This window comes from Mixophyes fleayi, chromosome 6, assembly GCF_038048845.1.
Source record: "Mixophyes fleayi isolate aMixFle1 chromosome 6, aMixFle1.hap1, whole genome shotgun sequence".
NCBI classification, from domain to species: Eukaryota; Metazoa; Chordata; class Amphibia; order Anura; family Limnodynastidae; genus Mixophyes; species Mixophyes fleayi.
In genome coordinates, this window is record NC_134407.1 from 214,961,299 (window position 1) to 215,064,753 (window position 103,455).

Consider the following 103,455-nt stretch of genomic DNA (forward strand, 5'->3'; position numbering starts at 1 on the left):
AGAACATAGGACATACTTACCGACTTTCTTCAGCTCTCTTCCGGGAGCCAGCTAGTGGAGGTGGGCATGAGGGGGGCGGGGCGACCAAAATCGCATCATTTCGATGCTGCGATTCACCGGGAATCGCGGCGTTTGGGATCTAATTCTGCCCACTTCACTGAGAAGTGGGCTGAATTCGGGAGATTGCCACACTCGCCCGGGAGACTCTCACAAAATGCGGGAGTCTCCCGGACATTCCAGGGGAGTTGGCAAGTATGACAGGAGCTCTTACTTTCTACTGCCATAACCTATTTTCTGCTGGTTACCACAGTCCCCATAGACCCCTATAGGAACTGCAATCTGACTCCATTTACCAACCAGCTTCACTTTTCTCCTCCAGCCTTTAAAAGCTATTGTCACATGTGGAGACCAGCAAAAGTGTTTTATATGGTTTATGAGGGGGGATCTCACCAATGAGCCCTGCCATGGTAAATAGTGACGTTACTACATTTAGTATCCCTGCACTAGGCATCGATACAGAATGATAGTTGCTGCCACCAATAACATATAGACCCCTTAATTACAATGAACAGAGTGTCTCCATCTATCTTGATTGATCTTCAATTCACTTTCATTCAGAGTCTTGATTCCTCCAACATAAAATATTTAATATAGAAAAGAAAAATTAAAATTATATAGTAAATTAAATGTGCTGCTCACAACATATATATGTGTGTAAGAAAAATACAATCCTTTACCCTGAAGTCACAGCCCTCATTTGCATAGCCCCGCCCCTCTGCAGGCGGTCTGTGTAGATATGTTGGAGGTTAGAACTAGTCACGTGGGAATAAGACACGTGATGCTCATAACGTAAGAAAATACAATCCCTTCCAATGAAGCCACACGCCTCATTTGCATAGAGACGCCCCTCTGACTAGCTGATCAGAGGCAGCATTGCCTCAGGTTACTCTGTCCCTGCACACGGCGGCGGCCATTTTGTTGAAGCTCATTTTTGACCGGAAATCCATTGTACTGTAGTAACCGGGAGTTCTCTGTAACGTTTCCGTGGGTGAGTGAGGGGGAAGCAGCGGGGACGTCTTGTTTTTACGGGAATCAGGTGTTACTGACATCATAATAACAATATAATCACAGGTGGAGTATAATCTGTTGTCCTTTTATAATAATACAGGTGGAGCAGTGTTTGGTGTCATGTTATTATATATACATGGAGCAGACTGTTCCCCTTTCATTATAGGACAGGGGGAGCAGACTCTGGTGACCTGGGGAAGGGTCACTATGTGATGTGTCCTCTATGTAATCCCTGTAGGGATATTACTGATGAATCTTCTCTATTTGTTGGGTGAGGGGTCTCCAGACATCTCCCACAGTATCTGTATATATGGGGTGATATATATTATAGTATATTATATATTTCTTCCCTGTTACTGTCTTTTTTCTTCATATGCATCAGTCACATTTTAAATAATTTCCAGGAGGATTAATATTATATAATAATGTATATCATGCTTGCCAACTCTCCCGGAATGTCCGGGAGACTCCCGCATTTTGCGAGAGTCTCCCGGACTCCCGGGAGAGTCTGGCAATCTCCCTGATCTGCCCACTTCCTAGTGAAGTGGGCAGAAATCGGTTCAAACGCTGCGATTCACACGGGAATCGTGGCGTTTGGCCCCGCCCCCGCTGTAAAATGACGCGATTCGCGTAATTACATCACGGGGGCGGGGCTAAAATGGCGCGATTTTCGAGGCCCCACCCCCTATACGTCCACCTCCCCCTTGCAGCTCCCGGAAGAAATGTATTAAAGGTTGGCAAGTATGATGTATATTATATGTTACTCCCTCTCACTGTCCTGCTTTTCCATATACACAAAACATTTAATATCACTTTTGTCACAACAAGTAAATGTCTTCTAACTCATGACAGCACTGTAAGAAGCAAGAAGATAACGCACCAGAACCAGTATTCTGAGCCATTTGGGAGTAATAAAGGAATAAAGATTTAGCCCAAAGGATTTTTAATTACTTGTGCCCGATACAATCTCTATAGTGTACTGTGGGGTCCAGAGTATAGAATTACACTAACTACCCAGATCTTTGGGTTCTAGACATTGTATAGAAAGGTTACAAGATAGAGTTCAGTGGAATACTCCGGACAGACATCTTTGTAAAATGCAAAAGTTTAACCTCCTCAGTGCAGATAAAAGCATTGTGCAGCAGTCTGCAGACACTGATAGAAAAACAGGTGACTTCATTATTTCCTGTCAACCAAAGAGATTCCGGTTTCTACTGCAAACCTTTTCTGGTAGAGCAGCAGACAGGTTGATTACGGACTGTCCTCAACTTGCGAAAACTCAATCTGTTCATACAGACAAAGCATTTTCACATGGAATCCATAAGTCCTATTGTCAAAGCACTAGAAGAGCTTTCTGACATCTATAGACTTACCGGATACCTATCTACACGTTCCAGTGGCAGCACAACATCATTGTATTATCAGGTTTTCTTGCTAGGTTGCCACTCCAGTGTATGTACCTACCATGTGGCCTGTCTACTTCCCCAAGAACTGTCACCAATGTACTTTTTGTCTTGCCTGCAGGACCTATAAGAGGATCAGTCTTGAGGTGTCTAGGATTCTGCACTAGTTTATTTCACACCCTTACAAGACATTGCCTGTTTTCTTAGGATGCTCCGTATGGAAGAAGAATCCTTCAGACTATAGATCAATACAATGATTGCATTTCATTATTGGTGTCACTTCTTGAGCCCGCCCTATGTTTGTTGTCATTGCTTGTCTACATCCCATTCATTAGGGCTGCCAGGGAGTCCAAAGAGGAAATAAATTATGTTTACTTGGTAATTCTGTTTCCTTAAAGGACTCATGGCAACCCAGGTATGTCCTACGTTTTTTGTCTGTTACATCTATGAACTTTAATTAAAGCACTTTCCTGCGTTGACTATTCAATAGCATCCTTACTGGTCTTCCCTGAATCAGACTCTAACCCCTACAATGTATTTTGCACGCAGAGGTTGATTGATTTTCCTTGCAAATCTTTCTTCCACTGCTTTGCCGCTCTGTCAGTCTCTACATTGGTTGCCTGTTTATTACCAAATCCAACATAAAATACTTCTACTAACATACAACAAAACTGCACCAACGTACATCTCTTCACTTGTCTCAAAATATCTCCCACTTCTCTGCACAAGATCTGCGTTTCTCATCAACCCACATTTTCCGCTCCCATTGCCTCTTCCAGGGGGTAAATGTATCAAGCTGAGAGTTTTCTGTCGGGTTTAAAAAACCAATCAAATTCTAGCTATCATTTATTTAGTACATTCTACAAAATGACAGCTAGAATCTGGTTGCTTTAGGCAACATCTCCACTTTTCAAACCCGCTGGAAAACTCTCATCTTGATACATTTACCCCCAGGACATTTTTCAGGCTGCACCCACTTTGTGGAATGCCCTTCCTCGCATAATAGACTTTCCTCATGTATCAATCTCCCATTGATCCATAGATTATAAGCTGTGCTCCCAGGTAATCACGGAAGTTATTTCTGTTCACCACTTTAAAATGGCAGCAGATGGGTAAATCACAAGGATTGTTTTCTGTTATTAGTTCATGCAATCATTAATCCCCCCTCCCACACACACACCCTCACACGCACCCTCTGCAGCATCACACAGCTCCAGTTTTTGGCCAGGGGTGTGAGATGAACCATGGAGCTTAGAGAATAATGCCTTTGTACAGCAGCCCCCTACTTGGGAGTGTTGTTTTAAGCATTTCTCAGTCTGGCTTTCTGAGACCATTAATTAGTGAGAATATATGTTTATTTTAGCATTATAGCCTTAAGTGATGGATCTGTGAAAAAGTGAATTGCATCTACTCTTTGTGCTGATTGTTTCCTCTTTAATACACAGGGTTAGAAGTAGTGAAGAAGTCTGGTGTGTCACCCAGCAGCCATCCTCATGCGACAGCAGAACTGAGCAGGACCCAGAGCCCCATCACGGTGCCTCCACCTCACTCACTGATACATGAGAGAAACAATGACCAGAGGATTCTAGAACTCACCAACAAGATCATTCAGCTGCTGACTGGAGAGGTGACTGCTGGGAATGGGACATTATACAGTAACACCAGGGGATGTGTCTGGGTGATGACTGTATCATTGTGTGTGTCAGGTTCCTATAAGGTGTGAGGATGTCACTGTCTATTTCTCCATGGAGGAGTGGGAGTATTTAGAAGGACACAAGGGTCTGTACAAAGACGTGATGATGGAGAATCACCGGTCCCTCACCTCACCGGGTAAGAGGAATCTCTTTGATTATTGTAAAGGAGAATGCAGTTTTGAGATAATTACATATGAATAATTCAGCTATTGTGTGTTTCCTACAGATGGATCTAGTAACAGAAATACCTGCGACAGATATCCCCGTTCTCTTTATTCACAGGATCATATAGAGGAAACTCACAATATCCCTCAGGTAGATAGAATTGAGGGTCTCAACAAATCCCATAATACAAATGTGACTCTACAATATATGATCTCTAGACAAGTTGTGGTGATCTTGTAATGTGATATTCTTCTGTTTAATCTGCATTTATTAATTATTTTGTTATTGTTTTGTGGGTCATTTATAGTGAGGCCCTGATTGATATTGAAGTTATAATGGGAGAGACCCTAAAACTTTTACCTCACATAACTTACATATACTTGTTAGCCCTGTTCTTAGGAGAACTAGTTGATTGATTATTGTTGAAACTTACTTGGGTTAGAGTAATTGTATTGCTAAAAACGATACATAGAAAACCTGAAATATGGTCTGGTTTCAAAAGTATAAAATTCCCCGGATCACAGAGGGGTCATTTAATTAAATCAGGCATTATTATAGTTTTATTTCATTAGTTTGTGGTTTACCCAGGGTGAACATCTGATTGGTATTAAAGTAGAAGATATAAAGGGAGAAGAAGAGACGTATGTGAGGGGTGATCAGCAGTGTAAGGAGGAGGAAATCCCTACAGATATCAGCACAGGTGAGTAATACACACTAAATACAGAAGTCACATATTCTCCTTGTTTAGTCACTACAACAATCTCTTATTCTACACCCTCCTCTGTCTGTACAAACTGATGAGGAAAAGTATCTGCCCAGTGGGGGAGTCAGGAGCCATCAGCCCCTATTAGACTCCTGCTCTCCTCACATCGTATCATTGTGTTACCAGCTGCCATGTTCCTCCCTGTAACTACCAGATATGACATTACCCATGATCCTCCCATGTACTACATTACATTACTCATGATCCTCCCCATGTACTACATTATATTACTCATGATCCTCCCCATGTACTACATTACATTACCCATGATCCTTTCTGAGAACTACATTACATTACTCATGATCCTTCCTCAGCGTGATCTCATGTGATATTACCCATGATCCTTTCTGAGAACTACCACAACATTATCAACCTAAGCACTGGTGGTAATATCACCTATGTATGTGATATCATGTACTGATTATATTCTGATTCCCCTGAACTAATATTGTGCCTGACTACATATCTAATAAGTTGCCCGCTTTTACTTATGTACTGAGTGTGCCTCCTTGAGGGCCGCGGTGAGGGCGATGGCGGGACCTGATTTGTGTGTTCCAGTGGGTTCTTGCTGGTTCGTTTGAATCTGGTCTGTTCATCTGCCTGTTCCACTTTGTGCTCTGATGCTTGAGTGTTGCTGAACTTCCAAGGGAGATGTCCCTAGCTAGAGACCTAGACACCAGGGCAATTACAGAGATCACAAGAAGGACAAGACTGAGTGTGAGGTCAGAGCAGGATACTGCTGGCCTGATGTCCATGGGAGTCACATGTCTAGACTGTGAGAGGAACCAGATAAACTTTCAGACTGCTATTACCTGTACCCTAACTGCAGTTGAGAACAAGTTAAGAGAGTCTGTATATCAATGTCAGCTTTTCATTGAGGTGAGTTCTTTAGATTGATAATATAATTACTGCCATGTACGTGATCAGGAGACGTGATGCTGAGATGTCAAGTTGTAGAGAAAGGAAAGATGAATCTGTAGTTAAGTGACTGTAACACAATACATTATATATATCTAATCAAAATGATCTGGTGTTCATCAGTTGTAACTCTGCAGCACTACAGCTGCTGCATCTCATTACACCCGTTCTACCGTTGCCTATTCTGTATGTGTAAGGACACCTGTTTGCTTACTTTAATCTATAAGATCTTGATGTTGGATAGACACAGCTAGAGTGGTTGGTAGACCCAAAGTTGCTATAAGGTAGGAGCTTAGTGTAAAGTGCTATTATTACATACACAGACAAACGGTTTATAAAATGTCATACAATGTGGTGCTCTACAAGATGGCAGAATTAGCACCCTTAAAGCCAAGGTCATTGGCTCAAGCTGTGGGACAGGAAAGGAGAGATGCTCCACCAGAAATCTAACAAAACCTTTGTGAGAAGTGCCGTAACAAATGGGACATCACCTACCAAACATCTATCAAGGACTTCTAAAAGCTGAATGTGGGAGATTCACCTCGAGATTTACTGTGTGTAGCATTCTCCTGAGACTGCTGGATACCTCATTTAAACCAATCTCCGCGACAAACCTGGCCAAGATAGAGAATCCTTCCCACATTGCAGACCAAGGTGATGTCTAAGCAGGTAGAAGAATCAGTGAGATGCCTGCCAAAATATATCTGGTCAGTAGGTACATATCAGACGTTCAGGGCAGAACAGCCCTTTGTTGCAAGGGTAAAGGAGAGTAAGTCCTAGTGTGCGCAGAGCTAAGCAGTAAAGAGCAGAGGTGCGAACCATCAACCCTGTTTCAAAATTTGATGTAGATAGATGGGCACACAGCAGTCCACTGGGGATAACGTGGAAGCCTTCAAGAACTTATACAACAAGCTGATGTGCTGAGAATTTACATGAAGAAAGGTTACAAGGGAGTAAACACAACCACTAGAAAAGCTGTCGCTGGCAAGGACGACACCAAAGGCAACATATTAACAAGGCCTGTCACATGCTGTAACTGGTATCTTTTGCTCTCTTTCAATTTGGCAATAAAATTGCAGTATCTATAATCATAGAAATGACAGAGAACAATACTGCACCCAGGTTGCTTGAGCTAACTTGGTATCATAAAATGTGGATTGTCTTATCATATCTGCCACTTCCCCCGGATCTGTGACAGTGTGGGCTGCTTACTTCAATACTATGAACATGTTGCCGGTCGGAGTCCCAAACAAAGACTGATTCCTCTTCTCCTGTGCAGCCTGATGGCAGCAAACTCTGTAGCCAGGTTTGGAGTAACTTCCGACAACACTGTTTCAGAAGCCTCCTGTAACTTGAGGAGTTTCCTCTCTCTATGGGCAGAGCAGTCTGTGTTCTGTGGACAAAAGAATTCCCGTTCTGTGGTGACCATCTTTGGACAGCCATACTATGGTTCTGCTCAGGAAAGGGATGTCATGTTGTAGCGGCCATTTTGTGGTTCCCATGCTGCTGTTAAGTGCGTATTGTCGCTAACCAATAATGATTGTCGAACCTCGATTTGTGTTTCCAACGCACAAAGATTTATTCGCAATAAGTAGTAGAATATGTTCAAGCGAAGTGATAATAAATAGAACCGTTACTTATCGCAGGCGCTCTGGATCCAGTGCAGTCATTCAATCCTGAAGTCTGGGGACAAGATGTCTGAACACTGGATGTGAAGCTGCTGCTTATATACACAATGAAATACAATAATACAATGAAGATGGTATAGCTTGCATCTATTGGTCCAGGTCTCAGGAAGGTCCAAGGGGTTGTCAATCATTGGCTAGTTCATCCTAAGGAATCCAAAGGAGGGGGTCATCTTTCCAGGTGGTATGCTCGGCTCTTCCCGCCAAGATTCCTTAGTCCTAAGTAGTCCATAATTCCCTATCATTCATAACTTGCGTATGCAAGTAGTAAATGTAAAGAGGTTTATTATGATACCACTCATGATATGATTCCTTCAACCTGTTCCATATATTTCACTAATATGCATGTAACTTTAATATAACACATAAATACTACTATATTTCGACATAACTGACTATGTGTTGCAACTACCATTAATGTGTACTATTTTACAAGTATGCGTGTTTGTGCGAATGTATGGTAAAAGACCAAATACTGTTGCTGCCACGTGTAGTAGCTGCGTACGCCCTTTCACGCCGTAGCATGCCCTTGTACGCCGTAGCGTACCGTACGCATCTTTTCAGACAAAGACAACCAAATTTGCTCGATTTTAATTGAAATGACTTTATCCAATTTGCTGACTTTGACAGCTCCACCCTTTGATAGTGTAACAAACTATCACCCAATCACCGTTTCAAGTTCAGGATTATACAATACTTCTTCACTGACCATGATCTCGGTGTCTGGTACCACCCTTTCAGTCTCTTTCTCAGTGTTACTCCTATGAGACCTTTTTCCACACTTCAACACAATAGGAACACATTTGACAACTAAACCAATTGCTAAGATGACACCCAGTATAAGGAGAAGGAGCTTACCTACACTAGCGAGCCATTGTCTGATCTGATAGGTCAGCCTCCCAATTCTCCAGGCGCTTTGCATGAGATATATTTAGGCACAGAAAAGATCTGCCTATGGAGTATTGTCGAAGCGTCAGACTAGGGGACCTAGTGTTATTGTACCTCAAGTCTATGGGCCTCCCACCCCTCAATTTGAGTACTTCGGATATGTTTAGAGGGAATGGCACTAGTCCTATATTATGCTGTCCTTGCGGCACGTGAGAGCACACCCAGCACTCGGTTTGGTTTAGCACCTTACCCACCAGGGAGTGATAATCCTCTAAAGGATGCCCGCCTATATTCAGAGTACTGGGGGACTGGCATCGTTGGTTGCATCTCTCTTCAACTAGGGAGTCGCAGAACTTGCAGATACAATACTCATCAGACAATAGCCCCTCACACTGCCTCCGAGTTCCTGAGCTAGCAGACCTTTTCATAACCCCTGGACCAAGCTTGATAATGGGCTGCTCTGAGTATTCTAATAACTTTTCCTCTGCCTCCATCTCATCCGTATCACTACCGGAACTCTCCTCCGTCCTCCATCCTCCTTCACAAAAATAGAATGTCCTAGAAAGAGTAAATACAAGGAAAATCCTGGAACAAAAGAAAAACAAAAACCGCCACTCCATCGCTGGAAACATAGTTCTGGGGCAACGTCTCTGGTTCAGGTGTTTCGACTGCAGGCTTTTGGTCTCCCGGAACAGACTCACAAGTGACAGATCTATGTCGTCGGTCTCAGTTTTATCTTGCACTTTCTCCGGATTATGGACTCTCCTGCAGTGGGTGGAATGAACCCAAGTGTCTCTCTCTGCAACCTTCAGTGATGTAGTACTGGTCAGCAGCACTTGGTACGGACCTTCCCAACGGTCTGTTAAACAACCTGAACGTAAGAAATTGCGGATCATAACATAGTCTCCAGGTTCAACATCATGACAGTTCCTTTCTGTCATAATAGGTGACAGCATTTTTAGTTTTTGTTGTTGTTGCTTTAGCTGTCTACTCATTCTTATAAGATATTGTACAATCACTTCATTATTACACTTCAAGTCGTCTTGTGGACTCACGATCAAATGAGGTTGTCGTCCGAACAGTATCTCAAAGGGGGACAGATTAAGAGGAGGTCTAGGAGTGGTCCGAATGCTATGGAGGACCAATGGCAAAGCCTCCGGCCATGCCAACCCAGTTTCACCCATTACCTTACCAAGCTTGTTCTTTATAGTACCATTTACTCTCTCCACCTTACCACTGGCTTGTGGTCGGTAAGGGGTGTGAAGTCTGCTACCGATTCCCATGAGTTTACACATATTTTGGAAGATATCACCAGTAAAATGGGGGTACCCCTATCACTTTCAATGATTCTAGGGATACCGAACCTACATACAAAGTCTTGTAAAATTTTCTTTGCAGTGAACACAGCAATATTAGTGGCTGCCGGATATGCTTCTACCCAACCGGAAAACACATCAATACAAACTAACATATACTTTAGATTCCTGCACGGTTGTAATTGGATATAGTCAATTTGTATTACCTGAAAAGGTCCGTCTGTAGTAGGGATGTGGGATGGCTCAGTTGGAATAGTTTTCCCGACATTTTTCCTCAAGCAAGTAAGACATGACATTGCCTTCTTACCAGCCTGAGAGGAAAATCCGGGAGCACACCAGTATGCTCTCACCAGTTTGCACATACCTTCTTTACCTAGGTGAGTCAGGCCGTGTGCTGCTTCAGCCAGGCTTGGATAGTACGTTCGGGGAGCTACAGGCTTACCTTGTCCATCCCTCCAGAGTCCTGAGGACTCTTGACCACATCCCTTCGCCTTCCAGACCGCCTTTTCCGGCAGGGAACACAAATCTTGCATGTCTAATGTCTGAAAAACCATCATAGTCTCGGTCGATACAGTCTTAGGTTGCCCTGCTGCCCATTTAGCAGCTTCGTCTGCCCTGTTGTTGCCCAATGACACTGGGTCTTCTTCAAAGGTATGGGCTTTGCACTTTATGACGGCTACTGTTCTGGGTAACTGTATCGCTGTCAGAAGTCCTTTTATGTATTGTAAGTGTGCCACTGGCGTACCTGCTGCTGTCGTAAAGTTTCTAAGACGCCAAAGGGCCCCAAAATCGTGCACTACCCCGAAGGCGTACCTAGAGTCAGTATATATATTGGCTGATTTACCCTCTGCCAATTCACACGCTCTCCTTAGTGCTACTAGTTCCGCCACCTGGGCTGAGTGAGGTGGGCCAAGGGGTTCAGCTTCTACCACATCCTGATCGTCTACAACAGCGTAACCAGTACATAGCTCTCCCGTCTCTGTCTGTCTATGACAACTTCCGTCTGTATAAAATGTAAAATCTACATTTTCTAAGGGGGTGTCACGTATGTCGGGCCTTGCAGTAAAGGTCTGATTCAGGTGTTCCATACAGTCATGCGTGTCAGTATTCTTGCCTAACTCATCATCAACCAGGGTCTCCTCACCTCCCACCCTTTGTGTCTCTCGAGACACATATGGAAGGTATGTAGCTGGATTTAAGGTGCTACATCGTTTGATGGTGATGTTTGAGGGTGCCATCAGGGCTAGTTCCCACTTTGTGAATCTAGCTGAAGAAACATGTCTGGTTTGGGCTGAGTTTAACAGAGCTGATACAGCATGGTGTGTATAGACAGTGGAATTATGTCCTAATACTACGTCTTCGCTCTTACTTACCAGAAGAGCAGTTGCTGCTACACTTCTGAGACATGTTGGGAGTGATCTTGCCACATTGTCTAATTGTGCACTGTAGTATGCTACTGGTCTGCTAGCGTCACCATGTTTCTGTACGAGGACACCTGCTGCACAACCATCAGCTTCTGTACAAAATAGCTCAAAAGGCTTTTCATAATCAGGTATTCCCAATGCAGGTGCTCTAGTCAGACTATCTTTAAGATTAAAGAACGCTTGCTCTGACTCTTCAGTGTGTACAACACGTTCTGGTTTTGAGGAAGAGACTAGCTCCTGCAATGGTAATGCCAGAATAGAAAAACCTGGGATCCAGGACCTACAGTATCCACACATCCCCAAGAAAGTACGAATCTGCTTCTGGCTCTGCGGCAGAGTCATGTGTTGTATGGCCTCAATCCTGTCGGTCGTCAGGTGTCTTAGCCCCTTAGTGAGGCAGTGTCCTAAGTATTTGACCTTAGTCTGACATGGCTGTAATTTATCCTTTGCCACCTTGTGCCCTGTTTGTGAAAGATGAAGCAACAACAATTTAGTATTATGTAAACATGACATAAAAGAATCAGAGCACAACAACAAATCGTCCACATATTGAATTAGAACAGACCCATTGTGGGGTTGAAAGGATTGCAAACAGTCATGTAAGGCTTGGGAGAAAATACTGGGGCTGTCAATGAACCCCTGGGGTAGTCTGGTCCATGTATATTACACCCCCCGGTAGGAGAATGCAAAAAGGTATTGGCAGTCAGGGTGAAGAGGGACTGAGAAGAAAGCAGAACATAGATCAATGACAGTAAAATGACTGGCAGACGGTGGAATCTGCATGAGGATGACAGCTGGATTCGGCACTACGGGGAATTGGCTCTCAACAACTTTGTTAATTCCCCTTAAGTCCTGGACTAATCTATAGCCTCTTCCCCCACTCTTCTTCACAGGGAAAATGGGACTATTTGCTGTACTGGCTGTACGAATTAAAATCCCTTGTTGTAACAGCCTCTCAATAACAGGTTATATACCCCTGGTTCCACCTCCGGTTTTAATGGATACTGTGGGATTTTTGGAGCTATCCTACCACTTTTTAGATTGACCATGACAGGGGCTACATTTGCCATCAGTCCAGTCTCCTGTCCATCTCTGGTCCATAGTGAACCTGGTATTTCCAGCAACATCCCCTTTACTTGAGATGGACTGTGTTCTATAACAGTAGAGTGTAACATTAACCTTTTGAGGGGTGTCCAATATGTCCTGTACCTCATGAGCGACCTTCTCGGGTATATCTAGGAACACACCATCTGAAGTACAGTATATCACACATCCCATTTTACATAACAAGTCTCTCCCTAGCAAGTTAGTAGGAGCCGCCGCAGCCAGGAGAAACTAATGCTTGGTATGCAGGGGCCCGATAGTAACTTCAGCAGGTTTAGTTAGAGGATAATGTAACACTCTTCCCGTTACCCCCATAGCTGGAATAGTTTTACTGGTCACCTGTAGATTGAAAGGAGAGGTTATTACAGATCGGGCCGCCCCTGTATCTACAAGAAAAGTTTGTTTCCTACCAGCTATGTCAACTATCATTGTTGGTTCTTCACTCTGACTCTCAGTTAACCTCACTGGCTGTAGACTACAGGTATGACCTGACCCCTAGCGCTGACTATCCCGCGCAATATTTGCTGTTATAATATGTGCGGGTAGATGTGAGTCTTCTATTCTATGTGAGTCCTTCCTTGGAGGATATCTATGTGTCCCACCTCTAGGGTTGTATCGGTCTTTTTTACAATCCCTCCTAACGTGTCCTTCATTACAATTGAAACATCTGATCACTCTATGTTTCTTATTATGTGGGTTGTATGCTGGTGGTCGTGTGTGCACCCCTTCTAGAGTCTGTATACTCACCGTCATTAACCTATCACTTTTCTCTTCCTTCTTTCTAAAAAGGTTTTTGTCATGCTCCACAGCAGACTCCCTAAGAGAATCTTCTGTGATGCCTCTCCAATTAGGTAATGTGGTTTGTACTCTGGTTTTTAAATTTTCTCTAAGGCCATGCATTAATACTCCTACAGCTACCTCTCTGTGATGTGTGTCCTCACCTATGTTTGATATCCCAGTGAACCGTGTTATCGCTGCTATAGCTCTAATGAAGTAATCTGCTGCTGTCTCACTATCTTTCTGCTTGATGGTGAAAATTTTACTCCAGTTCGTTACTACCAGAAAATAGATGGCTAAATGTTTAACAATTTGTTCTATATTATCTTGGTTAATCTCATCAGTCAAGGTGTCATCTTCATCCAACACACAATCTTTAATACATTTTTGTATGTCAGTATGGGGAGGAAGACACGCCCTCAACACTACACGCCAAGCCTTATCGGTTGGTTCGTGTGCATTTCCTAAGTCTTTAACAAATTTCTGACACTTTGCCAACTCTTTTCTGGGATCTGGGAATTCAGTCATAATGGAACGTAATTCTGATCTAGTCCAGGGACAATGCATTGTAACATTTCTTAAAGTAACTACACCATCCTTATCCGGTTTCACATTGGGAACTGATATTGTGCAGACTGGGTACGCACCCACTGGTTCACTGTTTTCAGAAGTCACTACCGGATCTGCTGGTTTAAGATTTAGAACGCTATCACTCCTAGTGATCACACTACTCTCACCTATCTCAGCCATTGGTCCTTTCCCATACTTACGCTGAACCTCTAGCATATTAACAGCATGAGCAATGGCTGAAATCACAGTGGGTTCATCTTCATCTTCTGATACACTTGTTTTAAACTGGCTTAAAACCGGATACAATTTAGCAATTTCTCTTTTTTCGTTTTTAATAACGGCTGTACTTAACCCTCCCGCCACATAAGGTGGCGGGGGTGCGCTTGCGCTGAGTACGCCACGCTTCTCAACGGGTACTTCCGCCCTGCGCGCGCTTTTCGCCACGCCTACTTCCGCTGTGCATTCGCTGCTCTGCCACGTGTTACCTTCCATTTGCCACAATTTTAAACAATCATTATGTCTATTTCTCTTTTTCGTTGACTTAATCAACCATACTTTATCTTTTACAGTATTTAGTACCTCTGCATTAAAACTTCCTATTGTTGGGAAAGGCCTATCACAATCTTTGGTCATCTTGACCCACGTGTCGCAATACGCAGTTGCGTATGCACCATATTTCTTACACATGAGAAATCTCGCTGAACCAATAGGACCTTCCTTAGGCAGTACACTGGCCATCTCTAGCGTATGCTTAGCACCCATGTTGAACAACACCAATCTATGCAGAACACTTTCAACAATTTGCTACAAACACTCTACCCGCTAGAGATCTCTTACTGGCCGTGGACGTATTTGCTCAAGCCGCGTCCACTCGCTTCCTCTTGTACTAAACAAGGACCCCTAACACAGACAATACCACTGTGGGACCCAAGGGCTATCAGCTCCTCGATACCCTGGCTAAACCACAAAAATCTGTTGAGTTTATTATAACTGGGAGAACAAAGTCGATACAATCAACCAGCCTTTCCAATATAATTCCTCCTAGCTGCTTCACCAATTTGCACTAACGGTTGTCATGCGGTTAGATCGCACTGCCTACCAATACTAATTATTAGCAAACCTTGCGATCTATTGGCAGCGCTTTGCGAAAACCCGGTTTTCGCATTCGGTATACCTGCCCTGTATACCGTCCTTCAGTTGGGCAATCCGCCTCGTCAGACAGCAACTGAGCACAATGAATAATAAACAGTGTATCTATGTTACAAAATCACACACTATACACATTTTCTGCGCAGAAAATCAAAAGTTCCCAACAACAGTAATAATGTCTCAGAGGCTTTCACAAGTAATTATACTATGCACATATAATAACTATCAAGACGATTGTTTAACCACGTGGCAAATCTACCGGAAGTTCGCGTACGCACAGCAGGAAATACACATACGCTAAGCAATGCAATACAGGTTAAACGCACAATGAAAGTAAAAAGAAACAGTTTTCTCTTTTGTCCCTAGGTTCTAGTTAGCGTGCCCTAGACAATGCAAAACGGACATTCGGTTTCACAACACAGAGTAAAATTCAGGTTTTGAACACATTGCGTTCTTACCCGTATATGACGCGTCTCCACCCTTTGTTGCGGAACCGAAATCCGTTGGTCTTGCGTATCATCGGCAACGAAACCTCCAAAGCTCACAAGCCCCCAAAATCGTTAAGTGCGTATTGTCGCTAACCAATAACGATTGTCGAACCTCGATTTGTGTTTCCAACGCACAAAGATTTATTCGCAATAAGTAGTAAAATATGTTCAAGCGAAGTGATAATAAATACAGCCGTTACTTCTCGCAGGCGCTCTGGATCCAGTGTGCAGTCATTCAATCCTGAAGTCTGGGGACAAGATGTCTGAACACTGGATGTGAAGCTGCTGCTTATATGCACACAGAAATACAGTAATACAATGAAGATAGTATAGCTTGCTTCTATTGGTCCAGGTTTCAGGAAGGTCCAAGGGGTTGTCAATCATTGGCTAGTTCATCCTAAGGAATCCAAAGGAGGGGGTCATCTCTCCAGGGGGTATGCTCGGCTCTTCCCACCTAGATTCCTTAGTCCTAAGTAGTCCATAATTCCCTATCATTCATAACTTGCGTATGCACTCTGCGATTCCTTCGCAGAGTGAACCAAACAGTAGGAAATGTAAAGAGGTTTATTATGATATCACTCATGATATGATTCCTTCAACCTGTTCCATATATTTCACTAATATGCATGTAACTTTAATATAACACATAAATACTCCTATATTTCGACATAACTGACTATGTGTTGCAACTACCATTAATGTGTACTATTTTACAAGTATGCGTGTTTGTGCGAATGTATGTAAAAGACCAAATACTGTTGCTGCCACGTGTAGTAGCTGCGTACGCCCTTTCACGCCGTAGCGTGCTGTGCTGTGGGGCGGACACTAATACTGACCAAATTATCATGCAAAACTGTATAATATCTACAATTCAAAATATTATTTTTTTTTGTTCGACTGAAACGAAAATACACCCATGTATGCACTAAGCAAAATGTAAAACAAGACTCATTACATTTTGTATGGTGCCTACATGAGTATATTTGTTTAATTTGAACAAAAAATAATATCTTTGAATTGTTGATGTGATTTACAGTTATATTAGTATGTGTTTTTTAGATATAAAAGCCATGTCTGCCCGCAAGAAGAGGTACAGAGGACATTAGGAGGGTGGTCCCTATTCTTTGTGGCAAGGGCATACCCCACCATCTCGCGTACATGTAAGTGGAGGCAATGAGATTTGTATTCAATTTTATACTGCTAGGGAGACTTTAGAACCAGTGGGAGATTGACAGTGGATGAGATCCCAGTTAAATGATCTATCTGATGTTGGCCAGACTTCATGTAAGAGCAAGGATTTCTGAGACCTAACTACTCAAATTAATGCAAACCCTGGGAACTCCCTGAGGCTGGATTAAGTTACACTACTCACATATCTAATACATGTATACCACCCACCGGTGTGCTAACTGGGCCTGCTTGTGTTTGCTTTACCTACTTGTGCATTATCTTGACCTACCGTGACAGGCTCTGCTTGCTGTGAAATTTCCTACCATTGCGTGTTGCATTGTCCTCGTCTATCACCATGTGGCTAGGGCTTGCTGTGTACTAACCCTATCCGTATGTGTGGACTCCGTCTACAGTAGTTTTAGTCTCACCGACATGAGGCTAATTGTATAATTTTTTCCAGGACCACTTTAAGTTCCCAACCTACCCCTGCCACTGAGATCCTGGGCATACAGAACCATTATTGAACATGCTTGGTACTTGCATCTCCCTAGCCTTCTGGGGACAACATAGGGGCACCTGATATTTGAAAAACTCTGACCATGATTGATAGGGTGGGGTCTCAGGGCTTAGTCCTTGTGGGAAGTGTCTGGGACTTTTTTTCGTGACACTTTGTCAACGTTTGCTATGGATCATTCATGAGCAGAAAAATATTATAAAAGTATAGCGTATGAAAATGGTCCATGCTTTGATTTTTGGTCCAGAGGAATGTTGTAAAAGTATAATTGGAAAGAAGATTGTAGTTCTCTGCCATTCTGTTTGTTTTGCAAGGGCAGGAGATTTTCAAGAAAGTTTCTTATATGTATGTCTATGTTAAAATGTTATTCTGCATAGTTATTTATATGCTGTGAGTGGGACTGGGTGAGGTCTTCTGTAGTGCATGAGCATAATAACCCTCTGAGGTGTGATGCTAAAGAGAGAGAGAGTAATGCTCCTGTGATGTAATTATTGAGTGTGGACCGAGAGCTCTGACAGGAGCTTAGTGTTTAAAAAAGTGATGTGTTCTGGTGGATTATGCTCGTTTGTACCAGGGTTTGTTCATGTCCGGTCTGTTCATATACATGTTTGATTTAGTGCTCTTGGATGCTTGGTTGTGTCTGACCTCTGATGGAGATGTCCCCTGGTAGAGAGAGAGAATCTGGTACAGTTGCAAAGATTGAGATGGAGATCCTGAGAGTGATAAGACAGTGTGAGGTCAGAGCAGCTAATGTGACCTGCATATGAGTCTAGAGTGTGAGTGAGCATTGTTAAAAGTGAATGTTTTAGATTGTAACTATGATTACAGATTAGCATATAGGTAAGGTGTCTGAATCTAGTCCACGGGGTAAATCTATGATGCATCGGTTTCTGCAAGTCACTGGAAATCGTCGACTTTGCAAGGGAAATTTAAAGTGGCAATTGCCGATTTCTGGCGACTTGCAGAATCCGATACTTCATACATTTACCTCCAGGAATCCCAGTACCAAGCCCAGATGTTGCACCCTTACAGAACACCTGTCACACTTCTGGTATCACAAACGGAATAGCCAGGTAGTTTTGAAATAAGCAGGATTTATTTTGATATATAAGTAATTATCAAGAGTCCAACAAGAAACGTCCAAAGTATCAACAAGATAAAGGTCTTCTAGAGGTATCCAGGAATTGTATTCCAAATCACAAGGGAACAAGGTTCTGTGGAATCATCTGGTTCAGACACAAACACAATACTTGAGCAAAGGCTTCATAACAGGAAGTGCCTTTTCTAGGCCCAAACAGGAAATGAGATCCAAGATGGAATCGTCATGCGACAGTCCCGGCCATCTCGGATAAGGGCTATTGTAAGTCAAGTTCATAACAGAGATCTAAGATGGAAACTTTATGAGGCAATCACGGCCATCTTGAATGAGGGCAAATCTAAGGGCAAGTACATAACAACACCAGTCTTTAGTAGAGGAAATACCAGGGCTCGTATTTCATCAGGGTCCACTGGAGAGATTTCAGAAAAATGTCTTCACCATTCTTAGCGCTCCTGGGTCCTCATCTTGCTCAGTTGTCTTAAATAATGATGTCAACTTCTCTTCATAAAGTTCTAACCAATGAGCAGTCTTGAATAGCAGTGTGACATCATATCATGTATGTTATGTGCGTATCGTCGCTAACCAATAACGATTGTCGAACCTCGATTTGTGTTTCCAAAGCACAAAGATTTATTCGCAATAAGTGGAAAAATATGCTCAAGCGAAGTAATAGTAAATACAGCCGTTACTTATCGCAGGCGCTCTGGATCCAGTGCAGTCATTCAATCCTGAAGTCTGGGGACAAGATGTCTGCACTCTGGATCACAAGCTGCTGCTTATATACACAATCAAATACATTAATACAATGAAGATGGTATGGCTTGCATCTATTGGTCCGGGTCTCAGGAATGTCCAAGGGGTCGTCAATCATTGGCTGCTTCATCCTAAGGAATCCAAAGGAGGGGGTCATCTCTGCAGGGGGTATGCTCTGCTCTTCCCGCCAGGATTCCTTAGTCTTAAGTAGTTCATAATTCCCTATCATTCATAACTTGCGTATGCACTCTGCGATTCCCTCGCAGAGTGAACCAAACAGTAGGATATGTAACAAGGTTCATTATGATACCACTCATGATGTTATTCCTTTAACCCGTTCCGTGTATTTCACTAATATGCATGTAACTCTGATATAACATATAAATACTACTATATTTCGACATAACTGACTATGTGTTGCAATTACCATTAATGTGTACTATTTTATAAGTATGCGTGTTTGTGCGAATGTATGGTAAAAGACCAATTACTGTTGCTGCCACGTGTAGTGGATGCGTACGCCCTTTCACGCCGTAGCGTGCCCTTGTACGTCGATGCGTACCGTATGCATCTTTTCAGACAAAGATAACCAAGTTTGCTAGACTTTAATTGAAATGACTTTATCCAATTTACTGACTTCGACATATAATAGAAGCTTTTTAATATATTCTATAATTCTTCATTCACAAATTGAAACTTGAAAATGTTGAATTCACTGTTTGTATGGAAATGTTGTGCTTTTGAAATACACTTGTTATAGTAAAAAAAAAATCTGTTCTGCAGAAATGTGTATTCCCATATATTTATTTTATTCCCAGCAGATGAACAACAGATCTGGAATAACTCTGAGAGACATCTCATTTTATCTCCAGATTGTGAAATGGAACATAACAACATCACACAAAATTCTTCAGGAGAAAACCCCATTGCCCTAAATATACATGGATTACTTCACTGTGCAAATGTATTATCTGATCCTTCAATTAATGAGGAATGTTCACTTTACAACTCGGATATTGTTACACACAGTACAGATTATACAGATGATAAACAATTTTCATGTTCTGAATGTGGAAAAAATTTTGCTCAGAAATCATATCTTGTTAATCATCAGAAAACTCACACTGGTAAAAAGTCACTTGCCTTTTCTGAATATGAAAAATGTTTTACATTCAATTCACATCTTATTCAACATCAACAAACTCACACAAGTGAGTACCCATATGCATGTTCTGAATGTGGGAAATGTTTTAGATGGAAATCAAATCTTGCTGATCATCAGCGAGTTCACTCAGGTGAGAAACCATTTGCATGTTCTGAATGTGGAAAATGTTTTAGATGGCAGTCAAATCTTGCTACACATCAGAGAGTTCACACATGTCAGAAGCCTTTTTCATGTTCTGAATGTGGAAAAAGTTTTAAACATAAATCAGAACTTAAGAAACATCATATAGTTCACACAGGTGAGAAGCCATTTCCATGTTCTGAATGTGGAAAAAGTTTTAAACATAAATCAGAACTTAAGAAACATCATATAGTTCACACAGGTGAGAAGCCATTTTCATGTTCTGAATGTGGGAAATGTTACACACAGCAGTCAGTGCTTAATACACATCAGAGAGTTCACACAGGTGAGAAGCCATTTTCATGTTCTGAATGTGGGAAATGTTACACACAGCAGTCAGTGCTTAATACACATCAGAGAGTTCACACAGGTGAGAAGCCATTTTCATGTTCTGAATGTGGGAAATGTTATTCAAAGCAGACAACGCTTGATACACATCAGAGACTTCACACAGGTGAGAAGCCTTTTTCATGTTCTGAATGTGGAAAATGTTTTACACAGCAGTCAAATCTTGCTACACATCAGAGAGTTCACACAGGTGAGAAGCCAATTCCATGTTCTGAATGTGGGAAATGTTTTCTAAATAAATCGGATCTTCTTAGACATTGGCGAACTCACACAGGTGAGAAGCCTTTTTCATGTACTGAATGTGGGAAATGTTTTGGAAGGAAATCGACCCTTATTACCCATCATATAATTCACACAGGGGCAAAGCCATTTCCATGATCTGAATGTGGGAAATGTTTTGGAAGCAAATCATATCTTGCTGAACACCAGCGAACTCATACAGATGAGAAGCCATTTACATGTTCTGAATGTGGGAAATATTTTACATATGAATCAGATCTTCTTAAACATGAGTCTTCATAGAGAAAAAAAAAAGTCCATGAGATGATATAAATATATGATGCAGAATTGCAGTGGTATTTGATTACCATTATTTTAGAAATGAAAATGATTAAAAAATTTAATTTTAGACTACTCAGAATTGTATATTGGTATCCCCGCTTAATCGAGTGTAATTTAAATCTTCAAAGTCACACAATATATTAATATATCACAAATGAATTACCACCTAAACATAGAACTGGAATGTGTGTCTTCATTATAATGATGCAACAGTTTGCTCATCTGGGGAATTTAGTGCAGTTTAGTTATTCTATTAGAGGTCGGTCTAACTCTCCGCAATGATAGAAAGACCACATTGTCATCATATAGGTTACTATATGACCTAAGCACTATCTCACAGCGCTAGAATCATGGGTTTGGTTTCACCAAGTTCCTTCCTGTGAGTTTCTATGTTCTCCCCATGTTTGTGTGGTTTTCTCACCGGTTTCCTGACACTCCAAAGACAATACTGGTAGGGTGGTTGGTTTCTGCTATAATTAGTGTGTATGTGTGTTTGTTGGGGAATATAGATGGTTTTGCCACTGGGGCAGGGATTGATGTGATGAGTAAATATGTAAAGAACTGTGTAATAAATAAAATAAATATTACATCATGTTTTAACTCCCTGTAATTGAAGGTGTGAGGTGGGTCATATAATGAGATCTGTAACCTGTGTTACTATTTCACTAGATCCAGTAATTCTCAATTGGTAAATTACTTACAGCAGCTGGATGTCTTGTTCCTTCTAGGTAATAAGAACTTCTCTCATGCAATTCACTTAATTGATGACTCATTTACAGTCAAGGCAGAAAATATTGATGCCCATGTACTTTTTTAAAATTTCTCAGTTTTCTCCAGACATAAGTTGAATTTCACAACAATAATGGCATTGACAAAATGATTGACACCTTAGACTTTTTTTGACGTTGGTCAAAATAGCTGCAATCAACCTCTTCCTGTAGCAATGAATGAGCTTCCTGCGCCTTTCTACTATCAGCTTGGCACACCCTTCTTGTACAAACTGCTCCAGTTCTCCCAGGTTTGAAGGTCCCTTCTCCCAACTGCTGTTTTCAGATCTCTCTACAAGTTTTATATGGGATTTAGATCTGGACTCATTGCTGCCACTTCAGAACCATTCAGTGTCTATCTTGAAACATTCCCGGGTGCTTTTATGAAGTGTGGGGTCATTGTCCTGCTGGAAGATCCAGGACCCTCAACAGAGATGCAGCTTTTTGACAGTGGGTTCAACATTGTGCTCCAAAATGTCCCGGTAATCTCCGAATTTCATTAAACCATGCACAGGTTCAAGTCACCCAGTGCCCGATGGAGCACAGCAATCCAAAAACATCATTCAACCTCCTCAATGTTTGATTGGAGGGCAGGTGTTCTTTTCTTTGAAAGTATCATTTTCTTTTCGCTAAACAGGGATGATGTGTTCTATCAAATAACTCTTAATTTGGTATCATCTGTCCACAGGACATTCTCTCAGAAGGATTTAGGCTTGTTCAGATGTGTTCTCGCAAACTCCAGTTGGGGTTTTATATCTGTCTTTAGCAGTGGGACCTCTTACCATATAACCACTTTGATTGTGTAGTCAATGTATGTGCCAGTTGTGTTTGACAGTGTAACAGGCCTATCAAAATGGACACTGAGCTCCATTTTGTTGTATTCATACTTTTCTGAGTGTATTGTAAAATGCTTATCTGATCAAAGGCTGGGCTGAGACATCTCCACATATAATGTCAGGGCGTTGTCTCAGATGCTTCTGCACATGAGCAAGAATATATAATTTCTTATCAGTAATGTACCAATAGCAAGTCTGAAAATATATTTATACCCTTATATGTAAGTTGATTCCAAGACCCTTTGTTCAGCGTTCAGGTGGAAATTGATTGTTACTGGAACATATTGGAAGCTATGTATTTGATTTACATTTTCTTTTATGTTATGTTTATCGTAAAAATAAAGGTAAACGTCACAATAAATCTTGCATTCATGAGTCATTAACTCTTTGAAACCGAAAGAACCTCATTCAACTTGGAACATTTAATGGCGCTGCTTGGCAAAGTTTGAAAAGGTTAATCTCTGTTTATAAGAGATTTGTGAACGATCTAGAAGACTGTGTGTCACTGGTTCACCCGAGAGTGAGGGAGATTTATGTTCAGTTAATCACACTGGTAGTTTGTCTGTCATACTAGAAACATGTTTTATAAAGGTAGAAAAATTGTAAATCTGAATAAGTAATACCTGCATTGAGTAATTGCAAACTGGAAAAAATTGCAAAAAAGCTTTAAAAACTGTAAAAAATGTGTTCAATTGCTGCAAAGAGGTTAAGAAAGGGTGCAGTGAATTATTGCATGCAGACATTATTCACACAAATTTGAACTGTTTATATGTGATTTAGTAGGAGTCTGCACAGAGGGATGCAGTTCAGAAATGAGAGGGGTTTGTTTTACCCATAAAGAAATTTAACATGCTGTCTGTGAGAGGAGAGACTTATCTAGCAAATTAATACATATTCACTACAGATAAGGAATACATAGAATCCAAACAGATATGTGAAAGTATAGTGGTAGAAGATTCTGTTGGGGAAATGTTGTGTGAAGCCTTGTCAAGTGATATATTGCAAACACAGAGTGAGGTGTTTGGCAAGAATGCTGTGACTTGTTAGATGGGCAGTGTTGCTGCTTTCATAATGAGTCAGAATAGGGAAATGCAATTGGTGTCTTTCAAGGGGGCTGTACTGGGTGATGATGATCACCCAGTACAGCCTGCCTCCTGGAAAAGGCCCAGCCCACCAACACTTCCAATGGCCTGTAATCGAGTCTGGCACACCTACCAGATAGAACACATCACTAGTTTACTGAGGGTCTCCTCCGTGTCCTTCTATAAAGTCTGGTCCCTATGGACTTCTTATCATAACCAACCTTTATTTCAATTCTAGTAGAAATTGGGCGTGGAATAGAACCACTAGACAAGTTTAATCCTTTCCTACCTGATGCGTGAACCTTCAATTCCCCATCCCTCCCCAGGTTCCCTTCCTCTCCCTCTTCTTCTTTCAGCCATCTTATTACCCCCCCAACCTTATAGTTTAAAGTGTTAAAAACAACATCTTCATAGCACCAGATAGATACATAGTTAACTTCCATTTGCAAAAGCACTGTGAGAGTGTTTTACACACTGCTATGTCTAAAAATGTATACTTTGTTACTGATGTACCTCTCAAGATTGTCAGGTTAGCTCACAAATAATTGAGTGAGATCCTGCTGTCTCAATGAGTATTGACTAAAATTTACTTGGAGGAGCGGAGTCTAACAAAATGGGAGGTTTTCACCAGGGCTTCCCACAAGGAAATATGGGCTTCAGTGGCTCCCTCTTTGCAGGTCGCGGCCCTCCAGGAAAGCTCCCAATGCGACAGCTGAGAACAAATTACATAGCAGAGGAATGATCCAATTCGGACATCAAATGATGGTAACGAGGATTACCGTTTTATTATAAACATTAATACAAGAGTTCAATGCAGACTTTGTACAAGCTGCACATGCAATAATCAGTTTCTCCAATGGAAGTACACTTGAGGCACAAGAATCAACAAAGTCCAGAACATTCTCAGCCACGATAGACACAGCTTGATACAGATTGTGAAGCTGATAACAGTAATCAACAATGCAGGCTAAGTAGATAATAGATGTGGATCATAGCGTTTACCACCAGCAGTGGGACAGGTATGCAGAGATCAAGACAGTCCAGCATCCTACAGCGATGAACACACAGCATCGATGAATATCAGCTTTACCACGGATAGTGGAACAGTCGTGCAGAGATTGAAGGAATCCAACAAACCGCAGCGATGAACACGACAGCTTACCACGAATTATGGAACAGGTAACAGTAGTCAGCAATGCAGGTCAGCCGGTAACAGGTGTGTAGATCATAGCGTTTCCCATGGGCAGTGGAACAGCCATCCCACCAGAGACAACAGATATGACTTGAACAACCAGCAATGCGAGAAAGAAGGGAAGGGCCTTATAAAGGGAGACTGACCAATAGTAACACTGACCAGCACACAGGTGTAATGATCACAGGTGCAGACCATGACCAATAGTCTGCACTATAACAGAAGTTAAAGTGACAGTCAGTGTTAAGAGGCTCAGGTAGAGGTACCTGGGGAGCGTAGTGTGACAAAGATCTTGTAATGCTTTTTCAGCGTAAGATGTTTCTAATAAAAAAGTATTAAAAAAAAAAAAGCCAAGTATAAACACAACTTACACTGTATATAGGCATCCCTGCTTAAGGAAGTATAAATTAAATCTTGTTTTTATTTGAAAAGTACATTTTTATTGTCTTTTACAAGTTAACAAGAAAACACAGCAATTTTATTGCATTCAATTAACAATATTACATAGTAATAAAAGTAAAAATTAATTGAAAGAGGAGACAGATTATTGTTAGCTGTTTGAGGAGCTATCAGCATTATAACTTGTTTTGAGAGAAGACTAAGAAGGAGTGGGAAAATTAGGGATGAGGTGGCAAGCGGTCAAGGGTTTACAGCTATTAGGGGTCGGGGGAGTTTGTGAGATATCTAAAAATAATAACGTGGGTGGTAGCTTATTAGTGGATGGCTTTTCAGTTAGCGAGGTAGCCCAAAGCTTAGGTCCAGGATACTTGAGGGATGTCAATCGGTGGTTAATGGAGGCTCATCTTCATAATAACTTGTTCGGGGAGTCCAAGTATTTTGGAAGTTAATTGGTGTGCTATTTAGGGTGGCAGTAATGCTTTCCAGGTGGTAGAATGACCAAATACTATTTATAGTTGCTGAGAGTGAAGGGGGAGAAACATTCTTCCAATCTGCTGCTATTAAGCACTTTGCAGCATTTAAGTTATGCCTAATCAATTTTTACACTGGCCGTGGTGTATTTGGCCTGGAGAGAATAACGGAGAGTCAGGCATGTTGATCTGTGTCATTGAGGTAATGAGAGTGTAAACTTATTGCCAATAGGGTCTTATTTTTGGGCAGGACCCCCAAACATGCAGCAGGGTACCTGGACAACCTCATCCTCTCCAGCACTGATTTGTAGAGTTCGGAAATATGGTATAGATTGTGATTATTAATCAGTGGAAATAATGTAGATATGAGATCTTTTGTGGAGGGAGAGTCGCCACACAGAGACTCCAGTGTGGATCATTGATCTGAAGGAAACAGAATTTGCAGGGAATGTCTTATCTGAAGATATTGGTAAAAAAAATCTTATACGATAGGTCCAATCTTGTGTTGAGTTCCGAGAATGAGGGGAAAAGACGCATAGAGGCTATATCCCAGACGAAGAGTATAATATGTTGGGTCTAGTGGTGGAATATTTTGTGATGCATACATGGGGCAAAGTGTGCCTTATTCCATAAAGGCACTAATAAAGGATAAGTGGAGCACAAAGCATAGGTCCGAGTCATTCGATCCCACATTAATGTAGAGAATCTCGCTGTGGAGAGTTGAGCTAGGCGTTTAGTTCTATGTTGTGGGGATATCCAAAGCAAGGAATATGGGGAATATACTTGTAATAGGTCTGACTATGTGGGTATAAACCCATAGGTGGTTTGGTGAGTGCCAAAGGATGCAATGTGCAGGTGCATAGCTTGATAATATTTTATTAAGTTCGGTAGTCCCAGGCCACCTGAAGTCTGGTGTTTGAAGAGAATACGCATCCGCAATCTTGGTTTGCGGCCTGCCCAAATAAATTTGAAGAGGGTTTGTTGCAAGTGTTTGCGGATGTGTTAGGTACATGGATTGGGAGTGTCTGTCAAAAATACAGGAGTCTGGGTAAAACATTAATTTTGAGACCCGGAAACAAACAAGGTGGTGGAGTAGGTACTCTACTTTCTCCAACCTGCACCTTCCAAGTCATTCCCTCTGAACCCTCTCTCTCATTCTTTTCCTTTGAAGTCCACACTATCCATCTATTTTATCCTCTCCACCTTCATGTTGCTGTTATTTATCGCCCCCTAGGGCGCAGTTTCCCAATTATTTTACAACTTTGCTTCCTGACTCACTTATTTCCTATCCTTTGACCTGCCTACTCTCATACTTGGCGATTTCAACATTCCCATTGATAATTCCACTGTCTTTTCTGCCACTAAACTTCTTTCACTTCCTCCTTTTGTGTCTCCCAATGGACCTCATCTCCCACCCACTGTGATGGGCACTCCATTGACCTTGTCTTCTCCTGCTACTGCTCCATCTCTAGTTTCTCCAATTTAGCCTTCCCACTCTGTGACCACAACCTCCTTACCTTCAGCCTCACCTTACCTCATGCCCTTCCCCCTGCACCCAAATCCACAGGTACACAACGAAACGTAAGTATTCCTAACCCAATCCACTTCTCATCTTCACTAAAACAGCCATTTTCTCCAATGACTGCATTGTCCTGTACTAATCAGGCTTCCTCTTTCTATAACAAAACACACACTTCAGCCCTAGACAATGCAGCTCCAGCTACTACATATAGTTTCCAACGATCCAAACCCCAACCATGACACAACAAGCAGTCCCGCTACCTGCAAAAGGGCTCCCGCACTGCAGAGCACAACTGGAGAAAATCTGTTTCCTATCCTGATTTCCTCCACTATAAATTCATCCTTTTATCTTACAGCACTGCCCTGTAAACAGCCAAATAAACATTCTTCAAATCTCTATATCCACCTAGTCTTCTAACCCACATCGCCTCTTTGCCACCTTCAACTCACTTCGCTGCCCACCTGAACCTCCTCCCCCTTCCTACCTCAAAGCCCATGATTTTGCCACCTATTTCAAAGACAAAATCCTCACCATTCGACAAGATATTTCCTCATGCCAAATTCCACTCACTCCACTCACCTTTACCTACACTCCCCAGTCACCCTTAATTCATTCTTTCCAGTAACTGAAGATGAAGGGCCTGAGGCATAAAGTAAGCATAAAAATTGAGTATTTTTGCACCTTGGCAAAACCATATTGCATTGGAGGGGGAGGTGAATTTAATATGTGGGGACAGATTTATATTTGGGATAGGGCATGTTCTAGATCTACTTTTAAATTTCAGTGTAAAAATAAAACTATTAAGTATTTGTGTGCTAGATGAAAAAACAGCCAGAATTTAACTTATGTGCAAAATAATAAACTAATTTGCACCCCTTGCATTGTAACATGGTTTGTCCTGGAGAACATTTACTCCTTTTTTTGCCTTACTTTCCTTAATGACTTACGCTCGAAGTCTCTGCACTCATCTCATCATCTCACCCTACAAATTGTCCCCCTGACCCTTTTCCCTCCCAACTTCTCCGCTCCATCTCCTCCACTGCATTCCTATCTCTATCTCACCTCTTCAACCTGTCTCTCTCCACTGGCACATTTCCATCCTCCTTTAAACATGCTCATCTCACCAATTCTAAAGAAACCATCTCTCGATACAGCCTCTCTCTCCAACTACAATCCTATTTCTCTCCTCCACTTTGCCACCAAACTACTAGAGCAATAAGTGTACAAACGCCTGTCTCATTTTCTCACCTCTAATTCCATTGTCGACTCTGCAATCAGGCTTTTGCCCCCAACATTCCACTGAAACTGCTCTCACAAAAGTGATCAATGATCTACTTCCTGCAAAGTCTAATGGTCATTTCTCCATAATCATTCTCTTCGACATCTCTGCTGCTTTTGACACTGATCACCCTCTTCTCCTACACAACCTTCACTCAATTGGCCTTCGTGACACAGTTCTTTCCTGGATCACTTCCTTCCTATAAAACCGCTCCTTTAGTGTTTCTACCTCTCACACATCCCCCCCTCCACTCCCACTATCTGTTGGGGTCCCACAAGGCTCTGTTCTTGGCCCTTTACTTTTTTCATTGTACACCTCTTCTCTTGGAGCACTAATATGCTCATTCAGCTTCCAATACCACCTCTACGTTGATGACACCCAAATCTACATCTCTTCCCCTGACCTCTCTCCTTCTGTACTATCTCGTGTAACCAAATGTCTTTCTGCTATCTCCACATGGATGTCCCAACACTACCTAAAGCTCAACATGTCCAAAACAGAGCTTATTATTTTCCCTCCTGCCAGAATCACCACCTGCCCTCAAATCTCCCTCACTATCAATATGTAACAGATTCTGGATACTTCTACTACTAATCTTGATTAGCGCTGGCTTACCTGAGGTGCGGAGTCTAACGATCTCCCCGGTGTTCGCCAAGAACCGCCGCAAGGCGGGGTGGGCTTCGCTGCCAGGAGTCGCAGGTCGCGGTCCTCAGGTTCGCCCCAAGATGTAATACAGCGGAGTGAAGCGGAGGTAGCGGTGTCAGACAAGCCGGTTCGGTACACAGGAATGGAGTCAGGCAGAATCAGAAGGCAACTCGGAGTCAACAAGCCAGGTTCGGTACACGGGTCACAAGAACAGAAGAATGGTCAGCAAGCCGGGTCGGTACACAGGGATAGGAGAGCCAGGGTAGTCAGGCAGAGATCAGCACACAGGAAGACACTGGAGACTGGAAGACACAGCAATCCACGAAGAGCAGGAGCCAGGAACAGGTAAGTGTTGCTCTGACACTCAGCGAGTGTCAGAGTGAGGTTTTTATCCTGACAGGGATTTAAAATCCCCGCCTCTAGGTTGAGGTCATGTGACCGCCTCCGGGTGCGGTCACGTGGTCCTGGATGCGGAAGTGCGGCTTCCGGACGGAGCGGCGGGGAATTAGGTAAGTCCGTTACACAATAACACCACAATTTCGTCAGTCTCTTAAGCCTGCTACATTGGTGTCACACTTAACTTCACCCTCTGCTTTATTCCTCACTTCCAGACTCTCTCCCAGTCCTGTCGACTCTACCTTAAAAATATTGCCAGAATATGCCCTTTTCTTACTCAACATGCTAACAAAATTCTTATCCATTCTTTCATCATCTCCCATCTTGACTATTGCAACCTCCTGTTATCTGACATTCCTGACACCACTCAAAATACTCTCCCTCCTGCCCTCTTAGATCTACCTCTAACCTGCACCTTGTCTCTGGTAACCACCTCTCATTCCTTCCTACAAGACTTCTCCCGTGCTGCTTCCCACTTATGGAATTCCCTACCATGCTCAATCAGACTTTCCCACAGCCTTCAAATCTTTAGACGCTCTTTGATAAGTCATCTAGTTTTTAGAGGTGACCTTATCCCCTATAACACTATTCACACTAATGTACCCTCACAAGTGTCCTAATCTCCACTCTGAAGCACTACTTTGTATGGCCCTGTTTTATGTATGTACTGTTTTCTCTACTGTACGGCACTGCGGAGCACTGTGTCGCCTTAAAAATCTACGGTAATAATAATAATAATAGCAATGTTAGAATCCGAGCCAGAGGTTTGAAAAACACAGCTTGATGTCTTACTTGTTTCACTTTAATAACTTGGTATGTTCAAGGCAAAATAGAATATAAACTTATCTGTCTTCATATAAACCCTGCTGACATCTGATGAGCTTTACTCCAAATATGTTTCCTTCTGGACTGGCTTTTAAAGCTGGAACTTTAGCTTATACATCCCTCAAGGCAATAGTTTAGCAACAGCACTCAGTGACTCCTTGTGGGTAGATCCTCCATGGTCCCAGGCAGCATTCACACAGCACAACTCGGAGCAACCACCTACTAGCCTCCAGCAGTCCATGTTTGGCTCCTCCCCCTTTCCCCAAGAATATCCTGGAGCCTTTTAGTACATTCTGTCTCCAAATTCCCCAATTTTCGCTGGCTTTTTGTAACTTGTTGCCTTGTCTAACCTCTGCATGCTTCTAGTGCAGTCTGGGGCTCTAGTTTGCAGTTTGTCCCCCCCAAAATGGCAGATGCAATTTGCAATGAACTTTCCAGAGGCACTTTGGAAGATGAAGTTTTCTTAATGAGTGCATGCAGTAATATACCTGTGATTTGCAGGGTATTATATTAGCTAGCCGCTAGTCTGTAAATAGTTTGGAGCCAACTGATGGATCTCGCTGGAAGACTACACCTGCTCAACACAGCCCAGAGATATTTGTGGTTTACCCGATCAAAAGCCTTAGACTGCACTGTTCCAGGGCCTCCTAGACACCAAGGATGGCACTAAATATGCCTGGCCTCATCAGTGCACAGTGCTGAGGAGAGAACAAGTTAGAATATTCCACCTGTTGGTAGAACAATCTGGACGGTTGGGAGGTATTTTTAAACAATATAAACAGAAGAACATAGGACATACTTACCGACTTTCTTCAGCTCTCTTCCAGGAGCCAGCCAGTGGAGGTGGGCGTGAGATGGGCGGGGCATCCAAAATTGCATCATTTCGAAGCCGTGATTCACCGGGGATCGCAGCGTTTGGGATCTAATTCTGCCCACTTCACTGGGAAGTGGGGCACTTCCTAGTGAAGTGGGCAGAATTCGGGATATTGCCACACTCGCCCGGGAGACTCTCGCAAAATGCGGGAGTCTCCCGGACATTCTGGGAGAGTTGGCAAGTATGACATAGGAGCTCTTACTTTCTGCTGCCATAACCTATTTTCTGCTGGTTACCACAGTCCCCATAGACCCCTATAGGGACTGCAATCTGACTCAAATTACCAACAAGCTTCACTTTTCTCCTCCAGCCTTTAAAAGCTATTGTCATCGGAGGAAGCCAGCATAAGTGTTTTATATGGTTTATAGGGGGATCTCACCAATGAGCTCTGCCATGGTAAATTGTGATGGTTTTTTTTTGTTTTTTTATTGAAGCTCGAGGTGTGTGTTCCAAATCACCCAGTGCTGTGAAAAAACAGTGCTGGGGGCTTGGGACTTAGACCCTTCCCAAAAAGGAAAGGGCCCCGTTGCTCCCTCTCCCCCAAAGCCAAAAAGGCCTCTTTGGGATAAAGAGATTCTTCGGACACCCCTTCGCCTTACTCCCCGACCCTCGGAGCTATAAGACTCCTCAGAGAGCAAGGCTCGGGCAGTCCCCTTTATCCCGAGGTCGGCCGAAGCTTTTCCCGGGGGACTTGTTCTTCAACCCTCCCCATAAGGAGAGAGTCTCAGAGGACTGAGGGAGAGGGGTTCCCCTTAGGGTTAAACCCAAACCCAAAACGTGCAAACGAAAATCAAACCAACTGAAATCCGTGCAAAAAAGTGATAAGTGTGCATAAGTGCTGCATGTAAATAGTGACGTTACTACATTTAGTATCCCTGCACTAGGCGTCGATGCAAAATGATAGTCGCTGCCACCAATAACATAGACCCCTTAATTACAATGAACAGAGTGTCTCCATCTATCTTGATTGATCTTCAATTCACTTTCATTCAGAGTCTTGATTCCTCCAACATAAAATATTTAATATAGAAAAGAAAAATTAAAATGATATAGTAAATTAAATGTGCTGCTCACAACATATATATGTAAGAAAAATACAATCCTTTACCCTGAAGTCACAGCCCTCATTTGCATAGCCCCGCCCCTCTGCAGTCGGTGTGTGTAGATACGCTGGAGGTTAGAACTGGTCACGTGGGAATAAGACACGTGCTGCTCCTAACGTAGGAAAATACAATCCCTTCCCCTCATTTGCATAGACACGCCCCTCTCACTAGCTGTTTAGAGGAAGCTCTGCCTCCTGTTTCGGAACTCTGTCTCTGCACACGGCGGCGGCTATTTTGTTGAAGCTCATTTTTGATCGGAAATTCAATGTACTGTAGTAACCGGGAGTTCTCTGTAACGTTTCCGTGGGTGAGTGAGGAGGAAGCAGCGGGGACGTCTTGTTTTTACTGGAATCAGGTGTTAGTGACATCATTATACTAATATAATCACAGGTGTATAATCTGTTGTCCTCTTATAATAATACAGGTGGAGCAGTGTTTGATGTCATGTTGTTATATATACATGGGGCAGACTTTCATTATAGGACAGGTGGAGCAGACTCTGGTGACCTGGGGAAGGGTCACTATGTGATGTGTCCTCTATGTAATCCCTGTAGGGATATTACTGATGAATCTTCTCTATTTGTTGGGTGAGGGGTCTCCAGACATCTCTCAGACATCTGTATATATTATTATTATCCTTTATTTGTTAGGCGCAACAAGGTATCTGCAGCGCCGTACATAGTACAATCAGTAAACCATACAGGGTGGAACAGTACAGAACAGTAAACACAAAGTACTAATGCTTCAGAAGCTTCGGGCAGACAAATGGAGTAAATACAGAGCAGAAGAACGGGTAAGGAGACAGGAGGGGAGAGGGGCCCTGCTCATTCGCGCTTACATCCTAAAGGAGGGTGGACGAAACAGGCATGATAGGGAGGCAGTTATGCAAGGGGGAGAGGAAAGGGGACCAGGTAGGAGAGGGGAGAACGAGCGGAGGAGATGAGGGCTAGGTGGAAGGTTGGGATGATATTTTATATTATAGTATATTATATATTCCTTCTCTGTTACTGTCTTTTTTCTCCATATGCATCAGTCACATTTTAAATAATTTCCAGGAGGATTAATATTATATAATAATGTATATTATATTTTACTCCCTCTCACTGTCCTGCTTTTCCATATACACAAAATAGACATTTAATATCACTTTTGTCACAACAAGTAAATGTCTTCTTACTCATGTCAGCACTGTAAAGAAGCAAGACGGTATTGCACCAGAACCAGTATTCTGAGCCGTTTGGGAGTAATAAAGGAATAAAGATTTAGACCAAATTAATCTTAATGATTTGTGCCCGATACAATCTCTATAGTGTACTGTGGGGTCTACAGTATAGAATTACACTAATACCACTTTCATACTGCCGCCCCTGCAATATCCCGGGTTTTTGAAGCCGGGTTTTTGCAGGGTCTCAGAGCGTCCCAGCTCAGAAACACCATTCATACTGCACCTCGGACCCGGGAATTTCCCGGGTTGACCCCATTCATAGTGCACAAGTCTGTGCCCTGGCAATTTGTGGGAGTCATCACCAGAGCAGTTTTCAGTGGCTGAAAAACGGTGATGTCATTGAAAGGTGACTGGTTTGTTGACGCATAAAGATGATGCTAAAGTGGGTGGTGATTGTTTACCACATTACTTTTCATCATGGCTGACGACTCACTTTTGTGTAGCCCAGAGTTCATGTTTACTAGTATTTTTTTGATGTTTTATGCAGCAAATGAGAGTTTGCTGCAGCTGCTGACACTGTGCACTCTTGCACAGTCCCAGTTCAGGAGGAGGAAGGCGAAGTTTATGGCACAACAGAAGAAAACTCGGTGTCTGTATATGCGCAGGAGGAGAGCGTTTCTCAGGGCCGGCATTGCCTCAATTTTGAGATTCAGTGCTGCCAGTAACCGAACCATGCGTGCCAGAGAGCGTAGCCACGGAGAAGCTTTCTGGTCTACTGTGGAAGCGTTTGAGGAACAGCAGTGGATGCAACACTTCAGAATGTCACGTGGGACATTTAACTATGTGCTGGACCTTATTACACCAGCACTTTCTAGGAAGGCCACTAACTTTGGGAAACCTATTCCACCATGTAGGCGCCTTTCTATTGTGTTGTGGTGGTATGCTACCCCTGGAGAATACCGGACAATCTCCTGCTTGTTTGGAGTGGGGATATCCACGGTGTGCACTCTAGTGCATGAAGTCACCACGGCATTGCTGGACGCCCTGTATCATCGCTTCATCTCCTTACCGCAAGGTCAGCACCTGGATGATACAATTGCAGAATTCCTGAAGCGTGGGTTTCCACAGTGTGCTGGAGCCATAGACGGGACACACATCCCCATCATTGCCCCCACAGACAACCATGCAGATTACTACAACCGCAAAAGGCTGGCATTCCATCATTCTGCAGGCTGTGGTTGACCACAACTATTGGTAAGCATTTTTTATGGGTTTTTTTATGTGACTGTGCCATGTGTAATGCGTATTGTAAAACATATTTATATTTTTTTATGTTAGTTTCACAGATGTTTTCATTGGGTGGCCTGGACGTTCCCATGACGCCAGAGTTCTAGCAAATTCGGACCTTTACCAAATTGCTGAGGAAAGACAAGATGGCTGGCTGTTCCCTAGAGAGGTAAATATCGGTGTAATGTTGTATGATGTATTTGTAATTGAAGCTTATATACTATTGTTTGCTATCAATATTGTATGTATTTACTGCCCCTTTTTATATACAGATGTAACACTTGCAAAATTCATATTCACCATATAGTACCAAGTGTACTGCGTTATTTGACCAATATTTTAAACATGGTGACGTGAAACTGCATGTTTTTATTTACAGAAATCTACGTTTGTTGATGGTGTGGAGATACCGGTACACATCACTGGGGATGCTGCTTACCCTTTGAGGCGCTGGCTGATGAAGGGGTTCACTCAGCAACATCACCTGTCTCAGGAACAGATCCGTTTTACACATACCCTCAGCTCTGCTCGGATGGTGGTGGAAAATGCTTTTGGGCGCTTGAAAGGACGTTGGCGCTGTCTATTGAAGCGCATTGACATTGACACCAAGCTTGTGCCCCACGTGGTTGCTGCTTGCTGTATTTTACATAACATTTGTGAACTTCAAAAAGACCAATTTCTACCTGAGTGGAATGTGCAGGAATCTGAAATGCCAGTGCTGTCAGTGGACTCCAGTACTTTTGAAGGAGAGCGCACCAATACCTCTGCTGAACTTATTAGGACCACCCTACTGCCAATTTGTTCTCACTTGTTTGAATGTACCACACAAATGTAAAATTAAAAAATATATGTTTATTTCACATATTGTATTTTGTTTTGTACATATTTCCTCATATGTCTCTTCACAACAAAATATAAAATGACACAATATAAAAGTGCTTACTTGCATGTAGAAAAAAAAAAAATATATACATAAGTAGTAAACCCAAGACACAAATGTGCCCAAACAGTAAGTGCAAATTTGCTTTTCAGGTTATATATATATATATATATATATATATATATATATATATATATATATATATATATATATATGAGAAGCTAACGGTGTGATTCCAGATCACACGTAACATACATGATAACAATTAACAGTGAAACATGTGACCATAAAACATGATTATTACAATTGCCTATATTGTGGCATTTCTGGTTGTGGAGTGGTTTGGAGTGGAAAACCCGGTGGGTATTCTATGTTGGGGTTACCCATAGGTTGAGCATGTTGTGTATTCTGTACCGGGTTTGGAGGGTTATTGTTGCCTAACATGGGTTGCCCCCGCTTGTACATAGGATAATGTCCGTCATAATAGTAAGGACTTGGAGGAGGTGCCTGCACCCGTGAGAGGAGTCTGTCCATGAATCCCATAATACACTCACGATTTTCGCGTAACACGCGTTCCTGCATGTTCATGATTTGCATGAGGAAAGAGTCCTGCAGTTCCCGCTCATTGTCCATGAAACGCTGCAGTTGTGTATTCTCGTGTTCCCTCATGGTGCTGTCCATCTCCCGCAGTTGATCCATCATGACAGTTTTCATTGTTTTAGTTGCTTGGTCCATTTTGTTGAGCCTTTTGCGTTTTTTTGGAACGTTGTAAACTGTACGTAGAAAAAACACAGTAAAACATACATTAGAATATATAACGTGGCAGAACAAAAAAGCAGTGTTGTAAGCTGATATGCGCTTGAGGCCTCCTCCCTCTTGCTCAGTAGTTTTGCACTACAACATATGCGTGTTAATGTTTTAATACTTTGGAGTGTATTATATTTGTCTTTTGGGCTTTTTGTTGATATAGTTCTCTTTTTAAAGTTATGTAGAAACATTGGTGTTTGGTTTGCATTTATGTTGATATACTTCTATTTTTTTGACAGTTATGTTCAAACATTTTATAATTTTTCTTTTTAGTTATGTAGATATATTTATTGGTATTTGGCTTGCATTTCGGTTGATATAGTTCTCTGTTTTTGGGACTTTTGTTTATACAGTTAATTTTTTTTTTTCTTCAATTATGTAGATATATATGTATGTATATATGGTTGGTTATTATGTGAGATTATTAAAGATACTTACTGTTGGAGCGTAAACTGGGACCTGGCGTAGACTTTGACACTGGCACTGGTTCTGGCTGCGTTTCTTGCAAAGTCTCTGTAACGACTTGCGCAGCAGGGAATGGCTGTGAATCGTTCAATTCCTCCCAAGACATGTTGGTGTCATCTGTTGTGGCAGAGCACTCCAGTTCTGGGGTGTCTTCAATAGAATCTTCTATTATTATCGTTGCGGTCTCGCTTGTCTGTGTGCTCTCTGGTGGTGTTGGTATAGCCGCATCCACATTGCTAGAAGATGACAATGCAATTGGATTTGTCAGAGGAGAATGTCCAAAGACCATGTTGCACTGGTCATAAAAGGGCCAGTCCATTCTTTCAGCGACACTTTTGCGCCTGTTGTGGTCATGGACTTTAGTGTACTGCTTCTTCAGGGACTTCAATTTGTTCAGGACTTGTTGCTGTGTCCTCTTTATGCCACGTTGAGTGAGTATTTTGGCGTTGTTGTAGTACACTGTGGCATCCTTCACAGTCCCAGTCACTTGCCTTCTAATTTCTTCCTCCCCTCTGACATTCAGCAGCTCACGCACCTCTTCCTCCATCCAGTGTGTCATTATTGCTGTAAATAAACACTGTTTTTGCAAACTAATAAAAGCAATTTTCTCAGTACAAAAACGCTTCTGCTTCAGCTTTAGCTTGAGAACACCATCCACCATCTCTCCTAGAAAGCTTCTACAATGTTCCACGGGCTTCCAACGATGACATCATCCTCCAGAGACAGGCAGACAGCCAATCAGCATGTTTTCTGTGCACCATTCATAGTGCAGGCGACCCGGGTCCGACCCGGGAATTACCCCTCGATAAATCCTGGGTTGAAGACCCGGGTTTTTAGACCCGGGATTTTGGACTTGTACCATTCATACTGCACCAAGACCCGGGTCGTTTCAGCTCGACCCAGGAAAAACCTGGCATTTTGGTGCAGTATGAATGGGGTATAACTACCCAGATCTTTGGGTTCTAGACATTGTATAGAAAGGTTACAAGATAGAGTTCAGTGAAATACTCCGGACAGACATCTTTGTAAAATCCAAAAGTTTAACCTCCTCAGTGCAGATAAAAGCATTGTGCAGCAGTCTGCAGACACTGATAGAAAAACAGGTGACTTCATTATTTCCTGTCAACCAAAGAGATTCCGGTTTCTACTGCACACTTTTTCTGGTAGAGCAGCAGACAGGGTGATTACGGACTGTCCTCAACTTGCGAAAACTCAATCTGTTCATACAGATAAAGCATTTTCACATGAAATCCATAAGTCCTATTATCAAAGCACTAGAAGAGCTTTCTGACATCTATAGACTTACCGGAGGCCTAGCTACACGTTCTAGTGGCAGCACAGCCTCATTGTATTTTTAGGTTTTCTTTCTAGGTTGCCACTTCAATGTTTTTCTTGCCTGCAGGACCTATAAGAGGATCAGTCTTGAGGTGTCTAGGATTCTGCACTAGTTTACTTCACACCCTTACAAGACATTGCCTGTTTTCTTAGGATGCTCCGTATGAAAGAAGAATCCTTCAGACTATAGATCAATACAATGATTGCATTTCATTATTGGTGTCACTTCTTGAGCCCACCCTATGTTTGTTGTCATTGCTTGTCTACATCCCATTCATTAGGGCTGCCAGGGAGTCCAAAGAGGAAATAAATGATGTTTACTTGGTAATTTTGTTTCCTCAAAGGACTCATGGCAGCTCTGGTATGTCCCACTTTTTTGTCCGTTACATCTATGAAGTTTAATTAAAGCACTTTCCTGCGTTGACTATTGCAATACCATCCTTACTGTTCTTTCCTGAATCAGACTCTAACCCCTTCAATGTATTTTGCACGCAGAGGCTTGATTGATTTTCCTTGCAAATCTTTCTTCCACTGCTGAGCCGCTCTGTCAGTCTCTGCATTGGTTGCCTGTTTATTACCAAATCCAATATAAAATACTTATATTAACATACAACAAAACTGAACCAACGTACATCTCTTCACTTGTCTCATAATATCTCCCAATTCAACACCTCCGCTCTGCACAAGATCTACGTTTCTCATCATCCCACATTTTCCGCTCCCATTCCCTCTTCCAGGGAGTAAATGTATCAAGCTGAGAGTTTTCCGTCGGGTTTTAAAAAAACAATAAAATTCTAGCTATCATTTATTTAGTACATTCTACAACATGATAGCTAGAATCTGATTGGTTGCTTTAGGCAACATCTCCACTTTTCAAACCAGCCAGAAAACTTTTAGCTTGATACATTTACCCCAGGACTTTTTCAGGCTGCACCCACTTTGTGGAAGGCCCTTCCTCGCATAATAGACTTTCCTCTAGTCTTCAAACCTTTAAGCGTTCTCTAAAAAACCACCTCTTCGGGTATGCTTATAAAATTCCTTAACCTCCGTAGGGTACCCTGTTACCACTGATTACACAGTTCACACAAGACAAAAACTCTCTGACCCACTGACCAATGTTTCTGTGTGACTGGATCATATAGCCAACTAAGCACCTTCTAAGTTTGCAATCTGGCTGCACCAATATGCAATATGTGGCACTTACCCTCATGTATCAATCTCCCATTGATCCATAGATTATAAGCTGTACTCCCAGATAATCACGGAAGTTATTTCTGTTCACCACTTTAAAATAGCAGCAGATGGGCAAATCACATAGATTGTTTTCTGTTACTGGTTCATGCAATCATTAATCCCCCCTCCCTCCCACACACACACCCTCACACGCACCCTCTGCAGCATCACACAGCTCCAGTTTTTGGCCAGGGGTGTGAGATGAACCATGGAGCTTCGAGAATAATGGCTTTGTACAGCAGCCCCCTACTTGGGAGTGCTGCTTTAAGCATTTCTCAGTCTGGCTTTCTGAGACCATTAATTAGTGAGAATATATGTTTATTTTAGCATTATAGCCTTAAGTGATGGATCTGTGAAAAAGTGAATTGCATCTACTCTTTGTGCTGATTGTTTCCTCTTTAATACACAGGGTTAGAAGAAGTCTGGTGTGTCACCTACCAGCCGTCCTCATGTGACAGCAGGACTGAGCAGGACCCAGAGCCCCATCACGGAGCCTCCACCTCACTCACTGATACATGAGAGAAACAATGACCAGAGGATTCTAGAACTCGTCAACAAGATCATTCAGCTGCTGACTGGAGAGGTGACTGCTGGGAATGGGACATTATACAGTAACACCAGGGGATGTGTCTGGGTGATGACTGTATCATTGCGTGTGTCAGGTTCCTATAAGGTGTCAGGATGTCACTGTCTATTTTTCCATGGAGGAGTGGGAGTATTTAGAGGGACATAAGGGTCACTACAAGGACGTGATCATGGAGAATCATCTGCCCCTCACCTCACCGGGTAAGAGGGATCTCTTTGATTATTGTAAAGGAGAATGGAGTTTTGAGATAATTACATATGAATAATTCAGCTATTGTGTGTTTCCTACAGATGGATCTAGTGACAGAAATACCTCAGACAGATATCCTCGTCCTCTTTATTCACAGGATCATATAGAGGAAACTCACAATATCCCTCAGGTAGATGGAATTGAGGGTCTCAACAAATCCCATAATACAAATGTGACTCTACTATATATGATCTCTAGACAAGTTGTAGTGATCTTATAATGTAATATTCTTCTGTTTAATCTCAGTTCATTAATTATTTTGTTATTGTTTTGTGGGTCATTTATAGTGAGGCCCTGATTAATATTAAAGTTGAAGTTATAATGGGAGAGACCCTAAAACTTTTACCTCACATAACTTACATATACTTGTTAGCCCTGTTCTTAGGAGAACTAGTTGATTGATTATTGTTGAAACTTACTTGGGTTAGAGTAATTTTATTGCTAAAAACGATACATAGAAAACCTGAAATATGGTCTGGTTTCAAAAGTATAAAATTCCCCGGATCACAGAGGGGTCATTTAATTAAATCAGGCATTATTATAGTTTTATTTCATTAGCTTGTAATTTACTCAGGGTGAACATCTGATTGATATTAAAGTAGAAGATATAAAGGGAGAAGAAGAGACGTATGTGAGGGGTGATCAGCAGTGTAAGGAGGAGGAAATCCCTACAGATATCAGCACAGGTGAGTAATACACACTAAATACAGAAGAGTCACATATTCTCCTTGTTCAGTCACTACAACAATCTCTTATTCTACACCCTCCTCTGTCTGTACAAACTGATGAGGAAAAAGTATCTGCCCAGTGTTGGAGTCAGGAGCCATCAGCTCCTATTAGACTCCTGCTCTCCTCACATCGTATCATTGTGTTACCAGCTGCCATGTTCCTCCCTGTAACTACCAGAAATGACATTACCCATGATCCTCCCCGTGTACTACATTACATTACTTATGATCCTTCCTTAGCATGATCTCATGTGATATTACCCATGATCCTTTCTGAGAATTACCACAACATTATCAACCTAAGCACTGGTGGTAATATCACCTATGTATGTGATATCATGTACTGATTATATTCTGATTCCCCTGAACTAATATTGTGCCTGCCTACATATCTAATAAGTTGCCCACTTTTACTTATGTTCTGAGTGTACCTCCTTGAGGGCCGCGGTGAGGGCGATGGCGGGACCTGATTTGTGAGGTTCCAGTGGGTTGATGCTGGTTCGTTTAAATCTGGTCTGTTCATTTGCCTGTTCCACTTTGTGCTCTGATGCTTGAGTGTTGCTGAACTCCCAAGGGAGATGTCCCTAGCTAGAGACCTAGAAACCAGGGCAATTACAGTGATCACAAGAATGACAAGACGGGGTGTGAGGTCAGAGCAGGATACTGCTGGCCTGATGTGCATGGGAGTCACATGTCTAGACTGAGAGGAACCAGATAAACTTTCAGACTGCTATTACCTGTACCCTAACTGCAGTTGAGAACAAGTTAAGAGAGTCTGCATATCAATGTCAGCTTTTCATTGAGGTGAGTTTCTATAGATTGATAATATAATTACTGCCATGTATGTGATCAGAAGACATGATGCTGAGATGTCAAGTTGCGGAGAAAGGAAAGATGAGTCTGTAGTTAAGTTAAGTGACTGTAACACAATACATTATATATATCTAATCAAAATGATCTGGTGTTCTTTCAGTTCATCAGTTGTAACTCTGCAGCACTACAGCTGCTGCATCTCATTACACCCGTTCTACCGTTACCTGCTCTGTATGTGTAGGACACCTGTTTGCTTACTTTAATCCACAAGATCCTGATGTTGGACAGCTAGACACAGGTAGACCCAAAGTTGCTATAAGGTAGGAGCTTAGTGTAAAGTGCTATTATTACACAAACAAACGGTTTCTAAAATGTCATGCAACATGGTGCTCTACAAGATGGCAGAATAAGCACCCTTAAGGCCGAGGTCATTGGCACAAGCTGTTGGAAAGGAGAGATGCTCCACCAGAAATCTAACAAAACCTTTGTGAGAAGTGCTGCAACAAATGGGACATCACCTACCAATAATCTATCAAGGACTTCTAAAAGCTGAATGTGGGAGATTCACCTCGAGATTTACTGTGTGTAGCATTCTCCTGAGACTGTTGGATACCTCATTTAAACCAATCTCCGCGACAAACCTGGCCAAGATAGAGAATCCTTCCCACCTTGCAGACCAAGGTGATGTCTAAGCAGGTAGAAGAATCAGTGAGATGCCTGCCAAAATATATCTGGTCAGTAGGTGCATATCAGACGTTCAGGGCAGAACAGCCCTTTGTTGCAAGGGTAAAGGAGAGTAAGTCCTAGTGTGCGCAGAGCTAAGCAGTAAAGAGCAGAGGTGCGAACCATCAACCCTGTTTCAAAATTTGATGTAGATAGATGGGCACACAGCAGTCCACTGGAGATAACGTGGAAGCCTTCAAGAACTTATACAACAAGCTGATGTGCTGAGACTTTACATGAAGAGAGGTTACAAGGGAGTAAACACAACCACTAGAAAAGCTGTCGCTGGCAAGGACGACACCAAAGGCGGCATATTAACAAGGCCTGTCACATGCTGTAACTGGTATCTTTTGCTCTCTTTCAATTCAGTAATAAAATTGCAGCATCTATAACCATAGAAATGACTGAGAATAACACCAGGTTGCTTGAGCTAACTTGGTATCGTAAAATGTGGATTGTCTTATCATATCTGCCACTTCCTCCGGATCTGTGACAGTGTGGGCTGCGCCCTTCGATACTGCAAACATGTTGCCGGTCGGAGTCCCAAACAGACAGATTCCTCTTCTCCTGTGCAGCCTGATGGCAGCAAACTCTGTAGCCAGGTTTGGAGTAACTTCCGACAACACTGTTTCAGAAGCCTCCTGTAACTTGAGGAGTTCCCTCCCTCTATGGGCAGAGCAGTCTGTATTCTGTGGACAAAAGAATTCCCGTTCTGTGGTGACCATCTTTGGACAGCCATACTATGGTTCTGCTTAGCAAAGGGATGTCATGTTGTGGCGGCCATTTTGTGGTTCCCATGCTGCAGTCACCAGTGTGGTTCATCCACAGTTTGCTTTGCTTTCTTCAGTAAGTCGGGACGCTGGCATGCCGGCTGTGCTGTGGGGCGGACACTAATACTGACCAAATTATCATGCAAAACTGTATAATATCTACAATTAAAAAGATATTTTTTTTTTTTCGACTGAAACGAAAATACACCCATGTATGCACTAAGCAAAATGTAAAACAAGACTCATTACATTTTGTATGGTGCCTACATGAGTATATTTGTTTAATTTGAACAAAAAATAATATCTTTTGAATTGTTGATGTGATTTACAGCTATATTAGTATGTGTTTTTTAGATATAAAAGCCATCTCTGCCCGCAAGAAGAGGTACAGAGGACATTAGGAGGGTGGTCCCTATTCTTTGTGGTAAGGGCATACCCCACCATCTCACGTACATGTAAGTGGAGGCAATGAGATTTGTATTCAATTTTATACTGCTAGGGAGACTTAAGAACCAGTGGGAGATTGACAGTGGATGAGATCCCAGTTGATCTATCTGATGTTGGCCAGACTTCATGTAAGAGCAAGGATTTCTGAGACCTAACTACTCAAATTAATGCAAACCCTGGAAGCTCCCTGAGGCTGGATTAAGTTACACTACTCACATATCTAATACATGTATACCACCCACCGGTGTGCTAACTCGGCCTGCTTGTGATTGCTTTACCTACTTGTGCATTATCTTGACCTACCGTGACAGGCTCTGCTTGCTGTGAAATTTCCTACCATTGCGTGTTGCATTGTCCTCGTCTATCACCGTTGTGGCTAGGGCTTGCTGTGTACTAACCCTATCCGTATGTGTGGACTCCGTCTACAGTAGTTTTAGTCTCACCGACATGAGGCTAATTGTATAATTTTTTCCAGGACCACTTTAAGTTCCCAACCTACCCCTGCCACTGAGATCCTGGGCATACAGAACCATTATTGAACATGCTTGGTACTTGCATCTCCCTATCCTTCTGGGGACAACATAGGGGCACCCTGATATTTGAGAAACTCTGACCATGATTAATAGGGTGGGGTCTCATGGCTTAGTCCTTGTGGGAAGTGTCTGGGACTTTGTTTCGTGACACTTTGTCAATGTTTGCAATGGATCATTCATGAGCAGAAAATATCTATAAAAGTATAGCATGTGAAAACGGTGCATGCTTTGATTTTTGGTCCAGAGGAATGTTGTAAAAGTATAATTGGAAAGAAGATTGTTGTTCTCTGCCATTCTGTTTGTTTTGCAAGGGCAGGAGATTATCAAGAAAGTTTCTTATATGTTTATCTAAGTTAAAAAGTTATTCTGTATAGTTATTTATATGCTGTGAGTGGGACTAAGTGTGTGCTTCGGTAGTGCATAAGCATAATAACCCTCTGAGGTGTGATGCTAAAGAGAGAGAGAGTAACGCTCCTGTGATGTAATTATTGAGTGTGGACCGAGAGCTCTGACAGGAGCTTAGTGTTTAAAAAGGTGATGTGTTCTGGTGGATTATGCTCGTTTGTACCAGGGTTTGTTCAAGTCCGGTCTGTTCATATACCTGTTTAAATTAGTGCTCTTGGATGCTTGGTTGTGTCTGACCTCTAATGGAGATGTCCCTTGTTAGAGAGAGAGGTACAGTTGCAAAGATTGAGATGGAGATCCTGAGAGTGATAAGACAGTGTGAGGTCAGACCAGCAAATGTGACCTGCATATAAGTGTAGAGTGTGAGTGAGCATTGTTAAAAGTGAATGTTTTAGATTGTAACTATGATTACAGGTTAGATTATAGGTAAGGTGTCTGAATCTAGTCCACGGGGTAAATCTATGACGCATCGGTTTCTGCAAGTCACTGGAAATCGGTGACTTTGCAACGAAAATTTAAAGTGGCAATGGCCGACTTCTGGTGATTTGCAGAAACAGATGCTTCATACATTTACCCCCAGTAATCCCAGTACCAAGCCCAGAGGTTGCACCCTTACAGAACACCAGTCTCTAGTAGAAGTAATATCAGGGCTCCTATTTCATCAGGGTCCACTGGAGAGATTTCAGAGAAATGTTTTCACCTTTCTTGGCGCTCCTGGGTCCTCTTCTTGTTCAGTTGTCTTAAATAATGATGTCGACTTCTCGTCATAAAGTTCTAACCAATGAGCAGTCTTGAATAGCAGTGTGACATCATAGCATGTAATGGAAGCTTTTTAATAGAATTTATAATTCTTCATTCACAAATTGAAACTTGAAAATGTTGAATTCACTGTTTCTATGAAAATGTTGTGGTATTGAAATACACTTGTAGTAAAAAAAATAAAAAAATCTGTTCTGCAGAAATGTGTATTTCCATATATTTATTTTTTTTCCCAGCAGATGAACTGTACAGCTGGAATAACTCTGAGAGACATCTCATTTTATCTCCAGATTGTGAAATGGAACATAACAACATCACACAAAATTCTTCAGGAGAAAACCCCATTGCCCTAAATATACATCGATTACTTCACTGTGCAAATATATCATCTGAGCCTTCAATTAATGAGGAATGTTCACTTTACAACTCGGATATTGTTACACACAGTACAGATTATACAGATGATAAACAATTTTCATGTTCTGAATGTAGAAAAAGTTTTAGACAGAAATCAAATCTTGCTGATCATCAGCGAGTTCACTCAGGTGAGAAACCATTTGCATGTTCTGAGTGTGATAAATGTTTTACATTGAAATCAAGTCTTATTAGACATCAACGACATCACACAGGTGTGAAACCTTTTTCATGTTCCGAATGTGGAAAAAGTTTTAAAGAGAAATCAGATCTTGCTACACATCGGAGAGTTCACACAGATGAGAAGCCTTTTTCATGTTCTGAATGTGGGAAATGTTTCAGACAGCCGTCAAATCTTGCTACACATCACAGAGTTCACACAGGTGCGAAGCCATTTTCATGTTCTGAATGTGGGAAAAGTTTTGGAAGGAAATCATTACTTGCTGAACACCAGCGAACTCACACAGGTGAGAAGCCATTTCCATGTTCTGAATGTGGGAAATGTTTTAGAAGGAAATCATTACTTGCTGAACACCAGCGAACTCACACAGGTGAGAAGCCATTTCCATGTTCTGAATGTGGGAAATGTTTTATAAATAAATCATGTCTTGCTGAACACCAGCAAACTCACACAGGTGCAAAGCCATTTCCATGTTCTGAATGTGGGAAATGTTTTAGAAAGAAGTCATGTCTTATTAAACATTGGCGAATTCACACAGGTGCAAAGCCATTTCCATGTTCTGAATGTGGAAAATGTTTTAGAACGAAATCATATCTTGCTGAACACCAGCGAATTCACACAGGTGCAAAGCCATTTCCGTGTTCTGAATGTGGAAAATGTTTTAGAAAGAAATTCTATCTTTCTGAACACCAGCGAATTCACACAGGTGAGAAGCCATTTCCATGTTCTGAATGTGGGAAATGTTTTCTAAAGAAATCAGCTCTTCTTAAACATTGGCGAACTCACACAGGTGAGAAGCTATTGCTATTTCCATGTTCTAAATGTGGGAAATGTTTCGGAAGGAAATCATATCTTGCTGAACACCAGCGAACTCATACAGGTGAGAAGCCATTTCCATGTTCTGAATGTGGGAAATATTTTGGAAGGAAATCATATCTTGCCAAACACCAGCGAACTCATACAGGTGAGAAGCCATTTCCATGTTCTGAATGTGGGAAATGTTTTCTAAAGAAATCAGCTCTTCTTAAACATTGGCGAACTCACACAGGTGAGAAGCCATTTCCATGTTCTGAATGTGGGAAATGTTTTCTAAAGAAATCAGCTCTTCTTATACATTGGCGAACTCACACAGGTGAGAAGCCATTTCCATGTTCTGAATGTGGTAAATGTTTTGGAAGGAAATCATATCTTGCCGAACACCAGCGAACTCATACAGGTGAGAAGCCATTTCCATGTTCTGAATGTGGGAAATATTTTGGAAGGAAATCATATCTTGCCGAACACCAGCAAACTCACACAGGTGAGAAGCCATTTCCATGTTCTGAATGTGGAAAATGTTTTAAATGTCAAACACATCTTATTCAACATCAGATACTTCACACAGGTGAGAAGCCATTTTCATGTTCTGAATGTGAAAAATGTTTTACACGCAAATCGCGTCTTATTCAACATCGAAAAGTTCACATATGTGAGCAGCCATTTCCATGTTCTGAATGTGGGAAATATTTTACACATGAATCAGATCTTCTTAAACATGAGAGTCTTCATAGAGGAAAATAAAATTCCATGCTATGATAAAAATATATGATGCAGAATTGCAGTGGTATTTGATTTCCATTATTTTAGAAGTGAAAATTATTGAACAATAAAATTTTAGACTATACTCAGAATTGTATATTGGTATCCCCGCTTAATAGAGTAATTTGAATCTTCAAAGTCACGCAATTTATTAATATATTACAAATGAATTACCACCTAAACATAGAACTGGAATGTGTGTCTTCAGTATAATTATGCAACAGTTTGCTCATCTGGGGAATTTAGTGCAGTTTAGTTATTCTATTAGATGTCGGTCTAACTCTCCGCAATGATAGAAAGACCACATTGTCATTATATAGGGTACTATATGACCTAAGCACTATCTCACAGCGCCAGAGACATGGGTTTGGTTTTGACCAAGTCCCTAACTATCAGTTTCTATGTTCTCCCCATGTTTGTGTGGTTTTCCCACCGGTTTTCTCACACACTTAAAAGACAATACTGGTAGGGTGGTTGCTTTCTGCTATAATTAGTGTGTGTATGACCTTCTTCTCGAAGGATTTTGGCTTGTTCAGATGTGTTCTTGCAAACCTCAGTTGGAGTTTTATGTCTGTCTCAGCAGAGGGACCTCTTACCAAATAACCCCCTTTCATTGTGTAGTCAATGTATGTGCAAATTGAAACTGTCGTATCTTGTGTTTGACAGAGTAACAGGTCTATGAAAATGGCCACTGAGCTCCATTTTGTTGTATTCAAACTTTTCTGTGTGTATTGTAAAATGCTTATCTGATCAAAGGCTGGGCCGAGACATCTTAACATATAATGTTAGGCGTTGTCTCAGATGTTCCTGCACATGAGTGAGAATATATTATTTCTTTTTTTTTTTTTTAAAGATATTTTATTGAGTATTACAATGCAGAAAATGAGGGAAACAGGCAATACGGGTAAAACAGAATTGCAATGAAGTTTCCACTTAATATAAGCAGCGGAGTATATATTATTTCTTATCCGTAATGTAACAATAGCAAGTCTGAAAATATATTCATACCCTTATATGCAAGTTGATTCCATGACCCTTTATTCAGCTTTCGTGTGGAAATTGACTGTTACTGGAACATATTGGAAGCTATGTATTTGATTTACTTTTTCTTTTATGTTATGTTTATCGTAAAAATAAAGGTAAATGTCACAATAAATCTTGCATTCATGAGTCATTAACTCTTTGAAACCGAAAGTACCTTATTCAACGTGGAACATTTAATGGCGCTGCTTGGCAAAGTTTCAAAAGGTTAATCTGTAAGAGATTTGTGAATGGTCTTGAAGACCTTGTGTCTCTGGCTCACCTGAGATTTGTTTGTTTGTTGTACTAGAATCATGTTTTGTAAAGGGAGAAAAAGTTGTAAATCTGAAAAAGTAATACCTGCATTGAGTAATTTCAAACTTTGGAAAAATGCCAAAAAGTTTTAAAATCTGTAAAAAAATTAATAAATGGGGTCAATCGCTGCAAAGAGGTTAAGAAAGGGTGCAGTGAATTTTTGCATGCAGACATTATTCATACAGATTTGAACTGTTTATATTGTGATTCAGTGGGAGTCTGCACAGATGGATGCAGTTGAGAAATGAGGGGGGTTTATTTACCCATAAAGAAATTTTAAGAGCTAACATGTTGTCTGAGAGGAGAGATTTTTCTAGCAAATTAATACATATGCACTACAGATAAGGAAGACATAGAATCCAAACAGATATGTGAAAGTATAGTGTTAGAAGATTCTGTTGGGGAAATGTTGGGTGAAGCCTTGTCAAGTGATGTATTGCAAACAAAGAGTGAGATGTTGGGCAAGAATACTGTGACTTGTGAGATGTGCAGTATTGCTGCTTTTATAATGAGTCAGAATAGGGAAATGCAATTGGTGTCTTTCAAGGGGGCTGTACTGGATGATGATCACCCAGTACAGCCTGCCTCCTGGAAAAGGCCCAGCCCACCAACACTTCCAATGGCCTGTAATCGAGTCTGGCACACCTACCAGATGGAACACATCACCAGTATACTGAGGGGCTCCTCCGTGTCTTTCTATAAAGTCTGGTCCCTATTGACTTCATATCATAACCAACCTTTATTTCAATTCTAGTAGAAATCTGGTGTGGAATAGAACCACTAGACAAGTTCAATCCTTTCCTATCTGATGCATGAACCTTCAATTCACCATCCCTCCCCACGTTCCCTTTCTCTCCCTATTCTTCTTTCCGCCATTTTACCCCCCCAACCTTATAGTTTAAAGTGTTTAAAACAACATCTTTATAGAATTAGATAGATACACAACTAACTTCCAATTGCAAAAGCACTGTGAGAAAGTGTTTTACACACTGCTATGTCTGTCTAAAAATGTATACCGTGTTACTGATGTACCTGTCAAGATCTTGTAATGCTTTTTCAGCGTAAGATGTTTCTAATAAAAAAGTATTGAAAAAAAAAAACAAGCATAAATGCAACTTACACTGTATATAAGCTCCCCTGCTTAAGGAAGTATAAATTAAATTTTGTTTTTAGTTGAAAAGTAAATATTGTCTTTCACAAGTTAACAAGAAAACACAGCAATTCTATTGCATTCAGTTAGCAATATTACATAGTAATAAAAGTAAAAATGAATTGAAAGAGAAGACAGATTATTGTTAGCTGTTTGAGGAGCTATCAGCATTATAACTTGTTTTGAGAGAAGACTAACAAGGAGTGGGAAAATTAGGGATGAGGTGGCAAGCGGTCAAGGGTTTACAGCTATTAGGGGTCGGGGGAGTTTGTGAGATATCTAAAAATAATAACGTGGGTGGTAGCTTATTAGTGGATGGCTTTTCAGTCAGCGAGGTAGCCCAAAGGTTAGGTCCAGGATACTTGAGGGATGTCAATCGGTGGTTAATGGAGGCTCATCTTCATAATAACTTGTTCGGGGAGTCCAAGTATTTTGGAAGTTAATTGGCGTGTTATTTAGGGTGGCAGTAATGTTTTCCAGGTGGTAGAATGACCAAATACTATTTATAGTTGCTGAGAGTGAAGGGGGAGAAACATTCTTCCAATCTGCTGCTATTAAGCACTTTGCAGCATTTAAGTTATGCCTAATCAATTTTTACACTGGCCGTGGTGTATTTGGCCTGGAGAGAATAACAGAGAGTCAGGCATGTTGATCTGTGTCATTGAGGTAATGAGTGTAAATTTATTGCCAATAGGGTCTTATTTTTGGGCAGGACCCCCAAACATGCAGCAGGGTACCTGGACAACCTCATCCTCTCCAGCACTGATTTGTAGAGTTTTGAAATATGGTATAGATTGTGATTATTAATCAGTGGAAATAATGTAGATATGAGACCTTTTGTGGAGGGAGAGTCGCAACACAGAGACTCCAGTGTGGATCATTGATCTGAAGGAAACGGAATTTGCAGGGAATGCCTTATCTGAAGATATTGGTAAAAAAAATCTTATGCGGTAGGTCCAATCTTGTGTTGAGTTCCGAGAATGAGGGGAAAAAACGCATAACAGCTAGATCCCAGACGAAGAGTATAATATGTTGGGTCTAGTGGTGGAATATTTTGTGATGCATACATGGGGAAAAGTGTGCCTTATTCCATAAAGGGACTAATAAAGAATAATTGGAGCACAAAGCATAGGTCCGAGTCATTCGATCCCACATTAATGTAGAGAATCTCACTGTGGAGAGTTGAGCTAGGCATTTAGTTTTATGTTGTGGGGATATCCAAAGCAAGAAATATGGGGAATATACTTGTAATAGGTCTGACTATGTGGGTATAAACCCATAGGTGGTTTGGTGAGTGCCAAAGGATGCAATGCAGGTGCATAGCTTGATAATATTTTATTAAGTTCGGTAATCCCAGGCCACCTGATGTCTGGTGTTTGAAGAGAATACGCATCCGCAATCTTGGTTTGCGGCCTGCCCAAATAAATTTGAAGAGGGTTTGTTGCAAGTGTTTTGAGGATTTGCGTAGGTACATGGATCGGGAGTGTCTGTCAAAAATACAGGAGTCTGGGTAGAACATTAATTTTGAGACCCGGAAACAAACAAGGTGGTGGAGTAGGTATTCTACTTTCTCCAACCTGCACCTTCCAAGTCATTCCCTCTGAACCCTCCCTCTCATTCTCTTCCTTTGAAGTCGACACTATCCATCTATTTTATTCTCTCCACCTTCATGTTGCTGTCATTTATTGCTCCCTAGGCCCAGTTTCCCAATTCTTTTACAACTTTGCTTCCTGACTCACTTTTTTTCTATCCTTTGACCTGCCATATTTTCATACTTGGTGATTTCAACATTCCCATTGATAATTCCACTGTCTTTTCTGCCACTAAACTTCTTTCACTTCCTCCTTTTGTGTCTCTCAATGGACCTCATCTCCCACCCACTGTGATGGGCACTCCATTGACCTTGTCTTCTCCTGCTACTGCTCCATCTCTAGTTTCTCCAATTTAGCCTTCCCACTCTGTGACCACAACCTCCTTACCTTCAGCCTCACCTTACCTCATGCCCTTCCCCCTGCACCCAAATCCACAGGTACACAACGAAACGTACGTATTCCTAACCCAATCCACTTCTCATCTTCACTAAAACAGCCATTTTCTCCAATGACTGCATTGTCCTGTACTAATCAGGCTTCCTCTTTCTATAACAAAACACACACTTCAGCCCTAGACAATGCAGCTCCAGCTACTAGATATAGTTTCCAACGATCCAAACCTCAACCATGACACAACAAGCAGACCCACTACCTGCAAAAGTGCTCCCGCACTGCAGAGCGGAACTGGAGAAAATCTGTTTCCTATCCTGATTTCCTCCACTATAAATTCATCCTTTTATCTTATAGCACTGCCCTTTAAACTGCCAAATAAACATTCTTCAAATCTCTAATATCCACCTAGTCTTCTAACACACATCGCCTCTTTGCCACCTTCAACTCATTTCTCTGCCCACCTGAACCTCCTCCCCCTTCCTACCTCAAAGCCCATGATTTTGCCACCTATTTCAAAGACAAAATCATTACCATTCGACAAGATATTTCCTCATACCAAATTCCACTCACCTTTACCTACACTCCCCAGTCCACCCTTAATTCATTCTTTCCAGTAACTGAAGACGAATGGCCTGAGGCATTATGGAAAGCAAACCATATAAATGGAGTAAATTTGCACTTTGGCAAAACCATTTTGCATTGGAGGGGGAGGTAAATTTAATATGTGGGGACATATTTATATTTGGGATATGGCATGTCCTAGATCTACTTTAAATTTCAGTGTAAAAATAAAGCTATTGTCATGGCAATAGGGTTTCTGGTATCCGTGTCGGGACCTCATGGACTAGCTGTGGCAGGAGTGTAGTGGAAACGGGGTGAGCTGGATAAATGTCTTGCTCATAGAGCTTGCTTGAAGGTGCAAAGAAGGTGAATCCACACAAGTAATAACTACCAAGGTATTTATTTCAGCATTAGAAATTAGAATGAAGCTGAATTTTCACAAATGGTTAATGGTTTGCAATTCAGATAATAACAACAGAGGAAGTTGAATTCACACGAATGGTTAAACTCACTGAGAAAAGTCCATAATACAGCAGCAGGTTGAGGTTGAATTCACTGAGGTAATGGTGGAGACATGTACACAGCGGAAGAATAGAAGCAGTAATCCGGATGAAGCTGTGTACACATTAAGGCTAGATCTCTGTATTCAGCAGGTAGTTTGAAGCCACAAAACAAAAGCAACTGTAGATCTGGAACTAGGAAGTGTTGCACTGGCAACTTGCTGAGTGTAGAAAAAAGAGGGGAGTAATCCGCACAGGGTTGGGATATACCTCATCTAGATATCAAAATCATTATCATAGTGAGGGGGCGCTCTTTCCATTAATAAACATGAATAAGACACAGAGAGAGAAAGAAAAGAAATGGATTTCTAGAGCACTCCTAATCCGGTCCTGATAGTTGAGAGTATCTCTCACATTCCAGGTTCATGCCTGTTCTAATAATAATATATAGGAAATATATCAGATAATCCAATACGAGAGTTATTTATATTTGGTTTTTTTTATAGGGCAAATGCCTTTATTAATAGAAATTAGTTAAAAAACATATCTCTATTGAGATAGCCTCCTGGTAAAAAAGTGAAAAAGATAAACGTGAAAAAAGTGTATAAAATGATACCACGGACAGTGGAGCCAGAAAAATAGCGGGGGTTTATTATTGTTAATATGATCCAAATATCAAGACCCTCATTAACTATATGGGATGAGAAGTAGGGACGAATAGGATCTGAGATGTTCTGCAAATAATATTGGATCAGACTAATCCCAGTGACATGGATCAACTACTAGTCAGCATAACATATAGTATATGAGGTATTTAGAGTTCAGGGTAAAGAATCCCTCAGTAGATATAATTGTTAGCTGATCAGATAATAGAAACCCTGCTATGTCTGGGTATAGTCATATGCATAGATGTAATGTGTTTATATATTTTTGCTTGATAGATAATAGAATATCAGTGCTAGTATATAAACACTGGCCTAGAAAATAATGGTAGCGATATTGGGATACATTAGTGCACTAAACATATGTTGAGAATATCACTTGTTGCAGATACATAATTAAAGCACCAAATTAATGAAAAGTGCTTGCTGCTAACCCAAAGGGAAAAATACTGCGCTACATTAGAATATTTGATCATTTCTGACCATTGAAATATATATGTCAGAGAGCATTAGCGGTATTGGATTCACTTGCTGTACTCAGTAACAAGGTATCAATTGTTAATACCCCAATACTGCTAGCTTGGAGGATAATAGTAGCGCTGTTGAAATATATTGGTGCACTATGCACATGTGAGACATGTCACACGTTATAGATACATGATAAGGCGCCTAACCAGTAATAGATACTTAATGCTAACCCAGAAAGGGAACAAGCGGCGATATATTGAAATATAAAATAGTTTTCTGACCATTGAAATATGTGAGTCAGGAAGCGTTAGCGGTATCGCCGCTCACTGACTCTCACTTCTGGGTATGACGTCACGAATGACGTCAATTACCCATGTGCCCCAACGTACGTTTCACTAAAGATAGCTTTATGAATGAAGTTGAATTCACACGAATGGTTAGATGAATAGATGAAGATGAAATCTAACGAATGGTTAAACTCACTGAGAAAAGTCCATAATACAGCAGCAGGCTGAGGTTGAATTCACTCAGAGGTAATGGTGGAGACATGTACACAGCGGGAGAATAGAAGCAGTAATCCGGATGAAGCTGTGTACACATTAAGGCTAGATCTCTGTATTCAGCAGATAGTATGAAGCAACAAAACAAAAGCCACTGTAGATCTGGAACTAGGAAGTGTTGCACTGGCAACTTGCTGAGTGTATCAGGGGACTCTTATCGTCTGCAGAGGAAGCCAATTGGGGAATGGAATCAGGTGTTCAGACTCAGCAGGAAGCTTAGCAAATGTCTCACCCAAGATGGCAGCCTCCAGGGCTGCAGACAGAAGTCACGCTTGTCCCAGGATAACATGCTGCATACGACCAGGAGGAAGATGTACGGTAATATGATACCGCCGAGTGGTGTAAACAGGGCTAAGACCCCGATTCATGACAGCTATCAAGTATTTGTGGATATATAAAACAAATGGGGGATCAGCGCTTCCCACGGGAGGGTGAGATGGGGCAGCCAGGGGAACAGGGGGATAGGAGTTGGTCTTAGACTCCTCGGTTAGGCAGAACAAAGTATACGTAATTCCCCAGCGCAATCTAGAATGAAACAAATGTGTAACTAAATGGTGCAAACATAATAATAAATAAAGTTTATCTGTATTGAAGTGGCAAAACAGGCATAATAATACATATATCAGCAAGAAAAACAAAAAATTACCAGAATATATGTTTTCTTAAACAAAACTCATAAGAAGTATAAAAACAATGGGGGCTAAGGTGTAGGACTGAAGTCCATAAGTCTTAGACATCCAGTATAAACATGCTGACCCCTGTATTCCAGTCTAAAAAACAACAAACGAAAGTAATAGTGATGACTTATCTGGGAAGGGTGGGTAGTGCTCACGAGTAGAACTGATATCCAAATTGTAGAGATTAACCACAAGCGTGGACTTCTCCTATGGACTCGCTAGAGCAGTTCAGTGAGTTGCGCGCTTGCATCTGGTTGGTGTCGGCGATCTTATCCTTCTTATGAAGAAACAGTCTCCTTAGGTAGAGTAGGCGAGAGCTGTGGGGAAACCGCTCTCAGCCAGAAGTGTGTGTATCGGAACCCGCTGGGCGATGGTATATGTCCGCACATGCGCCTGGAGTTAGATTCGGCGATTCTGCTCTCAGTAGATGGAAATGAAAAAAACAATGTCCAAAGTGAAAGTGGATGTCAATAAAGTAGCCTACGCGTTTCACCCCGCTGGGGGCTTCCTCAGGGATATTTGTAGAATAACAGTGCTTCACGCTCGAAGTCTCTGCACTCATCTCATCATCTCACCCTACAAACTGTCCCCTTGACCCTATTCCCTCCCAACTTCTCCGCTTCATCTCCTCCACTGCATGCCTATCTCTATCTCACCTCTTCAACCTGTCTCTCTCCACTGGCACATTTCAATCCTTCTTTAAACATCTGCTCATCTCACCAATTCTAAAGAAACCATCTCTCGATCCAGTCTATCTCTCCAACTACCATCCTATTTCTCTCCTCCCCTTTGCCACCAAAATACTAGGTCAATAAGTGTACAAATGCTTGCATCACTTTCTTTCCTCTAATTACATTGTCGACTCTCTGCATTCAGGCTTTTGCCCCAACCTTCCACTGAAACTGCTCTCACAAAAGTGATCAATGATCTACTTACTGCAAAGTCTAATGGTCATTTCTCCTTACTCATACTCTTCGACATCTCTGCTGCTTTTGACACTGATCACCCTCTTCTCCTACACAACCTTCACTCAATTGGCCTTCGTGACACAGTTCTTTCCTGGATCACTTCCTTCATATATATCCGCACCTTTAGTGTTTCTACCTCTCACACATCCCCCCCCCCCCTCCACTCCCACTATCTGCTGGGGTCCCACAAGGCTCTGTTCTTGGCCCTTTACTTTTTTCATTGTACACCTCTTCTCTTGGAGCACTAATATGCTCATTCAGCCTCCAATACCACCTCTACGTTGATGACACCCAAATCTACATCTCTTCCCCTGACCTCTCTCCTTCTGTACTATCTCGTGTAACCAAATGTCTTTCTGCTATCTCCACATGGATGTCCCAACACTACCTAAAGCTCAACATGTCCAAAACAGAGCTTATTATTTTCCCTCCTGCCAGAATCACCACCTGCCCTCAAATCTCCCTCACTATCAATAACACCACAATTTCGTCAGTCTCTCAAGCCTGCTACATTGGTGTCACACTTGACTTCACCCTCTGCTTTATTCCTCACTTCCAGACTCTCTCCCAGTCCTGTCGACTCTACCTTAAAAATATTTCCAGAATATGCCCTTTTCTTACTCAACATGCTAACAAAATTCTTATCCCTTCTTTCATCATCTCCCATCTTGACTATTGCAACCTCCTGTTATCTGACATTCCTGGCACCACTCAAAATACTCTCTCTCCTGCCCTCTTAGATCTACCTGTAACCTGCACCTTGTCTCTGGTAACCACCTCTCATTCCTTCCTACAAGACTTCTCCCGTGCTGCTTCCCACTTATGGAATTCCCTACCATGCTCAATCAGACTTTTCCACAGCCTTCAAATCTTTAGACGCTCTTTGATAAGTCATCTAGTTTTTAGAGGTGACCTTATCCCCTATAACACTATTCACACTAATGTACCCTCACAAGTGTCCTAATCTCCACTCTGAAGCACTACTTTGTATGGCCCTGTTTTATGTATGTACTGTTTTCTCTACTGTACGGCACTGCGGAGCACTGTGTCGCCTTAAAAATCTACGGTAATAATAATAATAATAGCAATGTTAGAATCCGAGCCAGAGGTTTGAAAAACACAGCTTGATGTCTCACTTGTTTCACTTTAATAACTTGGTATGTTCAAGGCAAAATAGAATATAAACTTATCTGTCTTCATATAAACCCTGCTGACATCTGATGAGCTTTACTCCAAATATGTTTCCTTCTGGACTGGCTTTTAAAGCTGGAACTTTAGCTTATACATCCCTCAAGGCAATAGTTTAGCAACAGCACTCAGTGACTCCTTGTGGGTAGATCCTACATGGTCCCAGGCAGCATTCACACAGCACAACTCGGAGCAACCACCTACTAGCCTCCAGCAGTCCATGTTTGGCTCCTTCCCGTTTCCCCAAGAATATCCTGGAGCCTTTTAGTACATTCTGTCTCTAAATTCCCCAATTTTCGCTGGCTTTTTGTAACTTGTTGCCTTGTCTAACCTCTGCATGCTTCTAGTGCAGTCTGGGGCTCTAGTTTGCAGTTTGTCCACCCCAAAATGGCAGATACAATTTGCAATGAACTTTCCAGAGACACTTTGGAAGATGTAGTTTTCTTAATGAGTGCATGCAGTAATATACCTGTGATTTGCAGGGTATTATATTAGCTAGCCGCTAGTCTGTAAATAGTTTGGAGCCAACTGATGGATCTCGCTGGAAGACAACACCTGCTCAACACAGCCCAGAGATATTTGTGGTTTACCCGATCAAAAGCCTTAGACTGCACTGTTCCAGGGCCTCCCAGACACCAAGGATGGCACTAAATATGCCTGGCCTCATCAGTGTACAGTGCTGAGGAGAGAACAAGTTAGAATATTCCACCTGTTGGTAGAACAATCTGGACGGTTTGGAGGTATTTTTAAACAATATAAACAGAAGAACATAGGACATACTTACCGACTTTCTTCAGCTCTCTTCCGGGAGCCAGCCAGTGGAGGTGGGCGTGAGGGGGTGGGGCGACCAAAATCGCATCATTTCGATGCTGCGATTCACCGGAAATGGCGGGGTTTGGGATCTAATTCTGCCCACTTCACTGGGAAGTGGGGCACTTCCTAGCGAAGTGGGCAGAATTCGGGAGATTGCCACACTCGTCCGGGAGACTCTCGCAAAATGCGGGAGTCTCCCGGACATTCCGGGAGAGTTGGCAAGTATGACATAGGAGCTCTTACTTTCTGCTGCCATAACCTATTTCCTGCTGGTTACCACAGTCCCCATAGACCCCTATAGGGACTGCAATCTGACTCAATTTACCAACAAGCTTCACTTTTCTCCACCAGCCTTTAAAAGCTATTGTCACATGTGGAGACCAGCAAAAGTGTTTTATATGGTTTATGAGGGGGGATCTCACCAATGAGCCCTGCCATGGTAAATAGTGACCTTACTACATTTAGTATCCCTGCACTAGGCGTCGATACAGAATTATAGTCGCTGCCACCAATGGCATATAGACCCCTTAATTACAATGAACAGAGTGTCTCCATCTATCTTGATTGATCTTCAATTCACTTTCATTCAGAGTCTTGATTCCTCCAACATAAAATATTTAATATAGAAAAGAAAAATTAAAATTATATAGTAAATTAAATGTGCTGCTCACAACTTATATGTGTGTAAGAAAAATACAATCCTTTACCCTGAAGTCACAGCCCTCATTTGCATAGCCCCGCCCCTCTGCAGGCGGTCTGTGTAGATATGCTGGAGGTTAGAACTGGTCACGTGGGAATAAGACACGTGATGCTCATAACGTAAGAAAATACAATCCCTTTTAATAAAGCCACACGCCTCATTTGCATAGAGACGCCCCTCTGACTAGCTGATCAGAGGCAGCATTGGTTCAGGTTACTCTGTCTCTGCACATGACATGGCGGTGGCCATTTTGTTGAAGCTCATTTTTGACCGGAAATCCATTGTACTGTAGTAACCGGGAGTTCTCTGTAACGTTTCCGTGGGTGAGTGAGGAGGAAGCAGCGGGGACGTCTTGTTTTTACGGGAATCAGGTGTTACTGACATCATTATAACAATATAATCACAGGTGGAGTATAATCTGTTGTCCTCTTATAATAATACAGGTGGAGCAGTGTTTGGTGTCATGTTATTATATATACATGGGGCAGACTGTTCCCCTTTCATTATAGGACAGGTGGAGCAGACTCTGGTGACCCAGGGAAGAGTCACTATGTGATGTGTCCTCTATGTAATCCCTGTAGGGATATTACTGATGAATCTTCTATTTGTTGGGTGAGGGGTTTCCAGACATCTCCCACAGTATCTGTATATATGGGGTGATATATATTATAGTATATTATATATTTCTTCCCTGTTACTGTCTTTTTTCTTCATATGCATCAGTCACATTTTAAATAATTTACAGGAGGATTAATATTATATAATAATGTATATTATATGTTACTCCCTCTCACTGTCCTGCTTTTCCATATACACAAAACATTTAATATCACTTTTGTCATAACAAGTAAATGTCTTCTAACTCATGACAGCACTGTAAGAAGCAAGAAGATAACGCACCAGACCCAGTATTCTGAGCCATTTGGGAGTAATAAAGGAATAAAGATTTAGCCCAAAGGATTTTTAATGACTTGTGCCCGATACAATCTCTATAGTGTACTGTGGGGTCCAGAGTATAGAATTACACTAACTACCCAGATCTTTGGGTTCTAGACATTGTATAGAAAGGTTACAAGATAGAGTTCAGTGGAATACTCCGGACAGACATCTTTGTAAAATCCAAAAGTTTAACCTCCTCAGTGCAGATAAAAGCATTGTGCAGCAGTCTGCAGACACTGATAGAAAAACAGGTGACTTCATTATTTCCTGTCAACCAAAGAGATTCCGGTTTCTACTGCAAACTTTTTCTGGTAGAGAAGCAGACAGGGTGATTACGGACTGTCCTCAACTTGCGAAAACTCAATCTGTTCATACAGACAAAGCATTTTCACATGGAATCCATAAGTCCTATTGTCAAAGCACTAGAAGAGCTTTCTGACATCTATAGACTTACCGGATACCTATCTACACGTTCTAGTGGCAGCACAACATCATTGTATTATCAGGTTTTCTTGCTAGGTTGCCACTCCAGTGTATGTACCTACCATGTGGCCTGTCTACTTCCCCAAGAACTGTCACCAATGTACTTTTTGTCTTGCCTGCAGGACCTATAAGAGGATCAGTCTTGAGGTGTCTAGGATTCTGCACTAGTTTACTTCACACCCTTACAAGACAATGCCTGTTTTCTTAGGATGCTCCGTATGGAAGAAGAATCCTTCAGACTATAGATCAATACAATGATTGCATTTCATTATTGGTGTCACTTCTTGAGCCCGCTCTATGTTTGTTGTCATTGCTTGTCTACATCCCATTCATTAGGGCTGCCAGGGAGTCCAAAGAGGAAATAAATTATGTTTACTTAGTAATTTTGTTTCCTCAAAGGACTCATGGCAACCCAGGTATGTTCCACTTTTTTGTCCGTTACATCTATGAACTTTAATTAAAGCACTTTCCTGCGTTGACTATTGCAATACCATCCTTACTGGTCTTCCCCAAATCAGACTCTAACCCCTACAATATATTTTGCACGCAGAGGCTTAATTGATTTTCCTTGCAAATCTTTCTTCCACTGCTGAGCCGCTCTGTCAGTCTCTACATTGGTTGCCTGTTTATTACCAAATCCAATATAAAATACTTATACCAACATACAACAAAACTGCACCAACGTACATCTCTTCACTTGTCTCATAATATCTCCCAATTCAACACCTCCGCTCTGCACAAGATCTGCGTTTATCATCAACCCACATTTTCCGCTGCCATTTCCTCTTCCAGGGAGTAAATGTATCAAGCTGAGAGTTTTCCGTCAGGTTTGAAAAACCAATCAAATTCTAGCTATCATTTATTTAGTACATTCTACAAAATGATAGCTAGAATCTGATTGGTTGCTTTAGGCAACATCTCCACTTTTCAAACCAGCCGGAAAACTCTCAGCTTGATACATTTACCCCCAGGACTTTTTCAGGCTGCACCCACTTTGTGGAATGCCCTTCCTCGCATAATAGACTTTCCTCTAGTCTTCAAATGTTTAAGCGTTCTCTAAAAAACCACCTCTTCGGGTATGCTTATAAAATTCCTTAACCTCCGTAGGGTACCCTGTTACCACTGATTACACAGTTCACACAAGACAAAACTCTCTGACCCACTGACCAATGTTTCTGTGTGACTGGATCATATAGCCAACTAAGCACCTTCTAAGTTTGCAATCTGGCTGCACCAATATGCAATATGTGGCACTTAACCTCATGTATCAATCTCCCATTGATCCATAGATTATAAGCTGTACTCCCAGATAATCACAGAAGTTATTTCTGTTCACCACTTTAAAATAGCAGCAGATGGGCAAATCACATAGATTGTTTTCTGTTATTGGTTCATGCAATCATTAATCCCCCCTCCCTCCCACACACACACCCTCACACGCACCCTCTGCAGCATCACACAGCTCCAGTTTTTGGCCAGTGGTGTGAGATGAACCATGGAGCTTCAAGAATAATGCCTTTATACAGTGAGTGCTGCTTTAAGCATTACTCAGTCTGGTTTTCTGTGACCATTAATTAATGAGAATATATGATTATTTTAGCATTATAGCCTTGAGTGATGGATCTGTGAAAAAGTGAAACGCGTCTACTCTTTGTGCTGATTGTTTCCTCATCAATACACAGGGTTACACAGTGGTGAAGAAGTCTGGTGTGTCACCCAGCAGCCATCCCTGTGTGTCAGGAGGACTGAGCAGGACCCAGAGCCCCATCACCGTGCCTCCACCTCACTCACTGATACATGAGAGAAACAATGACCAGAGGATTCTAGAACTCACCAACAAGATCATTCAGCTGCTGACTGGAGAGGTGACTGCTGGGAATGGGACATTATACAGTAACACCAGGGGATGTGTCTGGGTGATGACTGTATCATTGTGTTTGTCAGGTTCCTATAAGGTGTGAGGATGTCACTGTCTATTTCTCCACGGAGGAGTGGGAGTATTTAGAAGGACACAAGGGTCTGTACAAGGACGTGATGATGGAGAATCATCAGCCCCTCACATCACTGGGTAAGAGGGAACTCTTTGATTATTGTAAATGAGAATGTAGTTTTGAAATAATTACATATGAATAATTCAGCTATTGTGTGTTTCCTATAGATGGATCCAGTAACAGAAATACCTGCGACAGATGTCCTCGTCCTCTTTATTCACAGGATCATATAGAGGAAACTCACAATATGCCTCAGGTAGATAGATTTGAGGGTCTCAACAAATACCATAATACAAATGTGACTCTACAATATATGATCTCTAGACAAGTTGTGGTGATCTTATAACGTGATATTTTTCTGTTTAATCCCAGTTCATTATTTTGTTATTGTTTTGTGGGTCATTTATGGCGAGGGCCTGATTGATATTAAAGTTGAAGTTATAATGGGGGACTGCCTAAAACTTTTACCTCACATAACTTACATATACTTGTTAGCCCTGTTCTTAGGAGAACTAGTTGATTGATTATTGTTGAAACTTACTTGGGTTAGAGTAATTGTATTGCTAAAAACGATACATAGAAAACCTGAAATATGGTCTGGTTTCAAAAGTATAAAATTCCCCGGATCACAATTTAATTAAATCAGGCATTATTATAGTTTTATTTCATTAGTTTGTGGTTTACTCAGGGTGAACATCTGATTGATATTAAAGTAGAAGATATAAAGGAAGAAGAAGAGACGTATGTGAGGGGTGATCAGCAGTGTAAGGAGGAGGAAATTCCTACAGATATCAGCACAGGTGAGTAATACACACTAAATACAGAAGTCACATAATCTCCTTGTTCAGTCACTACAACAATCTCTTATTCTACACCCTCCACTGTCTGTACAAACTGATGAGGAAAAGTATCCGCCCAGTCGGGGAGTCAGGAGCCATCAGCTCCTCTTAGACTCCTGCTCTCCTCACATCGTATCATTGTGCTACCAGCTGCCATGTTCCTCCCTGTAACTACCAGATATGACATTACCCATGATCCTCCCCGTGTACTACATTACATTACTCATGATCCTCCCCATGTACTACATTACATTACTCATGATCCTCCCCATGTACTACATTACATTACTCATGATCCTCCCCATGTACTACATTACATTACTCATGATCCTCCCCATGTACTACATTACATTACCCATGATCCTCCCCATGTACTACATTACATTACCCATGATCCTCCCCATGTACTACATTACATTACCCATGATCCTCCCCATGTACTACATTACATTACTCATGATCCTCCCCATGTACTACATTACATTACTCATGATCCTCCCCATGTATTAGATTACATTACTCATGATCCTTCCTGAGCGTGATCTCATGTGATATTACCCATGATTCTTTCTGAGAACTACCACAACATTATCATTAAGCACTGATAGGAATAACACCTTTGTATGTGATAACCTGTACTGATTATATTCTGATTCCACTGAACTAATATTGCGCCTGCTTACATGTCTAATAAATTGCCCACTTTTCCTTATGTACTGAGTATGCCTCCTTGAGGGCTGCGGTGAGAGTGATGGCGGGACCTGATTTGTGTGTTCCAGTGGGTTCATACTGGTTCATTTGAATCTGGTCTGCTCATTTGCCTGTTCGACTTTGTGCTCCCTGATGCTTGAGTGTTTTTGAACTCCCAAGGGAGATGTCCCTAGCTAGAAACCTAGAAACCAGGGTGTCACACGCCGGGCTCCCGCTGTGTCCTCCCAGGACCCGGCGTGCGAACCTACTGTTCTCCTGCTCCATTCCCCGCCATCCTGTCTTACCTGATCAGCGGCGGCAGTCCTGCTTTCTTCCAGCGCTGTGTCTGTCTTCCCGACGGTCGGCAGTTATGCGCAGAAGCTTCCTACCTTTTCTTACCTTCTGCTGCCCTCTATTGGCTGCCTAAATTAAACCAGCCCTATATATTGCCTTTCTACTCTGGTTTCAGGGCTGGTTCTTTCAGTTAGTTCCTGACCCAGTACTGGAAACAGCTCCTGTATCTATTTAATGCTCCTGAAGAAGTTCTACTCTGCGTTCCAGTATTCCTGCTTCTCCAGTCTCCTACACAGCAAATCACACCTGCAATTCACCTCTAAGTGGCTACGCCGCAGAATATACCTGCAAACCACTTCCAAGTGGCAACGCTACTTTCTACCTAATTCAACACTCCTTCTCTTGTGGTTCGTTGGGAACTTCCCTAGGGGGCCGCGACCTGCTAGTGGAAGCCGCGAAGCCCATATTCCCTTGCGGGAATCACTGGTGAACACCTTTCGCTTGTTAGATTTCGTGCCCCTAGCAGAAGTCACGCCAATCCCGGCTGAACTACCAGGATCCAGTTGTCCCTCCTTGGTATTGTGACACTAAGAACCAGCTATGTTAGCTCCTGACAGAGAACCTTCCGCCAAGGATATGCTTCAACACATGGTATGATGATTGGAGCATCTAGATGCCGTCCAGATTCAATTATTACAGTGTGTACAAACTCTGACTACCCGCTTGGATGCACTACAGGTAGCTCCACCTCCCTTGGCTGTTCAACCCCAACCAGCAGTTACTGAGGTTCCTCCTGCCGCTGCTTCCTCTTTGCGTCTGCCTACTCCCTCCAAATTCGATGGAGACCAAAAGTCTTGCTGCGGATTCCTGAATCAGTGCTCCATCCAGTTTGAGCTCTTACCACAGAATTTCCCACTTCCAGGTCAAAAGTAGCCTACATGGTCTCCCTCCTGACTGGTCAAGCCCTGGCATGGGCCTCTCCTCTTTGGGAGCGTAATGACGACCTCCTCAATGATGTTTCAGCCTTCACCTCACCATTCCGGAGGATTTTCAATGAGCCGGGACCGGTGACCTCCGCGGCTTCCAGCATCCTGAGACTACGCCAAAGTTCCCGCTCAGTGGCTCAGTACGTTATCGAGTTCCGGACCCTATCGAAGAACTCCAGTGGAATGATGAGGTTCTTGTTGCTGCCTTTTGGCAAGTGCTATCAGATAAGGTCAAAGATGCCCTTTCTCCTCAAGAATTGCCACCCACCTTGGATGCCCTAATTTCCCTCTGGAACCGGGTGGATCTTCGGTTTCGGGAGATATCGTCCGAGAAGGACTTCCTAGACGCCCTACCTTTCGTCTAGCCCCCCCGCTTTCAATCGCCCACTTCTACGGATGAGGCAATGCAGCTGGGGCGCTCCCATTTAACTTCTGAAGAAAGGGACAGAAGGATGAAAAATAAATGATGTCTATATTGTGGAGATTCTAGCCATCTCCTAGCTTCCTGTACCCGGCGCTCGGGAAACGACAGACCTTAGCCTGCACTGGAGAGGTCAGACTAGGGACTTTTACTGCCTCTCCAACTTCTTTTCCAGACCCAACATGTTCTTTTCCTGTCAGTTTACGTTTGCCTTCAGGGTCCATTCCGTCCATGGCATTGTTGGACTCAGGAGCAGCCGGGAACTTTATCTCACAATCTTTAGTAACCCAACTTGCCTTACCTACTGTTCCGCTGAGGAAGCCCGTGGTCACTACTGGCATTGATGGTTCCCGTCTCCCTAATGGCAGCATTCATAAATGAACCAGGCCTATCTCCATGCAAGTTGGGGCTCTCCATTGGGAAAAAATATCCTTTCTTGTCCTGCCGCTGACCATTCAGCCCCATCATCCTTGGATTACCATGGCTTCATCTACATTCACCCCACCTGGATTGGCCTTCTTCACAAATCATCGCATGGGGTCCTACTTGCTCCCGCAAGTGCTTGACGCCTGTCAAGCCTCTCTGCTCTACTCAAATTCCCTTGGAATCTACTACAGTCACCCTGCCTTCCCAATACTCTTCATTTTTGGATGTTTTCTTTAAGGCCTCCGAGCGTCTACCTCCCCACCGACCCTGGGACTGCCCCATTGATCTTCTTCCCGGGAAAACTCCTCCACGAGGCCGGGTCTATCCACTTTCGCTACCTGAAACAGAGGCTGCTACGCTCTATATCAAGGAAAATCTGCAACGTGGCTTCATTAGACCCTCATCCTCACCCGCCGGGGCCGGGTTTTTCTTTGTGAAAAAATAGATGGAGCCCTCCGTCCCTGCATTGACTACCGAGGATTGAACACCATCACTATTTAAAACCGTTAGCCTATTCCATTGATCACTGAGCTCTTCGATCGCATTAAAGGTGCGAAGATCTTCACTAAACTAGATCTACGTCGTGTGTACAACCTTATTAGGATCCGCTCTGGGGACGAGTGGAAAACGGCTTTTAATACACGGGACGGCCATTATGAATACCTGGTGATGCCGTTCGGCTTATGTAACGCCCCTTCCGTTTTTCAAAGCTTTGTTAATGAAATGTTCAGTGACCTGTTATATTCTTACGTAGTGGTATACCTGGACGACATCCTAATCTTTTCTAGAGACGACCTCTCTCATCGCCTGCATGTGGCTGAAGTCCTCTCCAGACTACGCACTAACCACCTGTTCTGCAAGCTGGAAAAATGTATTTTCGAGGCCCTTAAGTTGCCTTTCCTTGGTTACTTAGTTTCTGGATCAGGCCTACAAATGGATCCTGGAATGGTCCGCTCTATTATCGACTGGCCCCAGCCAACTACCCTCAAATCCATTCAACGTTTCCTGGGCTTCGCCAATTATTATAGACGGTTTATAGCTGGTTACTCTTCTATTGTGGCGCCTCTGGTGGCTCTCACTCGGAAAGGGGCAAACCCTCAAATATGGTCCTCTGAAGCATTAGAAGCTTTCCAATTCCTAAAAAGAGCCTTTTCTTCGGCCCCAATCCTCCAGCAACCTGATGTTTCTCTTCCTTTTTTCCTAGAGGTAGATGCTTCCTCCACTGGAGTGGGGGCAGTTCTTTCCGAAAAAAACATTCAAGGCAAGTTCCATCCATGTGCGTTCTTCTCCCGCAAGTTCCTGCCCACAGAGAGTAATTACGCCATCCGGGACAAAGAACTCCTTGCCATGAAGTTGGCCTTAAGTGAGTGGCGTTACCTCCTGGAGGGGGCTCGTCATCCAGTTACGATCTTCACGGATCACAAGAACCTACTCTATCTTCAGACAGCCCAATGCCTGAATCCGCGTCAAGCCCGCTGGTCGCTTTTCTTTACCCGCTTCGATCTTCGGGTCACCTTCAAGCCTGGTCTCAAAAACAAAAAGGGGGATGCATTATATCGGGCTTTCCCCGGAAGTTTGGGATCAGACACTTTTCTGGAACGTCCTATTTTGGATTCTAAATGCCTGAATTTGCTCTCACTCCTAATCCTACTCCCCCCCCCCCCCCAAGGGAAAACATTTCTCCCTCTTCATCTACGGAAAAGTCTCCTACGCTGGTTCCATGCTTCACGATTTGCAGGACATCTTGGTTCCCGTAAGACTTCTGAACTAGTTTTCCGACAGTATTGGTGGCCCAATTTCCACTCCGAAGTTAAAGACTTTGTGGCCGCCTTTTCTATCTGTGCTCAAAACAAGACCCCCCCGCCAAGTTCCGCCAGGGTTGCTGCACCCTCTTCCTCTACCTACCAAACCGTGGACCCATATTAGCATGGACTTCATCACTGACTTATCCATAGCTAAGAAGTTCAATACCATCTGGGTGATTGTGGACCGTTTCTCTAAAATGACACACTTCGTCCCACTCATTGGACTTCCGTCCTCAGTATGTCTAGCTCAACATTTTGTGAAGGAAGTATTCCGACTACATGGGTGCCCCGCCGAAATTGTCTCAGACCGCGGTGTCCAATTTGTCTCAAAGTTCTGGAGGTCCCTCTGTCATCTTCTGGGTATCCGTCTGAAATTCTCCTCCGCATATCATCCCCAGACCAACGGTCAGACTGAAAGGGTGAATCAAGACCTTGAAACGTTTCTCAGAATATATTCCTCCTCCAACCAGGACAATTGGGTGGATCTGTTACCCTGGGCAGAATTTGTTCACAACCATTCCTTTCACGAGTCCACTTTAGCTACTCCTTTTTCCATTGTATTTGGGAGCCATCCTCGTATCCCGGAGTTTTCAGCTCTCCCTCCCTCCCAAGTTCCTGCAGTTAATACCCTTCGACAGGATTTTCTATCCATCTGGTCTCAAGTCAGGAGGTCCCTTAAAAAATCTTGTACTCGCTACAAGTTAGCGGCAGATAGAAAACGCAGAGCTGTTCCTCTTTTGAAAGTCGGTGACAAGGTGTGGTTGTCTACGAATAACATTCGTCTTAAAGTGCCCTGTATGAAACTTGCTCCTCGCTTCATTGGTCCTTATAAGATCGCTCAAATAATCAGCCTCGATTCCTCTTCTCCTGTGCAGCCTGATGGCAGCAAACTCTGTAGCCAGGTTTTGAGTATCTTATAACAACATTGTTTCAGAAGCCTCCTGTAACTTGAGGAGTTCCCTCCCTCTATGGGCAGAGCAGTCTGTATTCTGTGGACATTTCCCTCTGGGAACAAAAGAATTACCGTTAGGACAGCCATGCTGTTGTTACGAGCCGCGGCGGTGCCCAGCCGCCGCGACTCACTCACCTTTGTCCTGGCCGTCGCTATGGCTAAGGCAATGAGAGGAAGCCGGGCGCATGCGCTCATCATATCCTCCAGCCTGTGGGCGGATTAATGCTTGGGCACATTCATTATGCAGGGGGCTATGTCTGATTCAGAGCTAGGCTCTGATTGGTGGCCACTGGTATTTAAGGCAATGAGGTCTGCTGCCTCATTGCCGGTTATAGCTTCTGTTTGCCAGTCTGCTGACCTGCTTTCGTGTATGACCTTTTGCCTTGATTTTGACCCTCTGCTTGGACCTTACTCCGCTTGCCTGGGTTCTCCCCAGCCGGTACACACTTCACGACCCTCTGTCAGTCTGCAGCCCAGTCTGTCCCCATCATCAGGGGCTCCAGTAAACACCTGATTGGCAGAGTAGACTCCGGGTTGTGTTGTGCCGGCTGGAGGGGTTCCTAACAGCTGTGGTCCTGCTCAGCAAAGGGATGTCATGTTGTAGCGGCTCTTTTGTGGTTCCCATACTGCAGTCACCAGCGTGGTTCATCCACAGTTTGCTTTGGTTTCTTCAGTAGGTCCGGATGCTGGCATGCCGGCTGTGCTGTGGGGCGGACACTAATACTGACCAAATTATCATGCCAAACTGCAATACCTACAATTGAATAGATTTTTTTTTGTTCGACTGAAACGAAAATACACCCATATATGCACTAAGCTAAATGTAAAACAAGACTCATTACATTTTGTATGGTGCCTACATAGGTGTAAATTTGTTTAATTTGATCAAAAAATAATATCTTTGAATTGTTGATGTGAATTACAGTTATATTAGTATGTATTTTTTATATATTAAAGCCAACTCTGCCCGCAAGAAGAGGTACAGAAGACATTGGGAGGGTGGTTCCTATACTTGGGGGTAATGGCATACTCCACCATCATGGTAAGGACACCCTTAAATTCTTGCATACATGTAAGCAGAGGCAATGAGATTTCTTTTCCATTTTATATTGCTAGGGAGACTTTAGAATCACTGGGAAATTGACAGTGGATGAGACCCCAGTTAGAATCTATCTTATTTTGACCAGACTTCATGCAAGAGCAAGGACGTCTGAGACCTAACTACTGTCATATTAATGCAAACCCTGGGAACTCCCTGCGGCTGGATTAAGCTACACCACTCACATAACCAATGCATATATTCCACCCACTGGTGTGCTGACTCGGCCTGCTTGTGTTTGCGTTACCTACTTGTGCATTAGCTTGACTTACCGTGACAGGCTCTGCTTGCTGTGAATTTTCCTATCATTGTGTGTTGCATTGGCCTCGTCTATCACCGATGCAGCTAGGGCTAAGTGTGTGCTAACCCCATCCATTTGTGTTGGCTCCATCTACAGTTGATTTGGTCCTGCCTACACAAGGCCAAATATATACTTTTTCCAGGACCGCTTTAAGTTCCCAACCTGTCCCTGCCACTGAGATCCTGGGCATACAGAACCATTATTGAACATGCTTGGTACTTGCCTCTCCCTAGCCTTCTGGGGACAACATAGGGGCACCTGATATTTGAGAAACTCTGACCATGATTGATAGGGTGGGATCTCAGGGCTTAGTCCTTGTGGTAAGTGTCTGGGACTTTGTTTCGTAACACCTTGTCAATGTTTGCCATGGATCATTCATGAGCAGAAAATATCTATAAAAGTATAGCATGTGAAAACGGTGCATGCTTTGGTTTTTGGTCCAGAGGAATGTTGTAAAAGTATAATTGGAAAGAAGATTGTTGTTCTCTGCCATGCTGTTTGCTTTCCAAGGGCAGGAGATTTTCAAGAAACTTTCTCACATGTATGTCTATGTTAAAATGTTATTCTGTATAGTTATTTATATGCTGTGAGTGGGACTGGGTGTGGTCTTCTGTAGTGCAAAAGCATAATAACCCTCTGAGGTGTGATGCTAAAGAGAGAGAGAGTAACGCTCCTGTGATGTAATTATTGAGTGTGGACCGGGAACTCTGGCAGGATCTTAGTGTTTAAAACGGTGATGTGTTCTGGTGGATTATGCTCGTTCGTACCAGGGTTTGTTCATGTCCGGTCTGTTCATATACCTGTTTAAATTAGTGCTCTTGGATGCTTGGTTGTGTCTGACCTCTAATGGAGATGTCCCTTGTTAGAGAGAGAGGTACAGTTGCAAAGATTGAGATGGAGATCCTGAGAGTGATAAGACAGTGTGAGGTCAGACCAGCAAATGTGACCTGCATATAAGTGTAGAGTGTGAGTGAGCATTGTTAAAAGTGAATGTTTTAGATTGTAACTATGATTACAGGTTAGATTATAGGTAAGGTGTCTGAATCTAGTCCACGGGGTAAATCTATGACGCATCGGTTTCTGCAAGTCACTGGAAATCGGTGACTTTGCAATAGAAATTTAAAGTGACAATGGCCGATTTCCGTCGATTTGCAGAAACCGATACTTCATACATTTACCCCCAGGAATCCCAGTACCAAGCCCAGAGGTTGCACCCTTACAGAACACCAGTCTCTAGTAGACGTAAGATCAGGGCTTCAATTTCATCAGGGTCCACTGGAGAGATTTCAGAGAAATGTTTTCACCTTTCTTGGCGCTCCTGGGTCCTCTTCTTGCTCAGTTGTCTTAAATAATGATGTCGACTTCTCGTCATAAAGTGCTAACCAATGAGCGGTCTTGAATAGCAGTGTGACATCATAGCATGTAATGGAAGCTTTTTAATATAATTTATTATTCTTCATTCACAAATTGAAATTTGAAAATGTTGAATTCACTGTTTGTATGGAAATGTTGTGGTATTGAAATACACTTGTAGTAAAAAAATAAAAACAAATCTGTTCTGCAGAAATGTGTATTTCCATATATTTATTTTATTCCCAGCAGATGAACTGTACAGTTGGAAAAACTCGGAGAGACATCTCATTTTATCTCCAGATTGTGAAATGGAACATGACAACATCACACAAAATACTTCAGGAGAAAACCCCATTGCCCTAAATATACATCGATTACTTCACTGTGCAAATATATCATCTGATCCTTCAATTAATGAGGAATGTTCACTTTACAACTCGGATATTGTTACACACAGTACAGCTTATACAGATGATAAACAATTTTCATGTTCTGAATGTGGGAAACATTTTACTCAGAAATCATATCTTGTTAATCATCAGAAAACTCACACTGGTAAAAAGTCACTTGCATGTTCTGAGTGTGATAAATGTTTTACATTCAAATCAAGTCTTATTAGACATCAACGACATCACACAGGTGAGAAGCCATTTTCATGTTCTGAATGTGGGAAATGTTTTGCAAATAAAGTAGATCTTCTTAAACATTGGCATAATCACACAGGTGAGAAGCCATTTCCATGTTCTGAATGTGGAAAATGTTTTGGAAGCAAATCATTTCTTGCTGGACACCAGCGAACTCACACAGTTAAGCCATTTCCATGTTCTGAATGTGGGAAATGTTTTCTAAAGAAATCAGATCTTCTTAAACATTGGCGAACTCACACAGGTGAGAAGCCATTTCCATGTTCTGAATGTGGGAAATGTTTTGCAAATAAAGTAGATCTTCGTAAACATTGGCGTACTCACACAGGTGAGAAGCCATTTCCATGTTCTGAATGTGGGAAATGTTTTGCAAATAAAGTAGGTCTTCTTAAACATTGGCGTACTCACACAGGTGAGAAGCCATTTCCATGTTCTGAATGTGGGAAATGTTTTGGAACCAAATCAGGTCTTGCTGAACACCAGCGAACTCACACAGGTGAGAAGCCATTTCCATGTTCTGAATGTGGGAAATGTTTTGCAAGTAAAGTTGGTCTTCTTAACCATTGGCGTACTCACACAGGTGAGAAGCCATTTCCATGTTCTGAATGTGAGAAATGTTTTGGAAGCAAATCATGTCTTGCTGATCACCAGCGAACTCACACAGGTGAGAAGCCATTTCCATGTTCTGAATGTGGGAAATGTTTTAAAAAGAAATCATTACTTGCTGAACACCAGCGAACTCACACAGGTGAGAAGCCATTTCCATGTTCTGAATGTGGGAAATGTTTTAGAAGGAAATCATTACTTGCCGAACACCAGCGATCTCACACAGGTGAGAAACCATTTCCATGTTCTGAATGTGGGAAATGTTTTGCAAATAAAGTAGGTCTTCTTAACCATTGGCGTACTCACACAGGTGAGAAGCCATTTCCATGTTCTAAATGTGGGAAATGTTTTGGAAGCAAATCATGTCTTGCTGAACACCAGCGAACTCACACAGGTGAGAAGCCATTTCCATGTTCTGAATGTGGAAAATGTTTTAAAAAGAAATCATTACTTGCTGAACACCAGCGAACTCACACAGGTGAGAAGCCATTTACGTGTTCTGAATGTGGGAAATGTTTTAGAAAGAAATCATATCTTGCTAAACACCAGCGAACTCACACAGGTGAGAAGCCATTTCCATGTTCTGAATCTGGGAGATGTTTTGGAAGCAAATCATGTCTTGTTGAACACCAGCGAACTCACACATGTGAGAAGCCATTTTCATGTTCTGAATGTAAACATGAGAGTCTTCATAGAGGAAAAAAAATTCCATGAGATGATAGAAATATATGATGCAGAATTGCAGTGGTATTTGATTTCCATTATTATAGAAATGAAAATGATTAAAAAATAAAATTTTAGACTATACTCAGAATTGTATATTATTATCCCTGCTTAATTGAGTGTAATTTAAATCTTCAAAGACACACAATATATTAATATTTCATAAATGAATTACCACCTAAACATAGAACTGAAATGTGTGCCTTCAGTATAATGATGCAACAATTTGCTCATCTGGGGAATTTAGTGCAATTTAGTTATTCTATTAGAGGTCGGTCTAACTCTCTGCAATGATAGAAAGACCACATTGTCATTATATAGGGTACTATATGACCTAAGCACTATCTCATAGCGCTAGAATCATGGGTTTGGTTTCACCAAGTTCCTACCTCTGAGTTTCTATGTTCTCCCCATCTTTGTGTAGTTTTCCCACCGGTTTCCTCACACACTCCAAAGACAATACTGGTAGGGTGGTTGGCTTCTGCTATAATTGTGTGTGTTGGGGAATATAGATTGTTTTGCCACTGGGGTAGGGATTGATGTGATGAGTAAATATTTAAAGAACTGTAATAAATAAAATAAACATTACATCATGTTTAAACTGACTCTGTAATTGAAGGTGTGAGGTGAGATCTGTAACCTGTGTTACTATTTCACTAGATCCAGTAATTCTCAACTGGTAAATTACTTTCAGCAGCTGGATGTCTTGTTTCTTCAAGGTCAGTGGTTCCCAAACTTTCTCAGTTCGAGGCACCCTCAGGGTCACCATAATTTTTCCAAGGCACCCCTAAGCAAAAATAATTACCGGGTAGTCCCGTTTTTAAAGTAGTTGGGTCAAAATTATGTAAGATGTGTTTAGACCCATTCACAATCACATTGTGCCCCTTCATCATATCACTGCGCAGCTTCACCATATCACTCTGTGTCCTCTTCTTCACCATCTCACACCCTGTGTCCCCTTCTTCACCATCTCACACCGTGTCCCCTTCTTCACCATCTCACACCCTGTGTCCCCCTCTTCGCCATCTCTCACTCTGTCCCCCCTTCATCAGCTCTCACTCTGTCCCCCTCTTCATCAGCTCTCACTCTGTCCCCCTCTTCATCAGCTCTCACTCTGTCCCCCTCTTCATCAGCTCTCACTCTGTCCCCCCTTCAGCATCTCTCTCTGTCCCCCCCTTCAGCATCTCTCTCTGTCCCCCCCCTTCAGCGTCTCTCTCTGCCCCCCTCTTCAGCGTCTTTCTCTGTCCCCCTCCTAGCTTAAACGTCAGTCCTGTTTCGGATGGACATAAGTCAATCCGAGGTATCATCACCTTCTCTCCTTCAGCAGAGCCAGTCAAAACTTCTGCTTGTATCACAATTACCTCACGAAAAAGAGTTTGAGCCCTCAACTCGTAAATTTAGCCTTTATTACCCCTCCCACGGGGGGAAGGGGGGATGATGGAGGTTAACTGACTTCACTATTATAATTTTTTTGTCAAATAATGTCAGTATACCAAATTTCAGGTCAATTGGATGAGCCCTTTCTGAGAAAATAGTTTTTTCCACACACACACTAACACACGTCGCTAGGCTTATATATATTAGATATATATATATTTTGTGAAAAAATATAGTCATTTTGGGCCTGATTCATTAAGGATCTTAAATGAAGAGGATTCCTATTTCAGTCTCCTGGACAAAACCATGTTACAATGCAAGGGGTGCAAATGAGTGTTCTGTTTTGCACATAAATTAAAGACTGACTGTTTTTTCATGTAGCACACAAATACTTGATAGCTTATTTGTACACTGAAATTTAAAGTTGCTATTTGTGTGCTACATGAAAAAACAGTCAGTATTTAACTTATGTGCAAAACAGAACACTCATTTGCACCCCTTGCATTGTAACATGGTTTTGTCCAGGAGACTGAAATAAGAATCCTCTTCATTTAAGATACTTAATGAATCAGGCCTCTTATCTTTTATCCACGGATCTTTTGAGTGTTACATTTTTATAAGTACTTTAGAGCTACTTTCATCACTATCTAGTGGTTCTTGTATGCTGTCACAAACTTTGTCTATGAGATTCAGTGGAGGCTGCATTGGGGCACTGATTCTACTTACCTTCTGATTATCTTGTTCTGTTCTATGATCTGGTGAGTTGGAAACCCTTTCACTACTGGATGTAATCCCACAGACATCTGTAACTTCCTGTTTTATATTGTAGTTTTACAGGCTGTCTGGATTCCTTGGTCTTGTTTAAGAAGGTTGATTTCTGAGCTCTGTCTTAACCTTGTTCTTAGTATTTATTTGTATTATAATAACATTTCTAAAAAAAGTTCTTGATTAACATATGACCCCACCATCCCCATCTCCTCTCGTTTTCTTGTGACACGAGTCAAATGATAAAGATTTGAACTCACATTTTTGATTGTTCAAAAAATTATTATTAATTTAGAGAATAGGCTAACGGTGCACAATGGGTGGGATTAGGATGATGACAGGGAAAGAAGTGGTTTATGCAAATGTATCTGATCTGCCGGATCAGAGTCAATAATACACAAATATAAAAAATGCAATCACAATCTAAATGGGAGTGTTAGGATGAGTTCCTAAATGTAAAGCATAAAACTTTAGCTGAAGGTATATAGGCCAGTGGTTTGCATTTGTCTAATAGTTCCTCTATTTTCCTAGTGAAAATGTCTTAACGATAGGCAGCTTTCCTGCTGTCGACGTGGTTAGATCTCTTTCTCTTTAGTTTACTCCATTTTCCATGTGTTGGTAAAATTGTAGAGAAAAGAATGAGGGAAGAGAAAGAGGTACATACATTGTGTAGTATTGTGAATAATAGTCTGCTGATTAAGTGCTGGAAACAGAATTGTATCTTGCTATGTTGTAATCAGTGAAGATCGATATCCGTTAAATGTTCCCATTTTCTGTGTGTGGAGGAAGAGACGAAGAGAGCATACATTGATTATTTCAAGTGATTGAGATAAAAATTAGATGTAAACATTTAACTTGTCAGAAATATGAAGCCTCTTACCTCACCTGCGGGTCATACTGATCTTTATCTTCTCAAACTTTTTTAGAGAACAGTCGGGCGTTGCAAGCACTATACGCCCAGAAAGCTCCAAGCTCCTATCCATCAATCATGAAAAGAAACCGAGAGTTAGATTTAGAGGATGCAGGGGAGGAAATACCAAGCAGATCCAAGAATCTCAAACTAGTCTAAAAGGAAAAGGCATATATAATCTATCTTCTAGGGTGTTGACTCCTGAAGAGGCCAAGTTATTAGAAAGAGGCTTGAAATTTGCTCCTTCTACAAAGCCCAACCTATTTGAATTATTTATAGATCTTAATAGATACGTGAGAAATCTTAGCCGCAAGAGATATTTTGCCCATAAATACCTGAAAGATAAAAAGGATGAGGTGATGCAAGTCATTCTAGATAAGGATAACTACACAGCCTTAATAGAACTAGACAGTTTAGCGATGGAATTGGATCACACACAGCCACTAACGACTGTAGAATTATATGATACGGGCCTGGTCCTCTATGGCCGTTACATTGACGATCTATTTTTTGTATGGGATGGAGATGAGGAGTCTATTGATTTATTCATATCTCACATTAATGACAATAATTTTGGCCTCAGATATACCAGTACATATAGTAAAACACATATCAATTATTTAGACGTGTCACTATACATTGATATGGGTAGGATTGCAACTAAGACTTTTTCTAAGGATGTAGATACTTACAATTACTTGCATTTCCGTAGTGGGCACGAGAGGAACTGGAAGACCAACATCCCCAGAGGACAGTTCCGCTGGGTACGCAGAAACTGTTCCTCATTGGTAGATTTCAAGGAACAAGCGGAGAAAATGTACCATTCATTTATCAAACAAGGATATCCGAAACCATTGCTTATCAACGCTTTTAAAGAGGTTGAACAATTAGACCGCGACCCTCTACTGGTCCAAAATAAGAAGCATGTGGATAAGAAAAAGGATAAATCGCTTGTTTTTGTAACTAGTTATAATAATTTTGCATTAAGCATTAAGGAAATAGTTAAACATAACTAACTCTGCTATTTCAGAAATGGATGACCTAATAGGGCCTATGATTAATGAGGAAAGAATGTGGTGTTCAGGAGGGCACGTAATTTAAAAGAGAAATTCGCACCCAGTCACTTTCTGGGTCCTTGCGAAGATCGAACCCTTAAGACTTTTCCTGATTCTACCATTAAAGGTACAGATTCATCAATAGGTAAATCTATAATTTGGCTTAGTAGCAGACCTAATGGATTCTATAGGTGCAGCAGAAATCGATGTCTCACATGTAAATATGTTGAACATAAAGCTCAAGATTTTATTTAATTTGTTACCAAAGAAAAATTTACTATTATGACTACTATGGATTGCAGATCCCATTTTGTTGTATACCTAATACAATGCGGATGTGGTGTACAATATGTGGGACGTACCACGAGGCTTGTATATATACGCTTTTTAGAACACAGGAAAAATATTGTGAAAGGTGTTAAGACATACAACCTTTCAGAACATATGAATAGGTGCCAGAATGGTGATTTGAAAAATGTAAAAATCAAAGCCATTGAACAGATCAAAATAACAAAAAGGGGCGGAGACAGATTCAATCAATTATGTAAACGTGAAGCATTCTGGATATTCAAACTCAAAACACTGCTGCCCTTTGGTCTGAACGACACTTTGGAGCTTAATAATATATGAAAACATCAATATAAAATTAATAGATTCTGATAGATATATGTGATGCTTTATGCATATTATTAGATAAGATAATTAAAAGGTATATATTGTCCACTATATCGCTCTATACTAAATTTTTTCCATGCATATGGATGTTGATATATTGCATCTCAGACTCACATAGTTTTTTATATTATTTTTTTATATTTGTTTTATGTATTTTATATTATATATCTAGCACAGGTATAGATTTGATTTTAGATAAACAAGTCAATATGCTGTTTTCTATAAAAATGGAGTATTGGTCTTGATTATTACTATAATTATATTTCATCAAATGGATATTTAGCCCCTTTATATTTGATGCTAGAATATGAAATATGAGCCTACATCCAAGCTGTTAGAGAATGGGATCTTTAATTTATGGCTTATCTGCTAACTGGTAAGATCCTAATAAAATATACTATTACTTGTCTCTAAAGAATGACAATTCGTATGGACAACGGAGAACTGAAACGCAATGATTGAGGAATCCAAAAATATTTAATATGAGATCTTATTGAAGAAACGAACATCATTGAATATCAGACTGCTCACTTCTTTCCTCATTTGCGTATGATAAGAGGCTATGGAAGGATTAATCCATTAGATCCAACACAGCATATAAAAAGGATGTCTCCGATACGATACTTACCTCTGATGAAACCGTCACTGATGACGGAGAAACGCGTCAGGTGATTCCGATACATTACTTCCGGGAATTCCAGATTGGCAACACAACGAGAAACAGCCGCTCGTAACGCACTACAGTCTAGCAGACATCCAGATCTTTAGGCTATCAGCCTGCCACAGATGAGAAAGCCGCGGATATCAGCACACCATCCAGCTAAGTCACTGAGTTACTTTTCAATTGGACCTATGTGTCCTTAAGACTGCAAGCTTGGGATTGGTGACTTTATGGAAGCTATTTTCTGCTATTTTATATTGCCATTTCTCTCGTGGCTTCAATCAGGATTAACTGCTTATCATCTATATTGGGATTCAGCTCTATTGAGATTTTTTGGGGTTTATGTACCTACATGACTTTCCTATATATTTTTCTATATTTGTATGTTTTAGGAAACAACCACAGCAGGTTCCTTAGTGGAAGCAGCAGAATCATTAGCTATATATCTTGAGGATATTTATTTTTAGCGCATATATAGTTTTCTTTATATCTTTAAGGATAAGGTAACCTAGTTGATGAGGTTGAAAAAAGACACCAGTCCATCAAGTTCAACCTATTTTGGATCTCCTGCGATCCCTCACTTCTATTTGAAATTGATCCAGATTAAGCAACCACAAATAAGGAATCTGTTTCAATCGGGGAAAATCCCTCCAGACACAATTTTGCAGTTCTATTTTTCCCCTATATCCACTACTATCCTTCATTTTAATTAACGGTCGTAACTGGATACACTTTTTCGCTAAAAATTTGTCTAACTCTTTCTTAAACATATCTATTGAATCTGCCATCACAACCTTCCCTGGCAGTGAATTCCATATCTTGACTGCCCTTACTGTAAAGAACCCCTTCATTTGCTTGTTGTGAAATTTCCTCTCCTCTATCCTTAGGGGGTGACCACGTGTCCTGTGTATGGTCCTTGGGGTAAAAAGTTCCCATGTAAGCTCTCTGTATTGACCCTTAATGTATTTGTACATAGAAATCATATCTCCCCTTAGATGCCTCTTTACTAAAGTAAACATGCCTAAACTGCATAACTTAATGACTCCATACCCTTTATCAATATTGTCGCCCTTCTCTGAACCATTTCTAGTTCCAAAATATCTTTTTTATAGAGTGGTGCCCAGAATCGTACTCCATATTCAAGATGAAGTCTTACCAACGATTTATACAATGGCAAATTACACTTCCCTTCTATTGTGGAGGTCAAATAATTGGATGAAGTAAACCAAATTGATTAATATTGTTTTACCGTGCCATTGCGATTAATACGCCACGTGTTACGATGCAATCGCACAGATTCATAACACACACATTTACATTCGCACTTACACTTGTAAATAATGAATGTTCCAATCTACATTTATTTATTAGGAAAATGTATTAGATTGTTTATACATAAATGATAATATATTAAAAGTATCTAAGGCTCAGGATATAGGAAATGTATGTTTAGTGTCATTTTGATCTGCACATTACCATCTCTAATCCGCTACTTTCGGCTTTACGATTGCTTCCTGCGATCAATAGTTATGTAAGATAAAAGATTGAATGATCAAAATGACATTGTGTTTTAAGTTTGTTTATAACTGGTTTGGGTTGGTTTCCTTGAGAAGCACATGCTTTCAGCTGTTGGGGGAAGGTGATCACACCTTCCCCGAGAAATCCTTTGAATTAGCCTATGACCAGCAGGCAACTGGAACATAATTAAACCCTGAGCCAATGAAGACCCTAGACATTTTGCTTGTGTACATAGTGACATCACCAGTAGTTTTATCTATACTGAAGCTGCATATATGCATGCTGGACCATTCTCTCTTTCTGCCTGACTACACAGCAGAGATGATTACCTTATCCTGGGCCTGAATGAAACGTTAGATGAGATATAATGTATTTGGTGTTTTTATACTTTCCTGCTTTATTGTAACATCTTAAATGCGTAATAATGGCTTGTTGTAAATCCTGCTATATTTTGCAATTAAATATCTTTGTGCTTTGGAACCACAACAATCGCAGTGGACAATGTTTTATTGGTGAGTGATAAAATGACTTTAATAGCATCTATGCCCCTTTTTATGCATGCCAATACTTTATTTGCCCTTACAGCTGCTGCTTGACATTGAACACTATTGCTAAGTCTATTGTCTACGAGCACTCCCAAATCCTTTTTCATTATAGATTCCCCTAAATTAATCCCATTTAATGTATAGATTTCATGCTTGTTTTTGATCCCTAAATGCATAACCTTACATTTATCTATATTAAACCTCATATTTCATTTGGCCACCCAATCATCCATTTTATTTAAGTTCCTCTGTAAAGAAGCTACATCTTGCTCTGATTTTATTACCTTACATCTGCAAAAATTGAAATTTTACTCTCTAAACCATCACCAAAGTCATTAATAAATATATTAAAAAGGAGTAACCCCTTAACGGAACCTTGAGGTACTCCACTTAAAACTTTTGACCAATTAGAAAGTGTTCCATTTATCACAACTCTCTGTTCCCTATTCTCTAACCAGTTTTCGATACAAGTACAAATGTTGTTTCCTAGACCCAGTTGCCTTATTTTGTAAACCAACCTCTTGTGTGGCAATGTATCAAAGGTCTTTGCAAAATCTAAGTAGACCTCATCTACTGTGCTGCCCTGGTCTAAATTGCCACTAACTTCCTCGTATAAACTAATTAGATTAGTTTGACATGATCTATCCCTCACAAATCCAGGCTGATTCCCACTAATAATCTTATTGCACACCAAGTACTGCTGAATACTATCCCTTAATATACCTTCCAGTAGTTTCCCCACTATTGATGTCAGGCTTACAGGTCTATAATTTCCCTTGTGATCTCGTCCCCTTTTTAAACAACGGCACCACAGCTGCTATTCACCAGTCACTTGGTACTGAGCCTGATGAGATTGAATCTTTGAAATGTATTAATAGCGGTCTAGCTATTTCTGAGTTTAGCTCCATAAGAACCCTTGGGTGTATGACATTTGGACCTGAAGCTTTATTTATCTTAATATTCTTCAGTCACCTTTCGACTTCTTCTTTTGTCAGCCAAGTATTAATTAGTGGTACGGTTTCATTTCCATTTTTATGTATTATTCCTACCATTTGTTCCTCTCTAGTAAATACTGAAGAAAAGAAAGTGTTTAATACCTCTGCTTTTCTCTTAGTATCATTTATCAATTCACCCATCTCACTTCTTAGGGGTCCTATATTCTTTTTTAAACCTTTTTGCAACTTGTTTTTCATTTTCTAATTTAGCCATCTAATTTCCTTTTTGCATGTTTTATTACATTCCTTGTACCTACGGAAGGACTCCTCAGACCCTTCAGACATAAACAATTTAAATGCACGCTTCTTCCTTGGCATTTCTTACTTTACCTATTTATTTAGCCACATTGGTTTAGACTTAATTCTTTTACATTTATTTCCCATAGGAATGAACTTATACGTGTTTTAAAGACAGCCCAAATTTCTTCGTATTTTTTCCTTCAAAATCTTTATCCCAGTCTATGCACTTTATAGACTCCTTTAGCATATTAAAATTTGCATTTCTAAAGTATAAAGTCCTAGTTGATCCCTTATACCGTTACTTCTGGAAAGTAATTTCAAATGAGACCATGTTATGATCACTGTTTCCCAAGTGTTCCCTTACTTGAATATTTGATATTACGTCTACATTATTTGTTATTACTAGGTCCATTATAGTCCAGTTCCTAGTTGGTTCCTCTACTAATTGGGACATGTAATGGTGTTTTAGAGTGCTCGGATAGTTCTAACTCCCCCATTTTTGCCTGTCAGGCTTCTTGCATTTGCATACATACACTTAAGTCTATTGCCTCCCTTAGGTATTTATTTTTGCTTTAAAAAGGGCTCCTCAGTATCGGCTATGCTTCCCTTTGCCCCCTCTCCACCTCCTTAACTCTTGTTAAATTCCTCCTTACTACTCTCAATGTCTATCCCATAAATACTTGCTTGCATAGTTTAAAAACTCATCCAACCTTCTAACCATCCTCTCCCCTAGCACAGCAGCTCCCACCTCATTCAGGGGCAATCCATCTCGACAATAAAGATGGCAACTGACTGAGAAATCAGACCAGTGCTCTAAGAATCCAAAACCCTTCTTCCTACACCAATCTTTTAGCCACGCATTAATCTCCCTAGCGAGTGGCACAGGATGTCCATGCCTTAAGTTTGCGACCTATGTCCATAAAATCATTCTTTAAGACATCCCATCTTCCTCTAACTCGGTCATTGGTGCCAACATGCACCAAAACCGCAGGGTCATTCCCAGCTCCTCCAAAAAATCTGTCCACCCGATCCGCAATATACCGAGCCCGAGCACCGGGGGGAGACAACACACTGTTCGGCATGCACGGTCCCGGTAACAGATTGCCCTGTCTACCTTCCTAATAATTGAATCCCCTACCACCACAATCTGCCTGGGTCCCTGAGTAACTTTGGTCCCCTCTATGCTGGAGAGACCATTCCCCTGGTTGCTAGAGGAAGCAGTCTCACCCAACTCTACCAATTCTGAACTGCCTTCCACAGTATCTTCATCCAATCTGGCAAATCTGCTGGGATTGCTTCGCTCAGAACTGGCCTGCCTCTCCCTCCCTCTGCTACCAATAGTAAATTTTACCCAGCTGCCTACCTGTGCATCCTCTTGTGCCTCTGCTCCACCATGCTCAGCTAACGCATCAACGGTGAGCTGTAAACTCTGCTCCAGAATTGGAGAAAAAGTTTTTAGCAAGGTGAGATCTGTCTTTGATTCCACTTGTACACTACATGGCCAAAACTATGTGGATAACCCTTCTAATTGTTGTCTGGCCATTTCAGTCATACCCATTGTGAACAAGTGCATATATATAAGTACACAGCCATGCAATCTCTATAGTAAAACATTAGCAGTAGAATGGGTCGTAGTGAAGAGCTTAGTGACTTTCAGTGTGGCACTTTCATAGGATGCCACCTTCCCAACAAGTCAGTTCATTAACTTTCTGCACTGATATAACTGCCCCAGTCAACTGTGAGTGCTGACATTGTGATGTAAAAACATCTAGGAGCAACAACAGCTCAGTGGTAGGCCACACAAGCCCATAATGTCACTCACCAGGCTATCGGGCCCTATCACTAACCTCTCCGCTGTCTTTCCAAGCTGTCCCTGCGGTCCTCAGGCTCTGCTGGTTTCAGATCTCTCTGCAAGATGATGCCCAGTCTGTCTCTACTCCAGAGATCCCTCCAGAATCAGGGTATGAGTGCAGGATTTGGATTTGGTCACATGATTCCTCTCAGCCAGTCAGGGCATAGCAGCCTCCTCTCCAGGTTTCCCTCCAAAACCAGTTCCTGGGAGCTGCCATCTTGAATATAGTCACCTGACCTATCTCAGCAACTCAGAGTGCTGCTTCAGCCCAGCTGACCGCAGTCGCCAATCAGGAATCAACAACTATTATAAAAAATAAAGCTATACCAGGCGCTAAAGGATCTTGATTATATTAATTGTAAAAACAGAGAACCGCTGATCCCTATAGGTAGATATCTCAGTCTGACCAAAAAGTATATACAGATTGTGAAAAAATAGGGAAGCGCTGATCCAACTGTAAAAATCTATTTATTACATATAAATATACAATGTAAAACATTAAACACACAAATGTGTGTACACAAATCAAAGCTGACTAAAACCTCCTAAATTAAGTAGTATTCCAAGCAACACAGATGAAGAGATCTAGTTGAAATAAATCACCAATGGAAAAAACTGCAAAAATACAATTAAATAGTCTAGTTAATCCGTATCAATATATCAAGAATTTGACACCACTTGTTATCCTTATACATACACTCTGCTTATTAGCACACGGTGGTCAGGACCACACACATACATCCACTAGAATAAGTATTAGCAGTGACCATGGTGAATTTCCTAAAAACAAGTATAGGTACCGAGACTCTGACAGTGGTCAGTTCATATGATTACTTACAGTCCTACTAGAAGGTCTCCTCACTTTCAATATTTGTTTGGCACATAAATAATGAGTCCCAGGTTAGGAATTCCAATTATGCCGGTATAATTTAGAATTATTGCGTGTTACAAAAAAGTTCCAAAGATCAGAATAAGGACATCCGTTAACCCAAAGGCCAGTGAAATTCAACAAAGTAGCCCTCGGTTATCAGTTTTAGCATGCAGAGAACTGCAGCAACATTCAAAATAATGGCTGGATTACTTATATTTATGATTCGGATAATAGTGCCAATTTAATCAGCGTTACAGCGTGTAACCAACAGTTCCAAATATCAGAGTAAAGACATCCGTTCTTTCAAAGGCCAATAGAGTTCATCAGAATAACGCTCAATTACCAGTTTTGGCAAGCATAGATCTGCAGGACCATTCAGAAAAATAGCTAGATTACTTAGCTCATTCTGCGGACACTTCGTCCTTAATCCATTCTGCGGCCGGATAATAGAAATACTTGTATGTCAGTAACACGAGGAGATGTCCCGGACCGACAATCACACAATACCCCGGGGTATGGAGGGGCGGAGTCTATTAGTCAGCTGAATGAATAGCAGCCCATACTGACGCGTTTCTCCATTACAAACGGCTTCATCAGAGGAATAATGATTTGTTTAAAGTGTTTATTTATGGTCGAAACAAATGTCACGTGACCATAGGTAACCAATCCAACATGATCCAGATCGTTCATTCATAATGAGTACAGCTGTTTAAGTAAGGTTAGAAGCATTATCGTGGAGTAAATCAGAGAGCAGAGGCCACACTGATAACTTTCATACTTACATCTCATTGTTATGCATATAATCATCTCAACCGAGACCAATAACAGCTATAACAACTTGTTTAAATTAAAAATATTAAATAAGTATAAATTAAAATTAAATTATACATTAAAATTAAAGATAAGAATCACATTCCCTAAAGTAATAAAACAAAATAACATACCTAAAATAAAATATTAAAAATTACAACAGAAATAAAAATAAATTTTAAAAATTCCTAAAAATGATATATTTAATAGACACAAAATGTAAATACGCACACATGTGTCTACAATTACTTATAAGTATCAATATATCTATATATGGACATCTCTCCACAGTATTGATCTAAATAGATGAAAGAGACTTTAGATGGCATTAAGTTCAATACTCTCATTGAGACCATGAGGCACCAGGGTATTCAATCAAAAGATCCAATAGGCCTCCCTGTGACAGAGAAGGTTCATCATCATCATCATCATTTATTTATATAGCGCCACAAATTCCACAGCGCTGTACAGAGAACTCACTCACATCAGTCCCTGCCCCATTGGGGCTTACAGTCTAAATTCCCTAACACACACACACAGACAGAGACAGACAGACATAGACAAACACACAGACTAGGGTCAATTTGTTAGCAGCCAATTAACCTACCAGTATGTTTTTGGAGTGTGGGAGGAAACCGAAGCACCCGGAGGAAACCCACGCAAACACGGGGAGAACATACAAACTCCACACAGATAAGGCCATGGTCGAGAATTGAACTCATGACCCCAGTGCTGTAAGGCAGATGTGCTAACCACTACGCCACCGTTGGTTGAATCTATCCCCTCCTCTGGGGGTGGCACACACTTGCTCAATTGCCCTAACTTGAAGTTTTTTATAAAAGTACTGCCTGGAGCGCTTACCTGTTGCCAGTGCAGCGTTGTTATTTCAAATGCCAACCTGGTTCCCTGCAGTCTGAAATCCTTTCTGCTGTTCCATTTCAGACAGTGCAGTCTGCATTCCAGCTCCAGTATTCCAGTTCCATCACTACCAGTTCAGGTTCCAGCATTCCGGTTCAGTCATTCTGCTTTCCCGGTTCCATCGTCCAGCATTCCGGTTCAGTCATTCTGCTTTCCCGGTTCCATCATCCAGCATACCGGTTCCATCATCCAGCATTCCGGTTCCATCATCTAGCATTCCGGTTCAGTCATTCTGCATTCCGGTTCCATCATCCAGCATTCCGGTTCAGTCATTCTGCATTCCGGTTCCATCATCCAGCATTTTGGTTCCATCATCCAGCATTCCGGTTCAGTCATTCTGCTTTCCCGGTTCCATCATCCAGCATACCGGTTCCATCATCCAGCATTCCGGTTCCATCATCCAGCATTCCGGTTCAGTCATTCTGCATTCCGGTTCCATCATCCAGCATTCCGGTTCCATCATCCAGCATTCCGGTTCAGTCATTCTGCATTCCGGTTCCATCATCCAGCATTCCTGTTCAGTCATTCTGCTTTCCCGGTTCCATCATCCAGCATTCCGGTTCCAGCATTTTGGTTCCGTTCCGGTTTTAGAAATTCAACTACTGTCTGGTCTCTGCTAGTTTTATCACCACCTGTTCCTGTCTTTTCACCTACATGCAAAGGAACATAATCAGGCCGCACAGCTTTGTAACTCCAGAGACAAAACCCAGTCTGGGTACAGACAGATCCTCAGGGCTGACAGTTTGCACTGGCCTAATGAATTCCGCTGGTGATCTGCCCCAAGTGGGCTGACAGGAGTAGATCTGACACTGGAATCTACTCCTGTCAGCTAAGGACAGGTAACTGAGGGTACAGTGGGCACAGGCTCACCAAAACTGGGCAGGTAAAGATTGGAAAAAACATTGTTTGGTCTGATGAATCTTCATTTCTGCTGTGACATGCAGATGGTAGGGTCAGAATTTGGCGTCAACAACATGAATTCATGGATCCATCATGCCTTGTGTCAATGGTGCATCCTGGTGGTGATGGTGTGGGAAATGTTTTCTTGGTATACATTAGGCCCCTTAATACCAACTGAGCACTGGTTAAATGCAACAGCTGACCTAAGCACTGTTGCTGATCATGTGCATCTCTTTATGTCCACACTGTACCCATCTTATACTGGCTACTTCCGGCAGGATAACATGCCATGTCACAAATCTGGTACCACGAACAAGATAATGAGTTCAGTGTATCCCACTGGGCTTCACAATCACCAGATCTCAGGGCCATCTTTTCTACTGGGCACAAAGGGCTGGTGCCCGGGGGCCCCACGAACAAGGGGGCCTTATAGGCAGGGCTCTTAATTAGAATAAATAATCCTGCAAAAAAAGAAATTTCTGCCAAAAAAACAAACAAACTTACTTTTTGCGGTCAGGATTACTCCCTGTTCCCCTCCTCCGTGCTGCGCTCACACTGAATGTCGGGGGTGATGACATAATGGCCGACATTTTCATTGAGGAGCGCAGCACAGAGGAGCCACGATGGATCAAAGAAGAGGAAGACACAAAATAAGAGAAAAGAGGAGAAGGGAGAGAGATTAGTATAAGAGAGAGAGAGAGAGATATTAGTATAAGGTATTTGGGCTGTATAAACATGGTGGTAATATAGGATATAACAGTATAGGTAATATATGTTGTATATATTATTAGTATTAAATATTTGTGCTTTATGGGCATGGTGGTAATAAGGAATATAACAGTATGGGTCATATATATTTTTAGTATAAATTATTTGGGTTAGATAAGATTTGTGGTAATCTGTGATACAACATTATAGGTATATATATTATCAGTATAAGTTATTTGGGTTCGACATATATACTCTACATTTGGGTGGGTTACATCTACTTGTTAATTGTCCTATATAAGTATGCTGGAGGTTTGCAGTGGTCATTGGCATGTAAGAAATGTGCTGGTCATTAGGAATATATAAAATGGATGGTCATTTGGCCTGTAGTAATAACCTGGTAATGATAAAATTGTAAATGGGGAATATAATGTGTTGTCTCAGTTCTCTGCACTACTGTGAGGCTGAAACATAGATATAGTTGTAAGAAAAATACAAACTCTTCCCATGATGCCACACCCGTTAATTTGCATAGAAACGCCCCCATTTCTTACCAGCTGATTTTCGTCAGGCAGAGCGGGAGCTCTGTCTCAGTGTCACTGGCTGTACACACGGCAGCGGCCATTTTGTTGTAGGTCTTCTACTTTGGAACGCACAGACCGGAATTCTCTTGGAACGCACAGACCGGAAGTTCTTTACAATATCATCCGGGTGGCCCTTAAGTAGATAAGAAAGAAGGAGCAGGTAATGACATTCATTTGTTAGCTTAGAAAAACATCTGGTGACTGTTTATTTTTTATACAGGTGGAGCAGGCTGTGGTGTATTGTTATTATACTGGTGGAGCAGATTGCGGTCCATTTATTTAACAGATGGGATATGGTGTTATGTTATTATAATGCACATGGGACCTGATGTGTCCTCTATGTAAGCCCCTACAGGGATATTAGCGATGATTTGTTAATGAATCATCTCTATTTGTTGGGTGAGAGGTCTCCAGACATCTCCCACATTATCTAAACATATGGGGGCTATTATCTAATATATATATATATATATATATATATATATATATATATATATATATATATATATATATAAGCCTAGCGGCATGTGTTAGTGTGGTGTGTGTGTGTGTGGAAAAAACTATTTTCTCAGAAAGGGCTCATCCAATTGACCTGAAATTTGGTATACTGACATTATTTGACAAAAAAAATTATAATAGTGAAGTCAGTTAACTTCCATCATCCCCCCTTCCCCCCGTGGGAGGGGTAGTAAAGGCTAAATTTACCAGTTGAGGGCTCAAACTCTTGACCGTGTGGGAATTTATTTACCAGAGCCTGTGTTTGGTCATGGACAATTGTATGTCGCATTTTCACGAGTACGGAGAAGCAGTGATGTGAAAGTGCAGGTTATGAATACTGCCCTTCAAGGAAGACTATTTGAGCACAGCGATAAGGTGTTTAGCAGAAACGTTGTGTATCGAGAGGTTTTAGAACAGTAAGACGATGGAGATTAGGATGTGGCGATGAAGATGAAGGATGAGGTGATGGAGAAGAATGATGAGGTGGTGATATGTAGACAAAACCACGTTAAAAAAGGGCGCTTACGTCGGGAAGTAACGCTCCTCCCCTGAGGAGGCCTGGCCTAGCCCCAAATGCATGACAAGAACCTTCTTAACACCTTAAGTAGCTTGATTTGACTAGAATGCATGAGTATCATGCACGGGTTAACTTGTATATTATATATTCCTTCTATGTTACTGTCTTGTTTCTCCATATGCACAGTCACATTTGATATAATTTCCAGGACGCCTCTGCTGCTGCAAGCAGGTTATAATATCCTATATCAATAATATATCATATATTCCTTCCCTGTTACTATCCTGTTCTCACATATACACAGTTGTATAATATATATATATATATATATATATATATATATATATATATATATATATATTCCAGGACTGATGGGCAGGTTATTATATAATAATAAGAGTATATTATATGTTAATTCTTCGTCACTGTACTGTGTCTCCTCCACATGTGCACAGATACTTGAGATTTAATTTCATTTTTGTAATGGAAAAAATAATAAATGGCTAAATTATTGCAGCGGTGTATATTAGTGGGCAGTGATTGGTACAGTGGAAAATATGTACATGACTTGCATGATGTAGCGAAAAAGTATAGACTTATTGCGGCATAAAAGTGACTACTTGGCGTGCATATTGTGGTAAATGTTATATACTTTATACAGTGTGGTGAAAATATAATTTTCTGATTGTGCGAGGTAGGACAACAAAGGTAATACTGTACACCTCAGTCCCAAAGGTCCACTATATTCGTTGTCCAGGACACACAAAACACCCTAATGCTCAATCATATAACCTCGTAATGCCTCTATATAATAGCTCACATACCTGCATTATGCACTCTTTAAGCTTGATATAAGTGTGCCTCTTCCTTCTATTTCTGCAAAAATTCCCTTAATTTATTCTCTATTTTTAATCCACCCACAGGGCAGTGTCTTGTTTTTATCGTTTGAATGTCTCTGGGAAGATGTTTGACAACAAAAATCTCATGACTGAGAATATATTAAACCTCACCCTGGAGATCATCTACCTGCTGACTGGAGAGGTGAGGGATTCTGGGAGTGCCACTGAGACATTACTAATAACTCTAGTAATAAAGCATAAACCTGACTGGAGAGGTGAGGGATTCTGGGAGTGTCACTGAGACATCACTATTAACTCTAGTAATAAAACATGAACCTGACTGGAGAAGTGAGGGATTCTGGGTAATGTCATAGTGAATCAGTATTATCTCTATTAATACAACATTGAATAGATTAAAGAAAACCTGGATCTGGTTTCATCTGAAATCCTCTTGATCACACTCTAAGACCTTTCATTGACTACAGTAGCCTTAATAAAATCACTATAAAAATATAATCTTTTCCTTTTGACATCTGAGTTTTTGGTCACAACCGTGGAGCTTCAGTGTTTACAAGTCTCTACTTATAATTTGAAGGAGATGAGTGGGAAACAGTTTTCAATAATTGAAACAGGAGGTAAAAATACCTTGTGATGCCCAACAGCCTCTGTAACGCACCTGAAGTGTTTCAATCTTCCATGAAGAAAATATACCGTTATCTTCCATATAATTTTCTCATCATGCAATTGGATAATATTTTAATTTTCTCTGATGTGTCCTCAGATCGACAACTTGTCAGGACAGTACAACAACACCTGTGGTCTTTACATGAATATGGAATAATATATTTTTCACCAGTCACAGATTGTATTTTTGGGATATACTGTCTCCACCTCTGAAATTCAGATGAATCCTGAAAAGGTTATCTCTACCAAGACTTGGCCTCAGCCTGTTGATCGCCACCCAGAGATTTCCTTGGCATTGCCAAATATTACCGCCAATTCGTTAAAAATAATGTTTTTTAAGGCATCCAATGTTCATACTCTGCTTGTGGTCAATAAATAGTTTAAATCACCCTCTCAAGACTAACAAATGGCAGACAGTGGATGGGAGGGGTACTATAACTAACAAGTTGTGCTGTGTCCCTGTTTCCTCCCAAGTGTGTCCACCCTGTAGCGTCTGTGTGGTAGACATACTTGCTGGATTAAGTGCTTGTTATATATTCGCACCTATTTAAGTGCCTAAGATGTCAGGAGCCTCTCCATTTAAACCTGTTCTGATTCTTCTCTTGTGTCTGAGCAACATGATGTGTTAGTACTTTTCGTATTTATGCCATGTCTGATTTTCTGAAACTATTATCTCATGAGATTATATGATTAAAACAGTATATATGCAATAAGCAATTGATTTCTAAACCAATAAATGGTGTCTATGTGCTGATTCTTTTCCTCTTTTATACACAGGATTATACAGTAGTGAAGAAAACATATAGTGAGTGTGAGACACCCAGTAGCCGTCCCCGTGTGTCAGGAGGACTGAGCAGGACCCAGAGCCCCATCACGGTGCCTCCACCTCACTCACTGATACATGAGAGAAACAATGACCAGAGGATTCTAGAACTCACCAACAAGATCATTCAGCTGCTGACTGGAGAGGTGACTGCTGGGAATGGGACATTATACAGTAACACCAGGGGGTGTGTCTGGGTGATGACTGTATCATTGTGTGTGTCAGGTTCCTATAAGGTGTCAGGATGTCACTGTCTATTTCTCCATGGAGGAATGGGAGTATTTAGAGGGACACAAGGGTCTGTACAAGGATGTGATGATGGAGAATCACCAGCCCCTCACATCACTGGGTAAGAAGGAACTCTTTTATTATTGTAAAGAAGAATGGAGTTTTGGGATAATTACATATACATAATTCAGCTTATGTGTGTTTCCTACAGATGGATCTAGTGACAGATGTCCTCGTCCTCTTTATTCACAGGATCATATAGAGGAAACTCACAATATCCCTCAGGTAGATGGAATTGAGGGTCTCAACAAGTCCCATAATACAAATGTGACTCTACAATATATGATCTCTAGACAAGTTGTGGTGATCTTATAATGTGATATTCTTCTGTTTTAATCTCAGTTCATTCATTATTTTGTTATTGTTTTGTGGATCATTTATGGTGATGTCCTGATTGATATTAAAGTTGAAGTTATATAGGGGGAGACCCTAAAACTTTTACTTCACATAACTTACATATACTTGTTAGCCCTGTTCTTAGGAGAACTAGTTGATTGATATTTGTTGAAATTCACTAGGGTTATAGTAATTCTATTGCTAAATACGATACATAGAAAACCTGAAATATGGTCTGGTCTCGAAGGTATAAAATACCCCGGTCACAGAGGGGTTCCTTTTATTAAATCAGGCATTATTATAGTTTTATTTTATTATTTTGTGGCTTACTTAGGGTGAACAGCTGATTATTATTAAAGTAGAAGACGAGACGTATGTGGTGGGTGATCAGCAGTGTAATGAAGAGGAGATCCCTACAGATATCAGCACAGGTGAGTAATACACACTAAATACAGAAGAGTCACATATTCTCCTTGTTAAGTCACTACAACAATCTCTTATTCTACACCCTCCTCTGTCTGTACAAACTGAGGAGGAAAAACTATCTGCCCAGTGGGGGAGTCAGGATCTATCAGCCCCTATTAGACTCCTGCTCTCCTCACATTGTATCATTGTGCTACCAGCTGCCATGTTCCTCCCTGTAACTACCAGATATGACATTACCCATGATCCTCCCCATGTACTACATTATATTACTCATGATCCTCCCCATGTACTAAATTACATTACCCATGATCCTCCCCATGTACTAAATTACATTACCCATGATCCTCCCCATGTACTACATTACATTACTCATGATCCTCCCCATGTACTACATTACATTACTCATGATCCTCCCCATGTACTACATTACATTACTCATGATCCTCCCCATGTACTACATTATATTACTCATGATCCTCCCCATGTACTACATTACATTACCCATGATCCTCCCCATGTACTACATTACATTACTCATGATCCTTCCCATGTACTACATTACATTACTCATGATCCTCCCCATGTACTACATTACATTACCCATGATCCTTCCTGAGCGTGATCTTGTGATATTACCCATGATCCTTTCTGAGAACTGCCACAACATTATCAACCTAAGCACTAATAGTAATAACACCTTTGTAGGTGATATCCTGTACTGATTATATTCTGATTCACCTACACTAATACTGCACCTGCACATACATACCTAAATAAAACGCCCCCTTTTGCTTAAGTACTGAGTGTGCCACCTTGAGGGCTGCGGTGAGGATGATGGCGGGACCTGAATGCTGATTTGTGTGTTCCAGTGGGTTCATTTGAATCTGGTCTGTTCATCTGCTTGTTCGACTTTGTGCTTCCTGATGCTTGAGTGTTGCTGAACTCCCACGGGAGATGTCCCTAGCTAGAGACCTAGACACCAGGGCAATTACAGAGATCACAAGAAGGACAAGACGGAGTGTGAGGTCAGAGCCATTTTGTAACACTTGTCATGTTTGTCATGGATTATTCATGAACAGAAAAGAATTGTAAGAAAACGGTCCATACCATGGTTTTTGAAACAGAGGAATGTTGTAAGAGTATAATGGGAAAGAAGATTGTAGTTCTCTGCCATGCTGTTTCTTTTGCAAGGGCAGGAATGTTTCAAGAAATTTTCTCATATGTATGTCTATGTTAAAATATTATTCTGCATAGTTATTTATATGCTATTAGTGGGGCTAGGTGTGGTCTTCTGTAGTACGAAAGAATAATGACCCTCTGAGGTTTGATGCTAAAGAGAGAGAGAGTAACGCTCCTGTGATGTAATTATTGAGTGTGGACCGAGAGGTCCGGCAGGAACTTAGTGTTTAAAAAGGTTCTGGTGGGTTTCACAAAACTTTCTTCACCATTCTTAGGGCTCCTGGGTCCTTATCTCGCTCAGTTGTCTTAATTAATGATGTCATCTTATCTCTTGTCATAAAGTCCTAACCGATGAGCGGTGTTGAATAGCAATGTGACATCATAACATGTAATGGAAGCTTTTTACTATAATCTATGAATTCTTCATTCACAAATTGATTCTTGAAAATGTTGAATTCACTGTTTGTATGGACATTTTGGGGTATTACAATCCATTTGTTGTTCTAGTAAAAACAAATCTGTTTTATAGAAATGTGTATTTCCATATATTTATTTTATTCCCATCAGATGAACAACACACCTGGAATAACTCGGAGAGACATCTAATTTTATCTCCAGATTGTGAATTGGAACATAACGACATCACACGAAATTCTTCAGAAGAAAACCCCATTCCCCTAAATATACATCGATTATTTAATTGTGCAGATATATCATCTGCTCCCTCAATTAATGAGGAATGTTCGCCTTACAACTCGGATATTGTTACACACAGTACAGATTGTACAGATGATAAACTATTTTCATGTTCTGAATGTGGGAAATGTTTTGCTCAGAAATCATATTTTATTCTACATCGGCAAACTCACACAGATGAGAAGCCATTTTCATGTTCTGAATGTGGGAAATGTTTTACACGGAAGTCAGTACTTAATACACATCAGAGAGTTCACACAGGTGAGAAACCATATTCATGTTCTGATTGTGGGAAATGTTTTAATGATAAATCCAATTTTGTTAAACATCAGAGTGTTCATAGAGGTGAGAGGCCATTTTCATGTTCTGAATGTGGGAAATGTTTTACACGGCAGTCAGTACTTAATACACATCAAAGAGTTCACACAGGTGAGAAGCCATTTTTATGTTCTGAATGTGGAAAATGTTTTAATAGCAAATCAAATTTTGTTAAACATCAGAGAATTCATACAGGTAAGAAGCCATTTCCATGTTTTACATGTGGAAAATGTTTTAGTTATAAATCAAATCTTGTAGAACATCAGCGAACTCACACAGGTGAGAAGCCATTTCCATGTTCTGCATGTGGAAAATGTTTTGGTCATAAATCAAATCTTGCGGAACATCAGCGAACTCACACAGGTGGGAAGCCATTTCCATGTCCTGAATGTGGGAAATGTTTTACCCATAAATCAAGTCTTTGTAAACATCAGCGACAACACACATGAGAAAACACAATTTATTTGTGTTTATGTAAATACAGGATTCAGAAATTGCAGCAGTATTTGACATACCATAATATTACTACTGAAAGATGTCAAGTACAAGTATAATTTTATATTTTTTTGGTGATCTTGGTTATTGAAGGATCAATAAAATTGTCATCATTACACAATATATTATGTTATAAGCGTCTAGTTACTATCCAATAACGATTGTCCACTTCCAGTGTTGTGGTTCCAAAACACAAAGCGATTTAATAGCCAAAAGTAGCAGAGTAACAAGTCAGAATAAAATAAGTACAGCCGTTACTTTAAGCAGGCGCCCTGGATCCAGTGTACAGTCATTCAGGTCTGAATGCTGTGGTCAAGTAGACTGGAAACTGGTCCCAGAGCTCTCACTTATATACATACAGTGAAAACAATACAGATGATGTGACTTGTTTTTATAGGTTCAGGATTCAGGAATGTCCAGTGCAATGCAGGTCATTGGCCAGTTCAAATGAAAATATCCAAGGGTGGGGGTCAGCTCTCCTGGAGATGCATTCCAATCTTCCTGCCAAATACTGGTTTAAACTGGTCTATTTGCACTGTACAGACAATATAATTTCTAATCATTTATTCCCTACAATCTATAACTAGCATACGCAAGGTGCGATCCGTTTGGCGATTGAACCAGACGTCTGCAAATAAATTGGGGATTAGAATGATACCAGACATGATATGTTTCCTGTGACCTGAACCTTAGATCTCACTAAAATATATATAACTTTATAATATCAACCATAAACATTGCTACATCTCTTCATAAATAACTATGTGTTGCAACTACTTTTAAGACGAGCTAATTACAAGTTATGTGTGCGTGTATAAGTGTTTGCCACGTGTTGCGGTTAGTTACGCTCCTCCACGTTATAGGGTGCTATTCTCGTAACTTCAGACAAAAGACAATCAAGTTGTTAGATATTAATTGAAATGACCATATCCAATTATCTGACTTCGACAATTAATATCTAACAATTTAATTGCAATCCACACATAGCTGGAATTTATGTCATCAACAGAAGTCTGCAATGGACTCCTCTATAAAGAACGTATTTTATTCAATCTCTGTCTAACTCTGCAATAACAAGAACACGTTAACTAATCTATTATCCCAACAATTTGCTGGTGTGACTGAATGGGCTTACTTTGCCACCTGATCTCTTGGGGGAAGAAAGTATGTTCTTCCTACACAATTTATCTGGGTTTCTTTCTCACTGGCCGTAACCGACTGTTACTGACCACTCCTACTGGTGTCACCTTGCCAGAAGACACTTGCCGATTGGGGATACTAGTTGTAGGAGAACCTTGCTGCCACCAATAGGCCTCTTTTCCGTGCCTAGGACCGCTTCTGGGGTTGCTGGTATAGCTTTGATCTGGGTTGGTTGGTACCTCCTGACCGCTTACTAATGATCAGGACTGCTGGGTAGCGGAAGAGCGTTGATACAGAGACGCTGGGTTCAACACAGATCAGCCGGGGAACAGATTAGAGTGCAAGCTGTTATCTGTTGGTCAAAGGATACAGCAGGCAATAGGCGTACGCAGAATCTTCAAGCAGTGATGTTTTATTGCTCAAGAGTCCTGACGAGGACTTTTCCACACTAGTTGGAGGTACTAGTGATCATTCAGAAGTACAGATAGAACACTACTTTACCTGGTAATGCAGGGCTCTTTTTTTATACAGTTTATGACACATATGTTGGCAGGAGGGTAGCCCAACCCCCTGATCCTAGCTGGCACCACAACGTCTGATATATTACATTCAATGATTAGCATCGGGATGTAATATGTTCTCTAAACTTGTTAGTGCAATTTAAAATTTTAACAAAATTCACATCAATTGTGATTTCCTAAATTACTTGCTGGTTGCATTATTCATGTAGTATCTTTTTAGCAAGACAGGATAAAAAGTAACAACTCCCTGCTGCGTATTTAGGCTAAAAAGGTGTCGGTCACGCACATGAAAAGACTTACGTAGCATGAGATCCTTTCTTCAGACAATTACAAGAACAAATTTCCCCCAAAATCTCATGACTAATAAACATGCCAGTATGGCTTCTAAAGACCAGCCTGGTTTATTGGTATTTCATTTGTGTGTGTCTGTGATCTTAAGTAGGGGACGGAGGGTGCCTTAGTCTCCCTCTGTGTTGCTCATTCCAAGAACATTACCCCATGAAGAAAACAAGGCAAAAGTTTATATACAGACAGGACCCATAAATCTGTACACACTCCCGAGTGAGAAAAGGGGTGTTACATGTGTGTATTCTTATATTGCAAATTTTAATTCAACGTAGTTAATGTAAAATTAAATGTTTTACCTGTTGGAAATGTGCAGCCCTCCTACCTCGCTCAGGAGCTGCCTTAGGGTCACACTGATCTGTTTTAGATCTCTGATTTCACAGTGTATGTGTGAGTAACATCATGAAGTAGAATAATTCTATAAAAGTCATCAATAATAAAAAAAGGGATCACTGTGATTGAATAACTGAATGTTACAGAACCATTATTTTCTGAATGTACTTTGTGGATAGTAAAACAGTGCAGACTCAATACATTTTTGATGAAAGGACCATATTCTATAAGAAGAAAATCCTGGATAACTATTCATCATGAATGACTGTAATACCTTACAGACTCCACTTCATGGAAAATGCCAGGATGCTTCAACACTCTGCACTTTGGATGTATGATGTTACACAGGTGCCCATCACAGCACAATGTTATTGCACATGAGCCTTACGTCATTACTCTGTGCTGTCACCTAGCTGATTCCCTGACAAACTTGTCTAAATATAGTTGTGAAAGAGTTGGCTGAACTGTAATACTCTGTGCTGCTGTTACCATTCTAACTCTTAACTAGTTACAGATTTTTCAGCCCCATCGACTTCAGCTCTTGCTTGTGCGTCTGCCCCCAGTTATGAAGAATACAATAGCTGCTAATTTTATAACAATCTACTTTTCTAGCAGTAATTACTCACTGGGGCAGATGCACTCCTGGCTAGATCACATAACCTTTCCATGATCTCATCAGAGGATGTTACATGAGCCAAATAAAGTCTGTGAAATTGTAAGAACAGTCACTTCTTTCTCATATAATCTTAAGACAGGTTCCCAACAGATTGTTTTAAGAAATATAATGATCTATTGGTCTCCGGCATGGAAATTAATGGACATGGAAAAAGCTTCTGACTCAGTTGAGTACTGCTACTTCTGGAAGATTATAGGTGAGTTTATTTTGTCAACTAGGTCAAACTTTTATGTCATAAACCATGGCCTTTTCTGTGTGGAGTTTGTATGTTCTCCCTGTGTTTGCGTGGGTTTCCTCCGGGTGCTCCGGTTTCCTCCCACACTCCAAAAACATACTAGTAGGTTAATTGGCTGCTCTCACTCTCTCTGTGTGTGTGTGTGTGTGTTAGGGATTTTAGACTGTAAGCTCCAATGGGGCAGGGACTGATGTGAGTGAGTTCTCTGTACAGCGCTGCGGAATCGGTGGCGCTATATATATAAATGATGATGATGATAAACCAAAAAGCAGGAATACACAACATTCAGGTGACAGATCCCATCACCCCCACTTGGGGGGAGGAGAATTAAACCGGGTAAAGGATGCTTATTTGTCAATAATACCAATGTATATTTAGCATGTTCATTTCTGAAGGGTCTGCTGATGCTGATGGAAGATTTTTTCCCATCAAAATCTTTCTTTCAGCAGCTGAATTAGAGTTAGTCAATCCTATTCCCTCTAGATGAAATCAGGTTATTTGACAAGTCTGACACCTCAAACCCAGATGCTTCAATAGTTTAAATATCTAGGAGTTGGGGTCTCTCTGTGTTTTCCCTACAGAACATTGAAGGTACAATTTCAATCCTTGACAATGCTGCCATTGTCATAAGTTACGCATTTTAATTTATTTAAAACTATCAAACATCTTGACATTTATAGTGTGACCCTGATGTAAACTCCTAAATCGCATTTCAAACTATTTGGTGACATATTTTCAGTGTTTCTCCCAGTCCATAGGCCATCCTAGTCGACCAGGGTCAATCTTTTGGATAAACGTGAGAGGGGCTGTTTGACCTTCCCATACCCTTTTATATATTATTATTTATTACTTAGCTGTGCAGGTGGCATATGCTGGCTACACAGAGACCCTGATAACCTGGCTGTGGTGGTGGGATCTTATGAACCCATTTATCTATGATATAAAGCTCTGAAAATATAATTTATCTATTTCGTGGCTATATATGCTTCATATGAGACAAAAGCCATAACAAACACTCCTTCAGTTTTACCAATCAAAGCTCTTTTCTTAGAATGTAGAATTTCTCATTGCAGTAAAGAATGAGAATGTCATATAGCAGGTAGTACATAGCTTAAATAGCAAGTCTCAGCAATCTTGGTGAAGCCACTTACGAGCATTCCTTCCACATACATATCAGTAAGTGTGGTACCCCGGTGTACATGAGGTGTTCAGTGTATAATGGATAGCACAGGTCAGATGTTTCCTTATGTAGTGTAGGACAGGCTCTTGCTGTGGAACCCTGATGTCTGTAGCCCTTTCTCTTCTTCCCTTCAGTTACACTATGGCCGAGAGGCAAAGGTCTACCCCCCAGATAGAGATTATAGTAGATAAGTTACACAATCAAACATTTATCATGTAAACAGTGTCTTTACCAATATGGAATAAATACAAAATAAAACACTTTCTTTAGCTTACATATAAAGATAAAAATAATTCTAAACAGTGCAAACAAGGCAGCAGAATAAAGATACACCTCTGAACACAGTATTTAAACTTGGTTTGCCAGTAACTTGCTCGAAATGTATTACCAAGGCAGCAATGCTGAGTCTCACAGGGTTTTGTCAGAGTTCCTGTTGCAATGTTACACACAAACCTATAGCTAAATATCTATATATATAACCCAGGTTATCTTAACTCTTTAGTGTGCACGTTGGGGCCCTTGCTGTCCGGGAAGTATAGGATAGAAATTGTTGTTCTCTTCCACTTTCTTTACACAGATATGGATGTTACAGCGCTGTGAGTGAAGATGCCTATGGTGCACACATGGGACTTGCTTTATACAGTGTCCTTACTTGTTCTCTGGTCTGTCTATACCATGTAGAATAGGGGCTGGTCACAGCTGCGGTGAAGTGCAAATATGTGAAATAAAAAGTAAACCGGTGTTTTACTTCTCCCCACTGCAGAGCGTCCTGGGAGCAATAGATCTTCCCCTATTAACCATCAGTCACAATGGCCTTGTAGGAACTTGTGATTGTCAGACACCAGTGATTCCTCTTTACTGAGGTGACTGTTTCCAGCTTGTTGCTCTCTTTTCAGTCTCTAGCACTTGTTGGACGGTCTCCTGTCATCCTTTCTTTTTCTTGTGCTTTGCTCACACACCCCCTCAGACATCTCTCCTCTCTCTTCTACAACCGGTTTTCTCCCAGTGCATTCTGGGGAACCTTGGGCATTCTGGGGAATTTTGTTACTATAAAGACTCACCCAAAATGGCCTTCAGTTCTACATCGGTGGTAATCATTAAAACGATAACTGGATCCCCGACAACAGATACCCCAACAGGAATACACCAAAGTTGTATTCCCCAGCAGACTGGTGCTACTGGCACCTGGAAACACTGTCCTGAAACCCTGGCGATGAATGAAGAAGACAGCAAGTAACGATGACGTCACTTTCCAGCTCCACATTATGTTTGCTGCTGTTAACCTTGTATTTTAAGGAGGCGCCGTCTGTAAAATGTATTAGACTTTGTAGAGAACATTGTACAGGTGACGCCTACTTAAAAAATGAGAAAGGATAGGGGGTGCTGAAGAGAAAGGGTAGCTGGAGACTAGAGGAGGTTGATGAGAAGGGGGGCTGGAGACTAGAGGGGGCTGATGAGAAGGGGGCTGAAGACTAGAGGGGGCTGATGAGAAGGGGGCTGAAGACTAGAGGGAGCTGTTGAGAAGGGGGGCTGGAGACTTGAGGGAGCTGTTGAGAAGGGGGGCTGGAGACTAGAGGGGGCTGATGAGCAGGGGGGGCTGGAGACTAGAGGGGGCTGATGAGCACGGGGGGCTGGAGACTAGAGGGAGCTGTTGAGAAGGGGGGCTGGAGACTAGAGGGGGCTGATGAGAAGGGGGCTGAACACTAGAGGGGGCTGATGAGAAGGGAGGGCTGGAGACTTGAGGGAGCTGTTGAGAAGGGGGGCTGGAGACTAGAGGGGGCTGATGAGCAGGGGGGGCTGGAGACTAGAGGGGGCTGAAGACTAGAGGGGGCTGATGAGCAGGGGGGGCTGGAGACTAGAGGGAGCTGTTGAGAAGGGGGGCTGGAGACTAGAGGGGGCTGATGAGAAGGGGGCTGAACACTAGAGGGGGCTGATGAGAAGGGAGGGCTGGAGACTTGAGGATGCTGTTGAGAAGGGGGGCTGGAGGCTAGAGGGAGCTGTTGAGAAGGGGGGCTGGAGACTAGAGGGGGCTGATGAGCAGGGGGGGCTGGAGACTAGAGGGAGCTGTTGAGAAGGGGGGCTGGAGACTAGAGGGGGCTGATGAGAAGGGGGCTGAATACTAGAGGGGGCTGATGAGAAGGGAGGGCTGGAGACTTGAGGATGCTGTTGAGAAGGGGGGCTGGAGGCTAGAGGGAGCTGTTGAGAAGGGGGGCTGGAGACTAGAGGGGGCTGATGAGCAGGGGGGGCTGGAGACTAGAGGGAGCTGTTGAGAAGGGGGGCTGGAGACTAGAGGGGGCTGAACACTAGAGGGGGCTGATGAGAAGGGAGGGCTGGAGACTTGAGGATGCTGTTGAGAAGGGGGGCTGGAGACTAGAGGGGGCTGATGAGCAGGGGGGGCTGGAGACTTGAGGGAGCTGTTGAGAAGGGGGGCTGGAGACTAGAGGGGGCTGATGAGCAGGGGGGGCTGGAGACT

General features: G+C 41.5%; 1 protein-coding gene, 1 long non-coding RNA gene and 1 pseudogene across 2 annotated transcripts; 2 read left to right on the forward strand and 1 right to left on the reverse strand.

Annotated features, from left to right (window-relative positions):
* Positions 1-4,104: 4,104 nt before the first annotated feature.
* Positions 4,105-96,675, forward strand: LOC142095476 (uncharacterized). Its single transcript, XM_075178421.1, has 11 exons — positions 4,105-4,301; positions 4,392-4,480; positions 41,174-41,285; positions 46,014-47,810; positions 72,955-74,050; positions 91,392-91,509; positions 92,769-92,960; positions 93,040-93,163; positions 93,254-93,327; positions 93,773-93,869; positions 95,611-96,675. The coding sequence occupies exons 1-11, from the start codon at positions 4,217-4,219 to the stop codon at positions 96,504-96,506; spliced, it is 4,680 nt and encodes a 1,559-aa protein (XP_075034522.1). The 5' UTR covers positions 4,105-4,216; the 3' UTR covers positions 96,507-96,675.
* LOC142159918 (uncharacterized) lies at positions 4,969-21,794 on the forward strand (annotated as a pseudogene).
* LOC142160067 (uncharacterized) lies at positions 76,526-89,509 on the reverse strand. Its single transcript, XR_012693049.1, has 3 exons — positions 89,424-89,509; positions 77,092-77,186; positions 76,526-76,984 (listed from the first exon to the last, which is right to left on the reverse strand). It is a non-coding gene; the product is annotated as an uncharacterized LOC142160067 (long non-coding RNA).
* Positions 96,676-103,455: the final 6,780 nt, after the last annotated feature.

Excerpts from the sequence above, each read along its gene's own strand:
- LOC142095476 (XM_075178421.1), top strand. The coding sequence starts at position 4,217 with ATGGAGGAGTGGGAGTATTTAGAAGGACACAAGGGTCTGTACAAAGAC. Across the intron at positions 4,302-4,391 it reads CCGGTCCCTCACCTCACCGG|ATGGATCTAGTAACAGAAAT; the intron begins GTAAGAGGAATC and ends TGTTTCCTACAG. Across the intron at positions 74,051-91,391 it reads AGTCTTCATAGAGGAAAAAA|GGCAGTGTCTTGTTTTTATC; the intron begins AATTCCATGAGA and ends ATCCACCCACAG.